The following is a 144,179-nucleotide window of genomic DNA, read 5'->3' as shown; positions in this document are numbered from 1 at the left end:
TAACAGTTTGAATTTTGGCGTTTCACTCTGTTTTCTCCTATACTGATAGATGTATTTGGAACTCTAAATCAAACACGGTTTGTGCTAGCTTTTTGAAACTTGACACAATATAGCAGGTTCAGGTTCTATCTCTATGTTCTTTTTCCTCTTGATGTAGCCCTAAGCAGTGACTGGGGAGAAACACTTTCATTGAAGGGGTTGCCAAGCTTCCAAAAATTACGAGTCTCCAGAAATCTCAGCAACTATTTTTTCACCCAAACTGGATGATACTTTCAGGTAATGATCAGTACACTAAGCCCACTTGGTTCCCCAAATTTCGTTCTTCTATGTTGAAGCGTTCGTTTCCAGTAACAGTTTGAATTTTGGCGTTTCACTCTGTTTTCTCCTATACTGATAGATGTATTTGGAACTCTAAATCAAACACGGTTTGTGCTAGATTCTTGAAACTTTACACAATAAAGCAGTTTCACTTTCTATCTGTATGTTCTGTTTCCTCTTGATGTAGTCCTAAGCAGTGACTGGGGAGAAACACTTACATTGGGTTGCCAAGCTTCCAAAAATTACGAGTCTCCAGTAATCTCAGCAACTATTTTTTCACCCAAACTGGATGATACTTTCAGGTAATGATCAGTACACTAAGCCCACTTGGTTCCCCAAATTTCGTTCTTCTATGTTGAAGCGTTCGTTTCCAGTAACAGTTTGAATTTTGGCGTTTCACTCTGTTTTCTCCTATACTGATAGATGTATTTGGATCTCTAAATCAAACACGGTTTGTGCTAGCTTCTTGAAACTTGACACAATAAAGCAGTTTCATGTTCTATCTCTATGTTCTGTTTCCTCTTGATGTAGCCCTAAGCAGTGACTGGGGAGAAACACTTTCATAGAAAGGGGTTGCCAAGCTTCCAAAAATTACGAGTCTCCAGAAATCTAAGCAACTATTTTTTCACCCAAACTGGATGACACTTTCAGGTAATGATCAGTACACTAAGCCCACTTGGTTCCCCAAATTTCGTTCTTCTATGTTGAAGCGTTCGTTTCCAGTAACAGTTTGAATTTTGGCGTTTCACTCTGTTTTCTCCTATACTGATAGATGTATTTGGAACTCTAAATCAAACACGGTTTGTGCTAGCTTCCTGAAACTTGACACAATAAAGCAGTTTCACATTCTTTCTCTATGTTCTGTTTCCTCTTGATGTAGCCCTAAGCAGTGACTGGGGAGAAACACTTACATTGAAAGGGGTTGCCAAGCTTCCAAAAATTAAGAGTCTCCAGAAATCTCAGCAACTATTTTTTCACCCAAACTGGATGATACTTTCAGGTAATGATCAGTACACTAAGCCCACTTGGTTCCCCAAATTTCGTTCTTCTATGTTGAAGCGTTGGTTTCCAGTAACAGTTTGAATTTTGGCATTTCACTCTGTTTTCTCCTATACTGATAGATGTATTTGGAACTCTAAATCAAACACGGTTTGTGCTAGCTTCCTGAAAGTTGACACAATAAAGCAGTTTCACGTTCTATCTCTATGTTCTGTTTCCTCTTGATGTAGCCCTAAGCAGTGACTGGGGAGAAACACTTTCATTGAAAGGGGTTGCCAAGCTTCCAAAATTTACGAGTCTCCAGAAATCTCAGCAACTATTTTTTCACCCAAACTGGATGACACTTTCAGGTAATGATCAGTACACTAAGCCCACTTGGTTCCCCAAATTTCGTTCTTCTATGTTGAAGCGTTGGTTTCCAGTAACAGTTTGAATTTTGGCATTTCACTCTGTTTTCTCCTATACTGATAGATGTATTTGGAACTCTAAATCAAACACGGTTTGTGCTAGCTTCTTGAAACTTGACACAATAAAGCAGTTTCACGTTCTATCTCTATGTTCTGTTTCCTCTTGATGTAGCCCTAAGCAGTGACTGGAGAGAAACACTTTCATTGAAAGGGGTTGCCAAGCTTCCAAAAATTACGAGTCTCCAGAAATCTCAGCAACAATTTTTTCACCCAAACTGGATGACACTTTCAGGTAATGATCAGTACACTAAGCCCACTTGGTTCCCCAAATTTCGTTCTTCTATGTTGAAGCGTTCGTTTCCAGTAACAGTTTGAATTTTGGCGTTTCACTCTGTGTTCTCCTATACTGATAGATGTATTTGGAACTCTAAATCAAACACGGTTTGTGCTACCTTCTTGAAACTTGACACAATAAAGCAGTTTCACCTTCTATCTCTATGTTCTGTTTCCTCTTGATGTAGCCCTAAGCAGTGACTGGGGAGAAACACTTTCATTGAAAGGGGTTGCCAAGCTTCCAAAAATTACGAGTCTCCAGAAATCTCAGCAACTATTTTTTCACCCAAACTGGAGGATACTTTCAGGTAATGATCAGTACACTAAGCCCACTTGGTTCCCCAAATTTCGTTCTTCTATGTTGAAGCGTTCGTTTCCAGTAACAGTTTGAATATTGGCGTTTCACTCTGTTTTCTCCTATACTGATAGATGTATTTGGAACTCTAAATCAAACACAGTTTGTGCTAGCTTCTTGAAACTTGACACAATAAAGCAGTTTCACGTTCTATCTCTATGTTCTGTTTCCTCTTGATGTAGCCCTAAGCAGTGACTGGGGAGAAACACTTTCATTGAAAGGGGTTGCCAAGCTTCCAAAAATTACGAGTCTCCAGAAATCTCAGCAACAATTTTTTCACCCAAACTGGATGACACTTTCAGGTAATGATCAGTACACTAAGCCCACTTGGTTCCCCAAATTTCGTTCTTCTATGTTGAAGCGTTCGTTTCCAGTAACAGTTTGAATTTTGGCGTTTCACTCTGTGTTCTCCTATACTGATAGATGTATTTGGAACTCTAAATCAAACACGGTTTGTGCTAGCTTCTTGAAACTTGACACAATAAAGCAGTTTCACCTTCTATCTCTATGTTCTGTTTCCTCTTGATGTAGCCCTAAGCAGTGACTGGGGAGAAACACTTTCATTGAAAGGGGTTGCCAAGCTTCCAAAAATTACGAGTCTCCAGAAATCTCAGCAACTATTTTTTCACCCAAACTGGAGGATACTTTCAGGTAATGATCAGTACACTAAGCCCACTTGGTTCCCCAAATTTCGTTCTTCTATGTTGAAGCGTTCGTTTCCAGTAACAGTTTGAATATTGGCGTTTCACTCTGTTTTCTCCTATACTGATAGATGTATTTGGAATTCTAAATCAAACACAGTTTGTGCTAGCTTCTTGAAACTTGACACAATAAAGCAGTTTCACGTTCTATCTCTATGTTCTGTTTCCTCTTGATGTAGCCCTAAGCAGTGACTGGGGAGAAACACTTTCATTGAAAGGGGTTGCCAAGCTTCCAAAAATTACGAGTCTCCAGAAATCTCAGCAACTATTTTTTCACCCAAACTGGATGACACTTTCAGGTAATGATCAGTACACTAAGCCCACTTGGTTCCCCAAATTTCGTTCTTCTACGTTGAAGCGTTCATTTCCAGTAACATTTTGAATTTTGGCGTTTCACTCTGTTTTCTCCTATACTGATAGATGTATTTGGAACTCTAAATCAAACACGGTTTGTGCTAGCTTCTTGAAACTTGACACAATAAAGCAGTTTCACGTTCTATCTCTATGTTCTGTTTCCTCTTGATGTAACCCTCAGCAGTGACTGGGGAGAAACACTTTCATTGAAAGGGGTTGCCAAGCTTCCAAAAATTACGAGTCTCCAGAAATCTCAGCAAGTATTTTTTCACCCAAACTGGATGACACTTTCAGGTAATGATCAGTACACTAAGCCCACTTGGTTCCCCAAATTTCGTTCTTCTATGTTGAAGCATTCGTTTCCAGTAACAGTTTGAATTTTGGCGTTTCACTCTGTTTTCTCCTATACTGATAGATGTATTTGGAACTCTAAATCAAACACGGTTTGTGCTAGCTTTTTGAAACTTGACACAATATAGCAGGTTCAGGTTCTATCTCTATGTTCTTTTTCCTCTTGATGTAGCCCTAAGCAGTGACTGGGGAGAAACACTTTCATTGAAGGGGTTGCCAAGCTTCCAAAAATTACGAGTCTCCAGAAATCTCAGCAACTATTTTTTCACCCAAACTGGATGATACTTTCAGGTAATGATCAGTACACTAAGCCCACTTGGTTCCCCAAATTTCGTTCTTCTATGTTGAAGCGTTCGTTTCCAGTAACAGTTTGAATTTTGGCGTTTCACTCTGTTTTCTCCTATACTGATAGATGTATTTGGAACTCTAAATCAAACACGGTTTGTGCTAGATTCTTGAAACTTGACACAATAAAGCAGTTTCACTTTCTATCTGTATGTTCTGTTTCCTCTTGATGTAGTCCTAAGCAGTGACTGGGGAGAAACACTTACATTGGGTTGCCAAGCTTCCAAAAATTACGAGTCTCCAGTAATCTCAGCAACTATTTTTTCACCCAAACTGGATGATACTTTCAGGTAATGATCAGTACACTAAGCCCACTTGGTTCCCCAAATTTCGTTCTTCTATGTTGAAGCGTTCGTTTCCAGTAACAGTTTGAATTTTGGCGTTTCACTCTGTTTTCTCCTATACTGATAGATGTATTTGGATCTCTAAATCAAACACGGTTTGTGCTAGCTTCTTGAAACTTGACACAATAAAGCAGTTTCATGTTCTATCTCTATGTTCTGTTTCCTCTTGATGTAGCCCTAAGCAGTGACTGGGGAGAAACACTTTCATAGAAAGGGGTTGCCAAGCTTCCAAAAATTACGAGTCTCCAGAAATCTCAGCAACTATTTTTTCACCCAAACTGGATGACACTTTCAGGTAATGATCAGTACACTAAGCCCACTTGGTTCCCCAAATTTCGTTCTTCTATGTTGAAGCGTTCGTTTCCAGTAACAGTTTGAATTTTGGCGTTTCACTCTGTTTTCTCCTATACAGATAGATGTATTTGGAACTCTAAATCAAACACGGTTTGTGCTAGCTTCCTGAAACTTGACACAATAAAGCAGTTTCACATTCTTTCTCTATGTTCTGTTTCCTCTTGATGTAGCCCTAAGCAGTGACTGGGGAGAAACACTTACATTGAAAGGGGTTGCCAAGCTTCCAAAAATTAAGAGTCTCCAGAAATCTCAGCAACTATTTTTTCACCCAAACTGGATGATACTTTCAGGTAATGATCAGTACACTAAGCCCACTTGGTTCCCCAAATTTCGTTCTTCTATGTTGAAGCGTTGGTTTCCAGTAACAGTTTGAATTTTGGCATTTCACTCTGTTTTCTCGTATACTGATAGATGTATTTGGAACTCTAAATCAAACACGGTTTGTGCTAGCTTCCTGAAAGTTGACACAATAAAGCAGTTTCACGTTCTATCTCTATGTTCTGTTTCCTCTTGATGTAGCCCTAAGCAGTGACTGGGGAGAAACACTTTCATTGAAAGGGGTTGCGAAGCTTCCAAAATTTACGAGTCTCCAGAAATCTCAGCAACTATTTTTTCACAGAAACTGGATGACACTTTCAGGTAATGATCAGTACACTAAGCCCACTTGGTTCCCCAAATTTCGTTCTTCTATGTTGAAGGGTTCGTTTCCAGTAACAGTTTGAATTTTGGCGTTTCACTCTGTTTTCTCCTATACTGATAGATGTTTTTGGAACTCTAAATCAAACACGGTTTGTGCAAGCTTCCTGAAACTTGACACAATAAAGCAGTTTCACGTTCTTTCTCTATGTTCTGTTTCCTCTTGAAGTAGCCCTAAGCAGTGACTGGGGAGAAACACTTACATTGAAAGGGGTTGCCAAGCTTCCAAAAATTACGAGTCTCCAGAAATCTCAGCAACTATTTTTTCACCCAAACTGGATGATACTTTCAGGTAATGATCAGTACACTAAGCCCACTTCGGTCCCCAAATTTCGTTCTTCTATGTTGAAGCGTTCGTTTCCAGTAATAGTTTGAATTTTGGCGTTTCACTCTGTTTTCTCCTATACTGATAGATGTATTTGGAACTCTAAATCAAACACGGTTTGTGCTAGCTTCTTGAAAGTTGACACAATAAAGCAGTTTCACGTTCTTTCTCTATGTTCTGTTTCCTTTTGATGTAGCCCTAAGCAGTGACTGGGGAGAAACACTTACATTGAAAGGGGTTGCCAGCTTCCAAAAATTACGAGTTTCCAGAAATCTCAGCAACTATTTTTTCACCCAAACTGGATGATACTTTCAGGTAATGATCAGTACACTAAGCCCACTTGGTTCCCCAAATTTCGTTCTTCTATGTTGAAGCGTTCGTTTCCAGTAACAGTTTGAATTTTGGCGTTTCACTCTGTTTTCTCCTATACTGATAGATGTATTTGGAACTCTAAATCAAACACGGTTTGTGCTAGCTTCTTGAAAATTGACACAATAAAGCAGTTTCACGTTCTGTCTCTATGTTCTGTTTCCTCTTGATGTAGCCCTAAGCAGTGACTGGGGAGAAACACTTTCATTGAAAGGGGTTGCCAAGCTTCCAAAACTTACGAGTCTCCAGAAATCTCAGCAACTATTTTTTCACCCAAACTGGATGATACTTTCAGGTAATGATCAGTACACTAAGCCCACTTGGTTCCCCAAATTTCGTACTTCTATGTTGAAGCGTTCGTTTCCAGTAACAGTTTGAATTTTGGCGTTTCACTCTGTTTTCTCCTATATTGATAGATGTATTTGGAAATCTAAATCAAACACGGTTTGTGCTAGCTTCTTGAAAATTGACACAATAAAGCAGTTTCACGTTCTGTCTCTATGTTCTGTTTCCTCTTGATGTAGCCCTAAGCAGTGACTGGGGAGAAACACTTTCATTGAAAGGGGTTGCCAAGCTTCCAAAAATTACGAGTTTCCAGAAATCTCAGCAACTATTTTTTCACCCAAACTGGATGATACTTTCAGGTAATGATCAGTACACTAAGCCCACTTGGTTCCCCAAATTTCGTTCTTCTATGTTGAAGCGTTCGTTTCCAGTAACAGTTTGAATTTTGGCGTTTCACTCTGTTTTCTCCTATACTGATAGATGTTTTTGGAACTCTAAATCAAACACGGTTTTTGCTAGCTTCTTGAAACTTGACACAATAAAGCAGTTTCACGTTCTATCTCTATGTTCTGTTTCCTCTTGATGTAGCCCTAAGCAGTGACTGGGGAGAAACACTTTCATTGAATGGGGTTGCCAAGCTTCCAAAAATTACGAGTCTCCAGAAATCTCAAAACTATTTTTTCACCCAAACTGGATGATACTTTCAGGTAATGATCAGTACACTAAGCCCACTTCGTTCCCCAAATTTCGTTCTTTTATGTTGAAGCGTTCGTTTCCAGTAACAGTTTGAATTTTGGCGTTTCACTCTGTTTTCTCCTATACTGATAGATGTATTTGGAACTCTAAATCAAACACGGTTTGTGCTAGCTTCTTGAAAATTGACACAATAAAGCAGTTTCACGTTCTGTCTCTATGTTCTGTTTCCTCTTGATGTAGCCCTAAGCAGTGACTGGGGAGAAACACTTTCATAGAAAGGGGTTGCCAAGCTTTCAAAAATTACGAGTCTCCAGAAATCTCAGCAACTATTTTTTCACCCAAACTGGATGACACTTTCAGGTAATGATCAGTACACTAAGCCCACTTGGTTCCCCAAATTTCGTTCTTCTATGTTGAAGCGTTCGTTTCCAGTAACAGTTTGAATTTTGGCGTTTCACTCTGTGTTCTCCTATACTGATAGATGTATTTGGAACTCTAAATCAAACACGGTTTGTGCTAGCTTCTTGAAACTTGACACAATAAAGCAGTTTCACCTTCTATCTCTATGTTCTGTTTCCTCTTGATGTAGCCCTAAGCAGTGACTGGGGAGAAACACTTTCATTGAAAGGGGTTGCCAAGCTTCCAAAAATTACGAGTCTCCAGAAATCTCAGCAACTATTTTTTCACCCAAACTGGAGGATACTTTCAGGTAATGATCAGTACACTAATCCCACTTGGTTCCCCAAATTTCGTTCTTCTATGTTGAAGCGTTCGTTTCCAGTAACAGTTTGAATATTGGCGTTTCACTCTGTTTTCTCCTATACTGATAGATGTATTTGGAACTCTAAATCAAACACAGTTTGTGCTAGCTTCTTGAAACTTGACACAATAAAGCAGTTTCACGTTCTATCTCTATGTTCTGTTTCCTCTTGATGTAGCCCTAAGCAGTGACTGGGGAGAAACACTTTCATTGAAAGGGGTTGCCAAGCTTCCAAAAATTACGAGTCTCCAGAAATCTCAGCAACTATTTTTTCACCCAAACTGGATGATACTTTCAGGTAATGATCAGTACACTAAGCCCACTTGGTTCCCCAAATTTCGTTCTTCTATGTTGAAGCGTTCGTTTCCAGTAACAGTTTGAATTTTGGCGTTTCACTCTGTTTTCTCCTATACTGATAGATGTATTTGGATCTCTAAATCAAACACGGTTTGTGCTAGCTTCTTGAAACTTGACACAATAAAGCAGTTTCATGTTCTATCTCTATGTTCTGTTTCCTCTTGATGTAGCCCTAAGCAGTGACTGGGGAGAAACACTTTCATAGAAAGGGGTTGCCAAGCTTCCAAAAATTACGAGTCTCCAGAAATCTCAGCAACTATTTTTTCACCCAAACTGGATGACACTTTCAGGTAATGATCAGTACACTAAGCCCACTTGGTTCCCCAAATTTCGTTCTTCTATGTTGAAGCGTTCGTTTCCAGTAACAGTTTGAATTTTGGTGTTTCACTCTGTTTTCTCCTATACTGATAGATGTATTTGGAACTCTAAATCAAACACGGTTTGTGCTAGCTTCCTGAAACTTGACACAATAAAGCAGTTTCACATTCTTTCTCTATGTTCTGTTTCCTCTTGATGTAGCCCTAAGCAGTGACTGGGGAGAAACACTTACATTGAAAGGGGTTGCCAAGCTTCCAAAAATTAAGAGTCTCCAGAAATCTCAGCAACTATTTTTTCACCCAAACTGGATGATACTTTCAGGTAATGATCAGTACACTAAGCCCACTTGGTTCCCCAAATTTCGTTCTTCTATGTTGAAGCGTTGGTTTCCAGTAACAGTTTGAATTTTGGCATTTCACTCTGTTTTCTCCTATACTGATAGATGTATTTGGAACTCTAAATCAAACACGGTTTGTGCTAGCTTCCTGAAAGTTGACACAATAAAGCAGTTTCACGTTCTATCTCTATGTTCTGTTTCCTCTTGATGTAGCCCTAAGCAGTGACTGGGGAGAAACACTTTCATTGAAAGGGGTTGCCAAGCTTCCAAAATTTACGAGTCTCCAGAAATCTCAGCAACTATTTTTTCACCCAAACTGGATGACACTTTCAGGTAATGATCAGTACACTAAGCCCACTTGGTTCCCCAAATTTCGTTCTTCTATGTTGAAGCGTTCGTTTCCAGTAACAGTTTGAATTTTGGCGTTTCACTCTGTTTTCTCCTATACTGATAGATGTTTTTGGAACTCTAAATCAAACACGGTTTGTGCAAGCTTCCTGAAACTTGACACAATAAAGCAGTTTCACGTTCTTTCTCTATGTTCTGTTTCCTCTTGAAGTAGCCCTAAGCAGTGACTGGGGAGAAACACTTACATTGAAAGGGGTTGCCAAGCTTCCAAAAATTACGAGTCTCCAGAAATCTCAGCAACTATTTTTTCACCCAAACTGGATGATACTTTCAGGTAATGATCAGTACACTAAGCCCACTTCGGTCCGCAAATTTCGTTCTTCTATGTTGAAGCGTTCGTTTCCAGTAATAGTTTGAATTTTGGCGTTTCACTCTGTTTTCTCCTATACTGATAGATGTATTTGGAACTCTAAATAAAACACGGTTTGTGCTAGCTTCTTGAAAGTTGACACAATAAAGCAGTTTCACGTTCTTTCTCTATGTTCTGTTTCCTTTTGATGTAGCCCTAAGCAGTGACTGGGGAGAAACACTTTCATTGAAAGGGGTTGCCAAGTTTCCAAAAATTACGAGTTTCCAGAAATCTCAGCAACTATTTTTTCACCCAAACTGGATGATACTTTCAGGTAATGATCAGTACACTAAGCCCACTTGGTTCCCCAAATTTCGTTCTTCTATGTTGAAGCGTTCGTTTCCAGTAACAGTTTGAATTTTGGCATTTCACTCTGTTTTCTCCTATACTGATAGATGTATTTGGAACTCTAAATCAAACACGGTTTGTGCTAGCTTCTTGAAAATTGACACAATAAAGCAGTTTCACGTTCTGTCTCTATGTTCTGTTTCCTCTTGATGTAGCCCTAAGCAGTGACTGGGGAGAAACACTTTCATTGAAAGGGGTTGCCAAGCTTCCAAAACTTACGAGTCTCCAGAAATCTCAGCAACTATTTTTTCACCCAAACTGGATGACACTTTCAGGTAATGATCATTACACTAAGCCCACTTGGTTCCCCAAATTTCGTTCTTCTATGTTGAAGCGTTCGTTTCCAGTAACAGTTTGAATATTGGCGTTTCACTCTGTTTTCTCCTATACTGATAGATGTATTTGGAACTCTAAATCAAACACAGTTTGTGCTAGCTTCTTGAAACTTGACACAATAAAGCAGTTTCACGTTCTATCTCTATGTTCTGTTTCCTCTTGATGTAGCCCTAAGCAGTGACTGGGGAGAAACACTTTCATTGAAAGGGGTTGCCAAGCTTCCAAAAATTACGAGTCTCCAGAAATCTCAGCAACTATTTTTTCACCCAAACTGGATGACACTTTCAGGTAATGATCAGTACACTAAGCCCACTTGGTTCCCCAAATTTCGTTCTTCTACGTTGAAGCGTTCATTTCCAGTAACATTTTGAATTTTGGCGTTTCACTCTGTTTTCTCCTATACTGATAGATGTATTTGGAACTCTAAATCAAACACGGTTTGTGCTAGCTTCTTGAAACTTGACACAATAAAGCAGTTTCACGTTCTATCTCTATGTTCTGTTTCCTCTTGATGTAACCCTCAGCAGTGACTGGGGAGAAACACTTTCATTGAAAGGGGTTGCCAAGCTTCCAAAAATTACGAGTCTCCAGAAATCTCAGCAAGTATTTTTTCACCCAAACTGGATGACACTTTCAGGTAATGATCAGTACACTAAGCCCACTTGGTTCCCCAAATTTCGTTCTTCTATGTTGAAGCATTCGTTTCCAGTAACAGTTTGAATTTTGGCGTTTCACTCTGTTTTCTCCTATACTGATAGATGTATTTGGAACTCTAAATCAAACACGGTTTGTGCTAGCTTTTTGAAACTTGACACAATATAGCAGGTTCAGGTTCTATCTCTATGTTCTTTTTCCTCTTGATGTAGCCCTAAGCAGTGACTGGGGAGAAACACTTTCATTGAAGGGGTTGCCAAGCTTCCAAAAATTACGAGTCTCCAGAAATCTCAGCAACTATTTTTTCACCCAAACTGGATGATACTTTCAGGTAATGATCAGTACACTAAGCCCACTTGGTTCCCCAAATTTCGTTCTTCTATGTTGAAGCGTTCGTTTCCAGTAACAGTTTGAATTTTGGCGTTTCACTCTGTTTTCTCCTATACTGATAGATGTATTTGGAACTCTAAATCAAACACGGTTTGTGCTAGATTCTTGAAACTTTACACAATAAAGCAGTTTCACTTTCTATCTGTATGTTCTGTTTCCTCTTGATGTAGTCCTAAGCAGTGACTGGGGAGAAACACTTACATTGGGTTGCCAAGCTTCCAAAAATTACGAGTCTCCAGTAATCTCAGCAACTATTTTTTCACCCAAACTGGATGATACTTTCAGGTAATGATCAGTACACTAAGCCCACTTGGTTCCCCAAATTTCGTTCTTCTATGTTGAAGCGTTCGTTTCCAGTAACAGTTTGAATTTTGGCGTTTCACTCTGTTTTCTCCTATACTGATAGATGTATTTGGATCTCTAAATCAAACACGGTTTGTGCTAGCTTCTTGAAACTTGACACAATAAAGCAGTTTCATGTTCTATCTCTATGTTCTGTTTCCTCTTGATGTAGCCCTAAGCAGTGACTGGGGAGAAACACTTTCATAGAAAGGGGTTGCCAAGCTTCCAAAAATTACGAGTCTCCAGAAATCTAAGCAACTATTTTTTCACCCAAACTGGATGACACTTTCAGGTAATGATCAGTACACTAAGCCCACTTGGTTCCCCAAATTTCGTTCTTCTATGTTGAAGCGTTCGTTTCCAGTAACAGTTTGAATTTTGGCGTTTCACTCTGTTTTCTCCTATACTGATAGATGTATTTGGAACTCTAAATCAAACACGGTTTGTGCTAGCTTCCTGAAACTTGACACAATAAAGCAGTTTCACATTCTTTCTCTATGTTCTGTTTCCTCTTGATGTAGCCCTAAGCAGTGACTGGGGAGAAACACTTACATTGAAAGGGGTTGCCAAGCTTCCAAAAATTAAGAGTCTCCAGAAATCTCAGCAACTATTTTTTCACCCAAACTGGATGATACTTTCAGGTAATGATCAGTACACTAAGCCCACTTGGTTCCCCAAATTTCGTTCTTCTATGTTGAAGCGTTGGTTTCCAGTAACAGTTTGAATTTTGGCATTTCACTCTGTTTTCTCCTATACTGATAGATGTATTTGGAACTCTAAATCAAACACGGTTTGTGCTAGCTTCCTGAAAGTTGACACAATAAAGCAGTTTCACGTTCTATCTCTATGTTCTGTTTCCTCTTGATGTAGCCCTAAGCAGTGACTGGGGAGAAACACTTTCATTGAAAGGGGTTGCCAAGCTTCCAAAATTTACGAGTCTCCAGAAATCTCAGCAACTATTTTTTCACCCAAACTGGATGACACTTTCAGGTAATGATCAGTACACTAAGCCCACTTGGTTCCCCAAATTTCGTTCTTCTATGTTGAAGCGTTGGTTTCCAGTAACAGTTTGAATTTTGGCATTTCACTCTGTTTTCTCCTATACTGATAGATGTATTTGGAACTCTAAATCAAACACGGTTTGTGCTAGCTTCTTGAAACTTGACACAATAAAGCAGTTTCACGTTCTATCTCTATGTTCTGTTTCCTCTTGATGTAGCCCTAAGCAGTGACTGGAGAGAAACACTTTCATTGAAAGGGGTTGCCAAGCTTCCAAAAATTACGAGTCTCCAGAAATCTCAGCAACAATTTTTTCACCCAAACTGGATGACACTTTCAGGTAATGATCAGTACACTAAGCCCACTTGGTTCCCCAAATTTCGTTCTTCTATGTTGAAGCGTTCGTTTCCAGTAACAGTTTGAATTTTGGCGTTTCACTCTGTGTTCTCCTATACTGATAGATGTATTTGGAACTCTAAATCAAACACGGTTTGTGCTAGCTTCTTGAAACTTGACACAATAAAGCAGTTTCACCTTCTATCTCTATGTTCTGTTTCCTCTTGATGTAGCCCTAAGCAGTGACTGGGGAGAAACACTTTCATTGAAAGGGGTTGCCAAGCTTCCAAAAATTACGAGTCTCCAGAAATCTCAGCAACTATTTTTTCACCCAAACTGGAGGATACTTTCAGGTAATGATCAGTACACTAAGCCCACTTGGTTCCCCAAATTTCGTTCTTCTATGTTGAAGCGTTCGTTTCCAGTAACAGTTTGAATATTGGCGTTTCACTCTGTTTTCTCCTATACTGATAGATGTATTTGGAACTCTAAATCAAACACAGTTTGTGCTAGCTTCTTGAAACTTGACACAATAAAGCAGTTTCACGTTCTATCTCTATGTTCTGTTTCCTCTTGATGTAGCCCTAAGCAGTGACTGGGGAGAAACACTTTCATTGAAAGGGGTTGCCAAGCTTCCAAAAATTACGAGTCTCCAGAAATCTCAGCAACAATTTTTTCACCCAAACTGGATGACACTTTCAGGTAATGATCAGTACACTAAGCCCACTTGGTTCCCCAAATTTCGTTCTTCTATGTTGAAGCGTTCGTTTCCAGTAACAGTTTGAATTTTGGCGTTTCACTCTGTGTTCTCCTATACTGATAGATGTATTTGGAACTCTAAATCAAACACGGTTTGTGCTAGCTTCTTGAAACTTGACACAATAAAGCAGTTTCACCTTCTATCTCTATGTTCTGTTTCCTCTTGATGTAGCCCTAAGCAGTGACTGGGGAGAAACACTTTCATTGAAAGGGGTTGCCAAGCTTCCAAAAATTACGAGTCTCCAGAAATCTCAGCAACTATTTTTTCACCCAAACTGGAGGATACTTTCAGGTAATGATCAGTACACTAAGCCCACTTGGTTCCCCAAATTTCGTTCTTCTATGTTGAAGCGTTCGTTTCCAGTAACAGTTTGAATATTGGCGTTTCACTCTGTTTTCTCCTATACTGATAGATGTATTTGGAATTCTAAATCAAACACAGTTTGTGCTAGCTTCTTGAAACTTGACACAATAAAGCAGTTTCACGTTCTATCTCTATGTTCTGTTTCCTCTTGATGTAGCCCTAAGCAGTGACTGGGGAGAAACACTTTCATTGAAAGGGGTTGCCAAGCTTCCAAAAATTACGAGTCTCCAGAAATCTCAGCAACTATTTTTTCACCCAAACTGGATGACACTTTCAGGTAATGATCAGTACACTAAGCCCACTTGGTTCCCCAAATTTCGTTCTTCTACGTTGAAGCGTTCATTTCCAGTAACATTTTGAATTTTGGCGTTTCACTCTGTTTTCTCCTATACTGATAGATGTATTTGGAACTCTAAATCAAACACGGTTTGTGCTAGCTTCTTGAAACTTGACACAATAAAGCAGTTTCACGTTCTATCTCTATGTTCTGTTTCCTCTTGATGTAACCCTCAGCAGTGACTGGGGAGAAACACTTTCATTGAAAGGGGTTGCCAAGCTTCCAAAAATTACGAGTCTCCAGAAATCTCAGCAAGTATTTTTTCACCCAAACTGGATGACACTTTCAGGTAATGATCAGTACACTAAGCCCACTTGGTTCCCCAAATTTCGTTCTTCTATGTTGAAGCATTCGTTTCCAGTAACAGTTTGAATTTTGGCGTTTCACTCTGTTTTCTCCTATACTGATAGATGTATTTGGAACTCTAAATCAAACACGGTTTGTGCTAGCTTTTTGAAACTTGACACAATATAGCAGGTTCAGGTTCTATCTCTATGTTCTTTTTCCTCTTGATGTAGCCCTAAGCAGTGACTGGGGAGAAACACTTTCATTGAAGGGGTTGCCAAGCTTCCAAAAATTACGAGTCTCCAGAAATCTCAGCAACTATTTTTTCACCCAAACTGGATGATACTTTCAGGTAATGATCAGTACACTAAGCCCACTTGGTTCCCCAAATTTCGTTCTTCTATGTTGAAGCGTTCGTTTCCAGTAACAGTTTGAATTTTGGCGTTTCACTCTGTTTTCTCCTATACTGATAGATGTATTTGGAACTCTAAATCAAACACGGTTTGTGCTAGATTCTTGAAACTTGACACAATAAAGCAGTTTCACTTTCTATCTGTATGTTCTGTTTCCTCTTGATGTAGTCCTAAGCAGTGACTGGGGAGAAACACTTACATTGGGTTGCCAAGCTTCCAAAAATTACGAGTCTCCAGTAATCTCAGCAACTATTTTTTCACCCAAACTGGATGATACTTTCAGGTAATGATCAGTACACTAAGCCCACTTGGTTCCCCAAATTTCGTTCTTCTATGTTGAAGCATTCGTTTCCAGTAACAGTTTGAATTTTGGCGTTTCACTCTGTGTCCTCCTATACTGATAGATGTATTTGGAACTCTAAATCAAACACGGTTTGTGCTAGCTTCTTGAAAATTGACACAATAAAGCAGTTTCACGTTCTGTCTCTATGTTCTGTTTCCTCTTGATGTAGCCCTAAGCAGTGACTGGGGAGAAACACTTTCATTGAAAGGGGTTGCCAAGCTTCCAAAACTTACGAGTCTCCAGAAATCTCAGCAACTATTTTTTCACCCAAACTGGATGATACTTTCAGGTAATGATCAGTACACTAAGCCCACTTGGTTCCCCAAATTTCGTACTTCTATGTTGAAGCGTTCGTTTCCAGTAACAGTTTGAATTTTGGCGTTTCACTCTGTTTTCTCCTATATTGATAGATGTATTTGGAAATCTAAATCAAACACGGTTTGTGCTAGCTTCTTGAAAATTGACACAATAAAGCAGTTTCACGTTCTGTCTCTATGTTCTGTTTCCTCTTGATGTAGCCCTAAGCAGTGACTGGGGAGAAACACTTTCATTGAAAGGGGTTGCCAAGCTTCCAAAAATTACGAGTTTCCAGAAATCTCAGCAACTATTTTTTCACCCAAACTGGATGATACTTTCAGGTAATGATCAGTACACTAAGCCCACTTGGTTCCCCAAATTTCGTTCTTCTATGTTGAAGCGTTCGTTTCCAGTAACAGTTTGAATTTTGGCGTTTCACTCTGTTTTCTCCTATACTGATAGATGTTTTTGGAACTCTAAATCAAACACGGTTTTTGCTAGCTTCTTGAAACTTGACACAATAAAGCAGTTTCACGTTCTATCTCTATGTTCTGTTTCCTCTTGATGTAGCCCTAAGCAGTGACTGGGGAGAAACACTTTCATTGAATGGGGTTGCCAAGCTTCCAAAAATTACGAGTCTCCAGAAATCTCAAAACTATTTTTTCACCCAAACTGGATGATACTTTCAGGTAATGATCAGTACACTAAGCCCACTTCGTTCCCCAAATTTCGTTCTTTTATGTTGAAGCGTTCGTTTCCAGTAACAGTTTGAATTTTGGCGTTTCACTCTGTTTTCTCCTATACTGATAGATGTATTTGGAACTCTAAATCAAACACGGTTTGTGCTAGCTTCTTGAAAATTGACACAATAAAGCAGTTTCACGTTCTGTCTCTATGTTCTGTTTCCTCTTGATGTAGCCCTAAGCAGTGACTGGGGAGAAACACTTTCATAGAAAGGGGTTGCCAAGCTTTCAAAAATTACGAGTCTCCAGAAATCTCAGCAACTATTTTTTCACCCAAACTGGATGACACTTTCAGGTAATGATCAGTACACTAAGCCCACTTGGTTCCCCAAATTTCGTTCTTCTATGTTGAAGCGTTCGTTTCCAGTAACAGTTTGAATTTTGGCGTTTCACTCTGTGTTCTCCTATACTGATAGATGTATTTGGAACTCTAAATCAAACACGGTTTGTGCTAGCTTCTTGAAACTTGACACAATAAAGCAGTTTCACCTTCTATCTCTATGTTCTGTTTCCTCTTGATGTAGCCCTAAGCAGTGACTGGGGAGAAACACTTTCATTGAAAGGGGTTGCCAAGCTTCCAAAAATTACGAGTCTCCAGAAATCTCAGCAACTATTTTTTCACCCAAACTGGAGGATACTTTCAGGTAATGATCAGTACACTAATCCCACTTGGTTCCCCAAATTTCGTTCTTCTATGTTGAAGCGTTCGTTTCCAGTAACAGTTTGAATATTGGCGTTTCACTCTGTTTTCTCCTATACTGATAGATGTATTTGGAACTCTAAATCAAACACAGTTTGTGCTAGCTTCTTGAAACTTGACACAATAAAGCAGTTTCACGTTCTATCTCTATGTTCTGTTTCCTCTTGATGTAGCCCTAAGCAGTGACTGGGGAGAAACACTTTCATTGAAAGGGGTTGCCAAGCTTCCAAAAATTACGAGTCTCCAGAAATCTCAGCAACTATTTTTTCACCCAAACTGGATGATACTTTCAGGTAATGATCAGTACACTAAGCCCACTTGGTTCCCCAAATTTCGTTCTTCTATGTTGAAGCGTTCGTTTCCAGTAACAGTTTGAATTTTGGCGTTTCACTCTGTTTTCTCCTATACTGATAGATGTATTTGGATCTCTAAATCAAACACGGTTTGTGCTAGCTTCTTGAAACTTGACACAATAAAGCAGTTTCATGTTCTATCTCTATGTTCTGTTTCCTCTTGATGTAGCCCTAAGCAGTGACTGGGGAGAAACACTTTCATAGAAAGGGGTTGCCAAGCTTCCAAAAATTACGAGTCTCCAGAAATCTCAGCAACTATTTTTTCACCCAAACTGGATGACACTTTCAGGTAATGATCAGTACACTAAGCCCACTTGGTTCCCCAAATTTCGTTCTTCTATGTTGAAGCGTTCGTTTCCAGTAACAGTTTGAATTTTGGTGTTTCACTCTGTTTTCTCCTATACTGATAGATGTATTTGGAACTCTAAATCAAACACGGTTTGTGCTAGCTTCCTGAAACTTGACACAATAAAGCAGTTTCACATTCTTTCTCTATGTTCTGTTTCCTCTTGATGTAGCCCTAAGCAGTGACTGGGGAGAAACACTTACATTGAAAGGGGTTGCCAAGCTTCCAAAAATTAAGAGTCTCCAGAAATCTCAGCAACTATTTTTTCACCCAAACTGGATGATACTTTCAGGTAATGATCAGTACACTAAGCCCACTTGGTTCCCCAAATTTCGTTCTTCTATGTTGAAGCGTTGGTTTCCAGTAACAGTTTGAATTTTGGCATTTCACTCTGTTTTCTCGTATACTGATAGATGTATTTGGAACTCTAAATCAAACACGGTTTGTGCTAGCTTCCTGAAAGTTGACACAATAAAGCAGTTTCACGTTCTATCTCTATGTTCTGTTTCCTCTTGATGTAGCCCTAAGCAGTGACTGGGGAGAAACACTTTCATTGAAAGGGGTTGCCAAGCTTCCAAAATTTACGAGTCTCCAGAAATCTCAGCAACTATTTTTTCACAGAAACTGGATGACACTTTCAGGTAATGATCAGTACACTAAGCCCACTTGGTTCCCCAAATTTCGTTCTTCTATGTTGAAGGGTTCGTTTCCAGTAACAGTTTGAATTTTGGCGTTTCACTCTGTTTTCTCCTATACTGATAGATGTTTTTGGAACTCTAAATCAAACACGGTTTGTGCAAGCTTCCTGAAACTTGACACAATAAAGCAGTTTCACGTTCTTTCTCTATGTTCTGTTTCCTCTTGAAGTAGCCCTAAGCAGTGACTGGGGAGAAACACTTACATTGAAAGGGGTTGCCAAGCTTCCAAAAATTACGAGTCTCCAGAAATCTCAGCAACTATTTTTTCACCCAAACTGGATGATACTTTCAGGTAATGATCAGTACACTAAGCCCACTTGGTTCCCCAAATTTCGTTCTTCTATGTTGAAGCGTTCGTTTCCAGTAACAGTTTGAATTTTGGCGTTTCACTCTGTTTTCTCCTATACTGATAGATGTATTTGGAACTCTAAATCAAACACGGTTTGTGCTAGCTTCTTGAAAATTGACACAATAAAGCAGTTTCACGTTCTGTCTCTATGTTCTGTTTCCTCTTGATGTAGCCCTAAGCAGTGACTGGGGAGAAACACTTTCATTGAAAGGGGTTGCCAAGCTTCCAAAACTTACGAGTCTCCAGAAATCTCAGCAACTATTTTTTCACCCAAACTGGATGATACTTTCAGGTAATGATCAGTACACTAAGCCCACTTGGTTCCCCAAATTTCGTACTTCTATGTTGAAGCGTTCGTTTCCAGTAACAGTTTGAATTTTGGCGTTTCACTCTGTTTTCTCCTATATTGATAGATGTATTTGGAAATCTAAATCAAACACGGTTTGTGCTAGCTTCTTGAAAATTGACACAATAAAGCAGTTTCACGTTCTGTCTCTATGTTCTGTTTCCTCTTGATGTAGCCCTAAGCAGTGACTGGGGAGAAACACTTTCATTGAAAGGGGTTGCCAAGCTTCCAAAAATTACGAGTTTCCAGAAATCTCAGCAACTATTTTTTCACCCAAACTGGATGATACTTTCAGGTAATGATCAGTACACTAAGCCCACTTGGTTCCCCAAATTTCGTTCTTCTATGTTGAAGCGTTCGTTTCCAGTAACAGTTTGAATTTTGGCGTTTCACTCTGTTTTCTCCTATACTGATAGATGTTTTTGGAACTCTAAATCAAACACGGTTTTTGCTAGCTTCTTGAAACTTGACACAATAAAGCAGTTTCACGTTCTATCTCTATGTTCTGTTTCCTCTTGATGTAGCCCTAAGCAGTGACTGGGGAGAAACACTTTCATTGAATGGGGTTGCCAAGCTTCCAAAAATTACGAGTCTCCAGAAATCTCAAAACTATTTTTTCACCCAAACTGGATGATACTTTCAGGTAATGATCAGTACACTAAGCCCACTTCGTTCCCCAAATTTCGTTCTTTTATGTTGAAGCGTTCGTTTCCAGTAACAGTTTGAATTTTGGCGTTTCACTCTGTTTTCTCCTATACTGATAGATGTATTTGGAACTCTAAATCAAACACGGTTTGTGCTAGCTTCTTGAAAATTGACACAATAAAGCAGTTTCACGTTCTGTCTCTATGTTCTGTTTCCTCTTGATGTAGCCCTAAGCAGTGACTGGGGAGAAACACTTTCATAGAAAGGGGTTGCCAAGCTTTCAAAAATTACGAGTCTCCAGAAATCTCAGCAACTATTTTTTCACCCAAACTGGATGACACTTTCAGGTAATGATCAGTACACTAAGCCCACTTGGTTCCCCAAATTTCGTTCTTCTATGTTGAAGCGTTCGTTTCCAGTAACAGTTTGAATTTTGGCGTTTCACTCTGTGTTCTCCTATACTGATAGATGTATTTGGAACTCTAAATCAAACACGGTTTGTGCTAGCTTCTTGAAACTTGACACAATAAAGCAGTTTCACCTTCTATCTCTATGTTCTGTTTCCTCTTGATGTAGCCCTAAGCAGTGACTGGGGAGAAACACTTTCATTGAAAGGGGTTGCCAAGCTTCCAAAAATTACGAGTCTCCAGAAATCTCAGCAACTATTTTTTCACCCAAACTGGAGGATACTTTCAGGTAATGATCAGTACACTAATCCCACTTGGTTCCCCAAATTTCGTTCTTCTATGTTGAAGCGTTCGTTTCCAGTAACAGTTTGAATATTGGCGTTTCACTCTGTTTTCTCCTATACTGATAGATGTATTTGGAACTCTAAATCAAACACAGTTTGTGCTAGCTTCTTGAAACTTGACACAATAAAGCAGTTTCACGTTCTATCTCTATGTTCTGTTTCCTCTTGATGTAGCCCTAAGCAGTGACTGGGGAGAAACACTTTCATTGAAAGGGGTTGCCAAGCTTCCAAAAATTACGAGTCTCCAGAAATCTCAGCAACTATTTTTTCACCCAAACTGGATGATACTTTCAGGTAATGATCAGTACACTAAGCCCACTTGGTTCCCCAAATTTCGTTCTTCTATGTTGAAGCGTTCGTTTCCAGTAACAGTTTGAATTTTGGCGTTTCACTCTGTTTTCTCCTATACTGATAGATGTATTTGGATCTCTAAATCAAACACGGTTTGTGCTAGCTTCTTGAAACTTGACACAATAAAGCAGTTTCATGTTCTATCTCTATGTTCTGTTTCCTCTTGATGTAGCCCTAAGCAGTGACTGGGGAGAAACACTTTCATAGAAAGGGGTTGCCAAGCTTCCAAAAATTACGAGTCTCCAGAAATCTCAGCAACTATTTTTTCACCCAAACTGGATGACACTTTCAGGTAATGATCAGTACACTAAGCCCACTTGGTTCCCCAAATTTCGTTCTTCTATGTTGAAGCGTTCGTTTCCAGTAACAGTTTGAATTTTGGTGTTTCACTCTGTTTTCTCCTATACTGATAGATGTATTTGGAACTCTAAATCAAACACGGTTTGTGCTAGCTTCCTGAAACTTGACACAATAAAGCAGTTTCACATTCTTTCTCTATGTTCTGTTTCCTCTTGATGTAGCCCTAAGCAGTGACTGGGGAGAAACACTTACATTGAAAGGGGTTGCCAAGCTTCCAAAAATTAAGAGTCTCCAGAAATCTCAGCAACTATTTTTTCACCCAAACTGGATGATACTTTCAGGTAATGATCAGTACACTAAGCCCACTTGGTTCCCCAAATTTCGTTCTTCTATGTTGAAGCGTTGGTTTCCAGTAACAGTTTGAATTTTGGCATTTCACTCTGTTTTCTCCTATACTGATAGATGTATTTGGAACTCTAAATCAAACACGGTTTGTGCTAGCTTCCTGAAAGTTGACACAATAAAGCAGTTTCACGTTCTATCTCTATGTTCTGTTTCCTCTTGATGTAGCCCTAAGCAGTGACTGGGGAGAAACACTTTCATTGAAAGGGGTTGCCAAGCTTCCAAAATTTACGAGTCTCCAGAAATCTCAGCAACTATTTTTTCACCCAAACTGGATGACACTTTCAGGTAATGATCAGTACACTAAGCCCACTTGGTTCCCCAAATTTCGTTCTTCTATGTTGAAGCGTTCGTTTCCAGTAACAGTTTGAATTTTGGCGTTTCACTCTGTTTTCTCCTATACTGATAGATGTTTTTGGAACTCTAAATCAAACACGGTTTGTGCAAGCTTCCTGAAACTTGACACAATAAAGCAGTTTCACGTTCTTTCTCTATGTTCTGTTTCCTCTTGAAGTAGCCCTAAGCAGTGACTGGGGAGAAACACTTACATTGAAAGGGGTTGCCAAGCTTCCAAAAATTACGAGTCTCCAGAAATCTCAGCAACTATTTTTTCACCCAAACTGGATGATACTTTCAGGTAATGATCAGTACACTAAGCCCACTTCGGTCCGCAAATTTCGTTCTTCTATGTTGAAGCGTTCGTTTCCAGTAATAGTTTGAATTTTGGCGTTTCACTCTGTTTTCTCCTATACTGATAGATGTATTTGGAACTCTAAATAAAACACGGTTTGTGCTAGCTTCTTGAAAGTTGACACAATAAAGCAGTTTCACGTTCTTTCTCTATGTTCTGTTTCCTTTTGATGTAGCCCTAAGCAGTGACTGGGGAGAAACACTTTCATTGAAAGGGGTTGCCAAGTTTCCAAAAATTACGAGTTTCCAGAAATCTCAGCAACTATTTTTTCACCCAAACTGGATGATACTTTCAGGTAATGATCAGTACACTAAGCCCACTTGGTTCCCCAAATTTCGTTCTTCTATGTTGAAGCGTTCGTTTCCAGTAACAGTTTGAATTTTGGCATTTCACTCTGTTTTCTCCTATACTGATAGATGTATTTGGAACTCTAAATCAAACACGGTTTGTGCTAGCTTCTTGAAAATTGACACAATAAAGCAGTTTCACGTTCTGTCTCTATGTTCTGTTTCCTCTTGATGTAGCCCTAAGCAGTGACTGGGGAGAAACACTTTCATTGAAAGGGGTTGCCAAGCTTCCAAAACTTACGAGTCTCCAGAAATCTCAGCAACTATTTTTTCACCCAAACTGGATGACACTTTCAGGTAATGATCAGTACACTAAGCCCACTTGGTTCCCCAAATTTCGTTCTTCTACGTTGAAGCGTTCATTTCCAGTAACATTTTGAATTTTGGCGTTTCACTCTGTTTTCTCCTATACTGATAGATGTATTTGGAACTCTAAATCAAACACGGTTTGTGCTAGCTTCTTGAAACTTGACACAATAAAGCAGTTTCACCTTCTATCTCTATGTTCTGTTTCCTCTTGATGTAGCCCTAAGCAGTGACTGGGGAGAAACACTTTCATTGAAAGGGGTTGCCAAGCTTCCAAAAATTACGAGTCTCCAGAAATCTCAGCAACTATTTTTTCACCCAAACTGGAGGATACTTTCAGGTAATGATCAGTACACTAATCCCACTTGGTTCCCCAAATTTCGTTCTTCTATGTTGAAGCGTTCGTTTCCAGTAACAGTTTGAATATTGGCGTTTCACTCTGTTTTCTCCTATACTGATAGATGTATTTGGAACTCTAAATCAAACACAGTTTGTGCTAGCTTCTTGAAACTTGACACAATAAAGCAGTTTCACGTTCTATCTCTATGTTCTGTTTCCTCTTGATGTAGCCCTAAGCAGTGACTGGGGAGAAACACTTTCATTGAAAGGGGTTGCCAAGCTTCCAAAAATTACGAGTCTCCAGAAATCTCAGCAACTATTTTTTCACCCAAACTGGATGATACTTTCAGGTAATGATCAGTACACTAAGCCCACTTGGTTCCCCAAATTTCGTTCTTCTATGTTGAAGCGTTCGTTTCCAGTAACAGTTTGAATTTTGGCGTTTCACTCTGTTTTCTCCTATACTGATAGATGTATTTGGATCTCTAAATCAAACACGGTTTGTGCTAGCTTCTTGAAACTTGACACAATAAAGCAGTTTCATGTTCTATCTCTATGTTCTGTTTCCTCTTGATGTAGCCCTAAGCAGTGACTGGGGAGAAACACTTTCATAGAAAGGGGTTGCCAAGCTTCCAAAAATTACGAGTCTCCAGAAATCTCAGCAACTATTTTTTCACCCAAACTGGATGACACTTTCAGGTAATGATCAGTACACTAAGCCCACTTGGTTCCCCAAATTTCGTTCTTCTATGTTGAAGCGTTCGTTTCCAGTAACAGTTTGAATTTTGGTGTTTCACTCTGTTTTCTCCTATACTGATAGATGTATTTGGAACTCTAAATCAAACACGGTTTGTGCTAGCTTCCTGAAACTTGACACAATAAAGCAGTTTCACATTCTTTCTCTATGTTCTGTTTCCTCTTGATGTAGCCCTAAGCAGTGACTGGGGAGAAACACTTACATTGAAAGGGGTTGCCAAGCTTCCAAAAATTAAGAGTCTCCAGAAATCTCAGCAACTATTTTTTCACCCAAACTGGATGATACTTTCAGGTAATGATCAGTACACTAAGCCCACTTGGTTCCCCAAATTTCGTTCTTCTATGTTGAAGCGTTGGTTTCCAGTAACAGTTTGAATTTTGGCATTTCACTCTGTTTTCTCCTATACTGATAGATGTATTTGGAACTCTAAATCAAACACGGTTTGTGCTAGCTTCCTGAAAGTTGACACAATAAAGCAGTTTCACGTTCTATCTCTATGTTCTGTTTCCTCTTGATGTAGCCCTAAGCAGTGACTGGGGAGAAACACTTTCATTGAAAGGGGTTGCCAAGCTTCCAAAATTTACGAGTCTCCAGAAATCTCAGCAACTATTTTTTCACCCAAACTGGATGACACTTTCAGGTAATGATCAGTACACTAAGCCCACTTGGTTCCCCAAATTTCGTTCTTCTATGTTGAAGCGTTCGTTTCCAGTAACAGTTTGAATTTTGGCGTTTCACTCTGTTTTCTCCTATACTGATAGATGTTTTTGGAACTCTAAATCAAACACGGTTTGTGCAAGCTTCCTGAAACTTGACACAATAAAGCAGTTTCACGTTCTTTCTCTATGTTCTGTTTCCTCTTGAAGTAGCCCTAAGCAGTGACTGGGGAGAAACACTTACATTGAAAGGGGTGGCCAAGCTTCCAAAAATTACGAGTCTCCAGAAATCTCAGCAACTATTTTTTCACCCAAACTGGATGATACTTTCAGGTAATGATCAGTACACTAAGCCCACTTCGGTCCGCAAATTTCGTTCTTCTATGTTGAAGCGTTCGTTTCCAGTAATAGTTTGAATTTTGGCGTTTCACTCTGTTTTCTCCTATACTGATAGATGTATTTGGAACTCTAAATAAAACACGGTTTGTGCTAGCTTCTTGAAAGTTGACACAATAAAGCAGTTTCACGTTCTTTCTCTATGTTCTGTTTCCTTTTGATGTAGCCCTAAGCAGTGACTGGGGAGAAACACTTTCATTGAAAGGGGTTGCCAAGTTTCCAAAAATTACGAGTTTCCAGAAATCTCAGCAACTATTTTTTCACCCAAACTGGATGATACTTTCAGGTAATGATCAGTACACTAAGCCCACTTGGTTCCCCAAATTTCGTTCTTCTATGTTGAAGCGTTCGTTTCCAGTAACAGTTTGAATTTTGGCATTTCACTCTGTTTTCTCCTATACTGATAGATGTATTTGGAACTCTAAATCAAACACGGTTTGTGCTAGCTTCTTGAAAATTGACACAATAAAGCAGTTTCACGTTCTGTCTCTATGTTCTGTTTCCTCTTGATGTAGCCCTAAGCAGTGACTGGGGAGAAACACTTTCATTGAAAGGGGTTGCCAAGCTTCCAAAACTTACGAGTCTCCAGAAATCTCAGCAACTATTTTTTCACCCAAACTGGATGACACTTTCAGGTAATGATCAGTACACTAAGCCCACTTGGTTCCCCAAATTTCGTTCTTCTACGTTGAAGCGTTCGTTTCCAGTAACAGTTTGAATTTTGGCGTTTCACTCTGTTTTCTCCTATACTGATAGATGTATTTGGAACTCTAAATCAAACACGGTTTGTGCTAGCTTCTTGAACCTTGACACAATAAAGCAGTTTCAGGTTCTATCTCTATGTTCTTTTTCCTCTTGATGTAGCCCTAAGCAGTGACTGGGGAGAAACAATTTCATTGAAAGGGGTTGCCAAGCTTCCAAAAATTACTAGTCTCCAGAAATCTCAGCAACTATTTTTTCACCCAAACTTGATGACACTTTCAGGTAAATGATCAGTACACTAAGCCCACTTGGTTCCCCAAATTTCGTTCTTCTATATTGAAGCGTTCGTTTCCAGTAACAGTTTGAATTTTGGCGTTTCACTCTGTTTTCTCCTATACTGATAGATGTATTTGGAACTCTAAATCAAACACTTTTTGTGCTAGCTTCTTGAAACTTGACACAATAAAGCAGTTTCACGTTCTATCTCTATGTTCTGTTTCCTCTTGATGTAACCCTCAGCAGTGACTGGGGAGAAACATTTTCATTTAAAGGGGTTGCCAAGCTTCCAAAAATTACGAGTCTCCAGAAATCTCAGCAACTATTTTTTCACCCAAACTGGATGATACTTTCAGGTAATGATCAGTACACTAAGCCCACTTGGTTCCCCAAATTTCGTTCTTCTATATTGAAGCGTTCATTTCCAGTAACAGTTTGAATGTTGGCGTTTCACTCTGTGTTCTCCTATACTGATAGATGTATTTGGAACTCTAAATCAAACACGGTTTGTGCTAGCTTCTTGAAACTTGACACAATAAAGCAGTTTCATGTTCTATCTCTATGTTCTGTTTCCTCTTGATGTAGCCCTAAGCAGTGACTGGGGAGAAACACTTTCATAGAAAGGGGTTGCCAAGCTTCCAAAAATTACGAATCTCCAGAAATCTCAGCAACTATTTTTTCACCCAAACTGGATGACACTTTCAGGTAATGATCAGTACACTAAGCCCACTTGGTTCCCCAAATTTCGTTCTTCTATGTTGAAGCGTTCGTTTCCAGTAACAGTTTGAATTTTGGCGTTTCACTCTGTTTTCTCCTATACTGATAGATGTATTTGGAACTCTAAATCAAACACGGTTTGTGCTAGCTTCCTGAAACTTGACACAATAAAGCAGTTTCACGTTCTATCTCTATGTTCTGTTTCCTCTTGATGTAGCCCTAAGCAGTGACTGGGGAGAAACACTTTCATTGAAAGGGGTTGCCAAGCTTCCAAAAATTACGAGTCTCCAGAAATCTCAGCAACTATTTTTTCACCCAAACTGGATGATACTTTCAGGTAATGATCAGTACACTAAGCCCACTTGGTTCCCCAAATTTCGTTCTTCTATGTTGAAGCGTTCGTTTCCAGTAACAGTTTGAATTTTGGCGTTTCACTCTGTGTTCTCCTATACTGATAGATGTATTTGGAACTGTAAATCAAACACTTTTTGTGCTAGCTTCTTGAAACTTGACACAATAAAGCAGTTTCACGTTCTATCTCTATGTTCTGTTTCCTCTTGATGTAACCCTCAGCAGTGACTGGAGAGAAACATTTTCATTTAAAGGGGTTGCCAAGCTTCCAAAAATTACGAGTCTCCAGAAATCTCAGCAACTATTTTTTCACCCAAACTGGATGATACTTTCAGGTAATGATCAGTACACTAAGCCCACTTGGTTCCCCAAATTTCGTTCTTCTATATTGAAGCGTTCATTTCCAGTAACAGTTTGAATTTTGGCGTTTCACTCTGTGTTCTCCTATACTGATAGATGTATTTGGAACTCTAAATCAAACACAGTTTGTGCTAGCTTCTTGAAACTTGACACAATAAAGCAGTTTCACGTTCTATCTCTATGTTCTGTTTCCTCTTGATGTAGCCCTAAGCAGTGACTGGGGAGAAACACTTTCATTGAAAGGGGTTGCCAAGCTTTCAAAAATTACGAGTCTCTAGAAATCTCAGCAACTATTTTTTCACCCAAACTGGATGACACTTTCAGGTAATGATCAGTACACTAAGCCCACTTGGTTCCCCAAATTTCGTTCTTCTATGTTGAAGCGTTCGTTTTCAGTAACAGTTTGAATTTTGGCGTTTCACTCTGTTTTCTCCTATACTGATAGATGTATTTGGAACTCTAAATCAAACACGGTTTGTGCTAGCTTCTTGAAACTTGACACAATAAAGCAGTTTCACGTTCTGTCTCTATGTTCTGTTTCCTCTTGATGTAGCCCTAAGCAGTGACTGGGGAGAAACACTTTCATTGAAAGGGGTTGCCAAGCTTCCAAAAATTACGAGTCTCCAGAAATCTCAGCAACTATTTTTTCACCCAAACTTGATGACACTTTCAGGTAATGATCAGTACACTAAGCCCACTTGGTTCCCCAAATTTCGTTCTTCTATATTGAAGCGTTCGTTTCCAGTAACAGTTTGAATTTTGGCGTTTCACTCTGTGTTCTCCTACACTGATAGATGTATTTGGAACTCTAAATCAAACACGGTTTGTGCTAGCTTCTTGAAACTTGACACAATAAAGCAGTTTCACGTTCTATCTCTATGTTCTGTTTCCTCTTGATGTAGCCCTAAGCAGTGACTGGAGAGAAACACTTTCATTTAAAGGGGTTGCCAAGCTTCCAAAAATTACGAGTCTCCAGAAATCTCAGCAACAATTTTTTCACCCAAACTGGATGACACTTTCAGGTAATGATCAGTACACTAAGCCCACTTGGTTCCCCAAATTTCGTTCTTCTATGTTGAAGCGTTCGTTTCCAGTAACAGTTTGAATTTTGGCGTTTCACTCTGTTTTCTCCTATTCTGATAGATGTATTTGGAACTCTAAATCAAACACGGTTTGTGCTAGCTTCTTGAAACTTGACACAATAAAGCAGTTTCACGTTCTATCTCTATGTTCTGTTTCCTCTTGATGTAGCCCTAAGCAGTGACTGGGGAGAAACACTTTCATTGAAAGGGGTTGCCAAGCTTCCAAAAATTACGAGTCTCCAGAAATCTCAGCAACTATTTTTTCACCCAAACTGGATGACACTTTCAGGTAATGATCAGTACACTAAGCCCACTTGGTTCCCCAAATTTCGTTCTTCTATGTTGAAGCGTTCGTTTTCAGTAACAGTTTGAATTTTGGCGTTTCACTCTGTTTTCTCCTATACTGATAGATGTATTTGGAACTCTAAATCAAACACGGTTTGTGCTAGCTTCTTGAAACTTGACACAATAAAGCAGTTTCACGTTCTGTCTCTATGTTCTGTTTCCTCTTGATGTAGCCCTAAGCAGTGACTGGGGAGAAACACTTTCATTGAAAGGGGTTGCCAAGCTTCCAAAAATTACGAGTCTCCAGAAATCTCAGCAACTATTTTTTCACCCAAACTTGATGACACTTTCAGGTAATGATCAGTACACTAAGCCCACTTGGTTCCCCAAATTTCATTCTTCTATATTGAAGCGTTCGTTTCCAGTAACAGTTTGAATTTTGGCGTTTCAATCTGTGTTCTCCTACACTGATAGATGTATTTGGAACTCTAAATCAAACACGGTTTGTGCTAGCTTCTTGAAACTTGACACAATAAAGCAGTTTCACGTTCTATCTCTATGTTCTGTTTCCTCTTGATGTAGCCCTAAGCAGTGACTGGAGAGAAACACTTTCATTTAAAGGGGTTGCCAAGCTTCCAAAAATTACGAGTCTCCAGAAATCTCAGCAACAATTTTTTCACCCAAACTGGATGACACTTTCAGGTAATGATCAGTACACTAAGCCCACTTGGTTCCCCAAATTTCGTTCTTCTATGTTGAAGCGTTCGTTTCCAGTAACAGTTTGAATTTTGGCGTTTCACTCTGTGTTCTCCTATACTGATAGATGTATTTGGAACTCTAAATCAATCACGGTTTGTGCTAGCTTCTTGAAACTTGACACAATAAAGCAGTTTCACGTTGTATCTCTATGTTCTGTTTCCTCTTGATGTAGCCCTAAGCAGTGACTGGGGAGAAACACTTTCATTGAAAGGGGTTGCCAAGCTTCCAAAAATTACGAGTCTCCAGAAATCTCAGCAACTATTTTTTCACCCAAACTGGATGATACTTTCAGGTAATGATCAGTACACTAAGCCCACTTGGTTCCCCAAATTTCGTTCTTCTATGTTGAAGCGTTCGTTTCCAGTAACAGTTTGAATATTGGCGTTTCACTCTGTTTTCTCCTATACTGATAGATGTATTTGGAACTCTAAATCAAACACATTTTGTGCTAGCTTCTTGAAACTTGACACAATAAAGCAGTTTCACGTTCTATCTCTATGTTCTGTTTCCTCTTGATGTAGCCCTAAGCAGTGACTGGGGAGAAACACTTTCATTGAAAGGGGTTGCCAAGCTTCCAAAAATTACGAGTCTCCAGAAATCTCAGCAACTATTTTTTCACCCAAACTGGATGATACTTTCAGGTAATGATCAGTACACTAAGCCCACTTGGTTCCCCAAATTTCGTTCTTCTATGTTGAAGCGTTCGTTTCCAGTAACAGGTTGAATTTTGGCGTTTCACTCTGTTTTCTCCTATACTGATAGATGTATTTGGAACTCTACATCAAACACGGTTTGTGCTAGCTTCTTGAAACTAGACACAATAAAGCAGTTTCACGTTCTATCTCTATGTTCTGTTTCCTCTTGATGTAGCCCTAAGCAGTGACTGGGGAGAAACACTTTCATTGAAAGGGGTTGCCAAGCTTCCAAAAATTACGAGTCTCCAGAAATCTCAGCAACTATTTTTTCACCCAAACTGGATGACACTTTCAGGTAATGATCATTACACTAAGCCCACTTGGTTCCCCAAATTTCGTTCTTCTATGTTGAAGCGTTCGTTTCCAGTAACAGTTTGAATTTTGGCGTTTCACTCTGTTTTCTCCTATACTGATAGATGTATTTGGAACTCTAAATCAAACACGGTTTGTGCTAGCTTCTTGAACCTTGACACAATAAAGCAGTTTCAGGTTCTATCTCTATGTTCTTTTTCCTCTTGATGTAGCCCTAAGCAGTGACTGGGGAGAAACACTTTCATTGAAAGGGGTTGCCAAGCTTCCAAAAATTACTAGTCTCCAGAAATCTCAGCAACTATTTTTTCACCCAAACTTGATGACACTTTCAGGTAATGATCAGTACACTAAGCCCACTTGGTTCCCCAAATTTTGTTCTTCTATATTGAAGCGTTCGTTTCCAGTAACAGTTTGAATTTTGGCGTTTCACTCTGTGTTCTCCTATACTGATAGATGTATTTGGAACTCTAAATCAAACACTTTTTGTGCTAGCTTCTTGAAACTTGACACAATAAAGCAGTTTCACGTTCTATCTCTATGTTCTGTTTCCTCTTCATGTAACCCTCAGCAGTGACTGGGGAGAAACATTTTCATTTAAAGGGGTTGCCAAGCTTCCAAAAATTACGAGTCTCCAGAAATCTCAGCAACTATTTTTTCACCCAAACTGGATGATACTTTCAGGTAATGATCAGTACACTAAGCCCACTTGGTTCCCCAAATTTCGTTCTTCTATTTTGAAGCGTTCATTTCCAGTAACAGTTTGAATTTTGGCGTTTCACTCTGTGTTCTCCTATACTGATAGATGTATTTGGAACTCTAAATCAAACACAGTTTGTGCTAGCTTCTTGAAACTTGACACAATAAAGCAGTTTCACGTTCTATCTCTATGTTCTGTTTCCTCTTGATGTAGCCCTAAGCAGTGACTGGGGAGAAACACTTTCATTGAAAGGGGTTGCCAAGCTTTCAAAAATTACGAGTCTCCAGAAATCTCAGCAACTATTTTTTCACCCAAACTGGATGACACTTTCAGGTAATGATCATTACACTAAGCCCACTTGGTTCCCCAAATTTCGTTCTTCTATGTTGAAGCGTTCGTTTCCAGTAACAGTTTGAATTTTGGCGTTTCACTCTGTTTTCTCCTATACTGATAGATGTATTTGGAACTCTAAATCAAACACGGTTTGTGCTAGCTTCTTGAACCTTGACACAATAAAGCAGTTTCAGGTTCTATCTCTATGTTCTTTTTCCTCTTGATGTAGCCCTAACAGTGACTGGGGAGAAACACTTTCATTGAAAGGGGTTGCCAAGCTTCCAAAAATTACTAGTCTCCAGAAATCTCAGCAACTATTTTTTCACCCAAACTTGATGACACTTTCAGGTAATGATCAGTACACTAAGCCCACTTGGTTCCCCAAATTTCGTTCTTCTATATTGAAGCGTTCGTTTCCAGTAACAGTTTGAATTTTGGCGTTTCACTCTGTGTTCTCCTATACTGATAGATGTATTTGGAACTCTAAATCAAACACTTTTTGTGCTAGCTTCTTGAAACTTGACACAATAAAGCAGTTTCACGTTCTATCTCTATGTTCTGTTTCCTCTTCATGTAACCCTCAGCAGTGACTGGGGAGAAACATTTTCATTTAAAGGGGTTGCCAAGCTTCCAAAAATTACGAGTCTCCAGAAATCTCAGCAACTATTTTTTCACCCAAACTGGATGATACTTTCAGGTAATGATCAGTACACTAAGCCCACTTGGTTCCCCAAATTTCGTTCTTCTATATTGAAACGTTCATTTCCAGTAACAGTTTGAATTTTGGCGTTTCACTCTGTGTTCTCCTATACTGATAGATGTATTTGGAACTCTAAATCAAACACAGTTTGTGCTAGCTTCTTGAAACTTGACACAATAAAGCAGTTTCACGTTCTATCTCTATGTTCGGTTTCCTCTTGATGTAGCCCTAAGCAGTGACTGGGGAGAAACACTTTCATTGAAAGGGGTTGCCAAGCTTTCAAAAATTACGAGTCTCCAGAAATCTCAGCAACTATTTTTTCACCCAAACTTGATGACACTTTCAGGTAATGATCAGTACACTAAGCCCACTTGGTTCCCCAAATTTCGTTCTTCTATATTGAAGCGTTCGTTTCCAGTAACAGTTTGAATTTTGGCGTTTCACTCTGTGTTCTCCTATACTGATAGATGTATTTGGAACTCTAAATCAAACACTTTTTGTGCTAGCTTCTTGAAACTTGACACAATAAAGCAGTTTCACGTTCTATCTCTATGTTCTGTTTCCTCTTCATGTAACCCTCAGCAGTGACTGGGGAGAAACATTTTCATTTAAAGGGGTTGCCAAGCTTCCAAAAATTACGAGTCTCCAGAAATCTCAGCAACTATTTTTTCACCCAAACTGGATGATACTTTCAGGTAATGATCAGTACACTAAGCCCACTTGGTTCCCCAAATTTCGTTCTTCTATTTTGAAGCGTTCATTTCCAGTAACAGTTTGAATTTTGGCGTTTCACTCTGTGTTCTCCTATACTGATAGATGTATTTGGAACTCTAAATCAAACACAGTTTGTGCTAGCTTCTTGAAACTTGACACAATAAAGCAGTTTCACGTTCTATCTCTATGTTCTGTTTCCTCTTGATGTAGCCCTAAGCAGTGACTGGGGAGAAACACTTTCATTGAAAGGGGTTGCCAAGCTTTCAAAAATTACGAGTCTCCAGAAATCTCAGCAACTATTTTTTCACCCAAACTGGATGACACTTTCAGGTAATGATCATTACACTAAGCCCACTTGGTTCCCCAAATTTCGTTCTTCTATGTTGAAGCGTTCGTTTCCAGTAACAGTTTGAATTTTGGCGTTTCACTCTGTTTTCTCCTATACTGATAGATGTATTTGGAACTCTAAATCAAACACGGTTTGTGCTAGCTTCTTGAACCTTGACACAATAAAGCAGTTTCAGGTTCTATCTCTATGTTCTTTTTCCTCTTGATGTAGCCCTAACAGTGACTGGGGAGAAACACTTTCATTGAAAGGGGTTGCCAAGCTTCCAAAAATTACGAGTCTCCAGAAATCTCAGCAACTATTTTTTCACCCAAACTTGATGACACTTTCAGGTAATGATCAGTACACTAAGCCCACTTGGTTCCCCAAATTTCGTTCTTCTATATTGAAGCGTTCGTTTCCAGTAACAGTTTGAATTTTGGCGTTTCACTCTGTGTTCTCCTACATTGATAGATGTATTTGGAAATCTAAATCAAACACGGTTTGTGCTAGCTTCTTGAAACTTGACACAATAAAGCAGATTCACGTTCTATCTCTATGTTCTGTTTCCTCTTGATGTAGCCCTAAGCAGTGACTGGAGAGAACACTTTCATTTAAAGGGGTTGCCAAGCTTAAAAAATTACGAGTCTCCAGAAATCTCAGCAACAATTTTTTCACCCAAACTGGATGATACTTTCAGGTAATGATCAGTACACTAAGCCCACTTGGTTCCCCAAATTTCGTTCTTCTATGTTGAAGCGTTCGTTTCCAGTAACAGTTTGAATTTTGGCGTTTCACTCTGTGTCCTCCTATACTGATAGATGTATTTGGAACTCTAAATCAAACACGGTTTGTGCTAGCTTCTTGAAACTTGACACAATAAAGCAGTTTCACGTTGTATCTCTATGTTCTGTTTCCTCTTGATGTAGCCCTAAGCAGTGACTGGGGAGAAACACTTTCATTGAAAGGGGTTGCCAAGCTTCCAAAAATTACGAGTCTCCAGAAATCTCAGCAACTATTTTTTCACCCAAACTGGATGATACTTTCAGGTAATGATCAGTACACTAAGCCCACTTGGTTCCCCAAATTTCGTTCTTCTATGTTGAAGCGTTCGTTTCCAGTAACAGTTTGAATTTTGGCGTTTCACTCTGTTTTCTCCTATACTGATAGATGTATTTGGAACTCTAAATCAAACACAGTTTGTGCTAGCTTCTTGAAACTTGACACAATAAAGCAGTTTCACGTTCTATCTCTATGTTCTGTTTCCTCTTGATGTAGCCCTAAGCAGTGACTGGGGAGAAACACTTTCATTGAAAGGGGTTGCCAAGCTTCCAAAAATTACGAGTCTCCAGAAATCTCAGCAACTATTTTTTCACCCAAACTGGATGATACTTTCAGGTAATGATCAGTACACTAAGCCCACTTGGTTCCCCAAATTTCGTTCTTCTATGTTGAAGCGTTCGTTTCCAGTAACAGTTTGAATTTTGGCGTTTCACTCTGTTTTCTCCTATACTGATAGATGTATTTGGAACTCTACATCAAACACGGTTTGTGCTAGCTTCTTGAAACTTGACACAATAAAGCAGTTTCACGTTCTATCTCTATGTTCTGTTTCCTCTTGATGTAGCCCTAAGCAGTGTCTGGGGAGAAACACTTTCATTGAAAGGGGTTGCCAAGCTTCCAAAAATTACGAGTCTCCAGAAATTTCAGCAACTATTTTTTCACCCAAACTGGATGACACATTCAGGTAATGATCAGTACACTAAGCCCACTTGGTTCCCCAAATTTCGTTCTTCTATGTTGAAGCGTTCGTTTCCAGTAACAGTTTGAATTTTGGCGTTTCACTCTGTTTTCTCCTATACTGATAGATGTATTTGGAACTCTAAATCAAACACGGTTTGTGCTAGCTTCTTGAAACTTGACACAATAAAGCAGTTTCACGTTCTATCTCTATGTTCTTTTTCCTCTTGATGTAGCCCTAAGCAGTGACTGGAGAGAAACACTTTCATTGAAAGGGGTTGCCAAGCTTCCAAAAATTACGAGTCTCCAGAAATCTCAGCAACTATTTTTTCACCCATACTGGATGATACTTTCAGGTAATGATCAGTACACTAAGCCCACTGGGTTCCCCAAATTTCGTTCTTCTATGTTGAAGCGTTCGCTTCCAGTAACAGTTTGAATTTTGGCGTTTCACTCTGTTTTCTCCTATACTGATAGATGTATTTGGAACTCTAAATCAAACACAGTTTGTGCTAGCTTCTTGAAACTTGACACAATAAAGCAGTTTCACGTTCTATCTCTATGTTCTGTTTCCTCTTGATGTAGCCCTAAGCAGTGACTGGGGAGAAACACTTTCATTGAAAGGGGTTGCCAAGCTTCCAAAAATTACGAGTCTCCAGAAATCTCAGCAACTATTTTTTCACCCAAACTGGATGACACTTTCAGGTAATGATCAGTACACTAAGCCCACTTGGTTCCCCAAATTTCGTTCTTCTATGTTGAAGCGTTCGTTTCCAGTAACAGTTTGAATTTTGGCGTTTCACTCTGTTTTCTCCTATACTGATAGATGTATTTGGAATTCTAAATCAAACACGGTTTGTGCTAGCTTCTTGAAACTTGACACAATAAAGCAGTTTCACGTTCTATCTCTATGTTCTGTTTCCTCTTGATGTAGCCCTAAGCAGTGACTGGGGAGAAACACTTTCATTGAAAGGGGTTGCCAAGCTTCCAAAAATTACGAGCCTCCAGAAATCTCAGCAACTATTTTTTCACCCATACTGGATGATACTTTCAGGTAATGATCAGTACACTAAGCCCACTGGGTTCCCCAAATTTCGTTCTTCTATGTTGAAGCGTTCGCTTCCAGTAACAGTTTGAATTTTGGCGTTTCACTCTGTTTTCTCCTATACTGATAGATGTATTTGGAACTCTAAATCAAACACAGTTTGTGCTAGCTTCTTGAAACTTGACACAATAAAGCAGTTTCACGTTCTATCTCTATGTTCTGTTTCCTCTTGATGTAGCCCTAAGCAGTGACTGGGGAGAAACACTTTCATTGAAAGGGGTTGCCAAGCTTCCAAAAATTACGAGTCTCCAGAAATCTCAGCAACTATTTTTTCACCCAAACTGGATGACACTTTCAGGTAATGATCAGTACACTAAGCCCACTTGGTTGCCCAAATTTCGTTCTTCTACGTTGAAGCGTTCGTTTCCAGTAACATTTTGAATTTTGGCGTTTCACTCTGTTTTCTCCTATACTGATAGATGTATTTGGAACTCTAAATCAAACACGGTTTGTGCTAGCTTCTTGAAACTTGACACAATAAAGCAGTTTCACGTTCTATCTCTATGTTCTGTTTCCTCTTGATGTAACCCTTAGCAGTGACTGGGGAGAAACACTTTCATTGAAAGGGGTTGCCAAGCTTCCAAAAATTACGAGTCTCCAGAAATCTCAGCAACTATTTTTTCACCCAAACTGGATGACACTTTCAGGTAATGATCAGTACACTAAGCCCACTTGGTTCCCCAAATTTCGTTCTTCTATGTTGAAGCGTTCGTTTCCAGTAACAGTTTGAATTTTGGCGTTTCACTCTGTTTTCTCCTATACTGATAGATGTATTTGGAACTCTAAATCAAACACGGTTTGTGCTAGCTTCTTGAAACTTGACACAATATAGCAGTTTCAGGTTCTATCTCTATGTTCTTTTTCCTCTTGATGTAGCCCTAAGCAGTGACTGGGGAGAAACACTTTCATTGAAAGGGGTTGCCAAGCTTCCAAAAATTACGAGTCTCCAGAAATCTCAGCAACTATTTTTTCACCCAAACTGGATGATACTTTCAGGTATTGATCAGTACACTAAGCCCACTTGGTTCCCCAAATTTCGTTCTTCTATGTTGAAGCGTACGTTTCCAGTAACAGTTTGAATTTTGGCGTTTCACTCTGTTTTCTCCTATACTGATAGATGTATTTGGAACTCTAAATCAAACACGGTTTGTGCTAGCTTCTTGAAACTTGACACAATAAAGCAGTTTCACGTTCTATCTCTATGTTCTGTTTCCTCTTGATGTAGCCCTAAGCAGTGACTGGGGAGAAACACTTTAATTGAAAGGGGTTGCCAAGCTTCCAAAAATTACGAGTCTCCTGAAATCCAGCAACTATTTTTTTACCCAAAATGGATGACACTTTCAGGTAATGATCAGTACACTAAGCCCACTTGGTTCCCCAAATTTCGTTCTTCTATGTTGAAGCGTTCGTTTCCAGTAACAGTTTGAATTTTGGCGTTTCACTCTGTTTTCTCCTATACTGATAGATGTATTTGGAACTCTAAATCAAACACGGTTTGTGCTAGCTTCTTGAAACTTGACACAATAAAGCAGTTTCAGGTTCTATCTCTATGTTCTTTTTCCTCTTGATGTAGCCCTAAGCAGTGACTGGGGAGAAACACTTTCATTGAAAGGGGTTGCCAAGCTTCCAAAAATTACTAGTCTCCAGAAATCTCAGCAACTATTTTTTCACCCAAACTTGATGACACTTTCAGGTATTGATCAGTACACTAAGCCCACTTGGTTCCCCAAATTTCGTTCTTCTATATTGAAGCGTTTGTTTCCAGTAACAGTTTGAATTTTGGCGTTTCACTCTGTGTTCTCCTACACTGATGGATGTATTTGGAACTCTAAATCAAACACGGTTTGTGCTAGCTTCTTGAAACTTGACACAATAAAGCAGTTTCACGTTCTATCTCTATGTTCTGTTTCCTCTTGATGTAGCCCTAAGCAGTGACTGGGGAGAAACACTTACATTGCAAGAGGTTGCCAAGCTTCCAAAAATTAGGAGTCTCCAGAAATCTCAGCAACTATTTTTTCACCCAAACTGCATGACACATTCAGGTAATGATCAGAACACTAAGCCCACTTGGTTCCCCACATTTCGTTCTTCTATGTTGAAGCGTTCGTTTCCAGTAACAGTTTGAATTTTGGCGTTTCACTCTGTTTTCTCCTATACTGATAGATGTATTTGGAACTCTAAATCAAACACGGTTTGTGCTAGCTTCTTGAAACTTGACACAATAAAGCAGTTTCACATTCTATCTCCATGTTCTGTTTCCTCTTGATGTAACCCTCAGCAGTGACTGGGGAGAAACACTTTCATTGTAAGGGGTTGCCAAGCTTCCAAAAATTACGAGTCTCCAGAAATCTCAGCAACTATTTTTTCAACCAAACTGGATGACACTTTCAGGTAATGATCAGTACACTAAGCCCACTTGGTTCCCCAAATTTCGTTCTTCTATATTGAAGCGTTCGTTTCCAGTAACAGTTTGAATTTTGGCGTTTCACTCTGTGTTCTCCTACACTGATAGATGTATTTGGAACTCTAAATCAAACACGGTTTGTGCTAGCTTCTTGAAACTTGACACAATAAAGCAGTTTCACGTTCTATCTCTATGTTCTGTTTCCTCTTGATGTAGCCCTAAGCAGTGACTGGAGAGAAACACTTTCATTTAAAGGGGTTGCCAAGCTTACAAAAATTACGAGTCTCCAGAAATCTCAGCAACAATTTTTTCACCCAAACTGGATGACACTTTCAGGTAATGATCAGTACACTAAGCCCACTTGGTTCCCCAAATTTCGTTCTTCTATGTTGAAGCGTTCGTTTCCAGTAACAGTTTGAATTTTGGCGTTTCACTCTGTGTCCTCCTATACTGATAGATGTATTTGGAACTCTAAATCAAACACGGTTTGTGCTAGCTTCTTGAACCTTGACACAATAAAGCAGTTTCACGTTGTATCTCTATGTTCTGTTTCCTCTTGATGTAGCCCTAAGCAGTGACTGGGGAGAAACACTTTCATTGAAAGGGGTTGCCAAGCTTCCAAAAATTACGAGTCTCCAGAAATCTCAGCAACTATTTTTTCACCCAAACTGGATGATACTTTCAGGTAATGATCAGTACACTAAGCCCACTTGGTTCCCCAAATTTCGTTCTTCTATGTTGAAGCGTTCGTTTCCAGTAACAGTTTGAATATTGGCGTTTCACTCTGTTTTCTCCTATACTGATAGATGTATTTGGAACTCTAAATCAAACACAGTTTGTGCTAGCTTCTTGAAACTTGACACAATAAAGCAGTTTCACGTTCTATCTCTATGTTCTGTTTCCTCTTGATGTAGCCCTAAGCAGTGACTGGGGAGAAACACTTTCATTGAAAGGGGTTGCCAAGCTTCCAAAAATTACGAGTCTCCAGAAATCTCAGCAACTATTTTTTCACCCAAACTGGATGATACTTTCAGGTAATGATCAGTACACTAAGCCCACTTGGTTCCCCAAATTTCGTTCTTCTATGTTGAAGCGTTCGTTTCCAGTAACAGTTTGAATTTTGGCGTTTCACTCTGTTTTCTCCTATAATGATAGATGTATTTGGAACTCTACATCAAACACGGTTTGTGCTAGCTTCTTGAAACTTGACACAATAAAGCAGTTTCACGTTCTATCTCTATGTTCTGTTTCCTCTTGATGTAGCCCTAAGCAGTGACTGGGGAGAAACACTTTCATTGAAAGGGGTTGCCAAGCTTCCAAAAATTACGAGTCTCCAGAAATTTCAGCAACTATTTTTTCACCCAAACTGGATGACACATTCAGGTAATGATCAGTACACTAAGCCCACTTGGTTCCCCAAATTTCGTTCTTCTATGTTGAAGCGTTCGTTTCCAGTAACAGTTTGAATTTTGGCGTTTCACTCTGTTTTCTCCTATACTGATAGATGTATTTGGAACTCTAAATCAAACACGGTTTGTGCTAGCTTCTTGAAACTTGACACAATAAAGCAGTTTCACGTTCTATCTCTATGTTCTGTTTCCTCTTGATGTAGCCCTAAGCAGTGACTGGGGAGAAACACTTTCATTGAAAGGGGTTGCCAAGCTTCCAAAAATTACGAGTCTCCAGAAATCTCAGCAACTATTTTTTCACCCATACTGGATGATACTTTCAGGTAATGATCAGTACACTAAGCCCACTGGGTTCCCCAAATTTCGTTCTTCTATGTTGAAGCGTTCGCTTCCAGTAACAGTTTGAATTTTGGCGTTTCACTCTGTTTTCTCCTATACTGATAGATGTATTTGGAACTCTAAATCAAACACAGTTTGTGCTAGCTTCTTGAAACTTGACACAATAAAGCAGTTTCACGTTCTATCTCTATGTTCTGTTTCCTCTTGATGTAGCCCTAAGCAGTGACTGGGGAGAAACACTTTCATTGAAAGGGGTTGCCAAGCTTCCAAAAATTACGAGTCTCCAGAAATCTCAGCAACTATTTTTTCACCCAAACTGGATGACACTTTCAGGTAATGATCAGTACACTAAGCCCACTTGGTTCCCTAATTTCGTTCTTCTATGTTGAAGCGTTCGTTTCCAGTAACAGTTTGAATTTTGGCGTTTCACTCTGTTTTCTCCTATACTGATAGATGTATTTGGAATTCTAAATCAAACACGGTTTGTGCTAGCTTCTTGAAACTTGACACAATAAAGCAGTTTCACGTTCTATCTCTATGTTCTGTTTCCTCTTGATGTAGCCCTAAGCAGTGACTGGGGAGAAACACTTTCATTGAAAGGGGTTGCCAAGCTTCCAAAAATTACGAGTCTCCAGAAATCTCAGCAACTATTTTTTCACCCAAACTGGATGACACTTTCAGGTAATGATCAGTACACTAAGCCCACTTGGTTCCCCAAATTTCGTTCTTCTACGTTGAAGCGTTCGTTTCCAGTAACATTTTGAATTTTGGCGTTTCACTCTGTTTTCTCCTATACTGATAGATGTATTTGGAACTCTAAATCAAACACGGTTTGTGCTAGCTTCTTGAAACTTGACACAATAAAGCAGTTTCACGTTCTATCTCTATGTTCTGTTTCCTCTTGATGTAACCCTTAGCAGTGACTGGGGAGAAACACTTTCATTGAAAGGGGTTGCCAAGCTTCCAAAAATTACGAGTCTCCAGAAATCTCAGCAACTATTTTTTCACCCAAACTGGATGACACTTTCAGGTAATGATCAGTACACTAAGCCCACTTGGTTCCCCAAATTTCGTTCTTCTACGTTGAAGCGTTCGTTTCCAGTAACAGTTTGAATTTTGGCGTTTCACTCTGTTTTCTCCTATACTGATAGATGTATTTGGAACTCTAAATCAAACACGGTTTGTGCTAGCTTCTTGAAACTTGACACAATATAGCAGTTTCAGGTTCTATCTCTATGTTCTTTTTCCTCTTGATGTAGCCCTAAGCAGTGACTGGGGAGAAACACTTTCATTGAAAGGGGTTGCCAAGCTTCCAAAAATTACGAGTCTCCAGAAATCTCAGCAACTATTTTTTCACCCAAACTGGATGATACTTTCAGGTATTGATCAGTACACTAAGCCCACTTGGTTCCCCAAATTTCGTTCTTCTATGTTGAAGCGTACGTTTCCAGTAACAGTTTGAATTTTGGCGTTTCACTCTGTTTTCTCCTATACTGATAGATGTATTTGGAACTCTAAATCAAACACGGTTTGTGCTAGCTTCTTGAAACTTGACACAATAAAGCAGTTTCAGGTTCTATCTCTATGTTCTTTTTCCTCTTGATGTAGCCCTAAGCAGTGACTGGGGAGAAACACTTTAATTGAAAGGGGTTGCCAAGCTTCCAAAAATTACTAGTCTCCAGAAATCTCAGCAACTATTTTTTCACCCAAACTTGATGACACTTTCAGGTATTGATCAGTACACTAAGCCCACTTGGTTCCCCAAATTTCGTTCTTCTATATTGAAGCGTTCGTTTCCAGTAACAGTTTGAATTTTGCCATTTCACTCTGTGTTCTCCTACACTGATGGATGTATTTGGAACTCTAAATCAAACACGGTTTGTGCTAGCTTCTTGAAACTTGACACAATAAAGCAGTTTCACGTTCTATCTCTATGTTCTGTTTCCTCTTGATGTAGCCCTAAGCAGTGACTGGGGAGAAACACTTACATTGCAAGAGGTTGCCAAGCCCTCAAAAATTAGGAGTCTCCAGAAATCTCAGCAACTATTTTTTCACCCAAACTGCATGACACATTCAGGTAATGATCAGAACACTAAGCCCACTTGGTTCCCCACATTTCGTTCTTCTATGTTGAAGCGTTCGTTTCCAGTAACAGTTTGAATTTTGGCGTTTCACTCTGTTTTCTCCTATACTGATAGATGTATTTGGAACTCTAAATCAAACACGGTTTGTGCTAGCTTCTTGCAACTTGACACAATAAAGCAGTTTCACATTCTATCTCCATGTTCTGTTTTCTCTTGATGTAACCCTCAGCAGTGACTGGGGAGAAACACTTTCATTGAAAGGGGTTGCCAAGCTTCCAAAAATTACGAGTCTCCAGAAATCTCAGCAACTATTTTTTCAACCAAACTGGATGACACTTTCAGGTAATGATCAGTACACTAAGCCCACTTGGTTCCCCAAATTTCGTTCTTCTATATTGAAGCGTTCGTTTCCAGTAACAGTTTGAATTTTGGCGTTTCACTCTGTGTTCTCCTACACTGATAGATGTATTTGGAACTCTAAATCAAACACGGTTTGTGCTAGCTTCTTGAAACTTGACACAATAAAGCAGTTTCACGTTCTATCTCTATGTTCTGTTTCCTCTTGATGTAGCCCTAAGCAGTGACTGGAGAGAAACACTTTCATTTAAAGGGGTTGCCAAGCTTACAAAAATTACGAGTCTCCAGAAATCTCAGCAACAATTTTTTCACCCAAACTGGATGACACTTTCAGGTAATGATCAGTACACTAAGCCCACTTGGTTCCCCAAATTTCGTTCTTCTATGTTGAAGCGTTCGTTTCCAGTAACAGTTTGAATTTTGGCGTTTCACTCTGTGTCCTCCTATACTGATAGATGTATTTGGAACTCTAAATCAAACACGGTTTGTGCTAGCTTCTTGAAACTTGACACAATAAAGCAGTTTCACGTTGTATCTCTATGTTCTGTTTCCTCTTGATGTAGCCCTAAGCAGTGACTGGGGAGAAACACTTTCATTGAAAGGGGTTGCCAAGCTTCCAAAAATTACGAGTCTCCAGAAATCTCAGCAACTATTTTTTCACCCAAACTGGATGATACTTTCAGGTAATGATCAGTACACTAAGCCCACTTGGTTCCCCAAATTTCGTTCTTCTATGTTGAAGCGTTCGTTTCCAGTAACAGTTTGAATATTGGCGTTTCACTCTGTTTTCTCCTATACTGATAGATGTATTTGGAACTCTAAATCAAACACAGTTTGTGCTAGCTTCTTGAAACTTGACACAATAAAGCAGTTTCACGTTCTATCTCTATGTTCTGTTTCCTCTTGATGTAGCCCTAAGCAGTGACTGGGGAGAAACACTTTCATTGAAAGGGGTTGCCAAGCTTCCAAAAATTACGAGTCTCCAGAAATCTCAGCAACTATTTTTTCACCCAAACTGGATGATACTTTCAGGTAATGATCAGTACACTAAGCCCACTTGGTTCCCCAAATTTCGTTCTTCTATGTTGAAGCGTTCGTTTCCAGTAACAGTTTGAATTTTGGCGTTTCACTCTGTTTTCTCCTATACTGATAGATGTATTTGGAACTCTACATCAAACACGGTTTGTGCTAGCTTCTTGAAACTTGACACAATAAAGCAGTTTCACGTTCTATCTCTATGTTCTGTTTCCTCTTGATGTAGCCCTAAGCAGTGACTGGGGAGAAACACTTTCATTGAAAGGGGTTGCCAAGCTTCCAAAAATTACGAGTCTCCAAAAATCTCAGCAACTATTTTTTCACCCAAACTGGATGACACATTCAGGTAATGATCAGTACACTAAGCCCACTTGGTTCCCCAAATTTCGTTCTTCTATGTTGAAGCGTTCGTTTCCAGTAACAGTTTGAATTTTGGCGTTTCACTCTGTTTTCTCCTATACTGATAGATGTATTTGGAACTCTAAATCAAACACGGTTTGTGCTAGCTTCTTGAAACTTGACACAATAAAGCAGTTTCACGTTCTATCTCTATGTTCTGTTTCCTCTTGATGTAGCCCTAAGCAGTGACTGGGGAGAAACACTTTCATTGAAAGGGGTTGCCAAGCTTCCAAAAATTACGAGTCTCCAGAAATCTCAGCAACTATTTTTTCACCCATACTGGATGATACTTTCAGGTAATGATCAGTGCACTAAGCCCACTGGGTTCCCCAAATTTCGTTCTTCTATGTTGAAGCGTTCGCTTCCAGTAACAGTTTGAATTTTGGCGTTTCACTCTGTTTTCTCCTATACTGATAGATGTATTTGGAACTCTAAATCAAACACAGTTTGTGCTAGCTTCTTGAAACTTGACACAATAAAGCAGTTTCACGTTCTATCTCTATGTTCTGTTTCCTCTTGATGTATCCCTAAGCAGTGACTGGGGAGAAACACTTTCATTGAAAGGGGTTGCCAAGCTTCCAAAAATTACGAGTCTCCAGAAATCTCAGCAACTATTTTTTCACCCAAACTGGATGACACTTTCAGGTAATGATCAGTACACTAAGCCCACTTGGTTCCCCAAATTTCGTTCTTCTATGTTGTAGCGTTCGTTTCCAGTAACAGTTTGAATTTTGGCGTTTCACTCTGTTTTCTCCTATACTGATAGATGTATTTGGAATTCTAAGTCAAACACGGTTTGTGCTAGCTTCTTGAAACTTGACACAATAAAGCAGTTTCACGTTCTATCTCTATGTTCTGTTTCCTCTTGATGTAGCCCTAAGCAGTGACTGGGGAGAAACACTTTCTTTGAAAGGGGTTGCCAGGCTTCCAAAAATTACGAGTCTCCAGAAATCTCAGCAACTATTTTTTCACCCATACTGGATGATACTTTCAGGTAATGATCAGTACACTAAGCCCACTGGGTTCCCCAAATTTCGTTCTTCTATGTTGAAGCGTTCGCTTCCAGTAACAGTTTGAATTTTGGCGTTTCACTCTGTTTTCTCCTATACTGATAGATGTATTTGGAACTCTAAATCAAACACAGTTTGTGCTAGCTTCTTGAAACTTGACACAATAAAGCAGTTTCACGTTCTATCTCTATGTTCTGTTTCCTCTTGATGTAGCCCTAAGCAGTGACTGGGGAGAAAGACTTTCATTGAAAGGGGTTGCCAAGCTTCCAAAAATTACGAGTCTCCAGAAATCTCAGCAACTATTTTTTCACCCAAACTGGATGACACTTTCAGGTAATGATCAGTACACTAAGCCCACTTGGTTCCCCAAATTTCGTTCTTCTACGTTGAAGCGTTCGTTTCCAGTAACATTTTGAATTTTGGCGTTTCACTCTGTTTTCTCCTATACTGATAGATGTATTTGGAACTCTAAATCAAACACGGTTTGTGCTAGCTTCTTGAAACTTGACACAATAAAGCAGTTTCACGTTCTATCTCTATGTTCTGTTTCCTCTTGATGTAACCCTTAGCAGTGACTGGGGAGAAACACTTTCATTGAAAGGGGTTGCCAAGCTTCCAAAAATTACGAGTCTCCAGAAATCTCAGCAACTATTTTTTCACCCAAACTGGATGACACTTTCAGGTAATGATCAGTACACTAAGCCCACTGGGTTCCCCAAATTTCGTTCTTCTATGTTGAAGCGTTCGTTTCCAGTAACAGTTTGAATTTTGGCGTTTCACTCTGTTTTCTCCTATACTGATAGATGTATTTGGAACTCTAAATCAAACACGGTTTGTGCTAGCTTCTTGAAACTTGACACAATATAGCAGTTTCAGGTTCTATCTCTATGTTCTTTTTCCTCTTGATGTAGCCCTAAGCAGTGACTGGGGAGAAACACTTTCATTGAAAGGGGTTGCCAAGCTTCCAAAAATTACGAGTCTCCAGAAATCTCAGCAACTATTTTTTCACCCAAACTGGATGATACTTTCAGGTATTGATCAGTACACTAAGCCAACTTGGTTCCCCAAATTTCGTTCTTCTATGTTGAAGCGTACGTTTCCAGTAACAGTTTGAATTTTGGCGTTTCACTCTGTTTTCTCCTATACTGATAGATGTATTTGGAACTCTAAATCAAACACGGTTTGTGCTAGCTTCTTGAAACTTGACACAATAAAGCAGTTTCACGTTCTATCTCTATGTTCTGTTTCCTCTTGATGTAGCCCTAAGCAGTGACTGGGGAGAAACACTTTAATTGAAAGGGGTTGCCAAGCTTCCAAAAATTACGAGTCTCCAGAAATCTCAGCAACTATTTTTTTACCCAAAATGGATGACACTTTCAGGTAATGATCAGTACACTAAGCCCACTTGGTTCCCCAAATTTCGTTCTTCTATGTTGAAGCGTTCGTTTCCAGTAACAGTTTGAATTTTGGCGTTTCACTCTGTTTTCTCCTATACTGATAGATGTATTTGGAACTCTAAATCAAACACGGTTTGTGCTAGCTTCTTGAAACTTGACACAATAAAGCAGTTTCATGTTCTATCTCTATGTTCTGTTTCCTCTTGATGTAGCCCTAAGCAGTGACTGGGGAGAAACACTTTCATTGAAAGGGGTTGCCAAGCTTCCAAAAATTACGAGTCTCCAGAAATCTCAGCAACTATTTTTTCACCCAAACTGGATGATACTTTCAGGTAATGATCAGTACACTAAGCCCACTTGGTTCCCCAAATTTCGTTCTTCTATGTTGAAGCGTTCGTTTCCAGTAACAGTTTGAATTTTGGCGTTTCACTCTGTTTTCTCCTACACTGATAGATGTATTTGGAACTCTAAATCAAACACAGTTTGTGCTAGCTTCTTGAAACTTGACACAATAAAGCAGTTTCACGTTCTATCTCTATGTTCTGTTTCCTCTTGATGTAGCCCTAAGTAGTGACTGGGGAGAAACACTTTCATTGAAAGGGGTTGCCAAGCTTCCAAAATTACCAGTCTCCAGAAATCTCAGCAACTATTTTTTCACCCAAACTGGATGACAAATTCAGGTAATGATCAGTACACTAAGCCCACTTGGTTCCCCAAATTTTGTTCTTCTATGTTGAAGCGTTCGTTTCCAGTAACAGTTTGAATTTTGGCGTTTCACTCTGTTTTCTCCTATACTGATAGATGTATTTGGAACTCTAAATCAAACACGGTTTGTGCTAGCTTCTTGAAACTTGACACAATATAGCAGTTTCACGTTCTTTCTCTATGTTCTGTTTCCTCTTGATGTAACCCTCAGCAGTGACTGGGGAGAAAAACTTTCATTGAAAGGGGTTGCCAAGCTTCCAAAAATTACGAGTCTCCAGAAATCTCAGCAACTATTTTTTCACCCAAACTGGATGATACTTTCAGGTAATGATCAGTACACTAAGCCCACTTGGTTCCCCAAATTTCGTTCTTCTATATTGAAGCGTTCGTTTCCAGTAACAGTTTGAATTTTGGCGTTTCACTCTGTGTTCTCCTATACTGATAGATGTATTTGGAACTCTAAATCAAACAGGGTTTGTGCTAGCTTCTTGAAACTTGACACAATAAAGCAGTTTCATGTTCTATCTCTATGTTCTGTTTCCTCTTGATGTAGCCCTAAGCAGTGACTGGGGAGAAACACTTTCATTGAAAGGGCTTGCCAAGCTTCCAAAAATTACGAGTCTCCAGAAATCTCAGCAACTATTTTTTCACCCAAACTGGATGACACTTTCAGGTAATGATCAGTACACTAAGCCCACTTGGTTCCCCAAATTTCGTTCTTCTATGTTGAAGCGTTTGTTTCCAGTAACAGTTTGAATTTTGGCGTTTCACACTGTTTTCTCCTATACTGATAGATGTATTTGGAACTCTAAATCAAACACGGTTTGTGCTAGCTTCTTGAAACTTGACACAATAAAGCAGTTTCAGGTTCTATCTCTATGTTCTTTTTCCTCTTGATGTAGCCCTAAGCAGTGACTGGGGAGAAACACTTTCATTGAAAGGGGTTGCCAAGCTTCCAAAAATTACGAGTCTCCAGAAATCTCAGCAAATATTTTTTCACCCAAACTGGATGACACTTTCAGGTAATGATCAGTACACTAAGCCCACTTGGTTCCCCAAATTTCGTTCATCTATATTGAAGCGTTCGTTTCCAGTAACAGTTTGAATTTTGGCGTTTCACTCTGTGTTCTCCTATACTGATAGATGTATTTGGAACTCTAAATCAAACACGGTTTGTGCTAGCTTCTTGAAACTTGACACAATAAAGCAGTTTCACGTTCTATCTCTATGTTCTGTTTCCTCTTGATGTAGCCCTAAGCAGTGACTGGGGAGAAACACTTTCATTGAAAGGGGTTGCCAAGCTTCCAAAAATTACGAGTCTCCAGAAATCTCAGCAACTATTTTTTCACCCAAACTGGATGATACTTTCAGGTAATGATCAGTACAGTAAGCCCCCTTGGTTCCCCAAATTTCGTTCTTTTATGTTGAAGCGTTCGTTTCCAGTAACAGTTTGAATTTTGGCGTTTCACTCTGTTTTCTCCTATACTGATAGATGTATTTGGAACTCTAAATCAAACACGGTTTGTGCTAGCTTCTTGAAACTTGACACAATATAGCAGTTTCAGGTTCTATCTCTATGTTCTTTTTCCTCTTGATGTAACCCTAAGCAGTGACTGGGGAGAAACACTTTCATTGAAAGGGGTTGCCAAGCTTCCAAAAATTACGAGTCTCCAGAAATCTCAGCAACTATTTTTTCACCCAAACTGGATGATACTTTCAGGTAATGATCAGTACACTAAGCCCACTTGGTTCCCCAAATTTCGTTCTTCTATGTTGAAGTGTTCGTTTCCAGTAACAGTTTGAATTTTGGCGTTTCACTCTGTGTTCTCCTACACTGATAGATGTATTTGGAACTCTAAATCAAACACGGTTTGTGCTAGCTTCTTGAAACTTGACACAATAAAGCAGTTTCACGTTCTATCTCTATGTTCTGTTTCCTCTTGATGTAGCCCTAAGCAGTGACTGGAGAGAAACACTTTCATTGAAAGGGGTTGCCAAGCTTCCAAAAATTACGAGTCTCCAGAAATCTCAGCAACAATTTTTTCACCCAAACTGGATGACACTTTCAGGTAATGATCAGTACACTAAGCCCACTTGGTTCCCCAAATTTCGTTCTTCTATGTTGAAGCGTTCGTTTCCAGTAACAGTTTGAATTTTGGCGTTTCACTCTGTTTTCTCCTATACTGATAGATGCATTTGGAACTCTAAATCAAACACGGTTTGTGCTAGCTTCTTGAAACTTGACACAATAAAGCAGTTTCACGTTCTATCTCTATGTTCTGTTTCCTCTTGATGTAACCCTCAGCAGTGACTGGGGAGAAACACTTTCATTGAAAGGGGTTGCCAAGCTTCCAAAAATTACGAGTCTCCAGAAATCTCAGCAACTATTTTTTCACCCAAACTGGATGACACTTTCAGGTAATGATCAGTACACTAAGCCCACTTGGTTCCCCAAATTTCGTTCTTCTATATTGAAGCGTTCGTTTCCAGTAACAGTTTGAATTTTGGCGTTTCACTCTGTTTTCTCCTATACTGATAGATGTATTTGGAACTCTAAATCAAACACGGTTTGTGCTAGCTTCTTGAAACTTGACACAATAAAGCAGTTTCACGTTCTATCTCTATGTTCTGTTTCCTCTTGATGTAGCCCTAAGCAGTGACTGGGGAGAACACTTTCATTGAAAGGGGTTGAGAAGCTTCCAAAAATTACGAGTCTCCAGAAATCTCAGCAACTATTTTTTCACCCAAACTGGATGATACTTTCAGGTAATGATCAGTACACTAAGCCCCCTTGGTTCCCCAAATTTCGTTCTTTTATGTTGAAGCGTTCGTTTCCAGTAACAGTTTGAATTTTGGCGTTTCACTCTGTTTTCTCCTATACTGATAGATGTATTTGGAACTCTAAATCAAACACGGTTTGTGCTAGCTTCTTGAAACTTGACACAATATAGCAGTTTCAGGTTCTATCTCTATGTTCTTTTTCCTCTTGATGTAACCCTAAGCAGTGACTGGGGAGAAACACTTTCATTGAAAGGGGTTGCCAAGCTTCCAAAAATTACGATTCTCCAGAAATCTCAGCAACTATTTTTTCACCCAAACTTGATGACACTTTCAGGTAATGATCAGTACACTAAGCCCACTTGGTTCCCCAAATTTCGTTCTTCTATATTGAAGCGTTCGTTTCCAGTAACAGTTTGAATTTTGGCGTTTCACTCTGTGTTCTCCTACACTGATAGATGTATTTGGAACTCTAAATCAAACACAGTTTGTGCTAGCTTCTTGAAACTTGACACAATAAAGCAGTTTCACGTTCTATCTCTATGTTCTGTTTCCTCTTGATGTAGCCCTAAGCAGTGACGGGAGAGAAACACTTTCATTGAAAGGGGTTGCCAAGCTTCCAAAAATTACGAGTCTCCAGAAATCTCAGCAACAATTTTTTCACCCAAACTGGATGACACTTTCAGGTAATGATCAGTACACTAAGCCCACTTGGTTCCCCAAATTTCGTTCTTCTATGTTGAAGCGTTCGTTTCCAGTAACAGTTTGAATTTTGGCGTTTCACTCTGTTTTCTCCTATACTGATAGATGCATTTGGAACTCTAAATCAAACACGGTTTGTGCTAGCTTCTTGAAACTTGACACAATAAAGCAGTTTCACGTTCTATCTCTATGTTCTGTTTCCTCTTGATGTAACCCTCAGCAGTGACTGGGGAGAAACACTTTCATTGAAAGGGGTTGCCAAGCTTCCAAAAATTACGAGTCTCCAGAAATCTCAGCAACTATTTTTTCACCCAAACTGGATGACACTTTCAGGTAATGATCAGTACACTAAGCCCACTTGGTTCCCCAAATTTCGTTCTTCTATATTGAAGCGTTCGTTTCCAGTAACAGTTTGAATTTTGGCGTTTCACTCTGTTTTCTCCTATACTGATAGATGTATTTGGAACTGTAAATCAAACACGGTTTGTGCTAGCTTCTTGAAACTTGACACAATAAAGCAGTTTCACGTTCTATCTCTATGTTCTGTTTCCTCTTGATGTAGCCCTAAGCAGTGACTGGGGAGAAACACTTTCATTGAAAGGGGTTGCCAAGCTTCCAAAAATTACGAGTCTCCAGAAATCTCAGCAACTATTTTTTCACCCAAACTGGATGATACTTTCAGGTAATGATCAGTACACTAAGCCCCCTTGGTTCCCCAAAATTTCGTTCTTTTATGTTGAAGCGTTCATTTCCAGTAACAGTTTGAATTTTGGCGTTTCACTCTGTTTTCTCCTATACTGATAGATGTATTTGGAACTCTAAATCAAACACGGTTTGTGCTAGCTTCTTGAAACTTGACACAATATAGCAGTTTCAGGTTCTATCTCTATGTTCTTTTTCCTCTTGATGTAACCCTAAGCAGTGACTGGGGAGAAACACTTTCATTGAAAGGGGTTGCCAAGCTTCCAAAAATTACGAGTCTCCAGAAATCTCAGCAACTATTTTTTCACCCAAACTGGATGATACTTTCAGGTAATGATCAGTACACTAAGCCCACTTGGTTCTAGAAATTTCGTTCTTCTATGTTGAAGTGTTCGTTTCCAGTAACAGTTTGAATTTTGGCGTTTCACTCTGTTTTCTCCTATACTGATAGATGTATTTGGAACTCTAAATCAAACACAGTTTGTGCTAGCTTCTTTAAACTTGACACAATAAAGCAGTTTCACCTTCTATCTCTATGTGCTGTTTCCTCTTGATGTAGCCCTAAGCAGTGACTGGGGAGAAACACTTTGATTGAAAGGGGTTGCCAAGCTTCCAAAAATTACGAGTCTCCAGAAATCTCAGCAACTATTTTTTCACCCAAACTGGATGATACTTTCAGGTAATGATCAGTACACTAAGCCCACTTGGTTCCCCAAATTTCGTTCTTCTATGTTGAAGCGTTCGTTTCCAGTAACAGTTTGAATTTTGGCGTTTCACTCTGTTTTCTCCTATACTGATAGATGTATTTGGAACTCTAAATCAAACACGGTTTGTGCTAGCTTCTTGAAACTTGACACAATAAAGCAGTTTCACGTTCTATCTCTATGTTCTTTTTCCTCTTGATGTAGCCCTAAGCAGTGACTGGGGAGAAACACTTTCATTGAAAGGGGTTGCCAAGCTTCCAAAAATTACGAGTCTCCAGAAATCTCAGCAACAATTTTTTCACCCAAACTGGATGACACTTTCAGGTAATGATCAGTACACTAAGCCCACTTGGTTCCCCAAATTTCGTTCATCTATATTGAAGCGTTCGTTTCCAGTAACAGTTTGAATTTTGGCGTTTCACTCTGTGTTCTCCTATACTGATAGATGTATTTGGAACTCTAAATCAAACACGGTTTGTGCTAGCTTCTTGAAACTTGACACAATAAAGCAGTTTCACGTTGTATCTCTATGTTCTGTTTCCTCTTGATGTAGCCCTAAGCAGTGACTGGGGAGAAACACTTTCATTGAAAGGGGTTGCCAAGCTTCCAAAAATTACGAGTCTCCAGAAATCTCAGCAACTATTTTTTCACCCAAACTGGATGATACTTTCAGGTAATGATCAGTACAGTAAGCCCCCTTGGTTCCCCAAATTTCGTTCTTTTATGTTGAAGCGTTCGTTTCCAGTAACAGTTTGAATTTTGGCGTTTCACTCTGTTTTCTCCTATACTGATAGATGTATTTGGAACTCTAAATCAAACACGGTTTGTGCTAGCTTCTTGAAACTTGACACAATATAGCAGTTTCAGGTTCTATCTCTATGTTCTTTTTCCTCTTGATGTAACCCTAAGCAGTGACTGGGGAGAAACACTTTCATTGAAAGGGGTTGCCAAGCTTCCAAAAATTACGAGTCTCCAGAAATCTCAGCAACTATTTTTTCACCCAAACTGGATGATACTTTCAGGTAATGATCAGTACACTAAGCCCACTTGGTTCCCCAAATTTCGTTCTTCTATGTTGAAGTGTTCGTTTCCAGTAACAGTTTGAATTTTGGCGTTTCACTCTGTGTTCTCCTACACTGATAGATGTATTTGGAACTCTAAATCAAACACGGTTTGTGCTAGCTTCTTGAAACTTGACACAATAAAGCAGTTTCACGTTCTATCTCTATGTTCTGTTTCCTCTTGATGTAGCCCTAAGCAGTGACTGGAGAGAAACACTTTCATTGAAAGGGGTTGCCAAGCTTCCAAAAATTACGAGTCTCCAGAAATCTCAGCAACAATTTTTTCACCCAAACTGGATGACACTTTCAGGTAATGATCAGTACACTAAGCCCACTTGGTTCCCCAAATTTCGTTCTTCTATGTTGAAGCGTTCGTTTCCAGTAACAGTTTGAATTTTGGCGTTTCACTCTGTTTTCTCCTATACTGATAGATGCATTTGGAACTCTAAATCAAACACGGTTTGTGCTAGCTTCTTGAAACTTGACACAATAAAGCAGTTTCACGTTCTATCTCTATGTTCTGTTTCCTCTTGATGTAGCCCTAAGCAGTGACTGGGGAGAACACTTTCATTGAAAGGGGTTGAGAAGCTTCCAAAAATTACGAGTCTCCAGAAATCTCAGCAACTATTTTTTCACCCAAACTGGATGATACTTTCAGGTAATGATCAGTACACTAAGCCCCCTTGGTTCCCCAAATTTCGTTCTTTTATGTTGAAGCGTTCGTTTCCAGTAACAGTTTGAATTTTGGCGTTTCACTCTGTTTTCTCCTATACTGATAGATGTATTTGGAACTCTAAATCAAACACGGTTTGTGCTAGCTTCTTGAAACTTGACACAATATAGCAGTTTCAGGTTCTATCTCTATGTTCTTTTTCCTCTTGATGTAACCCTAAGCAGTGACTGGGGAGAAACACTTTCATTGAAAGGGGTTGCCAAGCTTCCAAAAATTACGATTCTCCAGAAATCTCAGCAACTATTTTTTCACCCAAACTTGATGACACTTTCAGGTAATGATCAGTACACTAAGCCCACTTGGTTCCCCAAATTTCGTTCTTCTATATTGAAGCGTTCGTTTCCAGTAACAGTTTGAATTTTGGCGTTTCACTCTGTGTTCTCCTACACTGATAGATGTATTTGGAACTCTAAATCAAACACAGTTTGTGCTAGCTTCTTGAAACTTGACACAATAAAGCAGTTTCACGTTCTATCTCTATGTTCTGTTTCCTCTTGATGTAGCCCTAAGCAGTGACGGGAGAGAAACACTTTCATTGAAAGGGGTTGCCAAGCTTCCAAAAATTACGAGTCTCCAGAAATCTCAGCAACAATTTTTTCACCCAAACTGGATGACACTTTCAGGTAATGATCAGTACACTAAGCCCACTTGGTTCCCCAAATTTCGTTCTTCTATGTTGAAGCGTTCGTTTCCAGTAACAGTTTGAATTTTGGCGTTTCACTCTGTTTTCTCCTATACTGATAGATGCATTTGGAACTCTAAATCAAACACGGTTTGTGCTAGCTTCTTGAAACTTGACACAATAAAGCAGTTTCACGTTCTATCTCTATGTTCTGTTTCCTCTTGATGTAACCCTCAGCAGTGACTGGGGAGAAACACTTTCATTGAAAGGGGTTGCCAAGCTTCCAAAAATTACGAGTCTCCAGAAATCTCAGCAACTATTTTTTCACCCAAACTGGATGACACTTTCAGGTAATGATCAGTACACTAAGCCCACTTGGTTCCCCAAATTTCGTTCTTCTATATTGAAGCGTTCGTTTCCAGTAACAGTTTGAATTTTGGCGTTTCACTCTGTTTTCTCCTATACTGATAGATGTATTTGGAACTGTAAATCAAACACGGTTTGTGCTAGCTTCTTGAAACTTGACACAATAAAGCAGTTTCACGTTCTATCTCTATGTTCTGTTTCCTCTTGATGTAGCCCTAAGCAGTGACTGGGGAGAAACACTTTCATTGAAAGGGGTTGCCAAGCTTCCAAAAATTACGAGTCTCCAGAAATCTCAGCAACTATTTTTTCACCCAAACTGGATGATACTTTCAGGTAATGATCAGTACACTAAGCCCCCTTGGTTCCCCAAAATTTCGTTCTTTTATGTTGAAGCGTTCATTTCCAGTAACAGTTTGAATTTTGGCGTTTCACTCTGTTTTCTCCTATACTGATAGATGTATTTGGAACTCTAAATCAAACACGGTTTGTGCTAGCTTCTTGAAACTTGACACAATATAGCAGTTTCAGGTTCTATCTCTATGTTCTTTTTCCTCTTGATGTAACCCTAAGCAGTGACTGGGGAGAAACACTTTCATTGAAAGGGGTTGCCAAGCTTCCAAAAATTACGAGTCTCCAGAAATCTCAGCAACTATTTTTTCACCCAAACTGGATGATACTTTCAGGTAATGATCAGTACACTAAGCCCACTTGGTTCTAGAAATTTCGTTCTTCTATGTTGAAGTGTTCGTTTCCAGTAACAGTTTGAATTTTGGCGTTTCACTCTGTTTTCTCCTATACTGATAGATGTATTTGGAACTCTAAATCAAACACAGTTTGTGCTAGCTTCTTTAAACTTGACACAATAAAGCAGTTTCACCTTCTATCTCTATGTGCTGTTTCCTCTTGATGTAGCCCTAAGCAGTGACTGGGGAGAAACACTTTGATTGAAAGGGGTTGCCAAGCTTCCAAAAATTACGAGTCTCCAGAAATCTCAGCAACTATTTTTTCACCCAAACTGGATGATACTTTCAGGTAATGATCAGTACACTAAGCCCACTTGGTTCCCCAAATTTCGTTCTTCTATGTTGAAGCGTTCGTTTCCAGTAACAGTTTGAATTTTGGCGTTTCACTCTGTTTTCTCCTATACTGATAGATGTATTTGGAACTCTAAATCAAACACAGTTTGTGCTAGCTTCTTGAAACTTGACACAATAAAGCAGTTTCACGTTCTATCTCTATGTTCTGTTTCCTCTTGATGTAGCCCTAAGCAGTGACTGGGGAGAAACACTTACATTGCAATGGGTTGCCAAGCTTCCAAAAATTACGAGTCTCCAGAAATCTCAGCAACTATTTTTTCACCCAAACTGGATGACACATTCAGGTAATGATCAGTACACTAAGCCCACTTGGTTCCCCAAATTTTGTTCTTCTATGTTGAAGCGTTCGTTTCCAGTAACAGTTTGAATTTTGGCGTTTCACTCTGTTTTCTCCTATACTGATAGATGTATTTGGAACTCTAAATCAAACAGGGTTTGTGCTAGCTTCTTGAAACTTGAAACAATATAGCAGTTTCAGGTTCTATCTCTATGTTCTTTTTCCTCTTGATGTAGCCCTAAGCCGTGACTGGGGAGAAACACTTTCATTGAAAGGGGTTGCCAAGCTTCCAAAAATTACGAGTCTCCAGAAATCTCAGCAACTATTTTTTCACCCAAACTGGATGATACTTTCAGGTAATGATCAGTACACTAAGCCCACTTGGTTCCCCAAATTTCGTTCTTCTATGTTGAAGCGTTCGTTTCCAGTAACAGTTTGAATTTTGGTGTTTCACTCTGTTTTCTCCTATACTGATAGATGTATTTGGAACTCTAAATCAAACACGGTTTGTGCTAGCTTCTTGAAACTTGACACAATAAAGCAGTTTCAGGTTCTATCTCTATGTTCTGTTTCCTCTTGATGTAGCCCTAAGCAGTGACTGGGGAGAAACACTTTCATTGAAAGGGGTTGCCAAGCTTACAAAAATTACGAGTCTCCAGAAATCTCAGCAACTATTTTTTCACCCAAACTGGATGATACTTTCAGGTAATGATCAGTACACTAAGCCCACTTGGTTCCCCAAATTTCGTTCTTCTATGTTGAAGCGTTCGTTTCCAGTAACAGTTTGAATTTTGGCGTTTCACTCTGTTTTCTCCTATACTGATAGATGTATTTGGAACTCTAAATCAAACACGGTTTGTGCTAGCTTCTTGAAACTTGACACAATAAAGCAGTTTCATGTTCTGTCTCTATGTTCTGTTTCCTCTTGATGTAGCCCTAAGCAGTGACTGGGGAGAAACTCTTTCATTGAAAGGGGTTGCCAAGCTTCCAAAAATTACGAGTCTCCAGAAATCTCAGCAACTATTTTTTCACCCAAACTGGATGACACTTTCAGGTAATGATCAGTACACTAAGCCCACTTGGTTCCCCAAATTTCGTTCTTCTATGTTGAAGCGTTCGTTTCCAGTAACAGTTTGAATTTTGGCGTTTCACTCTGTTTTCTCCTATACTGATAGATGTATTTGGAACTCTAAATCAAACACGGTTTGTGCTAGCTTCTTGAAACTTGACACAATAAAGCAGTTTCACGTTCTATCTCTATGTTCTTTTTCCTCTTGATGTAGCCCTAAGCAGTGAATGGGGAGAAACACTTTCATTGAAAGGGGTTGCCAAGCTTACAAAAATTACGAGTCTCCAGAAATCTCAGCAATTATTTTTTCACCCAAACTGGATGATACTTTCAGGTAATGATCAGTACACTAAGCCCACTTGGTTCCCCAAATTTCGTTCTTCTATGTTGAAGCGTTCGTTTCCAGTAACAGTTTGAATTTTGGCGTTTCACTCTGTTTTCTCCTATACTGATAGATGTATTTGGAACTCTAAATCAAACACAGTTTGTGCTAGCTTCTTGAAACTTGACACAATAAAGCAGTTTCACGTTCTATCTCTATGTTCTGTTTCCTCTTGATGTAGCCCTAAGCAGTGACTGGGGAGAAACACTTATATTGCAATGCGTTGCCAAGCTTCCAAAATTTACGAGGCTCCAGAAATCTCAGCAACTATTTTTTCACCCAAACTGGATTATACTTTCAGGTAATGATCAGTACACTAAGCCCACTTGGTTCCCCAAATTTCGTTCTTCTATGTTGAAGCGTTCGTTTCCAGTAACAGTTTGAATTTTGGCGTTTCACTCTGTTTTCTCCTATACTGATAGATGTATTTGGAACTCTAAATCAAACACGGTTTGTGCTAGCTTCTTGAAACTTGACACAATATAGCAGTTTCAGGTTCTATCTCTATGTTCTTTTTCCTCTTGATGTAACCCTAAGCAGTGACTGGGGAGAAACACTTTCATTGAAAGGGGTTGCCAAGCTTCCAAAAATTACGATTCTCCAGAAATCTCAGCAACTATTTTTTCACCCAAACTTGATGACACTTTCAGGTAATGATCAGTACACTAAGCCCACTTGGTTCCCCAAATTTCGTTCTTCTATATTGAAGCGTTCGTTTCCAGTAACAGTTTGAATTTTGGCGTTTCACTCTGTGTTCTCCTACACTGATAGATGTATTTGGAACTCTAAATCAAACACAGTTTGTGCTAGCTTCTTGAAACTTGACACAATAAAGCAGTTTCACGTTCTATCTCTATGTTCTGTTTCCTCTTGATGTAGCCCTAAGCAGTGACGGGAGAGAAACACTTTCATTGAAAGGGGTTGCCAAGCTTCCAAAAATTACGAGTCTCCAGAAATCTCAGCAACAATTTTTTCACCCAAACTGGATGACACTTTCAGGTAATGATCAGTACACTAAGCCCACTTGGTTCCCCAAATTTCGTTCTTCTATGTTGAAGCGTTCGTTTCCAGTAACAGTTTGAATTTTGGCGTTTCACTCTGTTTTCTCCTATAGTGATAGATGCATTTGGAACTCTAAATCAAACACGGTTTGTGCTAGCTTCTTGAAACTTGACACAATATAGCAGTTTCAGGTTCTATCTCTATGTTCTTTTTCCTCTTGATGTAACCCTAAGCAGTTACTGGGGAGAAACACTTTCATTGAAAGGGGTTGCCAAGCTTCCAAAAATTACGAGTCTCCAGAAATCTCAGCAACTATTTTTTCACCCAAACTGGATGATACTTTCAGGTAATGATCAGTACACTAAGCCCACTTGGTTCTAGAAATTTCGTTCTTCTATGTTGAAGTGTTCGTTTCCAGTAACAGTTTGAATTTTGGCGTTTCACTCTGTTTTCTCCTATACTGATAGATGTATTTGGAACTCTAAATCAAACACAGTTTGTGCTAGCTTCTTTAAACTTGACACAATAAAGCAGTTTCACCTTCTATCTCTATGTGCTGTTTCCTCTTGATGTAGCCCTAAGCAGTGACTGGGGAGAAACACTTTGATTGAAAGGGGTTGCCAAGCTTCCAAAAATTACGAGTCTCCAGAAATCTCAGCAACTATTTTTTCACCCAAACTTGATGACACTTTCAGGTAATGATCAGTACACTAAGCCCACTTGGTTCCCCAAATTTCGTTCTTCTATGTTGAAGCGTTCGTTTCCAGTAACAGTTTGAATTTTGGCGTTTCACTCTGTTTTCTCCTATACTGATAGATGTATTTGGAACTCTAAATCAAACACGGTTTGTGCTAGCTTCTTGAAACTTGACACAATAAAGCAGTTTCACGTTCTATCTCTATGTTCTTTTTCCTCTTGATGTAACCCTCAGCAGTGACTGGGGAGAAACACTTTCATTGAAAGGGGTTGCCAAGCTTCCAAAAATTACGAGTCTCCAGAAATCTCAGCAATTATTTTTTCACCCAAACTGGATGATACTTTCAGGTAATGATCAGTACACTAAGCCCACTTGGTTCCCCAAATTTCGTTCTTCTATGTTGAAGCGTTCGTTTCCAGTAACAGTTTGAATTTTGGCGTTTCACTCTGTTTTCTCCTATACTGATAGATGTATTTGGAACTCTAAATCAAACACAGTTTGTGCTAGCTTCTTGAAACTTGACACAATAAAGCAGTTTCACGTTCTATCTCTATGTTCTGTTTCCTCTTGATGTAGCCCTAAGCAGTGACTGGGGAGAAACACTTTCATTGAAAGGGGTTGCCAAGCTTCCAAAATTTACGAGGCTCCAGAAATCTCAGCAACTATTTTTTCACCCAAACTGGATGATACTTTCAGGTAATGATCAGTACACTAAGCCCACTTGGTTCCCCAAATTTCGTCCTTCTATGTTGAAGTGTTCGTTTCCAGTAACAGTTTGAATTTTGGCGTTTCACTCTGTTTTCTCCTATACTGATAGATGTATTTGGAACTCTAAATCAAACACAGTTTGTGCTAGCTTCTTGAAACTTGACACAATAAAGCAGTTTCACGTTCTATCTCTATGTTCTGTTTCCTCTTGATGTAGCCCTAAGCAGTGACTGGGGAGAAACACTTACATTGCAATGGGTTGCCAAGCTTCCAAAAATTACGAGTCTCCAGAAATCTCAGCAACTATTTTTTCACCCAAACTGGATGACACATTCAGGTAATGATCAGTACACTAAGCCCACTTGGTTCCCCAAATTTTGTTCTTCAATGTTGAAGCGTTCGTTTCCAGTAACAGTTTGAATTTTGGCGTTTCACTCTGTTTTCTCCTATACTGATAGATGTATTTGGAACTCTAAATCAAACAGGGTTTGTGCTAGCTTCTTGAAACTTGAAACAATATAGCAGTTTCAGGTTCTATCTCTATGTTCTTTTTCCTCTTGATGTAGCCCTAAGCCGTGACTGGGGAGAAACACTTTCATTGAAAGGGGTTGCCAAGCTTCCAAAAATTACGAGTCTCCAGAAATCTCAGCAACTATTTTTTCACCCAAACTGGATGATACTTTCAGGTAATGATCAGTACACTAAGCCCACTTGGTTCCCCAAATTTCGTTCTTCTATGTTGAAGCGTTCGTTTCCAGTAACAGTTTGAATTTTGGTGTTTCACTCTGTTTTCTCCTATACTGATAGATGTATTTGGAACTCTAAATCAAACACGGTTTGTGCTAGCTTCTTGAAACTTGACACAATAAAGCAGTTTCAGGTTCTATCTCTATGTTCTGTTTCCTCTTGATGTAGCCCTAAGCAGTGACTGGGGAGAAACTCTTTCATTGAAAGGGGTTGCCAAGCTTACAAAAATTACGAGTCTCCAGAAATCTCAGCAACTATTTTTTCACCCAAACTGGATGATACTTTCAGGTAATGATCAGTACACTAAGCCCACTTGGTTCCCCAAATTTCGTTCTTCTATGTTGAAGCGTTCGTTTCCAGTAACAGTTTGAATTTTGGCGTTTCACTCTGTTTTCTCCTATACTGATAGATGTATTTGGAACTCTAAATCAAACACGGTTTGTGCTAGCTTCTTGAAACTTGACACAATAAAGCAGTTTCATGTTCTGTCTCTATGTTCTGTTTCCTCTTGATGTAGCCCTAAGCAGTGACTGGGGAGAAACTCTTTCATTGAAAGGGGTTGCCAAGCTTCCAAAAATTACGAGTCTCCAGAAATCTCAGCAACTATTTTTTCACCCAAACTGGATGACACTTTCAGGTAATGATCAGTACACTAAGCCCACTTGGTTCCCCAAATTTCGTTCTTCTATGTTGAAGCGTTCGTTTCCAGTAACAGTTTGAATTTTGGCGTTTCACTCTGTTTTCTCCTATACTGATAGATGTATTTGGAACTCTAAATCAAACACGGTTTGTGCTAGCTTCTTGAAACTTGACACAATAAAGCAGTTTCACGTTCTATCTCTATGTTCTTTTTCCTCTTGATGTAGCCCTAAGCAGTGAATGGGGAGAAACACTTTCATTGAAAGGGGTTGCCAAGCTTACAAAAATTACGAGTCTCCAGAAATCTCAGCAATTATTTTTTCACCCAAACTGGATGATACTTTCAGGTAATGATCAGTACACTAAGCCCACTTGGTTCCCCAAATTTCGTTCTTCTATGTTGAAGCGTTCGTTTCCAGTAACAGTTTGAATTTTGGCGTTTCACTCTGTTTTCTCCTATACTGATAGATGTATTTGGAACTCTAAATCAAACACAGTTTGTGCTAGCTTCTTGAAACTTGACACAATAAAGCAGTTTCACGTTCTATCTCTATGTTCTGTTTCCTCTTGATGTAGCCCTAAGCAGTGACTGGGGAGAAACACTTATATTGCAATGCGTTGCCAAGCTTCCAAAATTTACGAGGCTCCAGAAATCTCAGCAACTATTTTTTCACCCAAACTGGATTATACTTTCAGGTAATGATCAGTACACTAAGCCCACTTGGTTCCCCAAATTTCGTTCTTCTATGTTGAAGCGTTCGTTTCCAGTAACAGTTTGAATTTTGGCGTTTCACTCTGTTTTCTCCTATACTGATAGATGTATTTGGAACTCTAAATCAAAAACGGTTTGTGCTAGCTTCTTGAAACTTGACACAATAAAGCAGTTTCACGTTCTATCTCTATGTTCGTTTTCCTCTTGATGTAGCCCTAAGCAGTGACTGGGGAGAAACACTTTCATTGAAAGGGGTTGCCAAGCTTCCAAAAATTACGAGTCTCCAGAAATCTCAGCAACTATTTTTTCACCCAAACTTGATGACACTTTCAGGTAATGATCAGTACACTAAGCCCACTTGGTTCCCCAAATTTCGTTCTTCTATGTTGAAGCGTTCGTTTCCAGTAACAGTTTGAATTTTGGCGTTTCACTCTGTTTTCTCCTATACTGATAGATGTATTTGGAACTCTAAATCAAACACGGTTTGTGCTAGCTTCTTGAAACTTGACATAGTAAAGCAGTTTCACGTTCTATCTCTATGTTCTGTTTCCTCTTGATGTAACCCTCAGCAGTGACTGGGGAGAAACACTTTCATTGAAAGGGGTTGCCAAGCTTCCAAAAATTACGAGTCTCTAGAAATCTCAGCAACTATTTTTTCACCCAAACTGGATGATACTTTCAGGTAATGATCAGTACACTAAGCCCACTTGGTTCCCCAAATTTCGTTCTTCTATGTTGAAGCGTTCGTTTCCAGTAACAGTTTGAATTTTGGCGTTTCACTCTGTTTTCTCCTATACTGATAGATGTATTTGGAACTCTAAATCAAACACGGTTTGTGCTAGCTTCATGAAACTTGACACAATAAAGCAGTTTCACGTTCTATCTCTATGTTCTTTTTCCTCTTGATGTAGCCCTAAGCAGTGAATGGGGAGAAACACTTTCATTGAAAGGGGTTGCCAAGCTTCCAAAAATTACGAGTCTCCAGAAATCTCAGCAATTATTTTTTCACCCAAACTGGATGATACTTTCAGGTAATGATCAGTACAATAAGCCCACTTGGTTCCCCAAATTTCGTTCTTCTATGTTGAAGCGTTCGTTTCCAGTAACAGTTTGAATTTTGGCGTTTCACTCTGTTTTCTCCTATACTGATAGATGTATTTGGAACTCTAAATCAAACACAGTTTGTGCTAGCTTCTTGAAACTTGACACAATAAAGCAGTTTCACGTTCTATCTCTATGTTCTTTTTCCTCTTGATGTAGCCCTAAGCAGTGACTGGGGAGAAACACTTTCATTGAAAGGGGTTGCCAAGCTTCCAAAATTTACGAGGCTCCAGAAATCTCAGCAACTATTTTTTCACCCAAACTGGATGATACTTTCAGGTAATGATCAGTACACTAAGCCCACTTGGTTCCCCAAATTTCGTTCTTCTATGTTGAAGCGTTCGTTTCCAGTAACAGTTTGAATTTTGGCGTTTCACTCTGTTTTCTCCTATACTGATAGATGTATTTGGAACTCTAAATCAAACACGGTTTGTGCTAGCTTCTTGAAACTTGACACAATAAAGCAGTTTCACGTTCTATCTCTATGTTCGTTTTCCTCTTGATGTAGCCCTAAGCAGTGCCTGGGGAGAAACACTTTCATTGAAAGGGGTTGCCAAGCTTCCAAAAATTACGAGTCTCCAGAAATCTCAGCAACTATTTTTTCACCCAAACTGGATGATACTTTCAGGTAATGATCAGTACACTAAGCCCACTTGGTTCCCCAAATTTCGTTCTTCTATGTTGAAGTGTTCGTTTCCAGTAACAGTTTGAATTTTGGCGTTTCACTCTGTGTTCTCCTACACTGATACATGTATTTGGAACTCTAAATCAAACACAGTTTGTGAAAGCTTCTTGAAACTTGACACAATAAAGCAGTTTCATGTTCTATCTCTATGTTTTGTTTCCTCTTGATGTAGCCCTAAGCAGTGACTGGGGAGAAACACTTACATTGCAAGGGGTTGCCAAGCTTCCAAAAATTACGAGTCTCCAGAAATCTCAGCAACTATTTTTTCACCCAAACTGATGACACATTCTGGTAATGATCAGTACACTAAGCCCACTTGGTTCCCCAAATTTCGTTCTACTATGTTGAAGCGTTCGTTTCCAGTAACAGTTTGAATTTTGGCGTTTCACTCTGTTTTCTCCTATACTGATAGATGTATTTGGAACTCTAAATCAAACACGGTTTGTGCTAGCTTCTTGAAACTTGACACAATAAAGCAGTTTCAGGTTCTATCTCTATGTTCTGTTTCCTCTTGATGTAGCCCTAAGCAGTGACTGGGGAGAAACACTTTCATTGAAAGGGTTTGCCAAGCTTCCAAAAATTACGAGTCTCCAGAAATCTCAGCAACTATTTTTTCACCCAAACTTGATGACACTTTCAGGTAATGATCAGTACACTAAGCCCACTTGGTTCCCCAAATTTCGTTCTTCTATGTTGAAGCGTTCGTTTCCAGTAACAGTTTGAATTTTGGCGTTTCACTCTGTTTTCTCCTATACTGATAGATGTATTTGGAACTCTAAATCAAACACAGTTTGTGCTAGCTTCTTGAAACTTGACACAATAAAGCAGTTTCACGTTCTATCTCTATGTTCTGTTTCCTCTTGATGTAGCCCTAAGCAGTGACTGGGGAGAAACACTTTCATTGAAAGGGGTTGCCAAGCTTCCAAAATTTACGAGGCTCCAGAAATCTCAGCAACTATTTTTTCACCCAAACTGGATGATACTTTCAGGTAATGATCAGTACACTAAGCCCACTTGGTTCCCCAAATTTCGTTCTTCTATGTTGAAGCGTTCGTTTCCAGTAACAGTTTGAATTTTGGCGTTTCACTCTGTTTTCTCCTATACTGATAGATGTATTTGGAACTCTAAATCAAACACGGTTTGTGCTAGCTTCTTGAAACTTGACACAATAAAGCAGTTTCACGTTCTATCTCTATGTTCTTTTTCCTCTTGATGTAGCCCTAAGCAGTGACTGGGGAGAAACACTTTCATTGAAAGGGGTTGCCAAGCTTCCAAAAATTACGAGTCTCCAGAAATCTCAGCAACTATTTTTTCACCCAAACTGGATGATACTTTCAGGTAATGATCAGTACACTAAGCCCACTTGGTTCCCCAAATTTCGTTCTTCTATGTTGAAGTGTTCGTTTCCAGTAACAGTTTGAATTTTGGCATTTCACTCTGTGTTCTCCTACACTGATACATGTATTTGGAACTCTAAATCAAACACAGTTTGTGAAAGCTTCTTGAAACTTGACACAATAAAGCAGTTTCATGTTCTATCTCTATGTTCTGTTTCCTCTTGATGTAGCCCTAAGCAGTGACTGGGGAGAAACACTTTCATTGAAAGGGGTTGCCAAGCTTCCAAAAATTACGAGTCTCCAGATATCTCAGCAACTATTTTTTCACCCAAACTGGATGACACTTTCAGGTAATGATCAGTACACTAAGCCCACTTGGTTCCCCATATTTCGTTCTTCTATGTTGAAGCGTTCGTTTCCAGTAACAGTTTGAATTGGGCGTTTCACTCTGTTTTCTCCTATACTGATAGATGTATTTGGAACTCTAAATCAAACACGGTTTGTGCTAGCTTCTTGAAACTTGACACAATAAAGCAGTTTCACGTTCTATCTCTATGTTCTGTTTCCTCTTGATGTAGCCCTAAGCAGTGACTGGGGAGAAACACTTTCATTGAAAGGGGTTGCCAAGCTTCCAAAAATTACGAGTCTCCAGAAATCTCAGCAACTATTTTTCACCCAAACTGGATGATACTTTCAGGTAATGATCAGTACACTAAGCCCACTTGGTTCCCCAAATTTCGTTCTTCTATGTTGAAGCGTCCGTTTCCAGTAACAGTTTGAATTTTGGCGTTTCACTCTGTTTTCTCCTATACTGAGAGATGTATTTGGAACTCTAAATCAAACACGGTTTGTGCTAGCTTCTTGAAACTTCACACAATAAAGCAGTTTGATATTCTATCTCTATGTTCTGTTTCCTCTTGATGTAGCCCTAAGCAGAGACTGTGGAGAAACACTTACATTGCAAGGGGTTGCCAAGCTTCCAAAAATTACGAGTCTCCAGAAATCTCAGCAACTATTTTTTCACCCAAACTGGATGACACATTCAGGTAATGATCAGTACACTAAGCCCACTTGGTGCCCCAAATTTTGTTCTTCTATGTTGAAGCGTTCGATTCCAGTAACAGTTTGAATTTTGGCGTTTCACTCTGTTTTCTCCTATACTGATAGATGTATTTGGAACTCTAAATCAAACACGGTTTGTGCTAGCTTCTTGAAACTTGACACAATAAAGCAGTTTCATGTTCTATCTCTATGTTCTGTTTCCTCTTGATGTAGCCCTAAGCAGTGACTGGGGAGAAACACTTTCATTGAAAGGGGTTGCCAAGCTTCCAAAAATTAAGAGTCTCCAGAAATCTCAGCAACTATTTTTTCACCCAAACTGGATGATACTTTCAGGTAATGATCAGTACACTAAGCCCACTTGGTTCCCCAAATTTCGTTCTTCTATGTTGAAGCGTTCGTTTCCAGTAACAGTTTGAATTTTGGCGTTTCACTCTGTTTTCTCCTATACTGATAGATGTATTTGGAACTCTAAATCAAACACGGTTTGGGCTAGCTTCTTGAAACTTGACACAATAAAGCAGTTTCACGTTCTATCTCTATGTTCTTTTTCCTCTTGATGTAGCCCTAAGCAGTGACTGGGGAGAAACACTTTCATTGAAAGGGGTTGCCAAGCTTCCAAAAATTACGAGTCTCCAGAAATCTCAGCAACTATTTTTTCACCCAAACTGGATGATACTTTCACGTAATGATCAGTACACTAAGCCCACTTGGTTCCCCAAATTTCGTTCTTCTATGTTGAAGTGTTCGTTTCCAGTAACAGTTTGAATTTTGGCGTTTCACTCTGTTTTCTCCTATACTGAGAGATGTATTTGGAACTCTAAATCAAACACAGTTTGTGAAAGCTTCTTGAAACTTGACACAATAAAGCAGTTTCGTGTCCTATCTCTATGTTCTGTTTCCTCTTGATGTAGCCCTAAGCAGTGACTGGGGAGAAACACTTTCATTGCAAGGGGTTGCCAAGCTTCCAAAATTTACGAGTCTCCAGAAATCTCAGCAACTATTTTTTCACCCAAACTGGATGATACTTTCAGGTAATGATCAGTACACTAAGCCCACTTGGTTCCCCAAATTTCGTTCTTCTATGTTGAAGCGTTCGTTTCCAGTAACAGTTTGAATTTTGGCGTTTCACTCTGTTTTCTCCCATACTGATAGATGTATTTGGAACACTAAATCAAACACAGTTTGTGCTAGCTTCTTGAAACTTGACACAATAAAGCAGTTTCACGTTCTATCTCTATGTTCTGTTTCCTCTTGATGTAGCCCTAAGCAGTGACTGGGGAGAAACACTTTCATTGAAAGGGGTTGCCAAGCTTCCAAAATTTACGAGGCTCCAGAAATCTCAGCAACTATTTTTTCACCCAAACTGGATGATACTTTCAGGTAATGATCAGTACACTAAGCCCACTTGGTTCCCCAAATTTCGTTCTTCTATGTTGAAGTGTTCGTTTCCAGTAACAGTTTGAATTTTGGCGTTTCACTCTGTGTTCTCCTATACTGATAGATGTATTTGGAACTCTAAATCAAACACAGTTTGTGCTAGCTTCTTGAAACTTGACACAATAAAGCAGTTTCACTTTCTACCTCTATGTTCTGTTTCCTCTTGATGTAGCCCTAAGCAGTGACTGGGGAGAAACACTTACATTGCAATGGGTTGCCAAGCTTCCAAAAATTACGAGTCTCCAGAAATCTCAGCAACTATTTTTTCACCCAAACTTGATGACACTTTCAGGTAATGATCAGTACACTAAGCCCACTTGGTTCCCCAAATTTCGTTCTTCTATATTGAAGCGTTCGTTTCCAGTAACAGTTTGAATTTTGGCGTTTCACTCTGTGTTCTCCTATACTGATAGATGTATTTGGAACTCTAAATCAAACACTTTTTGTGCTAGCTTCTTGAAACTTGACACAATAAAGCAGTTTCACGTTCTATCTCTATGTTCTGTTTCCTCTTGATGTAACCCTAAGCAGTGACTGGGGAGAAACACTTTCATTGAAAGGGGTTGCCAAGCTTCCAAAAATTACGAGTCTCCAGAAATCTCAGCAACTATTTTTTCACCCAAACTGGATGATACTTTCAGGTAATGATCAGTACACTAAGCCCACTTGGTTCCCCAAATTTCGTTCTTCTATGTTGAAGTGTTCGTTTCCAGTAACAGTTTGAATTTTGGCGTTTCACTCTGTTTTCTCCTATACTGATAGATGTATTTGGAACTCTAAATCAAACACAGTTTGTGCTAGCTTCTTGAAACTTGACACAATAAAGCATTTTCACGTTCTATCTCTATGTTCTTTTTCCTCTTGATGTAGCCCTAAGCAGTGACTGGGGAGAAACACTTTCATTGAAAGGGGTTGCCAAGCTTACAAAAATTACGAGTCTCCAGAAATCTCAGCAACTATTTTTTCACCCAAACTGGATGATACTTTCAGGTAATGATCAGTACACTAAGCCCACTTGGTTCCCCAAATTTCGTTCTTCTATATTGAAGCGTTCGTTTCCAGTAACAGTTTGAATTTTGGCGTTTCACTCTGTGTTCTCCTACACTGATAGATGTATTTGGAACTCTAAATCAAACACGGTTTGTGCTAGCTTCTTGAAACTTGACACAATAAAGCAGTTTCACGTTCTATCTCTATGTTCTGTTTCCTCTTGATGTAGCCCTAAGCAGTGACTGGAGAGAAACACTTTCATTGAAAGGGGTTGCCAAGCTTCCAAAAATTACGAGTCTCCAGAAATCTCAGCAACAATTTTTTCACCCAAACTGGATGACACTTTCAGGTAATGATCAGTACACTAAGCCCACTTGGTTCCCCAAATTTCGTTCTTCTATGTTGAAGCGTTCGTTTCCAGTAACAGTTTGAATTTTGGCGTTTCACTCTGTTTTCTCCTATACTGATAGATGTATTTGGAACTCTAAATCAAACACGGTTTGTGCTAGCTTCTTGAAACTTGACACAATAAAGCAGTTTCACGTTCTATCTCTATGTTCTGTTTCCTCTTGATGTAGCCCTAAGCAGTGACTGGGGAGAAACACTTTCATTGAAAGGGGTTGCCAAGCTTCCAAAATTTACGAGGCTCCAGAAATCTCAGCAACTATTTTTTCACCCAAACTGGATGACACTTTCAGGTAATGATCAGTACACTAATCCCCCTTGGTTCCCCAAATTTCGTTCTTTTATGTTGAAGCGTTCGTTTCCAGTAACAGTTTGAATTTTGGCGTTTCACTCTGTTTTCTCCTATACTGATAGATGTATTTGGAACTCTAAATCAAACACGGTTTGTGCTAGCTTCTTGAAACTTGACACAATAAAGCAGTTTCACGTTCTATCTCTATGTTCTGTTTCCTCTTGATGTAGCCCTAAGCAGTGACTGGGGAGAAACACTTTCATTGAAAGGGGTTGCCAAGCTTCCAAAAATTACGAGTCTCCAGAAATCTCAGCAACTATTTTTTCACCCAAACTTGATGACACCTTCAGGTAATGATCAGTACACTAAGCCCACTTGGTTCCCCAAATTTCGTTCTTCTATATTGAAGCGTTCGTTTCCAGTAACAGTTTGAATTTTGGCGTTTCACTCTGTGTTCTCCTACACTGATAGATGTATTTGGAACTCTAAATCAAACACGGTTTGTGCTAGCTTCTTGAAACTTGACACAATAAAGCAGTTTCACGTTCTATCTCTATGTTCTGTTTCCTCTTGATGTAGCCCTAAGCAGTGACTGGGGAGAAACACTTTCATTGAAAGGGGTTGCCAAGCTTCCAAAAATTACGAGTCTCCAGAAATCTCAGCAACTATTTTTTCACCCAAACTGGATGACACTTTCAGGTAATGATCAGTACACTAAGCCCACTTGGTTCCCCAAATTTCGTTCTTCTATGTTGAAGCGTTCGTTTCCAGTAACAGTTTGAATTTTGGCGTTTCACTCTGTTTTCTCCTATACTGATAGATGTATTTGGAACTCTAAATCAAACACGGTTTGTGCTAGCTTTTTGAAACTTGACACAATAAAGCAGTTTCACGTTCTATCTCTATGTTCTTTTTCCTCTTGATGTAGCCCTAAGCAGTGAATGGGGAGAAACACTTTCATTGAAAGGGGTTGCCAAGCTTCCAAAAATTACGAGTCTCCAGAAATCTCAACAATTATTTTTTCACCCAAACTGGATGATACTTTCAGGTAATGATCAGTACACTAAGCCCACTTGGTTCCCCAAATTTCGTTCTTCTATGTTGAAGCGTTCGTTTCCAGTAACAGTTTGAATTTTGGCGTTTCACTCTGTTTTCTCCTATACTGATAGATGTATTTGGAACTCTAAATCAAACACGGTTTGTGCTAGCTTCTTGAAACTTGACACAATAAAGCAGTTTCACGTTCTATCTCTATGTTCTTTTTCCTCTTGATGTAGCCCTAAGCAGTGACTGGGGAGAAACACTTTCATTGAAAGGGGTTGCCAAGCTTCCAAAAATTACGAGTCTCCAGAAATCTCAGCAACTATTTTTTCACCCAAACTGGATGATACTTTCAGGTAATGATCAGTACACTAAGCCCACTTGGTTCCCCAAATTTCGTTCTTCTATGTTGAAGCGTCCGTTTCCAGTAACAGTTTGAATTTTGGCGTTTCACTCTGTTTTCTCCTATACTGAGAGATGTATTTGGAACTCTAAATCAAACACGGTTTGTGCTAGCTTCTTGAAACTTGACACAATAAAGCAGTTTCACGTTCTATCTCTATGTTCTGTTTCCTCTTGATGTAACCCTCAGCAGTGACTGGGGAGAAACACTTTCATTGAAAGGGGTTGCCAAGCTTCCAAAAATTACGAGTCTCCAGAAATCTCAGCAACTATTTTTTCACCCAAACTGGATGACACTTTCAGGTAATGATCAGTACACTAAGCCCACTTGGTTCCCCAAATTTCGTTCTTCTATGTTGAAGCGTTCGTTTCCAGTAACAGTTTGAATTTTGGCGTTTCACTCTGTTTTCTCCTATACTGATAGATGTATTTGGAACTCTAAATCAAACACGGTTTGTGCTAGCTTCTTGAAACTTGACACAATAAAGCAGTTTCACGTTCTATCTCTATGTTCTTTTTCCTCTTGATGTAGCCCTAAGCAGTGACTGGGGAGAAACACTTTCATTGAAAGGGGTTGCCAAGCTTCCAAAAATTACGAGTCTCCAGAAATCTCAGCAACTATTTTTTCACCCAAACTGGATGATACTTTCAGGTAATGATCAGTACACTAAGCCCACTTGGTTCCCCAAATTTCGTTCTTCTATGTTGAAGCGTCCGTTTCCAGTAACAGTTTGAATTTTGGCGTTTCACTCTGTTTTCTCCTATACTGAGAGATGTATTTGGAACTCTAAATCAAACACGGTTTGTGCTAGCTTCTTGAAACTTGACACAATAAAGCAGTTTCACGTTCTATCTCTATGTTCTGTTTCCTCTTGATGTAACCCTCAGCAGTGACTGGGGAGAAACACTTTCATTGAAAGGGGTTGCCAAGCTTCCAAAAATTACCAGTCTCCAGAAATCTCAGCAACTATTTTTTTCACCCAAACTGGATGACACTTTCAGGTAATGATCAGTACACTAAGCCCACTTGGTTCCCCAAATTTCGTTCTTCTATGTTGAAGCGTTCGTTTCCAGTAACAGTTTGAATTTTGGCGTTTCACTCTGTTTTCTCCTATACTGATAGATGTATTTGGAACTCTAAATCAAACACGGTTTGTGCTAGCTTCTTGAAACTTGACACAATAAAGCAGTTTCACGTTCTATCTCTATGTTCTGTTTCCTCTTGATGTAACCCTCAGCAGTGACTGGGGAGAAACACTTTCATTGAAAGGGGTTGCCAAGCTTCCAAAAATTACGAGTCTCCAGAAATCTCAGCAACTATTTTTTCACCCAAACTGGATGATACTTTCAGGTAATGATCAGTACACTAAGCCCACTTGGTTCCCCAAATTTCGTTCTTCTATGTTGAAGTGTTCGTTTCCAGTAACAGTTTGAATTTTGGCGTTTCACTCTGTGTTCTCCTACACTGATACATGTATTTGGAACTCTAAATCAAACACAGTTTGTGAAAGCTTCTTGAAACTTGACACAATAAAGCAGTTTCATGTTCTATCTCTATGTTCTGTTTCCTCTTGATGTAGCCCTAAGCAGTGACTGGGGAGAAACACTTACATTGCAAGGGGTTGCCAAGCTTCCAAAAATTACGAGTCTCCAGAAATCTCAGCAACTATTTTTTCACCCAAACTGATGACACATTCAGGTAATGATCAGTACACTAAGCCCACTTGGTTCCCCAAATTTCGTTCTTCTATGTTGAAGCGTTCGTTTCCAGTAACAGTTTGAATTTTGGCGTTTCACTCTGTTTTCTCCTATACTGATAGATGTATTTGGAACTCTAAATCAAACACGGTTTGTGCTAGCTTCTTGAAAGTAGACACAATAAAGCAGTTTCACGTTCTCTCTCTATGTTCTGTTTCCTCTTGATGTAGCCCTAAGCAGTGACTGGGGAGAAACACTTTCATTGAAAGGGGTTGCCAAGCTTCCAAAAATTACGAGTCTCCAGAAATCTCAGCAACTATTTTTTCACCCAAACTGGATGACACTTTCAGGTAATGATCAGTACACTAAGCCCACTTGGTTCCCCAAATTTCGTTCTTCTATGTTGAAGCGTTCGTTTCCAGTAACAGTTTGAATTTGGCGTTTCACTCTGTTTTCTCCTATACTGATAGATGTATTTGGAACTCTAAATCAAACACGGTTTGTGCTAGCTTCTTGAAACTTGACACAATAAAGCAGTTTCACGTTCTATCTCTATGTTCTGTTTCCTCTTGATGTAGCCCTAAGCAGTGACTGGGGAGAAACACTTTCATTGAAAGGGGTTGCCAAGCTTCCAAAAATTACCAGTCTCCAGAAATCTCAGCAACTATTTTTCACCCAAACTGGATGATACTTTCAGGTAATGATCAGTACACTAAGCCCACTTGGTTCCCCAAATTTCGTTCTTCTATGTTGAAGCGTTCGTTTCCAGTAACAGTTTGAATTTTGGCGTTTCACTCTGTGTTCTCCTACACTGATACATGTATTTGGAACTCTAAATCAAACACAGTTTGTGAAAGCTTCTTGAAACTTGACACAATAAAGCAGTTTCATGTTCTATCTCTATGTTCTGTTTCCTCTTGATGTAGCCCTAAGCAGTGACTGGGGAGAAACACTTACATTGCAAGGGGTTGCCAAGCTTCCAAAAATTACGAGTCTCCAGAAATCTCAGCAACTATTTTTTCACCCAAACTGATGACACATTCAGGTAATGATCAGTACACTAAGCCCACTTGGTTCCCCAAATTTCGTTCTTCTATGTTGAAGCGTTCATTTCCAGTAACAGTTTGAATTTTGGCGTTTCACTCTGTTTTCTCCTATACTGATAGATGTATTTGGAACTCTAAATCAAACACGGTTTGTGCTAGCTTCTTGAAACTTGACACAATAAAGCAGTTTCAGGTTCTATCTCTATGTTCTTTTTCCTCTTGATGTAGCCCTAAGCAGTGACTGGGGAGAAACACTTTCATTGAAAGGGGTTGCCAAGCTTCCAAAAATTACGAGTCTCCAGAAATCTCAGCAACTATTTTTTCACCCAAACTGGATGACACCTTCAGGTAATGATCAGTACACTAAGCCCACTTGGTTCCCCAAATTTCGTTCTTCTATGTTGAAGCGTTCGTTTCCAGTAACAGTTTGAATTTTGGCGTTTCACTCTGTTTTCTCCTATACTGATAGATGTATTTGGAACTCTAAATCAAACACGGTTTGTGCTAGCTTCTTGAAACTTGACACAATAAAGCAGTTTCACGTACTATCTCTATGTTGAGTTTCCTCTTGATGTAACCCTCAGCAGTGACTGGGGAGAAACACTTTCATTGAAAGGGGTTGCCAAGCTTCCAAAAATTATCAGTCTCCAGAAATCTCAGCAACTATTTTTTCACCCAAACTGGATGACACTTTCAGGTAATGATCAGTACACTAAGCCCACTTGGTTCCCCAAATTTCGTTCTTCTATGTTGAAGCGTTCGTTTCCAGTAACAGTTTGAATTTTGGCGTTTCACTCTGTTTTCTCCTATACTGATAGATGTATTTGGAACTCTAAATCAAACACGGTTTGTGCTAGCTTCTTGAAACTTGACACAATAAAGCAGTTTCACGTTCTATCTCTATGTTCTGTTTCCTCTTGATGTAGCCCTAAGCAGTGACTGGGGAGAAACACTTTCATTGAAAGGGGTTGCCAAGCTTCCAAAAATTACGAGTCTCCAGAAATCTCAGCAACTATTTTTTCACCCAAACTGGATGACACTTTCAGGTAATGATCAGTACACTAAGCCCACTTGGTTCCCCAAATTTCGTTCTTCTATGTTGAAGCGTTCGTTTCCAGTAACAGTTTGAATTTTGGCGTTTCACTCTGTTTTCTCCTATACTGATAGATGTATTTGGAACTCTAAATCAAACACGGTTTGTGCTAGCTTCTTGAAACTTGACACAATAAAGCAGTTTCACGTTCTATCTCTATGTTCTGTTTCCTCTTGATGTAGCCCTAAGCAGTGACTGGGGAGAAACACTTTCATTGAAAGGGGTTGCCAAGCTTCCAAAAATTACGAGTCTCCAGAAATCTCAGCAACTATTTTTTCACCCAAACTGGATGATACTTTCAGGTAATGATCAGTACACTAAGCCCACTTGGTTTCCCAAATTTCGTTCTTCTATGTTGAAGCGTTCGTTTCCAGTAACAGTTTGAATTTTGGCGTTTCACTCTGTTTTCTCCTATACTGATAGATGTATTTGGAACTCTAAATCAAACACGGTTTGTGCTAGTTTCTTGAAACTTGACACAATAAAGCAGTTTCACGTTCTATCTCTATGTTCTGTTTCCTCTTGATGTAGCCCTCAGCAGTGACTGGGGAGAAACACTTTCATTGAAAGGGGTTGCCAAGCTTCCAAAAATTACGAGTCTCCAGAAATCTCAGCAACTATTTTTTCACCCAAACTGGATGATACGTTCAGGTAATGATCAGTACACTAAGCCCACTTGGTTCCCCAAATTTCGTTCTTCTATGTTGAAGCGTTCGTTTCCAGTAACAGTTTGAATTTTGGCGTTTCACTCTGTTTTCTCCTATACTGATAGATGTATTTGGAACTCTAAATCAAACACGGTTTGTGCTAGCTTCTTGAAACTTGACACAATAAAGCAGTTTCACGTTCTATCTCTATGTTCTGTTTCCTCTTGATGTAGCCCTAAGCAGTGACTGGGGAGAAACACTTTCATTGAAAGGGGTTGCCAAGCTTCCAAAAATTACGAGTCTCCAGAAATCTCAGCAACTATTTTTTCACCCAAACTTGATGACACCTTCAGGTAATGATCAGTACACTAAGCCCACTTGGTTCCCCAAATTTCGTTCTTCTATATTGAAGCGTTCGTTTCCAGTAACAGTTTGAATTTTGGCGTTTCACTCTGTGTTCTCCTACACTGATAGATGTATTTGGAACTCTAAATCAAACACGGTTTGTGCTAGCTTCTTGAAACTAGACACAATAAAGCAGTTTCACGTTCTATCTCTATGTTCTGTTTCCTCTTGATGTAGCCCTAAGCAGTGACTGGGGAGAAACACTTTCATTGAAAGGGTTTGCCAAGCTTCCAAAAATTACGAGTCTCCAGAAATCTCAGCAACTGTTTTTTCACCCAAACTGGATGACACTTTCAGGTAATGATCAGTACACTAAGCCCACTTGGTTCCCCAAATTTCGTTCTTCTATGTTGAAGCGTTCGTTTCCAGTAACAGTTTGAATTTTGGCGTTTCACTCTGTTTTCTCCTATACTGATAGATGTATTTGGAACTCTAAATCAAACACGGTTTGTGCTAGCTTCTTGAAAGTAGACACAATAAAGCAGTTTCACGTTCTCTCTCTATGTTCTGTTTCCTCTTGATGTAGCCCTAAGCAGTGACTGGGGAGAAACACTTTCATTGAAAGGGGTTGCCAAGCTTCCAAAAATTACGAGTCTCCAGAAATCTCAGCAACTATTTTTTCACCCAAACTGGATGACACTTTCAGGTAATGATCAGTACACTAAGCCCACTTGGTTCCCCAAATTTCGTTCTTCTATGTTGAAGCGTTCGTTTCCAGTAACAGTTTGAATTTGGCGTTTCACTCTGTTTTCTCCTATACTGATAGATGTATTTGGAACTCTAAATCAAACACGGTTTGTGCTAGCTTCTTGAAACTTGACACAATAAAGCAGTTTCACGTTCTATCTCTATGTTCTGTTTCCTCTTGATGTAGCCCTAAGCAGTGACTGGGGAGAAACACTTACATTGAAAGTGGTTGCCAAGCTTCCAAAAATTACCAGTCTCCAGAAATCTCAGCAACTATTTTTCACCCAAACTGGATGATACTTTCAGGTAATGATCAGTACACTAAGCCCACTTGGTTCCCCAAATTTCGTTCTTCTATGTTGAAGCGTCCATTTCCAGTAACAGTTTGAATTTTGGCGTTTCACTCTGTTTTCTCCTATACTGAGACATGTATTTGGAACTCTAAATCAAACACGGTTTTTGCTAGCTTCTTGAAACTTCACACAATAAAGCAGTTTGATATTCTATCTCTATGTTCTGTTTCCTCTTGATGTAGCCCTAAGCAGTGACTGTGGAGAAACACTTACATTGCAAGGGGTTGCCAAGCTTCCAAAAATTACGAGTCTCCAGAAATCTCAGCAACTATTTTTTCACCCAAACTGATGACACATTCAGGTAATGATCAGTACACTAAGCCCACTTGGTTCCCCAAATTTCGTTCTTCTATGTTGAAGCGTTCATTTCCAGTAACAGTTTGAATTTTGGCGTTTCACTCTGTTTTCTCCTATACTGATAGATGTATTTGGAACTCTAAATCAAACACGGTTTGTGCTAGCTTCTTGAAACTTGACACAATAAAGCAGTTTCAGGTTCTATCTCTATGTTCTTTTTCCTCTTGATGTAGCCCTAAGCAGTGACTGGGGAGAAACACTTTCATTGAAAGGGGTTGCCAAGCTTCCAAAAATTACGAGTCTCCAGAAATCTCAGCAACTATTTTTTCACCCAAACTGGATGACACCTTCAGGTAATGATCAGTACACTAAGCCCACTTGGTTCCCCAAATTTCGTTCTTCTATGTTGAAGCGTTCGTTTCCAGTAACAGTTTGAATTTTGGCGTTTCACTCTGTTTTCTCCTATACTGATAGATGTATTTGGAACTCTAAATCAAACACGGTTTGTGCTAGCTTCTTGAAACTTGACACAATAAAGCAGTTTCACGTACTATCTCTATGTTGAGTTTCCTCTTGATGTAACCCTCAGCAGTGACTGGGGAGAAACACTTTCATTGAAAGGGGTTGCCAAGCTTCCAAAAATTATCAGTCTCCAGAAATCTCAGCAACTATTTTTTCACCCAAACTGGATGACACTTTCAGGTAATGATCAGTACACTAAGCCCACTTGGTTCCCCAAATTTCGTTCTTCTATGTTGAAGCGTTCGTTTCCAGTAACAGTTTGAATTTTGGCGTTTCACTCTGTTTTCTCCTATACTGATAGATGTATTTGGAACTCTAAATCAAACACGGTTTGTGCTAGCTTCTTGAAACTTGACACAATAAAGCAGTTTCACGTTCTATCTCTATGTTCTGTTTCCTCTTGATGTAGCCCTAAGCAGTGACTGGGGAGAAACACTTTCATTGAAAGGGGTTGCCAAGCTTCCAAAAATTACGAGTCTCCAGAAATCTCAGCAACTATTTTTTCACCCAAACTGGATGACACTTTCAGGTAATGATCAGTACACTAAGCCCACTTGGTTCCCCAAATTTCGTTCTTCTATGTTGAAGCGTTCGTTTCCAGTAACAGTTTGAATTTTGGCGTTTCACTCTGTTTTCTCCTATACTGATAGATGTATTTGGAACTCTAAATCAAACACGGTTTGTGCTAGCTTCTTGAAACTTGACACAATAAAGCAGTTTCACGTTCTATCTCTATGTTCTGTTTCCTCTTGATGTAGCCCTAAGCAGTGACTGGGGAGAAACACTTTCATTGAAAGGGGTTGCCAAGCTTCCAAAAATTACGAGTCTCCAGAAATCTCAGCAACTATTTTTTCACCCAAACTGGATGATACTTTCAGGTAATGATCAGTACACTAAGCCCACTTGGTTTCCCAAATTTCGTTCTTCTATGTTGAAGCGTTCGTTTCCAGTAACAGTTTGAATTTTGGCGTTTCACTCTGTTTTCTCCTATACTGATAGATGTATTTGGAACTCTAAATCAAACACGGTTTGTGCTAGCTTCTTGAAACTTGACACAATAAAGCAGTTTCACGTTCTATCTCTATGTTCTGTTTCCTCTTGATGTAGCCCTAAGCAGTGACTGGGGAGAAACACTTTCATTGAAAGGGGTTGCCAAGCTTCCAAAAATTACGAGTCTCCAGAAATCTCAGCAACTATTTTTTCACCCAAACTTGATGACACCTTCAGGTAATGATCAGTACACTAAGCCCACTTGGTTCCCCAAATTTCGTTCTTCTATATTGAAGCGTTCGTTTCCAGTAACAGTTTGAATTTTGGCGTTTCACTCTGTGTTCTCCTACACTGATAGATGTATTTGGAACTCTAAATCAAACACGGTTTGTGCTAGCTTCTTGAAACTAGACACAATAAAGCAGTTTCACGTTCTATCTCTATGTTCTGTTTCCTCTTGATGTAGCCCTAAGCAGTGACTGGGGAGAAACACTTTCATTGAAAGGGTTTGCCAAGCTTCCAAAAATTACGAGTCTCCAGAAATCTCAGCAACTGTTTTTTCACCCAAACTGGATGACACTTTCAGGTAATGATCAGTACACTAAGCCCACTTGGTTCCCCAAATTTCGTTCTTCTATGTTGAAGCGTTCGTTTCCAGTAACAGTTTGAATTTTGGCGTTTCACTCTGTTTTCTCCTATACTGAGAGATGTATTTGGAACTCTAAATCAAACACGGTTTGTGCTAGCCTCTTGAAACTTGACACAATAAAGCAGTTTCACGTTCTATCTCTTGTTCTGTTTCCTCTTGATGTAACCCTCAGCAGTGACTGGGGAGAAACACTTTCATTGAAAGGGGTTGCCAAGCTTCCAAAAATTACGAGTCTCCAGAAATCTCAGCAACTATTTTTTCACCCAAACTGGATGATACGTTCAGGTAATGATCAGTACACTAAGCCCACTTGGTTCCCCAAATTTCGTTCTTCTATGTTGAAGCGTTCGTTTCCAGTAACAGTTTGAATTTTGGCGTTTCACTCTGTTTTCTCCTATACTGATAGATGTATTTGGAACTCTAAATCAAACACGGTTTGTGCTAGCTTCTTGAAACTTGACACAATAAAGCAGTTTCACGTTCTATCTCTATGTTCTGTTTCCTCTTGATGTAGCCCTAAGCAGTGAATGGGGAGAAACACTTTCATTGAAAGGGGTTGCCAAGCTTCCAAAAATTACGAGTCTCCAGAAATCTCAGCAACTATTTTTTCACCCAAACTTGATGACACCTTCAGGTAATGATCAGTACACTAAGCCCACTTGGTTCCCCAAATTTCGTTCTTCTATATTGAAGCGTTCGTTTCCAGTAACAGTTTGAATTTTGGCGTTTCACTCTGTGTTCTCCTACACTGATAGATGTATTTGGAACTCTAAATCAAACACGGTTTGTGCTAGCTTCTTGAAACTAGACACAATAAAGCAGTTTCACGTTCTATCTCTATGTTCTGTTTCCTCTTGATGTAGCCCTAAGCAGTGACTGGGGAGAAACACTTTCATTGAAAGGGGTTGCCAAGCTTCCAAAAATTACGAGTCTCCAGAAATCGCAGCAACTATATTTTCACACAAACTGGATGACACTTTCAGGTAATGATCAGTACACTAAGCCCACTTGGTTCCCCAAATTTCGTTCTTCTATGTTGAAGCGTTCGTTTCCAGTAACAGTTTGAATTTTGGCGTTTCACTCTGTTTTCTCCTATACTGATAGATGTATTTGGAACTCTAAATCAAACACGGTTTGTGCTAGCTTCTTGAAACTTGACACAATAAAGCAGTTTCACGTTCTATCTCTATCTTCTGTTTCCTCTTGATGTAGCCCTAAGCAGTGACTGGGGAGAAACACTTTCATTGAAAGGGGTTGCCAAGCTTCCAAAAATTACGAGTCTCCAGAAATCTCAGCAACTATTTTTTCACCCAAACTGGATGATACTTTCAGGTAATGATCAGTACACTAAGCCCACTTGGTTCCCCAAATTTCGTTCTTCTATGTTGAAGCGTCCGTTTCCAGTAACAGTTTGAATTTTGGCGTTTCACTCTGTTTTCTCCTATACTGAGAGATGTATTTGGAACTCTAAATCAAACACGGTTTGTGCTAGCTTCTTGAAACTTGACACAATAAAGCAGTTTCACGTTCTATCTCTATGTTCTGTTTCCTCTTGATGTAGCCCTCAGCAGTGACTGGGGAGAAACACTTTCATTGAAAGGGGTTGCCAAGCTTCCAAAAATTACGAGTCTCCAGAAATCTCAGCAACTATTTTTTCACCCAAACTGGATGACACTTTCAGGTAATGATCAGTACACTAAGCCCACTTGGTTCCCCAAATTTCGTTCTTCTATGTTGAAGCGTTGGTTTCCAGTAACAGTTTGAATTTTGGCGTTTCACTCTGTTTTCTCCTATACTGATAGATGTATTTGGAACTCTAAATCAAACACGGTTTGTGCTAGCTTCTTGAAACTTGACACAATAAAGCAGTTTCACGTTCTATCTCTATGTTCTGTTTCCTCTTGATGTAACCCTCAGCAGTGACTGGGGAGAAACACTTTCATTGAAAGGGGTTGCCAAGCTTCCAAAAATTACGAGTCTCCAGAAATCTCAGCAACTATTTTTTCACCCAAACTGGATGATACTTTCAGGTAATGATCAGTACAGTAAGCCCACTTGGTTCCCCAAATATCGTTCTTCTATGTTGAAGCGTTCGTTTCCAGTAACAGTTTGAATTTTGGCGTTTCACTCTGTTTTCTCCTATACTGATAGATGTATTTGGAACTCTAAATCAAACACGGTTTGTGCTAGCTTCTTGAAACTTGACACAATAAAGCAGTTTCACGTTCTATCTCTATGTTCTTTTTCCTCTTGATGTAGCCCTAAGCAGTGAATGGGGAGAAACACTTTCATTGAAAGGGGTTGCCAAGCTTCCAAAAATTACGAGTCTCCAGAAATCTCAACAATTATTTTTTCACCCAAACTGGATGATACTTTCAGGTAATGATCAGTACACTAAGCCCACTTGGTTCCCCAAATTTCGTTCTTCTATATTGAAGCGTTCGTTTCCAGTAACAGTTTGAATTTTGGCGTTTCACTCTGTTTTCTCCTATACTGAGAGATGTATTTGGAACTCTAAATCAAACACGGTTTGTGCTAGCTTCTTGAAACTTGACACAATAAAGCAGTTTCACGTTCTATCTCTATGTTCTGTTTCCTCTTGATGTAACCCTCAGCAGTGACTGGGGAGAAACACTTTCATTGAAAGGGGTTGCCAAGCTTCCAAAAATTACCAGTCTCCAGAAATCTCAGCAACTATTTTTTTCACCCAAACTGGATGACACTTTCAGGTAATGATCAGTACACTAAGCCCACTTGGTTCCCCAAATTTCGTTCTTCTATGTTGAAGCGTTCGTTTCCAGTAACAGTTTGAATTTTGGCGTTTCACTCTGTTTTCTCCTATACTGATAGATGTATTTGGAACTCTAAATCAAACACGGTTTGTGCTAGCTTCTTGAAACTTGACACAATAAAGCAGTTTCACGTTCTATCTCTATGTTCTGTTTCCTCTTGATGTAGCCCTCAGCAGTGACTGGGGAGAAACACTTTCATTGAAAGGGGTTGCCAAGCTTCCAAAAATTACGAGTCTCCAGAAATCTCAGCAACTATTTTTTCACCCAAACTGGATGACACTTTCAGGTAATGATCAGTACACTAAGCCCACTTGGTTCCCCAAATTTCGTTCTTCTATGTTGAAGCGTTCGTTTCCAGTAACAGTTTGAATTTTGGCGTTTCACTCTGTTTTCTCCTATACTGATAGATGTATTTGGAACTCTAAATCAAACACGGTTTGTGCTAGCTTCTTGAAACTTGACACAATAAAGCAGTTTCACGTTCTATCTCTATGTTCTGTTTCCTCTTGATGTAGCCCTCAGCAGTGACTGGGGAGAAACACTTTCATTGAAAGGGGTTGCCAAGCTTCCAAAAATTACGAGTCTCCAGAAATCTCAGCAACTATTTTTTCACCCAAACTGGATGACACTTTCAGGTAATGATCAGTACACTAAGCCCACTTGGTTCCCCAAATTTCGTTCTTCTATGTTGAAGCGTTCGTTTCCAGTAACAGTTTGAATTTTGGCGTTTCACTCTGTTTTCTCCTATACTGATAGATGTATTTGGAACTCTAAATCAAACACGGTTTGTGCTAGCTTCTTGAAACTTGACACAATAAAGCAGTTTCACGTTCTATCTCTATGTTCTGTTTCCTCTTGATGTAACCCTCAGCAGTGACTGGGGAGAAACACTTTCATTGAAAGGGGTTGCCAAGCTTCCAAAAATTACGAGTCTCCAGAAATCTCAGCAACTATTTTTTCACCCAAACTGGATGATACTTTCAGGTAATGATCAGTACACTAAGCCCACTTGGTTCCCCAAATTTCGTTCTTCTATGTTGAAGCGTCCGTTTCCAGTAACAGTTTGAATTTTGGCGTTTCACTCTGTTTTCTCCTATACTGAGAGATGTATTTGGAACTCTAAATCAAACACGGTTTGTGCTAGCTTCTTGAAACTTGACACAATAAAGCAGTTTCACGTTCTATCTCTATGTTCTGTTTCCTCTTGATGTAGCCCTCAGCAGTGACTGGGGAGAAACACTTTCATTGAAAGGGGTTGCCAAGCTTCCAAAAATTACGAGTCTCCAGAAATCTCAGCAACTATTTTTTCACCCAAACTGGATGACACTTTCAGGTAATGATCAGTACACTAAGCCCACTTGGTTCCCCAAATTTCGTTCTTCTATGTTGAAGCGTTGGTTTCCAGTAACAGTTTGAATTTTGGCGTTTCACTCTGTTTTCTCCTATACTGATAGATGTATTTGGAACTCTAAATCAAACACGGTTTGTGCTAGCTTCTTGAAACTTGACACAATAAAGCAGTTTCACGTTCTATCTCTATGTTCTGTTTCCTCTTGATGTAACCCTCAGCAGTGACTGGGGAGAAACACTTTCATTGAAAGGGGTTGCCAAGCTTCCAAAAATTACGAGTCTCCAGAAATCTCAGCAACTATTTTTTCACCCAAACTGGATGATACTTTCAGGTAATGATCAGTACAGTAAGCCCACTTGGTTCCCCAAATATCGTTCTTCTATGTTGAAGCGTTCGTTTCCAGTAACAGTTTGAATTTTGGCGTTTCACTCTGTTTTCTCCTATACTGATAGATGTATTTGGAACTCTAAATCAAACACGGTTTGTGCTAGCTTCTTGAAACTTGACACAATAAAGCAGTTTCACGTTCTATCTCTATGTTCTTTTTCCTCTTGATGTAGCCCTAAGCAGTGAATGGGGAGAAACACTTTCATTGAAAGGGGTTGCCAAGCTTCCAAAAATTACGAGTCTCCAGAAATCTCAACAATTATTTTTTCACCCAAACTGGATGATACTTTCAGGTAATGATCAGTACACTAAGCCCACTTGGTTCCCCAAATTTCGTTCTTCTATATTGAAGCGTTCGTTTCCAGTAACAGTTTGAATTTTGGCGTTTCACTCTGTTTTCTCCTATACTGAGAGATGTATTTGGAACTCTAAATCAAACACGGTTTGTGCTAGCTTCTTGAAACTTGACACAATAAAGCAGTTTCACGTTCTATCTCTATGTTCTGTTTCCTCTTGATGTAACCCTCAGCAGTGACTGGGGAGAAACACTTTCATTGAAAGGGGTTGCCAAGCTTCCAAAAATTACCAGTCTCCAGAAATCTCAGCAACTATTTTTTTCACCCAAACTGGATGACACTTTCAGGTAATGATCAGTACACTAAGCCCACTTGGTTCCCCAAATTTCGTTCTTCTATGTTGAAGCGTTCGTTTCCAGTAACAGTTTGAATTTTGGCGTTTCACTCTGTTTTCTCCTATACTGATAGATGTATTTGGAACTCTAAATCAAACACGGTTTGTGCTAGCTTCTTGAAACTTGACACAATAAAGCAGTTTCACGTTCTATCTCTATGTTCTGTTTCCTCTTGATGTAGCCCTCAGCAGTGACTGGGGAGAAACACTTTCATTGAAAGGGGTTGCCAAGCTTCCAAAAATTACGAGTCTCCAGAAATCTCAGCAACTATTTTTTCACCCAAACTGGATGACACTTTCAGGTAATGATCAGTACACTAAGCCCACTTGGTTCCCCAAATTTCGTTCTTCTATGTTGAAGCGTTCGTTTCCAGTAACAGTTTGAATTTTGGCGTTTCACTCTGTTTTCTCCTATACTGATAGATGTATTTGGAACTCTAAATCAAACACGGTTTGTGCTAGCTTCTTGAAACTTGACACAATAAAGCAGTTTCACGTTCTATCTCTATGTTCTGTTTCCTCTTGATGTAGCCCTCAGCAGTGACTGGGGAGAAACACTTTCATTGAAAGGGGTTGCCAAGCTTCCAAAAATTACGAGTCTCCAGAAATCTCAGCAACTATTTTTTCACCCAAACTGGATGACACTTTCAGGTAATGATCAGTACACTAAGCCCACTTGGTTCCCCAAATTTCGTTCTTCTATGTTGAAGCGTTCGTTTCCAGTAACAGTTTGAATTTTGGCGTTTCACTCTGTTTTCTCCTATACTGATAGATGTATTTGGAACTCTAAATCAAACACGGTTTGTGCTAGCTTCTTGAAACTTGACACAATAAAGCAGTTTCACGTTCTATCTCTATGTTCTGTTTCCTCTTGATGTAACCCTCAGCAGTGACTGGGGAGAAACACTTTCATTGAAAGGGGTTGCCAAGCTTCCAAAAATTACGAGTCTCCAGAAATCTCAGCAACTATTTTTTCACCCAAACTGGATGATACTTTCAGGTAATGATCAGTACACTAAGCCCACTTGGTTCCCCAAATTTCGTTCTTCTATGTTGAAGCGTCCGTTTCCAGTAACAGTTTGAATTTTGGCGTTTCACTCTGTTTTCTCCTATACTGAGACATGTATTTGGAACTCTAAATCAAACACGGTTTGTGCTAGCTTCTTGAAACTTCACACAATAAAGCAGTTTGATATTCTATCTCTATGTTCTGTTTCCTCTTGATGTAGCCCTCAGCAGTGACTGGGGAGAAACACTTACATTGCAAGGGGTTGCCAAGCTTCCAAAAATTACGAGTCTCCAGAAATCTCAGCAACTATTTTTTCACCCAAACTGATGACACATTCAGGTAATGATCAGTACACTAAGCCCACTTGGTTCCCCAAATTTCGTTCTTCTATGTTGAAGCGTTCGTTTCCAGTAACAGTTTGAATTTTGGCGTTTCACTCTGTTTTCTCCTATACTGATAGATGTATTTGGAACTCTAAATCAAACACGGTTTGTGCTAGCTTCTGGAAACTTGACACAATAAAGCAGTTTCACGTTCTATCTCTATGTTCTTTTTCCTCTTGATGTAGCCCTAAGCAGTGACTGGGGAGAAACACTTTCATTGAAAGGGGTTGCCAAGCTTCCAAAAATTACGAGTCTCCAGAAATCTCAGCAACTATTTTTTCACCCAAACTTGATGACACCTTCAGGTAATGATCAGTACACTAAGCCCACTTGGTTCCCCAAATTTCGTTCTTCTATATTGAAGCGTTCGTTTCCAGTAACAGTTTGAATTTTGGCGTTTCACTCTGTTTTCTCCTACACTGATAGATGTATTTGGAACTCTAAATCAAACACGGTTTGTGCTAGCTTCTTGAAACTAGACACAATAAAGCAGTTTCACGTTCTATCTCTATGTTCTGTTTCCTCTTGATGTAGCCCTAAGCAGTGACTGGGGAGAAACACTTTCATTGAAAGGGGTTGCCAAGCTTCCAAAAATTACGAGTCTCCAGAAATCTCAGCAACTATTTTTTCACCCAAACTGGATGACACTTTCAGGTAATGATCAGTACACTAAGCCCACTTGGTTCCCCAAATTTCGTTCTTCTATGTTGAAGCGTTCGTTTCCAGTAACAGTTTGAATTTTGGCGTTTCACTCTGTTTTCTCCTATAATGATAGATGTATTTGGAACTCTAAATCAAACACGGTTTGTGCTAGCTTCTTGAAACTTGACACAATAAAGCAGTTTCACGTACTATCTCTATGTTGAGTTTCCTCTTGATGTAACCCTCAGCAGTGACTGGGGAGAAACACTTTCATTGAAAGGGGTTGCCAAGCTTCCAAAACTTATCAGTCTCCAGAAATCTCAGCAACTATTTTTTCACCCAAACTGGATGACACTTTCAGGTAATGATCAGTACACTAAGCCCACTTGGTTCCCCAAATTTCGTTCTTCTATGTTGAAGCGTTCGTTTCCAGTAACAGTTTGAATTTTGGCGTTTCACTCTGTTTTCTCCTATACTGATAGATGTATTTGGAACTCTAAATCAAACACGGTTTGTGCTAGCTTCTTGAAACTTGACACAATAAAGCAGTTTCACGTTCTATCTCTATGTTCTGTTTCCTCTTGATGTAGCCCTAAGCAGTGACTGGGGAGAAACACTTTCATTGAAAGGGGTTGCCAAGCTTCCAAAAATTACGAGTCTCCAGAAATCTCAGCAACTATTTTTTCACCCAAACTGGATGACACTTTCAGGTAATGATCAGTACACTAAGCCCACTTGGTTCCCCAAATTTCGTTCTTCTATGTTGAAGCGTTCGTTTCCAGTAACAGTTTGAATTTTGGCGTTTCACTCTGTTTTCTCCTATACTGATAGATGTATTTGGAACTCTAAATCAAACACGGTTTGTGCTAGCTTCTTGAAACTTGACACAATAAAGCAGTTTCACGTTCTATCTCTATGTTCTGTTTCCTCTTGATGTAGCCCTAAGCAGTGACTGGGGAGAAACACTTTCATTGAAAGGGGTTGCCAAGCTTCCAAAAATTACGAGTCTCCAGAAATCTCAGCAACTATTTTTTCACCCAAACTGGATGACACCTTCAGGTAATGATCAGTACACTAAGCCCACTTGGTTCCCCAAATTTCGTTCTTCTATGTTGAAGCGTTCGTTTCCAGTAACAGTTTGAATTTTGGCGTTTCACTCTGTTTTCTCCTATACTGATAGATGTATTTGGAACTCTAAATCAAACACGGTTTGTGCTAGCTTCTTGAAACTTGACACAATAAAGCAGTTTCACGTTCTATCTCTATGTTCTGTTTCCTCTTGATGTAGCCCTCAGCAGTGACTGGGGAGAAACACTTTCATTGAAAGGGGTTGCCAAGCTTCCAAAAATTACGAGTCTCCAGAAATCTCAGCAACTATTTTTTCACCCAAACTGGATGACACTTTCAGGTAATGATCAGTACACTAAGCCCACTTGGTTCCCCAAATTTCGTTCTTCTATGTTGAAGCGTTCGTTTCCAGTAACAGTTTGAATTTTGGCGTTTCACTCTGTTTTCTCCTATACTGATAGATGTATTTGGAACTCTAAATCAAACACGGTTTGTGCTAGCTTCTTGAAACTTGACACAATAAAGCAGTTTCACGTTCTATCTCTATGTTCTGTTTCCTCTTGATGTAACCCTCAGCAGTGACTGGGGAGAAACACTTTCATTGAAAGGGGTTGCCAACCTTACAAAAATTACGAGTCTCCAGAAATCTCAGCAACTATTTTTTCACCCAAACTGGATGATACGTTCAGGTAATGATCAGTACACTAAGCCCACTTGGTTCCCCAAATTTCGTTCTTCTATGTTGAAGCGTTCGTTTCCAGTAACAGTTTGAATTTTGGCGTTTCACTCTGTTTTCTCCTATACTGATAGATGTATTTGGAACTCTAAATCAAACACGGTTTGTGCTAGCTTCTTGAAACTTGACACAATAAAGCAGTTTCACGTTCTATCTCTATGTTCTGTTTCCTCTTGATGTAGCCCTAAGCAGTGACTGGGGAGAAACACTTTCATTGAAAGGGGTTGCCAAGCTTCCAAAAATTACGAGTCTCCAGAAATCTCAGCAACTATTTTTTCACCCAAACTTGATGACACCTTCAGGTAATGATCAGTACACTAAGCCCACTTGGTTCCCCAAATTTCATTCTTCTATATTGAAGCGTTCGTTTCCAGTAACAGTTTGAATTTTGGCGTTTCACTCTGTGTTCTCCTACACTGATAGATGTATTTGGAACTCTAAATCAAACACGGTTTGTGCTAGCTTCTTGAAACTAGACACAATAAAGCAGTTTCACGTTCTATCTCTATGTTCTGTTTCCTCTTGATGTAGCCCTAAGCAGTGACTGGGGAGAAACACTTTCATTGAAAGGGTTTGCCAAGCTTCCAAAAATTACGAGTCTCCAGAAATCTCAGCAACTGTTTTTTCACCCAAACTGGATGACACTTTCAGGTAATGATCAGTACACTAAGCCCACTTGGTTCCCCAAATTTCGTTCTTCTATGTTGAAGCGTTCGTTTCCAGTAACATTTTGAATTTTGGCGTTTCACTCTGTTTTCTCCTATACTGAGAGATGTATTTGGAACTCTAAATCAAACACGGTTTGTGCTAGCTTCTTGAAACTTGACACAATAAAGCAGTTTCACGTTCTATCTCTATGTTCTGTTTCCTCTTGATGTAACCCTCAGCAGTGACTCGGGAGAAACACTTTCATTGAAAGGGGTTGCCAAGCTTCCAAAAATTACCAGTCTCCAGAAATCTCAGCAACTATTTTTTCACCCAAACTTGATGAAACTTTCAGGTAATGATCAGTACACTAAGCCCACTTGGTTCCCCAAATTTCGTTCTTCTATATTGAAGCGTTCGTTTCCAGTAACAGTTTGAATTTTGGCGTTTCACTCTGTGTTCTCCTATACTGATAGATGTATTTGGAACTCTAAATCAAACACGGTTTGTGCTAGCTTCTTGAAAGTAGACACAATAAAGCAGTTTCACGTTCTCTCTCTATGTTCTGTTTCCTCTTGATGTAGCCCTAAGCAGTGACTGGGGAGAAACACTTTCATTGAAAGGGGTTGCCAAGCTTCCAAAAATTACGAGTCTCCAGAAATCTCAGCAACTATTTTTTCACCCAAACTGGATGACACTTTCAGGTAATGATCAGTACACTAAGCCCACTTGGTTCCCCAAATTTCGTTCTTCTATGTTGAAGCGTTCGTTTCCAGTAACAGTTTGAATTTGGCGTTTCACTCTGTTTTCTCCTATACTGATAGATGTATTTGTAACTCTAAATCAAACACGGTTTGTGCTAGCTTCTTGAAACTTGACACAATAAAGCAGTTTCACGTTCTATCTCTATGTTCTGTTTCCTCTTGATGTAGCCCTAAGCAGTGACTGTGGAGAAACACTTACATTGCAAGGGGTTGCCAAGCTTCCAAAAATTACGAGTCTCCAGAAATCTCAGCAACTATTTTTTCACCCAAACTGATGACACATTCAGGTAATGATCAGTACACTAAGCCCACTTGGTTCCCCAAATTTCGTTCTTCTATGTTGAAGCGTTCGTTTCCAGTAACAGTTTGAATTTTGGCGTTTCACTCTGTTTTCTCCTATACTGATAGATGTATTTGGAACTCTAAATCAAACACGGTTTGTGCTAGCTTCTTGAAACTTGACACAATAAAGCAGTTTCAGGTTCTATCTCTATGTTCTTTTTCCTCTTGATGTAGCCCTAAGCAGTGACTGGGGAGAAACACTTTCATTGAAAGGGGTTGCCAAGCTTCCAAAAATTACGAGTCTCCAGAAATCTCAGCAACTATTTTTTCACCCAAACTTGATGACACCTTCAGGTAATGATCAGTACACTAAGCCCACTTGGTTCCCCAAATTTCGTTCTTCTATATTGAAGCGTTCGTTTCCAGTAACAGTTTGAATTTTGGCGTTTCACTCTGTGTTCTCCTACACTGATAGATGTATTTGGAACTCTAAATCAAACACGGTTTGTGCTAGCTTCTTGAAACTAGACACAATAAAGCAGTTTCACGTTCTATCTCTATGTTGAGTTTCCTCTTGATGTAGCCCTAAGCAGTGACTGGGGAGAAACACTTTCATTGAAAGGGGTTGCCAAGCTTCCAAAAATTACGAGTCTCCAGAAATCTCAGCAACTATTTTTTCACCCAAACTGGATGATACTTTCAGGTAATGATCAGTACACTAAGCCCACTTGGTTCCCCAAATTTCGTTCTTCTATGTTGAAGCGTTCGTTTCCAGTAACAGTTTGAATTTTGGCGTTTCACTCTGTTTTCTCCTATACTGATAGATGTATTTGGAACTCTAAATCAAACACGGTTTGTGCTAGCTTCTTGAAACTTGACACAATAAAGCAGTTTCACGTACTATCTCTATGTTGAGTTTCCTCTTGATGTAACCCTCAGCAGTGACTGGGGAGAAACACTTTCATTGAAAGGGGTTGCCAAGCTTCCAAAAATTATCAGTCTCCAGAAATCTCAGCAACTATTTTTTCACCCAAACTGGATGACACTTTCAGGTAATGATCAGTACACTAAGCCCACTTGGTTCCCCAAATTTCGTTCTTCTATGTTGAAGCGTTCGTTTCCAGTAACAGTTTGAATTTTGGCGTTTCACTCTGTTTTCTCCTATACTGATAGATGTATTTGGAACTCTAAATCAAACACGGTTTGTGCTAGCTTCTTGAAACTTGACACAATAAAGCAGTTTCACGTTCTATCTCTATGTTCTGTTTCCTCTTGATGTAGCCCTAAGCAGTGACTGGGGAGAAACACTTTCATTGAAAGGGGTTGCCAAGCTTCCAAAAATTACGAGTCTCCAGAAATCTCAGCAACTATTTTTTCACCCAAACTGGATGACACTTTCAGGTAATGATCAGTACACTAAGCCCACTTGGTTCCCCAAATTTCGTTCTTCTATGTTGAAGCGTTCGTTTCCAGTAACAGTTTGAATTTTGGCGTTTCACTCTGTTTTCTCCTATACTGATAGATGTATTTGGAACTCTAAATCAAACACGGTTTGTGCTAGCTTCTTGAAACTTGACACAATAAAGCAGTTTCACGTTCTATCTCTATGTTCTGTTTCCTCTTGATGTAGCCCTAAGCAGTGACTGGGGAGAAACACTTTCATTGAAAGGGGTTGCCAAGCTTCCAAAAATTACGAGTCTCCAGAAATCTCAGCAACTATTTTTTCACCCAAACTGGATGATACTTTCAGGTAATGATCAGTACACTAAGCCCACTTGGTTTCCCAAATTTCGTTCTTCTATGTTGAAGCGTTCGTTTCCAGTAACAGTTTGAATTTTGGCGTTTCACTCTGTTTTCTCCTATACTGATAGATGTATTTGGAACTCTAAATCAAACACGGTTTGTGCTAGCTTCTTGAAACTTGACACAATAAAGCAGTTTCACGTTCTATCTCTATGTTCTGTTTCCTCTTGATGTAGCCCTCAGCAGTGACTGGGGAGAAACACTTTCATTGAAAGGGGTTGCCAAGCTTCCAAAAATTACGAGTCTCCAGAAATCTCAGCAACTATTTTTTCACCCAAACTGGATGACACTTTCAGGTAATGATCAGTACACTAAGCCCACTTGGTTCCCCAAATTTCGTTCTTCTATGTTGAAGCGTTCGTTTCCAGTAACAGTTTGAATTTTGGCGTTTCACTCTGTTTTCTCCTATACTGATAGATGTATTTGGAACTCTAAATCAAACACGGTTTGTGCTAGCTTCTTGAAACTTGACACAATAAAGCAGTTTCACGTTCTATCTCTATGTTCTGTTTCCTCTTGATGTAGCCCTAAGCAGTGACTGGGGAGAAACACTTTCATTGAAAGGGGTTGCCAAGCTTCCAAAAATTACGAGTCTCCAGAAATCTCAGCAACTATTTTTTCACCCAAACTGGATGATACTTTCAGGTAATGATCAGTACACTAAGCCCACTTGGTTTCCCAAATTTCGTTCTTCTATGTTGAAGCGTTCGTTTCCAGTAACAGTTTGAATTTTGGCGTTTCACTCTGTTTTCTCCTATACTGATAGATGTATTTGGAACTCTAAATCAAACACGGTTTGTGCTAGCTTCTTGAAACTTGACACAATAAAGCAGTTTCACGTTCTATCTCTATGTTCTGTTTCCTCTTGATGTAGCCCTCAGCAGTGACTGGGGAGAAACACTTTCATTGAAAGGGGTTGCCAAGCTTCCAAAAATTACGAGTCTCCAGAAATCTCAGCAACTATTTTTTCACCCAAACTGGATGACACTTTCAGGTAATGATCAGTACACTAAGCCCACTTGGTTCCCCAAATTTCGTTCTTCTATGTTGAAGCGTTCGTTTCCAGTAACAGTTTGAATTTTGGCGTTTCACTCTGTTTTCTCCTATACTGATAGATGTATTTGGAACTCTAAATCAAACACGGTTTGTGCTAGCTTCTTGAAAATTGACACAATAAAGCAGTTTCACGTTCTATCTCTATGTTCTGTTTCCTCTTGATGTAACCCTCAGCAGTGACTGGGGAGAAACACTTTCATTGAAAGGGGTTGCCAACCTTACAAAAATTACGAGTCTCCAGAAATCTCAGCAACTATTTTTTCACCCAAACTCGATGATACGTTCAGGTAATGATCAGTACACTAAGCCCACTTGGTTCCCCAAATTTCGTTCTTCTATGTTGAAGCGTTCGTTTCCAGTAACAGTTTGAATTTTGGCGTTTCACTCTGTTTTCTCCTATACTGATAGATGTATTTGGAACTCTAAATCAAACACGGTTTGTGCTAGCTTCTTGAAACTTGACACAATAAAGCAGTTTCACGTTCTATCTCTATGTTCTGTTTCCTCTTGATGTAGCCCTCAGCAGTGACTGGGGAGAAACACTTTCATTGAAAGGGGTTGCCAAGCTTCCAAAAATTACGAGTCTCCAGAAATCTCAGCAACTATTTTTTCACCCAAACTGGATGACACTTTCAGGTAATGATCAGTACACTAAGCCCACTTGGTTCCCCAAATTTCGTTCTTCTATGTTGAAGCGTTCGTTTCCAGTAACAGTTTGAATTTTGGCGTTTCACTCTGTTTTCTCCTATACTGATAGATGTATTTGGAACTCTAAATCAAACACGGTTTGTGCTAGCTTCTTGAAACTTGACACAATAAAGCAGTTTCACGTTCTATCTCTATGTTCTGTTTCCTCTTGATGTAGCCCTCAGCAGTGACTGGGGAGAAACACTTTCATTGAAAGGGGTTGCCAAGCTTCCAAAAATTACGAGTCTCCAGAAATCTCAGCAACTATTTTTTCACCCAAACTGGATGACACTTTCAGGTAATGATCAGTACACTAAGCCCACTTGGTTCCCCAAATTTCGTTCTTCTATGTTGAAGCGTTCGTTTCCAGTAACAGTTTGAATTTTGGCGTTTCACTCTGTTTTCTCCTATACTGATAGATGTATTTGGAACTCTAAATCAAACACGGTTTGTGCTAGCTTCTTGAAACTTGACACAATAAAGCAGTTTCACGTTCTATCTCTATGTTCTGTTTCCTCTTGATGTAGCCCTAAGCAGTGACTGGGGAGAAACACTTTCATTGAAAGGGGTTGCCAAGCTTCCAAAAATTACGAGTCTCCAGAAATCTCAGCAACTATTTTTTCACCCAAACTGGATGATACTTTCAGGTAATGATCAGTACACTAAGCCCACTTGGTTTCCCAAAATTCGTTCTTCTATGTTGAAGCGTTCGTTTCCAGTAACAGTTTGAATTTTGGCGTTTCACTCTGTTTTCTCCTATACTGATAGATGTATTTGGAACTCTAAATCAAACACGGTTTGTGCTAGCTTCTTGAAACTTGACACAATAAAGCAGTTTCACGTTCTATCTCTATGTTCTGTTTCCTCTTGATGTAGCCCTCAGCAGTGACTGGGGAGAAACACTTTCATTGAAAGGGGTTGCCAAGCTTCCAAAAATTACGAGTCTCCAGAAATCTCAGCAACTATTTTTTCACCCAAACTGGATGACACTTTCAGGTAATGATCAGTACACTAAGCCCACTTGGTTCCCCAAATTTCGTTCTTCTATGTTGAAGCGTTCGTTTCCAGTAACAGTTTGAATTTTGGCGTTTCACTCTGTTTTCTCCTATACTGATAGATGTATTTGGAACTCTAAATCAAACACGGTTTGTGCTAGCTTCTTGAAAATTGACACAATAAAGCAGTTTCACGTTCTATCTCTATGTTCTGTTTCCTCTTGATGTAACCCTCAGCAGTGACTGGGGAGAAACACTTTCATTGAAAGGGGTTGCCAACCTTACAAAAATTACGAGTCTCCAGAAATCTCAGCAACTATTTTTTCACCCAAACTGGATGATACGTTCAGGTAATGATCAGTACACTAAGCCCACTTGGTTCCCCAAATTTCGTTTTTCTATGTTGAAGCGTTCGTTTCCAGTAACAGTTTGAATTTTGGCGTTTCACTCTGTTTTCTCCTATACTGATAGATGTATTTGGAACTCTAAATCAAACACGGTTTGTGCTAGCTTCTTGAAACTTGACACAATAAAGCAGTTTCACGTTCTATCTCTATGTTCTGTTTCCTCTTGATGTAGCCCTAAGCAGTGACTGGGGAGAAACACTTTCATTGAAAGGGGTTGCCAAGCTTCCAAAAATTACGAGTCTCCAGAAATCTCAGCAACTATTTTTTCACCCAAACTTGATGACACCTTCAGGTAATGATCAGTACACTAAGCCCACTTGGTTCCCCAAATTTCGTTCTTCTATATTGAAGCGTTCGTTTCCAGTAACAGTTTGAATTTTGGCGTTTCACTCTGTGTTCTCCTACACTGATAGATGTATTTGGAACTCTAAATCAAACACGGTTTGTGCTAGCTTCTTGAAACTAGACACAATAATGCAGTTTCACGTTCTATCTCTATGTTCTGTTTCCTCTTGATGTAGCCCTAAGCAGTGACTGGGGAGAAACACTTTCATTGAAAGGGTTTGCCAAGCTTCCAAAAATTACGAGTCTCCAGAAATCTCAGCAACTGTTTTTTCACCCAAACTGGATGACACTTTCAGGTAATGATCAGTACACTAAGCCCACTTGGTTCCCCAAATTTCGTTCTTCTATGTTGAAGCGTTCGTTTCCAGTAACATTTTGAATTTTGGCGTTTCACTCTGTTTTCTCCTATACTGAGAGATGTATTTGGAACTCTAAATCAAACACGGTTTGTGCTAGCTTCTTGAAACTTGACACAATAAAGCAGTTTCACGTTCTATCTCTATGTTCTGTTTCCTCTTGATGTAACCCTCAGCAGTGACTCGGGAGAAACACTTTCATTGAAAGGGGTTGCCAAGCTTCCAAAAATTACCAGTCTCCAGAAATCTCAGCAACTATTTTTTCACCCAAACTTGATGAAACTTTCAGGTAATGATCAGTACACTAAGCCCACTTGGTTCCCCAAATTTCGTTCTTCTATATTGAAGCGTTCGTTTCCAGTAACAGTTTGAATTTTGGCGTTTCACTCTGTGTTCTCCTATACTGATAGATGTATTTGGAACTCTAAATCAAACACGGTTTGTGCTAGCTTCTTGAAACTTGACACAATAAAGCAGTTTCACGTTCTATGTCTATGTTCTGTTTCCTCTTGATGTAACCCTCAGCAGTGACTGGGGAGAAACACTTTCATTGAAAGGGGTTGCCAAGCTTACAAAAATTAGGAGTCTCCAGAAATCTCAGCAACTATTTTTTCACCCAAACTGGATGACACTTTCAGGTAATGATCAGTACACTAAGCCCACTTGGTTCCCCAAATTTCGTTCTTCTATGTTGAAGCGTTCGTTTCCAGTAACAGTTTGAATTTTGGCGTTTCACTCTGTTTTCTCCTATACTGATAGATGTATTTGGAACTCTAAATCAAACACGGTTTGTGCTAGCTTCTTGAAACTTGACACAATAAAGCAGTTTCACGTTCTATCTCTATGTTCTGTTTCCTCTTGATGTAGCCCTAAGCAGTGACTGGGGAGAAACACTTTCATTGAAAGGGGTTGCCAAGCTTCCAAAAATTACGAGTCTCCAGAAATCTCAGCAACTATTTTTTCACCCAAACTTGATGACACCTTCAGGTAATGATCAGTACACTAAGCCCACTTGGTTCCCCAAATTTCGTTCTTCTATATTGAAGCGTTCGTGTCCAGTAACAGTTTGAATTTTGGCGTTTCACTCTGTGTTCTCCTACACTGATAGATGTATTTGGAACTCTATATCAAACACGGTTTGTGCTAGCTTCTTGAAACTAGACACAATAAAGCAGTTTCACGTTCTATCTCTATGTTCTGTTTCCTCTTGATGTAGCCCTAAGCAGTGACTGGGGAGAAACACTTTCATTGAAAGGGTTTGCCAAGCTTCCAAAAATTACGAGTCTCCAGAAATCTCAGCAACTGTTTTTTCACCCAAACTGGATGACACTTTCAGGTAATGATCAGTACACTAAGCCCACTTGGTTCCCCAAATTTCGTTCTTCTATGTTGAAGCGTTCGTTTCCAGTAACAGTTTGAATTTTGGCGTTTCACTCTGTTTTCTCCTATACTGAGAGATGTATTTGGAACTCTAAATCAAACACGGTTTGTGCTAGCTTCTTGAAACTTGACACAATAAAGCAGTTTCACGTTCTATCTCTATGTTCTGTTTTCTCTTGATGTAGCCCTAAGCAGTGACTGGGGAGAAACGCTTTCATTGAAAGGGGTTGCCAAGCTTCCAAAAATTACGAGTCTCCAGAAATCTCAGCAACTATTTTTTCACCCAAACTGGATGACACTTTCAGGTAATGATCAGTACACTAAGCCCACTTGGTTCCCCAAATTTCGTTCTTCTATGTTGAAGCGTTCGTTTCCAGTAACAGTTTGAATTTGGCGTTTCACTCTGTTTTCTCCTATACTGATAGATGTATTTGTAACTCTAAATCAAACACGGTTTGTGCTAGCTTCTTGAAACTTGACACAATAAAGCAGTTTCACGTTCTATCTCTATGTTCTGTTTCCTCTTGATGTAGCCCTAAGCAGTGACTGGGGAGAAACACTTTCATTGAAAGGGGTTGCCAAGCTTCCAAAAATTACCAGTCTCCAGAAATCTCAGCAACTATTTTTCACCCAAACTGGATGATACTTTCAGGTAATGATCAGTACACTAAGCCCACTTGGTTCCCCAAATTTCGTTCTTCTATGTTGAAGCGTCCGTTTCCAGTAACAGTTTGAATTTTGGCGTTTCACTCTGTTTTCTCCTATACTGAGACATGTATTTGGAACTCTAAATCAAACACGGTTTGTGCTAGCTTCTTGAAACTTCACACAATAAAGCAGTTTGATATTCTATCTCTATGTTCTGTTTCCTCTTGATGTAGCCCTAAGCAGTGACTGTGGAGAAACACTTACATTGCAAGGGGTTGCCAAGCTTCCAAAAATTACGAGTCTCCAGAAATCTCAGCAACTATTTTTTCACCCAAACTGATGACACATTCAGGTAATGATCAGTACACTAAGCCCACTTGGTTCCCCAAATTTCGTTCTTCTATGTTGAAGCGTTCGTTTCCAGTAACAGTTTGAATTTTGGCGTTTCACTCTGTTTTCTCCTATACTGATAGATGTATTTGGAACTCTAAATCAAACACGGTTTGTGCTAGCTTCTTGAAACTTGACACAATAAAGCAGTTTCAGGTTCTATCTCTATGTTCTTTTTCCTCTTGATGTAGCCCTAAGCAGTGACTGGGGAGAAACACTTTCATTGAAAGGGGTTGCCAAGCTTCCAAAAATTACGAGTCTCCAGAAATCTCAGCAACTATTTTTTCACCCAAACTTGATGACACCTTCAGGTAATGATCAGTACACTAAGCCCACTTGGTTCCCCAAATTTCGTTCTTCTATATTGAAGCGTTCGTTTCCAGTAACAGTTTGAATTTTGGCGTTTCACTCTGTGTTCTCCTACACTGATAGATGTATTTGGAACTCTAAATCAAACACGGTTTGTGCTAGCTTCTTGAAACTAGACACAATAAAGCAGTTTCACGTTCTATCTCTATGTTCTGTTTCCTCTTGATGTAGCCCTAAGCAGTGACTGGGGAGAAACACTTTCATTGAAAGGGGTTGCCAAGCTTCCAAAAATTACGAGTCTCCAGAAATCTCAGCAACTATTTTTTCACCCAAACTGGATGACACTTTCAGGTAATGATCAGTACACTAAGCCCACTTGGTTCCCCAAATTTCGTTCTTCTATGTTGAAGCGTTCGTTTCCAGTAACAGTTTGAATTTTGGCGTTTCACTCTGTTTTCTCCTATACTGATAGATGTATTTGGAACTCTAAATCAAACACGGTTTGTGCTAGCTTCTTGAAACTTGACACAATAAAGCAGATTCACGTACTATCTCTATGTTGAGTTTCCTCTTGATGTAACCCTCACCAGTGACTGGGGAGAAACACTTTCATTGAAAGGGGTTGCCAAGCTTCCAAAAATTATCAGTCTCCAGAAATCTCAGCAACTATTTTTTCACCCAAACTGGATGACACTTTCAGGTAATGATCAGTACACTAAGCCCACTTGGTTCCCCAAATTTCGTTCTTCTATGTTGAAGCGTTCGTTTCCAGTAACAGTTTGAATTTTGGCGTTTCACTCTGTTTTCTCCTATACTGATAGATGTATTTGGAACTCTAAATCAAACACGGTTTGTGCTAGCTTCTTGAAACTTGACACAATAAAGCAGTTTCACGTTCTATCTCTATGTTCTGTTTCCTCTTGATGTAGCCCTAAGCAGTGACTGGGGAGAAACACTTTCATTGAAAGGGGTTGCCAAGCTTCCAAAAATTACGAGTCTCCAGAAATCTCAGCAACTATTTTTTCACCCAAACTGGATGACACTTTCAGGTAATGATCAGTACACTAAGCCCACTTGGTTCCCCAAATTTCGTTCTTCTATGTTGAAGCGTTCGTTTCCAGTAACAGTTTGAATTTTGGCGTTTCACTCTGTTTTCTCCTATACTGATAGATGTATTTGGAACTCTAAATCAAACACGGTTTGTGCTAGCTTCTTGAAACTTGACACAATAAAGCAGTTTCACGTTCTATCTCTATGTTCTGTTTCCTCTTGATGCAGCCCTAAGCAGTGACTGGGGAGAAACACTTTCATTGAAAGGGGTTGCCAAGCTTCCAAAAATTACGAGTCTCCAGAAATCTCAGCAACTATTTTTTCACCCAAACTGGATGATACTTTCAGGTAATGATCAGTACACTAAGCCCACTTGGTTTCCCAAATTTCGTTCTTCTATGTTGAAGCGTTCGTTTCCAGTAACAGTTTGAATTTTGGCGTTTCACTCTGTTTTCTCCTATACTGATAGATGTATTTGGAACTCTAAATCAAACACGGTTTGTGCTAGCTTCTTGAAACTTGACACAATAAAGCAGTTTCACGTTCTATCTCTATGTTCTGTTTCCTCTTCATGTAGCCCTCAGCAGTGACTGGGGAGAAACACTTTCATTGAAAGGGGTTGCCAAGCTTCCAAAAATTACGAGTCTCCAGAAATCTCAGCAACTATTTTTTCACCCAAACTGGATGACACTTTCAGGTAATGATCAGTACACTAAGCCCACTTGGTTCCCCAAATTTCGTTCTTCTATGTTGAAGCGTTCGTTTCCAGTAACAGTTTGAATTTTGGCGTTTCACTCTGTTTTCTCCTATACTGATAGATGTATTTGGAACTCTAAATCAAACACGGTTTGTGCTAGCTTCTTGAAACTTGACACAATAAAGCAGTTTCACGTTCTATCTCTATGTTCTGTTTCCTCTTGATGTAACCCTCAGCAGTGACTGGGGAGAAACACTTTCATTGAAAGGGGTTGCCAACCTTACAAAAATTACGAGTCTCCAGAAATCTCAGCAACTATTTTTTCACCCAAACTGGATGATACGTTCAGGTAATGATCAGTACACTAAGCCCACTTGGTTCCCCAAATTTCGTTCTTCTATGTTGAAGCGTTCGTTTCCAGTAACAGTTTGAATTTTGGCGTTTCACTCTGTTTTCTCCTATACTGATAGATGTATTTGGAACTCTAAATCAAACACGGTTTGTGCTAGCTTCTTGAAACTTGACACAATAAAGCAGTTTCACGTTCTATCTCTATGTTCTGTTTCCTCTTGATGTAGCCCTAAGCAGTGACTGGGGAGAAACACTTTCATTGAAAGGGGTTGCCAAGCTTCCAAAAATTACGAGTCTCCAGAAATCTCAGCAACTATTTTTTCACCCAAACTTGATGACACCTTCAGGTAATGATCAGTACACTAAGCCCACTTGGTTCCCCAAATTTCGTTCTTCTATATTGAAGCGTTCGTTTCCAGTAACAGTTTGAATTTTGGCGTTTCACTCTGAGTTCTCCTACACTGATAGATGTATTTGGAACTCTAAATCAAACACGGTTTGTGCTAGCTTCTTGAAACTAGACACAATAAAGCAGTTTCACGTTCTATCTCTATGTTCTGTTTCCTCTTGATGTAGCCCTAAGCAGTGACTGGGGAGAAACACTTTCATTGAAAGGGTTTGCCAAGCTTCCAAAAATTACGAGTCTCCAGAAATCTCAGCAACTGTTTTTTCACCCAAACTGGATGACACTTTCAGGTAATGATCAGTACACTAAGCCCACTTGGTTCCCCAAATTTCGTTCTTCTATGTTGAAGCGTTCGTTTCCAGTAACAGTTTGAATTTTGGCGTTTCACTCTGTTTTCTCCTATACTGAGAGATGTATTTGGAACTCTAAATCAAACACGGTTTGTGCTAGCTTCTTGAAACTTGACACAATAAAGCAGTTTCACGTTCTATCTCTATGTTCTGTTTTCTCTTGATGTAGCCCTAAGCAGTGACTGGGAAGAAACGCTTTCATTGAAAGGGGTTGCCAAGCTTCCAAAAATTACGAGTCTCCAGAAATCTCAGCAACTATTTTTTCACCCAAACTGGATGACACTTTCAGGTAATGATCAGTACACTAAGCCCACTTGGTTCCCCAAATTTCGTTCTTCTATGTTGAAGCGTTCGTTTCCAGTAACAGTTTGAATTTGGCGTTTCACTCTGTTTTCTCCTATACTGATAGATGTATTTGTAACTCTAAATCAAACACGGTTTGTGCTAGCTTCTTGAAACTTGACACAATAAAGCAGTTTCACGTTCTATCTCTATGTTCTGTTTCCTCTTGATGTAGCCCTAAGCAGTGACTGGGGAGAAACACTTTCATTGAAAGGGGTTGCCAAGCTTCCAAAAATTACCAGTCTCCAGAAATCTCAGCAACTATTTTTCACCCAAACTGGATGATACTTTCAGGTAATGATCAGTACACTAAGCCCACTTGGTTCCCCAAATTTCGTTCTTCTATGTTGAAGCGTCCGTTTCCAGTAACAGTTTGAATTTTGGCGTTTCACTCTGTTTTCTCCTATACTGATAGATGTATTTGGAACTCTAAATCAAACACGGTTTGTGCTAGCTTCTTGAAACTTCACACAATAAAGCAGTTTGATATTCTATCTCTATGTTCTGTTTCCTCTTGATGTAGCCCTAAGCAGTGACTGTGGAGAAACACTTACATTGCAAGGGGTTGCCAAGCTTCCAAAAATTACGAGTCTCCAGAAATCTCAGCAACTATTTTTTCACCCAAACTGATGACACATTCAGGTAATGATCAGTACACTAAGCCCACTTGGTTCCCCAAATTTCGTTCTTCTATGTTGAAGCGTTCGTTTCCAGTAACAGTTTGAATTTTGGCGTTTCACTCTGTTTTCTCCTATACTGATAGATGTATTTGGAACTCTAAATCAAACACGGTTTGTGCTAGCTTCTTGAAACTTGACACAATAAAGCAGTTTCAGGTTCTATCTCTATGTTCTTTTTCCTCTTGATGTAGCCCTAAGCAGTGACTGGGGAGAAACACTTTCATTGAAAGGGGTTGCCAAGCTTCCAAAAATTACGAGTCTCCAGAAATCTCAGCAACTATTTTTTCACCCAAACTTGATGACACCTTCAGGTAATGATCAGTACACTAAGCCCACTTGGTTCCCCAAATTTCGTTCTTCTATATTGAAGCGTTCGTTTCCAGTAACAGTTTGAATTTTGGCGTTTCACTCTGTGTTCTCCTACACTGATAGATGTATTTGGAACTCTAAATCAAACACGGTTTGTGCTAGCTTCTTGAAACTAGACACAATAAAGCAGTTTCACGTTCTATCTCTATGTTCTGTTTCCTCTTGATGTAGCCCTAAGCAGTGACTGGGGAGAAACACTTTCATTGAAAGGGGTTGCCAAGCTTCCAAAAATTACGAGTCTCCAGAAATCTCAGCAACTATTTTTTCACCCAAACTGGATGACACTTTCAGGTAATGATCAGTACACTAAGCCCACTTGGTTCCCCAAATTTCGTTCTTCTATGTTGAAGCGTTCGTTTCCAGTAACAGTTTGAATTTTGGCGTTTCACTCTGTTTTCTCCTATACTGATAGATGTATTTGGAACTCTAAATCAAACACGGTTTGTGCTAGCTTCTTGAAACTTGACACAATAAAGCAGTTTCACGTACTATCTCTATGTTGAGTTTCCTCTTGATGTAACCCTCAGCAGTGACTGGGGAGAAACACTTTCATTGAAAGGGGTTGCCAAGCTTCCAAAAATTATCAGTCTCCAGAAATCTCAGCAACTATTTTTTCACCCAAACTGGATGACACTTTCAGGTAATGATCAGTACACTAAGCCCACTTGGTTCCCCAAATTTCGTTCTTCTATGTTGAAGCGTTCGTTTCCAGTAACAGTTTGAATTTTGGCGTTTCACTCTGTTTTCTCCTATACTGATAGATGTATTTGGAACTCTAAATCAAACACGGTTTGTGCTAGCTTCTTGAAACTTGACACAATAAAGCAGTTTCACGTTCTATCTCTATGTTCTGTTTCCTCTTGATGTAGCCCTAAGCAGTGACTGGGGAGAAACACTTTCATTGAAAGGGGTTGCCAAGCTTCCAAAAATTACGAGTCTCCAGAAATCTCAGCAACTATTTTTTCACCCAAACTGGATGACACTTTCAGGTAATGATCAGTACACTAAGCCCACTTGGTTCCCCAAATTTCGTTCTTCTATGTTGAAGCGTTCGTTTCCAGTAACAGTTTGAATTTTGGCGTTTCACTCTGTTTTCTCCTATACTGATAGATGTATTTGGAACTCTAAATCAAACACGGTTTGTGCTAGCTTCTTGAAACTTGACACAATAAAGCAGTTTCACGTTCTATCTCTATGTTCTGTTTCCTCTTGATGCAGCCCTAAGCAGTGACTGGGGAGAAACACTTTCATTGAAAGGGGTTGCCAAGCTTCCAAAAATTACGAGTCTCCAGAAATCTCAGCAACTATTTTTTCACCCAAACTGGATGATACTTTCAGGTAATGATCAGTACACTAAGCCCACTTGGTTTCCCAAATTTCGTTCTTCTATGTTGAAGCGTTCGTTTCCAGTAACAGTTTGAATTTTGGCGTTTCACTCTGTTTTCTCCTATACTGATAGATGTATTTGGAACTCTAAATCAAACACGGTTTGTGCTAGCTTCTTGAAACTTGACACAATAAAGCAGTTTCACGTTCTATCTCTATGTTCTGTTTCCTCTTCATGTAGCCCTCAGCAGTGACTGGGGAGAAACACTTTCATTGAAAGGGGTTGCCAAGCTTCCAAAAATTACGAGTCTCCAGAAATCTCAGCAACTATTTTTTCACCCAAACTGGATGACACTTTCAGGTAATGATCAGTACACTAAGCCCACTTGGTTCCCCAAATTTCGTTCTTCTATGTTGAAGCGTTCGTTTCCAGTAACAGTTTGAATTTTGGCGTTTCACTCTGTTTTCTCCTATACTGATAGATGTATTTGGAACTCTAAATCAAACACGGTTTGTGCTAGCTTCTTGAAACTTGACACAATAAAGCAGTTTCACGTTCTATCTCTATGTTCTGTTTCCTCTTGATGTAACCCTCAGCAGTGACTGGGGAGAAACACTTTCATTGAAAGGGGTTGCCAACCTTACAAAAATTACGAGTCTCCAGAAATCTCAGCAACTATTTTTTCACCCAAACTGGATGATACGTTCAGGTAATGATCAGTACACTAAGCCCACTTGGTTCCCCAAATTTCGTTCTTCTATGTTGAAGCGTTCGTTTCCAGTAACAGTTTGAATTTTGGCGTTTCACTCTGTTTTCTCCTATACTGATAGATGTATTTGGAACTCTAAATCAAACACGGTTTGTGCTAGCTTCTTGAAACTTGACACAATAAAGCAGTTTCACGTTCTATCTCTATGTTCTGTTTCCTCTTGATGTAGCCCTAAGCAGTGACTGGGGAGAAACACTTTCATTGAAAGGGGTTGCCAAGCTTCCAAAAATTACGAGTCTCCAGAAATCTCAGCAACTATTTTTTCACCCAAACTTGATGACACCTTCAGGTAATGATCAGTACACTAAGCCCACTTGGTTCCCCAAATTTCGTTCTTCTATATTGAAGCGTTCGTTTCCAGTAACAGTTTGAATTTTGGCGTTTCACTCTGTGTTCTCCTACACTGATAGATGTATTTGGAACTCTAAATCAAACACGGTTTGTGCTAGCTTCTTGAAACTAGACACAATAAAGCAGTTTCACGTTCTATCTCTATGTTCTGTTTCCTCTTGATGTAGCCCTAAGCAGTGACTGGGGAGAAACACTTTCATTGAAAGGGTTTGCCAAGCTTCCAAAAATTACGAGTCTCCAGAAATCTCAGCAACTGTTTTTTCACCCAAACTGGATGACACTTTCAGGTAATGATCAGTACACTAAGCCCACTTGGTTCCCCAAATTTCGTTCTTCTATGTTGAAGCGTTCGTTTCCAGTAACAGTTTGAATTTTGGCGTTTCACTCTGTTTTCTCCTATACTGAGAGATGTATTTGGAACTCTAAATCAAACACGGTTTGTGCTAGCTTCTTGAAACTTGACACAATAAAGCAGTTTCACGTTCTATCTCTATGTTCTGTTTTCTCTTGATGTAGCCCTAAGCAGTGACTGGGGAGAAACGCTTTCATTGAAAGGGGTTGCCAAGCTTCCAAAAATTACGAGTCTCCAGAAATCTCAGCAACTATTTTTTCACCCAAACTGGATGACACTTTCAGGTAATGATCAGTACACTAAGCCCACTTGGTTCCCCAAATTTCGTTCTTCTTTGTTGAAGCGTTCGTTTCCAGTAACAGTTTGAATTTTGGCGTTTCACTCTGTTTTCTCCTATACTGATAGATGTATTTGGAACTCTAAATCAAACACGGTTTGTGCTAGCTTCTTGAAACTTGACACAATAAAGCAGTTTCACGTTCTATCTCTATGTTCTGTTTCCTCTTGATGTAACCCTCAGCAGTGACTGGGGAGAAACACTTTCATTGAAAGGGGTTGCCAAGCTTACAAAAATTACGAGTCTCCAGAAATCTCAGCAACTATTTTTTCACCCAAACTGGATGATACTTTCAGGTAATGATCAGTACACTAAGCCCACTTGGTTCCCCAAATTTCGTTCTTCTATGTTGAAGCGTTCGTTTCCAGTAACAGTTTGAATTTTGGCGTTTCACTCTGTTTTCTCCTATACTGATAGATGTATTTGGAACTCTAAATCAAACACGGTTTGTGCTAGCTTCTTGAAACTTGACGCAATAAAGCAGTTTCACGTTCTATCTCTATGTTCTTTTTCCTCTTGATGTAGCCCTAAGCAGTGACTGGGGAGAAACCCTTTCATTGAAAGGGGTTGCAAAGCTTCCAAAAATTACGAGTCTCCAGAAATCTCAGCAACTATTTTTTCACCCAAACTGGATGATACTTTCAGGTAATGATCAGTACACTAAGCCCACTTGGTTCCCCAAATTGCGTTCTTCTATGTTGAAGCGTTCGTTTCCAGTAACAGTTTGAATTTTGGCGTTTCACTCTGTTTTCTCCTATACTGATAGATGTATTTGGAAATCTAAATCAAACACGGTTTGTGCTAGCTTCTTGAAACTTGACACAATAAAGCAGTTTCATGTTCTATCTCTATGTTCTCTTTCCTCTTGATGTAGCCCTAAGCAGTGACTGGGGAGAAACAGTTTCATTGAAAGGGGTTGCCAAGCTTCCAAAAATTACGAGTCTCCAGAAATCTCAGCAACTATTTTTTCACCCAAACTTGATGACACTTTCAGGTAATGATCAGTACACTAAGCCCACTTGGTTCCCCAAATTTCGTCCTTCTATATTGAAGCGTTCGTTTCCAGTAACAGATTGAATTTTGGCGTTTCACTCTGTGTTCTCCTATACTGATAGATGTATTTGGAACTCTAAATCAAACACGGTTTGTGCTAGCTTCTTGAAACTTGACACAGTAAAGCAGTTTCACGTTCTATCTCTATGTTCTGTTTCCTCTTGATGTAGCCCTAAGCAGTGACTGGGGAGAAACGCTTTCATTGAAAGGGGTTGCCAAGCTTCCAAAAATTACGAGTCTCCAGAAATCTCAGCAACTATTTTTTCACCCAAACTGGATGACACTTTCAGGTAATGATCAGTACACTAAGCCCACTTGGTTCCCCAAATTTCGTTCTTCTATGTTGAAGCGTTCGTTTCCAGTAACAGTTTGAATTTTGGCGTTTCACTCTGTTTTCTCCTATACTGATAGATGTATTTGGAACTCTAAATCAAACACGGTTTGTGCTAGCTTCTTGAAACTTGACACAATAAAGCAGTTTCACGTTCTATCTCTATGTTCGGTTTCCTCTTGATGTAACCCTCAGCAGTGACTGGGGAGAAACACTTTCATTGAAAGGGGTTGCCAAGCTTCCAAAAATTACGAGTCTCCAGAAATCTCAGCAACTATTTTTTCACCCAAACTGGATGACACTTTCAGGTAATGATCAGTACACTAAGCCCACTTGGTTCCCCAAATTTCGTTCTTCTATGTTGAAGCGTTCGTTTCCAGTAACAGTTTGAATTTTGGCGATTCACTCTGTTTTCTCCTATACTGATAGATGTATTTGGAACTCTAAATCAAACACGGTTTGTGCTAGCTTCTTGAAACTTGACACAATAAAGCAGTTTCAGGTTCTATCTCTATGTTCTGTTTCCTCTTGATGTAGCCCTAAGCAGTGACTGGGGAGAAACACTTTCATTGAAAGGGGTTGCCAAGCTTCCAAAAATTACGAGTCTCCAGAAATCTCAGCAACTATTTTTTCACCCAAACTGGATGATACTTTCAGGTAATGATCAGTACACTAAGCCCACTTGGTTCCCCAAATTTCGTTCTTCTATGTTGAAGCGTTCGTTTCCAGTAACAGTTTGAATTTTGGCGTTTCACTCTGTTTTCTCCTATACTGATAGATGTATTTGGAACTCTAAATCAAACACGGTTTGTGCTAGCTTCTTGAAACTTGACACAATAAAGCAGTTTCACGTTCTATCTCTATGTTCTGTTTCCTCTTGATGTAGCCCTAAGCAGTGACTGGGGAGAAACACTTTCATTGAAAGGGGTTGCCAAGCTTCCAAAAATTACGAGTCTCCAGAAATCTCAGCAACTATTTTTTCACCCAAACTTGATGACACTTTCAGGTAATGATCAGTACACTAAGCCCACTTGGTTCCCCAAATTTCGTCCTTCTATATTGAAGCGTTCGTTTCCAGTAACAGTTTGAATTTTGGCGTTTCACTCTGTGTTCTCCTATACTGATAGATGTATTTGGAACTCTAAATCAAACACGGTTTGTGCTAGCTTCTTGAAACTTGACACAATAAAGCAGTTTCACGTTCTATCTCTATGTTCTGTTTCCTCTTGATGTAGCCCTAAGCAGTGACTGGGGAGAAACGCTTTCATTGAAAGGGGTTGCCAAGCTTCCAAAAATTACGAGTCTCCAGAAATCTCAGCAACTATTTTTTCACCCAAACTGGATGACACTTTCAGGTAATGATCAGTACACTAAGCCCACTTGGTTCCCCAAATTTCGTTCTTCTATGTTGAAGCGTTCGTTTCCAGTAACAGTTTGAATTTTGGCGTTTCACTCTGTTTTCTCCTATACTGATAGATGTATTTGGAACTCTAAATCAAACACGGTTTGTGCTAGCTTCTTGAAACTTGACACAATAAAGCAGTTTCACGTTCTATCTCTATGTTCGGTTTTCTCTTGATGTAACCCTCAGCAGTGACTGGGGAGAAACACTTTCATTGAAAGGGGTTGCCAAGCTTCCAAAAATTACGAGTCTCCAGAAATCTCAGCAACTATTTTTTCACCCAAACTGGATGATACTTTCAGGTAATGATCAGTACACTAAGCCCACTTGGTTCCCCAAATTTCGTTCTTCTATGTTGAAGCGTTCGTTTCCAGTAACAGTTTGAATTTTGGCGTTTCACTCTGTGTTCTCCTACATTGATAGATGTATTTGGAACTCTAAATCAAACACGGTTTGTGCTAGCTTCTTGAAACTTGACACAATAAAGCAGTTTCACGTTCTATCTCTATGTTCTGTTTCCTCTTGATGTAGCCCTAAGCAGTGACTGGGGAGAAACACTTTCATTGAAAGGGGTTGCCAAGCTTCCAAAAATTACGAGTCTCCAGAAATCTCAGCAACTATTTTTTCACCCAAACTGGATGACACTTTCAGGTAATGATCAGTACACTAAGCCCACTTGGTTCCCCAAATTTCGTTCTTCTATGTTGAAGCGTTCGTTTCCAGTAACAGTTTGAATTTTGGCGTTTCACTCTGTTTTCTCCTATACTGATAGATGTATTTGGAACTCTAAATCAAACACGGTTTGTGCTAGCTTCTTGAAACTTGACACAATAAAGCAGTTTCACGTTCTATCTCTATGTTCGGTTTCCTCTTGATGTAACCCTCAGCAGTGACTGGGGAGAAACACTTTCATTGAAAGGGGTTGCCAAGCTTCCAAAAATTACGAGTCTCCAGAAATCTCAGCAACTATTTTTTCACCCAAACTGGATGATACTTTCAGGTAATGATCAGTACACTAAGCCCACTTGGTTCCCCAAATTTCGTTCTTCTATGTTGAAGCGTTCGTTTCCAGTAACAGTTTGAATTTTGGCGTTTCACTCTGTGTTCTCCTACACTGATAGATGTATTTGGAACTCTAAATCAAACACGGTTTGTGCTAGCTTCTTGAAACTAGACACAATAAAGCAGTTTCACGTTCTATCTCTATGTTCTGTTTCCTCTTGATGTAGCCCTAAGCAGTGACTGGGGAGAAACACTTTCATTGAAAGGGGTTGCCAAGCTTCCAAAAATTACGAGTCTCCAGAAATCTCAGCAACTATTTTTTCACCCAAACTGGATGACACTTTCAGGTAATGATCAGTACACTAAGCCCACTTGGTTCCCCAAATTTCGTTCTTCTATGTTGAAGCGTTCGTTTCCAGTAACAGTTTGAATTTTGGCGTTTCACTCTGTTTTCTCCTATACTGATAAATGTATTTGGAACTCTAAATCAAACATGGTTTGTGCTAGCTTCTTGAAACTTGACACAATAAAGCAGTTTCACGTTCTATCTCTATGTTCTGTTTCCTCTTGATGTAGCCCTAAGCAGTGACTGGGGAGAAACACTTTCATTGAAAGGGGTTGCCAAGCTTCCAAAAATTACGAGTCTCCAGAAATCTCAGCAACTATTTTTTCACCCAAACTGGATGATACTTTCAGGTAATGATCAGTACACTAAGCCCACTTGGTTCCCCAAATTTCGTTCTTCTATGTTGAAGCGTCCGTTTCCAGTAACAGTTTGAATTTTGGCGTTTCACTCTGTTTTCTCCTATACTGATAGATGTATTTGGAACTCTAAATCAAACACGGTTTGTGCTAGCTTCTTGAAACTAGACACAATAAAGCAGTTTCACGTTCTATCTCTATGTTCTGTTTCCTCTTGATGTAGCCCTAAGCAGTGACTGGGGAGAAACACTTTCATTGAAAGGGGTTGCCAAGCTTCCAAAAATTACGAGTCTCCAGAAATCTCAGCAACTATTTTTTCACCCAAACTGGATGATACGTTCAGGTAATGATCAGTACACTAAGCCCACTTGGTTCCCCAAATTTCGTTCTTCTATGTTGAAGCGTTCGTTTCCAGTAACAGTTTGAATTTTGGCGTTTCACTCTGTTTTCTCCTATACTGATAGATGTATTTGGAACTCTAAATCAAACACGGTTTGTGCTAGCTTCTTGAAACTTGACACAATAAAGCAGATTCACGTACTATCTCTATGTTGAGTTTCCTCTTGATGTAACCCTCACCAGTGACTGGGGAGAAACACTTTCATTGAAAGGGGTTGCCAAGCTTCCAAAAATTATCAGTCTCCAGAAATCTCAGCAACTATTTTTTCACCCAAACTGGATGACACTTTCAGGTAATGATCAGTACACTAAGCCCACTTGGTTCCCCAAATTTCGTTCTTCTATGTTGAAGCGTTCGTTTCCAGTAACAGTTTGAATTTTGGCGTTTCACTCTGTTTTCTCCTATACTGATAGATGTATTTGGAACTCTAAATCAAACACGGTTTGTGCTAGCTTCTTGAAACTTGACACAATAAAGCAGTTTCACGTTCTATCTCTATGTTCTGTTTCCTCTTGATGTAGCCCTAAGCAGTGACTGGGGAGAAACACTTTCATTGAAAGGGGTTGCCAAGCTTCCAAAAATTACGAGTCTCCAGAAATCTCAGCAACTATTTTTTCACCCAAACTGGATGACACTTTCAGGTAATGATCAGTACACTAAGCCCACTTGGTTCCCCAAATTTCGTTCTTCTATGTTGAAGCGTTCGTTTCCAGTAACAGTTTGAATTTTGGCGTTTCACTCTGTTTTCTCCTATACTGATAGATGTATTTGGAACTCTAAATCAAACACGGTTTGTGCTAGCTTCTTGAAACTTGACACAATAAAGCAGTTTCACGTTCTATCTCTATGTTCTGTTTCCTCTTGATGCAGCCCTAAGCAGTGACTGGGGAGAAACACTTTCATTGAAAGGGGTTGCCAAGCTTCCAAAAATTACGAGTCTCCAGAAATCTCAGCAACTATTTTTTCACCCAAACTGGATGATACTTTCAGGTAATGATCAGTACACTAAGCCCACTTGGTTTCCCAAATTTCGTTCTTCTATGTTGAAGCGTTCGTTTCCAGTAACAGTTTGAATTTTGGCGTTTCACTCTGTTTTCTCCTATACTGATAGATGTATTTGGAACTCTAAATCAAACACGGTTTGTGCTAGCTTCTTGAAACTTGACACAATAAAGCAGTTTCACGTTCTATCTCTATGTTCTGTTTCCTCTTCATGTAGCCCTCAGCAGTGACTGGGGAGAAACACTTTCATTGAAAGGGGTTGCCAAGCTTCCAAAAATTACGAGTCTCCAGAAATCTCAGCAACTATTTTTTCACCCAAACTGGATGACACTTTCAGGTAATGATCAGTACACTAAGCCCACTTGGTTCCCCAAATTTCGTTCTTCTATGTTGAAGCGTTCGTTTCCAGTAACAGTTTGAATTTTGGCGTTTCACTCTGTTTTCTCCTATACTGATAGATGTATTTGGAACTCTAAATCAAACACGGTTTGTGCTAGCTTCTTGAAACTTGACACAATAAAGCAGTTTCACGTTCTATCTCTATGTTCTGTTTCCTCTTGATGTAACCCTCAGCAGTGACTGGGGAGAAACACTTTCATTGAAAGGGGTTGCCAACCTTACAAAAATTACGAGTCTCCAGAAATCTCAGCAACTATTTTTTCACCCAAACTGGATGATACGTTCAGGTAATGATCAGTACACTAAGCCCACTTGGTTCCCCAAATTTCGTTCTTCTATGTTGAAGCGTTCGTTTCCAGTAACAGTTTGAATTTTGGCGTTTCACTCTGTTTTCTCCTATACTGATAGATGTATTTGGAACTCTAAATCAAACACGGTTTGTGCTAGCTTCTTGAAACTTGACACAATAAAGCAGTTTCACGTTCTATCTCTATGTTCTGTTTCCTCTTGATGTAGCCCTAAGCAGTGACTGGGGAGAAACACTTTCATTGAAAGGGGTTGCCAAGCTTCCAAAAATTACGAGTCTCCAGAAATCTCAGCAACTATTTTTTCACCCAAACTTGATGACACCTTCAGGTAATGATCAGTACACTAAGCCCACTTGGTTCCCCAAATTTCGTTCTTCTATATTGAAGCGTTCGTTTCCAGTAACAGTTTGAATTTTGGCGTTTCACTCTGAGTTCTCCTACACTGATAGATGTATTTGGAACTCTAAATCAAACACGGTTTGTGCTAGCTTCTTGAAACTAGACACAATAAAGCAGTTTCACGTTCTATCTCTATGTTCTGTTTCCTCTTGATGTAGCCCTAAGCAGTGACTGGGGAGAAACACTTTCATTGAAAGGGTTTGCCAAGCTTCCAAAAATTACGAGTCTCCAGAAATCTCAGCAACTGTTTTTTCACCCAAACTGGATGACACTTTCAGGTAATGATCAGTACACTAAGCCCACTTGGTTCCCCAAATTTCGTTCTTCTATGTTGAAGCGTTCGTTTCCAGTAACAGTTTGAATTTTGGCGTTTCACTCTGTTTTCTCCTATACTGAGAGATGTATTTGGAACTCTAAATCAAACACGGTTTGTGCTAGCTTCTTGAAACTTGACACAATAAAGCAGTTTCACGTTCTATCTCTATGTTCTGTTTTCTCTTGATGTAGCCCTAAGCAGTGACTGGGGAGAAACGCTTTCATTGAAAGGGGTTGCCAAGCTTCCAAAAATTACGAGTCTCCAGAAATCTCAGCAACTATTTTTTCACCCAAACTGGATGACACTTTCAGGTAATGATCAGTACACTAAGCCCACTTGGTTCCCCAAATTTCGTTCTTCTATGTTGAAGCGTTCGTTTCCAGTAACAGTTTGAATTTGGCGTTTCACTCTGTTTTCTCCTATACTGATAGATGTATTTGTAACTCTAAATCAAACACGGTTTGTGCTAGCTTCTTGAAACTTGACACAATAAAGCAGTTTCACGTTCTATCTCTATGTTCTGTTTCCTCTTGATGTAGCCCTAAGCAGTGACTGGGGAGAAACACTTTCATTGAAAGGGGTTGCCAAGCTTCCAAAAATTACCAGTCTCCAGAAATCTCAGCAACTATTTTTCACCCAAACTGGATGATACTTTCAGGTAATGATCAGTACACTAAGCCCACTTGGTTCCCCAAATTTCGTTCTTCTATGTTGAAGCGTCCGTTTCCAGTAACAGTTTGAATTTTGGCGTTTCACTCTGTTTTCTCCTATACTGATAGATGTATTTGGAACTCTAAATCAAACACGGTTTGTGCTAGCTTCTTGAAACTTCACACAATAAAGCAGTTTGATATTCTATCTCTATGTTCTGTTTCCTCTTGATGTAGCCCTAAGCAGTGACTGTGGAGAAACACTTACATTGCAAGGGGTTGCCAAGCTTCCAAAAATTACGAGTCTCCAGAAATCTCAGCAACTATTTTTTCACCCAAACTGATGACACATTCAGGTAATGATCAGTACACTAAGCCCACTTGGTTCCCCAAATTTCGTTCTTCTATGTTGAAGCATTCGTTTCCAGTAACAGTTTGAATTTTGGCGTTTCACTCTGTTTTCTCCTATACTGATAGATGTATTTGGAACTCTAAATCAAACACGGTTTGTGCTAGCTTCTTGAAACTTGACACAATAAAGCAGTTTCAGGTTCTATCTCTATGTTCTTTTTCCTCTTGATGTAGCCCTAAGCAGTGACTGGGGAGAAACACTTTCATTGAAAGGGGTTGCCAAGCTTCCAAAAATTACGAGTCTCCAGAAATCTCAGCAACTATTTTTTCACCCAAACTTGATGACACCTTCAGGTAATGATCAGTACACTAAGCCCACTTGGTTCCCCAAATTTCGTTCTTCTATATTGAAGCGTTCGTTTCCAGTAACAGTTTGAATTTTGGCGTTTCACTCTGTGTTCTCCTACACTGATAGATGTATTTGGAACTCTAAATCAAACACGGTTTGTGCTAGCTTCTTGAAACTAGACACAATAAAGCAGTTTCACGTTCTATCTCTATGTTCTGTTTCCTCTTGATGTAGCCCTAAGCAGTGACTGGGGAGAAACACTTTCATTGAAAGGGGTTGCCAAGCTTCCAAAAATTACGAGTCTCCAGAAATCTCAGCAACTATTTTTTCACCCAAACTGGATGACACTTTCAGGTAATGATCAGTACACTAAGCCCACTTGGTTCCCCAAATTTCGTTCTTCTATGTTGAAGCGTTCGTTTCCAGTAACAGTTTGAATTTTGGCGTTTCACTCTGTTTTCTCCTATACTGATAGATGTATTTGGAACTCTAAATCAAACACGGTTTGTGCTAGCTTCTTGAAACTTGACACAATAAAGCAGTTTCACGTACTATCTCTATGTTGAGTTTCCTCTTGATGTAACCCTCAGCAGTGACTGGGGAGAAACACTTTCATTGAAAGGGGTTGCCAAGCTTCCAAAAATTATCAGTCTCCAGAAATCTCAGCAACTATTTTTTCACCCAAACTGGATGACACTTTCAGGTAATGATCAGTACACTAAGCCCACTTGGTTCCCCAAATTTCGTTCTTCTATGTTGAAGCGTTCGTTTCCAGTAACAGTTTGAATTTTGGCGTTTCACTCTGTTTTCTCCTATACTGATAGATGTATTTGGAACTCTAAATCAAACACGGTTTGTGCTAGCTTCTTGAAACTTGACACAATAAAGCAGTTTCACGTTCTATCTCTATGTTCTGTTTCCTCTTGATGTAGCCCTAAGCAGTGACTGGGGAGAAACACTTTCATTGAAAGGGGTTGCCAAGCTTCCAAAAATTACGAGTCTCCAGAAATCTCAGCAACTATTTTTTCACCCAAACTGGATGACACTTTCAGGTAATGATCAGTACACTAAGCCCACTTGGTTCCCCAAATTTCGTTCTTCTATGTTGAAGCGTTCGTTTCTAGTAACAGTTTGAATTTTGGCGTTTCACTCTGTTTTCTCCTATACTGATAGATGTATTTGGAACTCTAAATCAAACACGGTTTGTGCTAGCTTCTTGAAACTTGACACAATAAAGCAGTTTCACGTTCTATCTCTATGTTCTGTTTCCTCTTGATGCAGCCCTAAGCAGTGACTGGGGAGAAACACTTTCATTGAAAGGGGTTGCCAAGCTTCCAAAAATTACGAGTCTCCAGAAATCTCAGCAACTATTTTTTCACCCAAACTGGATGATACTTTCAGGTAATGATCAGTACACTAAGCCCACTTGGTTTCCCAAATTTCGTTCTTCTATGTTGAAGCGTTCGTTTCCAGTAACAGTTTGAATTTTGGCGTTTCACTCTGTTTTCTCCTATACTGATAGATGTATTTGGAACTCTAAATCAAACACGGTTTGTGCTAGCTTCTTGAAACTTGACACAATAAAGCAGTTTCACGTTCTATCTCTATGTTCTGTTTCCTCTTCATGTAGCCCTCAGCAGTGACTGGGGAGAAACACTTTCATTGAAAGGGGTTGCCAAGCTTCCAAAAATTACGAGTCTCCAGAAATCTCAGCAACTATTTTTTCACCCAAACTGGATGACACTTTCAGGTAATGATCAGTACACTAAGCCCACTTGGTTCCCCAAATTTCGTTCTTCTATGTTGAAGCGTTCGTTTCCAGTAACAGTTTGAATTTTGGCGTTTCACTCTGTTTTCTCCTATACTGATAGATGTATTTGGAACTCTAAATCAAACACGGTTTGTGCTAGCTTCTTGAAACTTGACACAATAAAGCAGTTTCACGTTCTATCTCTATGTTCTGTTTCCTCTTGATGTAACCCTCAGCAGTGACTGGGGAGAAACACTTTCATTGAAAGGGGTTGCCAACCTTACAAAAATTACGAGTCTCCAGAAATCTCAGCAACTATTTTTTCACCCAAACTGGATGATACGTTCAGGTAATGATCAGTACACTAAGCCCACTTGGTTCCCCAAATTTCGTTCTTCTATGTTGAAGCGTTCGTTTCCAGTAACAGTTTGAATTTTGGCGTTTCACTCTGTTTTCTCCTATACTGATAGATGTATTTGGAACTCTAAATCAAACACGGTTTGTGCTAGCTTCTTGAAACTTGACACAATAAAGCAGTTTCACGTTCTATCTCTATGTTCTGTTTCCTCTTGATGTAGCCCTAAGCAGTGACTGGGGAGAAACACTTTCATTGAAAGGGGTTGCCAAGCTTCCAAAAATTACGAGTCTCCAGAAATCTCAGCAACTATTTTTTCACCCAAACTTGATGACACCTTCAGGTAATGATCAGTACACTAAGCCCACTTGGTTCCCCAAATTTCGTTCTTCTATATTGAAGCGTTCGTTTCCAGTAACAGTTTGAATTTTGGCGTTTCACTCTGTGTTCTCCTACACTGATAGATGTATTTGGAACTCTAAATCAAACACGGTTTGTGCTAGCTTCTTGAAACTAGACACAATAAAGCAGTTTCACGTTCTATCTCTATGTTCTGTTTCCTCTTGATGTAGCCCTAAGCAGTGACTGGGGAGAAACACTTTCATTGAAAGGGTTTGCCAAGCTTCCAAAAATTACGAGTCTCCAGAAATCTCAGCAACTGTTTTTTCACCCAAACTGGATGACACTTTCAGGTAATGATCAGTACACTAAGCCCACTTGGTTCCCCAAATTTCGTTCTTCTATGTTGAAGCGTTCGTTTCCAGTAACAGTTTGAATTTTGGCGTTTCACTCTGTTTTCTCCTATACTGAGAGATGTATTTGGAACTCTAAATCAAACACGGTTTGTGCTAGCTTCTTGAAACTTGACACAATAAAGCAGTTTCACGTTCTATCTCTATGTTCTGTTTTCTCTTGATGTAGCCCTAAGCAGTGACTGGGGAGAAACGCTTTCATTGAAAGGGGTTGCCAAGCTTCCAAAAATTACGAGTCTCCAGAAATCTCAGCAACTATTTTTTCACCCAAACTGGATGACACTTTCAGGTAATGATCAGTACACTAAGCCCACTTGGTTCCCCAAATTTCGTTCTTCTATGTTGAAGCGTTCGTTTCCAGTAACAGTTTGAATTTTGGCGTTTCACTCTGTTTTCTCCTATACTGATAGATGTATTTGGAACTCTAAATCAAACACGGTTTGTGCTAGCTTCTTGAAACTTGACACAATAAAGCAGTTTCACGTTCTATCTCTATGTTCTGTTTCCTCTTGATGTAACCCTCAGCAGTGACTGGGGAGAAACACTTTCATTGAAAGGGGTTGCCAAGCTTACAAAAATTACGAGTCTCCAGAAATCTCAGCAACTATTTTTTCACCCAAACTGGATGATACTTTCAGGTAATGATCAGTACACTAAGCCCACTTGGTTCCCCAAATTTCGTTCTTCTATGTTGAAGCGTTCGTTTCCAGTAACAGTTTGAATTTTGGCGTTTCACTCTGTTTTCTCCTATACTGATAGATGTATTTGGAACTCTAAATCAAACACGGTTTGTGCTAGCTTCTTGAAACTTGACGCAATAAAGCAGTTTCACGTTCTATCTCTATGTTCTTTTTCCTCTTGATGTAGCCCTAAGCAGTGACTGGGGAGAAACCCTTTCATTGAAAGGGGTTGCAAAGCTTCCAAAAATTACGAGTCTCCAGAAATCTCAGCAACTATTTTTTCACCCAAACTGGATGATACTTTCAGGTAATGATCAGTACACTAAGCCCACTTGGTTCCCCAAATTGCGTTCTTCTATGTTGAAGCGTTCGTTTCCAGTAACAGTTTGAATTTTGGCGTTTCACTCTGTTTTCTCCTATACTGATAGATGTATTTGGAAATCTAAATCAAACACGGTTTGTGCTAGCTTCTTGAAACTTGACACAATAAAGCAGTTTCATGTTCTATCTCTATGTTCTGTTTCCTCTTGATGTAGCCCTAAGCAGTGACTGGGGAGAAACAGTTTCATTGAAAGGGGTTGCCAAGCTTCCAAAAATTACGAGTCTCCAGAAATCTCAGCAACTATTTTTTCACCCAAACTTGATGACACTTTCAGGTAATGATCAGTACACTAAGCCCACTTGGTTCCCCAAATTTCGTCCTTCTATATTGAAGCGTTCGTTTCCAGTAACAGATTGAATTTTGGCGTTTCACTCTGTGTTCTCCTATACTGATAGATGTATTTGGAACTCTAAATCAAACACGGTTTGTGCTAGCTTCTTGAAACTTGACACAATAAAGCAGTTTCACGTTCTATCTCTATGTTCTGTTTCCTCTTGATGTAGCCCTAAGCAGTGACTGGGGAGAAACGCTTTCATTGAAAGGGGTTGCCAAGCTTCCAAAAATTACGAGTCTCCAGAAATCTCAGCAACTATTTTTTCACCCAAACTGGATGACACTTTCAGGTAATGATCAGTACACTAAGCCCACTTGGTTCCCCAAATTTCGTTCTTCTATGTTGAAGCGTTCGTTTCCAGTAACAGTTTGAATTTTGGCGTTTCACTCTGTTTTCTCCTATACTGATAGATGTATTTGGAACTCTAAATCAAACACGGTTTGTGCTAGCTTCTTGAAACTTGACACAATAAAGCAGTTTCACGTTCTATCTCTATGTTCGGTTTCCTCTTGATGTAACCCTCAGCAGTGACTGGGGAGAAACACTTTCATTGAAAGGGGTTGCCAAGCTTCCAAAAATTACGAGTCTCCAGAAATCTCAGCAACTATTTTTTCACCCAAACTGGATGACACTTTCAGGTAATGATCAGTACACTAAGCCCACTTGGTTCCCCAAATTTCGTTCTTCTATGTTGAAGCGTTCGTTTCCAGTAACAGTTTGAATTTTGGCGATTCACTCTGTTTTCTCCTATACTGATAGATGTATTTGGAACTCTAAATCAAACACGGTTTGTGCTAGCTTCTTGAAACTTGACACAATAAAGCAGTTTCAGGTTCTATCTCTATGTTCTGTTTCCTCTTGATGTAGCCCTAAGCAGTGACTGGGGAGAAACACTTTCATTGAAAGGGGTTGCCAAGCTTCCAAAAATTACGAGTCTCCAGAAATCTCAGCAACTATTTTTTCACCCAAACTGGATGATACTTTCAGGTAATGATCAGTACACTAAGCCCACTTGGTTCCCCAAATTTCGTTCTTCTATGTTGAAGCGTTCGTTTCCAGTAACAGTTTGAATTTTGGCGTTTCACTCTGTTTTCTCCTATACTGATAGATGTATTTGGAACTCTAAATCAAACACGGTTTGTGCTAGCTTCTTGAAACTTGACACAATAAAGCAGTTTCACGTTCTATCTCTATGTTCTGTTTCCTCTTGATGTAGCCCTAAGCAGTGACTGGGGAGAAACACTTTCATTGAAAGGGGTTGCCAAGCTTCCAAAAATTACGAGTCTCCAGAAATCTCAGCAACTATTTTTTCACCCAAACTTGATGACACTTTCAGGTAATGATCAGTACACTAAGCCCACTTGGTTCCCCAAATTTCGTCCTTCTATATTGAAGCGTTCGTTTCCAGTAACAGTTTGAATTTTGGCGTTTCACTCTGTGTTCTCCTATACTGATAGATGTATTTGGAACTCTAAATCAAACACGGTTTGTGCTAGCTTCTTGAAACTTGACACAATAAAGCAGTTTCACGTTCTATCTCTATGTTCTGTTTCCTCTTGATGTAGCCCTAAGCAGTGACTGGGGAGAAACGCTTTCATTGAAAGGGGTTGCCAAGCTTCCAAAAATTACGAGTCTCCAGAAATCTCAGCAACTATTTTTTCACCCAAACTGGATGACACTTTCAGGTAATGATCAGTACACTAAGCCCACTTGGTTCCCCAAATTTCGTTCTTCTATGTTGAAGCGTTCGTTTCCAGTAACAGTTTGAATTTTGGCGTTTCACTCTGTTTTCTCCTATACTGATAGATGTATTTGGAACTCTAAATCAAACACGGTTTGTGCTAGCTTCTTGAAACTTGACACAATAAAGCAGTTTCACGTTCTATCTCTATGTTCGGTTTCCTCTTGATGTAACCCTCAGCAGTGACTGGGGAGAAACACTTTCATTGAAAGGGGTTGCCAAGCTTCCAAAAATTACGAGTCTCCAGAAATCTCAGCAACTATTTTTTCACCCAAACTTGATGACACCTTCAGGTAATGATCAGTACACTAAGCCCACTTGGTTCCCCAAATTTCGTTCTTCTATATTGAAGCGTTCGTTTCCAGTAACAGTTTGAATTTTGGCGTTTCACTCTGTGTTCTCCTACACTGATAGATGTATTTGGAACTCTAAATCAAACACGGTTTGTGCTAGCTTCTTGAAACTTGACACAATAAAGCAGTTTCACGTTCTATCTCTATGTTCTGTTTCCTCTTGATGTAGCCCTAAGCAGTGACTGGGGAGAAACACTTTCATTGAAAGGGTTTGCCAAGCTTCCAAAAATTACGAGTCTCCAGAAATCTCAGCAACTGTTTTTTCACCCAAACTGGATGACACTTTCAGGTAATGATCAGTACACTAAGCCCACTTGGTTCCCCAAATTTCGTTCTTCTATGTTGAAGCGTTCGTTTCCAGTAACAGTTTGAATTTTGGCGTTTCACTCTGTTTTCTCCTATACTGAGAGATGTATTTGGAACTCTAAATCAAACACGGTTTGTGCTAGCTTCTTGAAACTTGACACAATAAAGCAGTTTCACGTTCTATCTCTATGTTCTGTTTTCTCTTGATGTAGCCCTAAGCAGTGACTGGGGAGAAACGCTTTCATTGAAAGGGGTTGCCAAGCTTCCAAAAATTACGAGTCTCCAGAAATCTCAGCAACTATTTTTTCACCCAAACTGGATGACACTTTCAGGTAATGATCAGTACACTAAGCCCACTTGGTTCCCCAAATTTCGTTCTTCTATGTTGAAGCGTTCGTTTCCAGTAACAGTTTGAATTTTGGCGTTTCACTCTGTTTTCTCCTATACTGATAGATGTATTTGGAACTCTAAATCAAACACGGTTTGTGCTAGCTTCTTGAAACTTGACACAATAAAGCAGTTTCACGTTCTATCTCTATGTTCTGTTTCCTCTTGATGTAACCCTCAGCAGTGACTGGGGAGAAACACTTTCATTGAAAGGGGTTGCCAAGCTTACAAAAATTACGAGTCTCCAGAAATCTCAGCAACTATTTTTTCACCCAAACTGGATGATACTTTCAGGTAATGATCAGTACACTAAGCCCACTTGGTTCCCCAAATTTCGTTCTTCTATGTTGAAGCGTTCGTTTCCAGTAACAGTTTGAATTTTGGCGTTTCACTCTGTTTTCTCCTATACTGATAGATGTATTTGGAACTCTAAATCAAACACGGTTTGTGCTAGCTTCTTGAAACTTGACGCAATAAAGCAGTTTCACGTTCTATCTCTATGTTCTTTTTCCTCTTGATGTAGCCCTAAGCAGTGACTGGGGAGAAACCCTTTCATTGAAAGGGGTTGCAAAGCTTCCAAAAATTACGAGTCTCCAGAAATCTCAGCAACTATTTTTTCACCCAAACTGGATGATACTTTCAGGTAATGATCAGTACACTAAGCCCACTTGGTTCCCCAAATTGCGTTCTTCTATGTTGAAGCGTTCGTTTCCAGTAACAGTTTGAATTTTGGCGTTTCACTCTGTTTTCTCCTATACTGATAGATGTATTTGGAAATCTAAATCAAACACGGTTTGTGCTAGCTTCTTGAAACTTGACACAATAAAGCAGTTTCATGTTCTATCTCTATGTTCTGTTTCCTCTTGATGTAGCCCTAAGCAGTGACTGGGGAGAAACAGTTTCATTGAAAGGGGTTGCCAAGCTTCCAAAAATTACGAGTCTCCAGAAATCTCAGCAACTATTTTTTCACCCAAACTTGATGACACTTTCAGGTAATGATCAGTACACTAAGCCCACTTGGTTCCCCAAATTTCGTCCTTCTATATTGAAGCGTTCGTTTCCAGTAACAGATTGAATTTTGGCGTTTCACTCTGTGTTCTCCTATACTGATAGATGTATTTGGAACTCTAAATCAAACACGGTTTGTGCTAGCTTCTTGAAACTTGACACAATAAAGCAGTTTCACGTTCTATCTCTATGTTCTGTTTCCTCTTGATGTAGCCCTAAGCAGTGACTGGGGAGAAACGCTTTCATTGAAAGGGGTTGCCAAGCTTCCAAAAATTACGAGTCTCCAGAAATCTCAGCAACTATTTTTTCACCCAAACTGGATGACACTTTCAGGTAATGATCAGTACACTAAGCCCACTTGGTTCCCCAAATTTCGTTCTTCTATGTTGAAGCGTTCGTTTCCAGTAACAGTTTGAATTTTGGCGTTTCACTCTGTTTTCTCCTATACTGATAGATGTATTTGGAACTCTAAATCAAACACGGTTTGTGCTAGCTTCTTGAAACTTGACACAATAAAGCAGTTTCACGTTCTATCTCTATGTTCGGTTTCCTCTTGATGTAACCCTCAGCAGTGACTGGGGAGAAACACTTTCATTGAAAGGGGTTGCCAAGCTTCCAAAAATTACGAGTCTCCAGAAATCTCAGCAACTATTTTTTCACCCAAACTGGATGACACTTTCAGGTAATGATCAGTACACTAAGCCCACTTGGTTCCCCAAATTTCGTTCTTCTATGTTGAAGCGTTCGTTTCCAGTAACAGTTTGAATTTTGGCGTTTCACTCTGTTTTCTCCTATACTGATAGATGTATTTGGAACTCTAAATCAAACACGGTTTGTGCTAGCTTCTTGAAACTTGACACAATAAAGCAGTTTCACGTTCTATCTCTATGTTCTGTTTCCTCTTCATGTAGCCCTAAGCAGTGACTGGGGAGAAACACTTTCATTGAAAGGGGTTGCCAAGCTTCCAAAAATTACGAGTCTCCAGAAATCTCAGCAACTATTTTTTCACCCAAACTGGATGACACTTTCAGGTAATGATCAGTACACTAAGCCCACATGGTTCCCCAAAATTCGTCCTTCTATATTGAAGCGTTCGTTTCCAGTAACAGTTTGAATTTTGGCGTTTCACTCTGTGTTCTCCTATACTGATAGATGTATTTGGAACTCTAAATCAAACACGGTTTGTGCTAGCTTCTTGAAACTTGACACAATAAAGCAGTTTCAGGTTCTATCTCTATGTTCTGTTTCCTCTTGATGTAGCCCTAAGCAGTGACTGGGGAGAAACACTTTCATTGAAAGGGGTTGCCAAGCTTCCAAAAATTACGAGTCTCCAGAAATCTCAGCAACTATTTTTTCACCCAAACTTGATGACACTTTCAGGTAATGATCAGTACACTAAGCCCACTTGGTTCCCCAAATTTCGTCCTTCTATATTGAAGCGTTCGTTTCCAGTAACAGTTTGAATTTTGGCGTTTCACTCTGTGTTCTCCTATACTGATAGATGTATTTGGAACTCTAAATCAAACACGGTTTGTGCTAGCTTCTTGAAACTTGACACAATAAAGCAGTTTCACGTTCTATCTCTATGTTCTGTTTCCTCTTGATGTAGCCCTAAGCAGTGACTGGGGAGAAACGCTTTCATTGAAAGGGGTTGCCAAGCTTCCAAAAATTACGAGTCTCCAGAAATCTCAGCAACTATTTTTTCACCCAAACTGGATGACACTTTCAGGTAATGATCAGTACACTAAGCCCACTTGGTTCCCCAAATTTCGTTCTTCTATGTTGAAGCGTTCGTTTCCAGTAACAGTTTGAATTTTGGCGTTTCACTCTGTTTTCTCCTATACTGATAGATGTATTTGGAACTCTAAATCAAACACGGTTTGTGCTAGCTTCTTGAAACTTGACACAATAAAGCAGTTTCACGTTCTATCTCTATGTTCGGTTTCCTCTTGATGTAACCCTCAGCAGTGACTGGGGAGAAACACTTTCATTGAAAGGGGTTGCCAAGCTTCCAAAAATTACGAGTCTCCAGAAATCTCAGCAACTATTTTTTCACCCAAACTGGATGATACTTTCAGGTAATGATCAGTACACTAAGCCCACTTGGTTCCCCAAATTTCGTTCTTCTATGTTGAAGCGTTCGTTTCCAGTAACAGTTTGAATTTTGGCGTTTCACTCTGTGTTCTCCTACATTGATAGATGTATTTGGAACTCTAAATCAAACACGGTTTGTGCTAGCTTCTTGAAACTTGACACAATAAAGCAGTTTCACGTTCTATCTCTATGTTCTGTTTCCTCTTGATGTAGCCCTAAGCAGTGACTGGGGAGAAACACTTTCATTGAAAGGGGTTGCCAAGCTTCCAAAAATTACGAGTCTCCAGAAATCTCAGCAACTATTTTTTCACCCAAACTGGATGACACTTTCAGGTAATGATCAGTACACTAAGCCCACTTGGTTCCCCAAATTTCGTTCTTCTATGTTGAAGCGTTCGTTTCCAGTAACAGTTTGAATTTTGGCGTTTCACTCTGTTTTCTCCTATACTGATAGATGTATTTGGAACTCTAAATCAAACACGGTTTGTGCTAGCTTCTTGAAACTTGACACAATAAAGCAGTTTCACGTTCTATCTCTATGTTCTGTTTCCTCTTCATGTAGCCCTAAGCAGTGACTGGGGAGAAACACTTTCATTGAAAGGGGTTGCCAAGCTTCCAAAAATTACGAGTCTCCAGAAATCTCAGCAACTATTTTTTCACCCAAACTGGATGACACTTTCAGGTAATGATCAGTACACTAAGCCCACATGGTTCCCCAAAATTCGTTCTTCTATGTTGAAGCATTCGTTTCCAGTAACAGTTTGAATTTTGGCGTTTCACTCTGTTTTCTCCTATACTGATAGATGTATTTGGAACTCTAAATCAAACACGGTTTGTGCTAGCTTCTTGAAACTTGACACAATAAAGCAGTTTCACGTTCTATCTCTATGTTCGGTTTCCTCTTGATGTAACCCTCAGCAGTGACTGGGGAGAAACACTTTCATTGAAAGGGGTTGCCAAGCTTCCAAAAATTACGAGTCTCCAGAAATCTCAGCAACTATTTTTTCACCCAAACTGGATGATACTTTCAGGTAATGATCAGTACACTAAGCCCACTTGGTTCCCCAAATTTCGTTCTTCTATGTTGAAGCGTTCGTTTCCAGTAACAGTTTGAATTTTGGCGTTTCACTCTGTGTTCTCCTACACTGATAGATGTATTTGGAACTCTAAATCAAACACGGTTTGTGCTAGCTTCTTGAAACTAGACACAATAAAGCAGTTTCACGTTTTATCTCTATGTTCTGTTTCCTCTTGATGTAGCCCTAAGCAGTGACTGGGGAGAAACACTTTCATTGAAAGGGGTTGCCAAGCTTCCAAAAATTACGAGTCTCCAGAAATCTCAGCAACTATTTTTTCACCCAAACTGGATGACACTTTCAGGTAATGATCAGTACACTAAGCCCACTTGGTTCCCCAAATTTCGTTCTTCTATGTTGAAGCGTTCGTTTCCAGTAACAGTTTGAATTTTGGCGTTTCACTCTGTTTTCTCCTATACTGATAAATGTATTTGGAACTCTAAATCAAACATGGTTTGTGCTAGCTTCTTGAAACTTGACACAATAAAGCAGTTTCACGTTCTATCTCTATGTTCTGTTTCCTCTTGATGTAGCCCTAAGCAGTGACTGGGGAGAAACACTTTCATTGAAAGGGGTTGCCAAGCTTCCAAAAATTACGAGTCTCCAGAAATCTCAGCAACTATTTTTTCACCCAAACTGGATGATACTTTCAGGTAATGATCAGTACACTAAGCCCACTTGGTTCCCCAAATTTCGTTCTTCTATGTTGAAGCGTCCGTTTCCAGTAACAGTTTGAATTTTGGCGTTTCACTCTGTTTTCTCCTATACTGAGAGATGTATTTGGAACTCTAAATCAAACACATTTTGTGCTAGCTTCTTGAAACTTGACACAATAAAGCAGTTTCACGTTCTATCTCTATGTTCTGTTTTCTCTTCATGTAACCCTCAGCAGTGACTGGGGAGAAACACTTTCATTGAAAGGGGTTGCCAAGCTTCCAAAAATTACCAGTCTCCAGAAATCTCAGCAACTATTTTTTCACCCAAACTTGATGACACTTTCAGGTAATGATCAGTACACTAAGCCCACTTGGTTCCCCAAATTTCGTTCTTCTATATTGAAGCGTTCGTTTCCAGTAACAGTTTGAATTTTGGCGTTTCACTCTGTGTTCTCCTACACTGATAGATGTATTTGGAACTCTAAATCAAACACGGTTTGTGCTAGCTTCTTGAAACTTGACACAATAAAGCAGTTTCACGTTCTATCTCTATGTTCTGTTTCCTCTTGATGTAGCCCTAAGCAGTGACTGGGGAGAAACACTTTCATTGAAAGGGGTTGCCAAGCTTCCAAAAATTACGAGTCTCCAGAAATCTCAGCAACTATTTTTTCACCCAAACTGGATGACACTTTCAGGTAATGATCAGTACACTAAGCCCACTTGGTTCCCCAAATTTCGTTCTTCTATGTTGAAGTGTTCGTTACCAGTAACAGTTTGAATTTTGGCGTTTCACTCTGCTTTCTCCTATACTGATACATGTATTTGGAACTCTAAATCAAACACAGTTTGTGAAAGCTTCTTGAAACTTGACACAATAAAGCAGTTTCATGTTCTATCTCTCTGTTCTGTTTCCTCTTGATGTAGCCCTAAGCAGTGACTGGGGAGAAACACTTACATTGCAAGGGGTTGCCAAGCTTCCAAAAATTACGAGTCTCCAGAAATCTCAGCAACTATTTTTTCACCCAAACTGATGACACATTCAGGTAATGATCAGTACACTAAGCCCACTTGGTTCCCCAAATTTCGTTCTTCTATGTTGAAGCGTTCGTTTCCAGTAACAGTTTGAATTTTGGCTTTCACTCTGTTTTCTCCTATACTGATAGATGTATTTGGAACTCTAAATCAAACACGGTTTGTGCTAGCTTCTTGAAACTTGACACAATAAAGCAGTTTCAGGTTCTATCTCTATGTTCTGTTTCCTCTTGATGTAGCCCTAAGCAGTGACTGGGGAGAAACACTTTCATTGAAAGGGGTTGCCAAGCTTCCAAAAATTACGAGTCTCCAGAAATCTCAGCAACTATTTTTTCACCCAAACTGGATGACACTTTCAGGTAATGATCAGTACACTAAGCCCACTTGGTTCCCCAAATTTCGTTCTTCTATGTTGAAGCGTTCGTTTCCAGTAACAGTTTGAATTTTGGCGTTTCACTCTGTTTTCTCCTATACTGATAAATGTATTTGGAACTCTAAATCAAACACGGTTTGTGCTAGCTTCTTGAAACTTGACACAATAAAGCAGTTTCAGGTTCTATCTCTATGTTCTGTTTCCTCTTGATGTAGCCCTAAGCAGTGACTGGGGAGAAACACTTTCATTGAAAGGGGTTGCCAAGCTTCCAAAAATTACGAGTCTCCAGAAATCTCAGCAACTATTTTTTCACCCAAACTGGATGACACTTTCAGGTAATGATCAGTACACTAAGCCCACTTGGTTCCCCAAATTTCGTTCTTCTATGTTGAAGCGTTCGTTTCCAGTAACAGTTTGAATTTTGGCGTTTCACTCTGTTTTCTCCTATACTGATAGATGTATTTGGAACTCTAAATCAAACACGGTTTGTGCTAGCTTCTTGAAACTTGACACAATAAAGCAGTTTCACGTTCTATCTCTATGTTCGGTTTCCTCTTGATGTAACCCTCAGCAGTGACTGGGGAGAAACACTTTCATTGAAAGGGGTTGCCAAGCTTCCAAAAATTACGAGTCTCCAGAAATCTCAGCAACTATTTTTTCACCCAAACTGGATGATACTTTCAGGTAATGATCAGTACACTAAGCCCACTTGGTTCCCCAAATTTCGTTCTTCTATGTTGAAGCGTTCGTTTCCAGTAACAGTTTGAATTTTGGCGTTTCACTCTGTGTTCTCCTACATTGATAGATGTATTTGGAACTCTAAATCAAACACGGTTTGTGCTAGCTTCTTGAAACTTGACACAATAAAGCAGTTTCACGTTCTATCTCTATGTTCTGTTTCCTCTTGATGTAGCCCTAAGCAGTGACTGGGGAGAAACACTTTCATTGAAAGGGGTTGCCAAGCTTCCAAAAATTACGAGTCTCCAGAAATCTCAGCAACTATTTTTTCACCCAAACTGGATGACACTTTCAGGTAATGATCAGTACACTAAGCCCACTTGGTTCCCCAAATTTCGTTCTTCTATGTTGAAGCGTTCGTTTCCAGTAACAGTTTGAATTTTGGCGTTTCACTCTGTTTTCTCCTATACTGATAGATGTATTTGGAACTCTAAATCAAACACGGTTTGTGCTAGCTTCTTGAAACTTGACACAATAAAGCAGTTTCACGTTCTATCTCTATGTTCTGTTTCCTCTTGATGTAGCCCTAAGCAGTGACTGGGGAGAAACACTTTCATTGAAAGGGGTTGCCAAGCTTCCAAAAATTACGAGTCTCCAGAAATCTCAGCAACTATTTTTTCACCCAAACTGGATGACACCTTCAGGTAATGATCAGTACACTAAGCCCACTTGGTTCCCCAAATTTCGTTCTTCTATGTTGAAGCGTTCGTTTCCAGTAACAGTTTGAATTTTGGCGTTTCACTCTGTTTTCTCCTATACTGATAGATGTATTTGGAACTCTAAATCAAACACGGTTTGTGCTAGCTTCTTGAAACTTGACACAATAAAGCAGTTTCACGTTCTATCTCTATGTTCGGTTTCCTCTTGATGTAACCCTCAGCAGTGACTGGGGAGAAACACTTTCATTGAAAGGGGTTGCCAAGCTTCCAAAAATTACGAGTCTCCAGAAATCTCAGCAACTATTTTTTCACCCAAACTGGATGACACTTTCAGGTAATGATCAGTACACTAAGCCCACTTGGTTCCCCAAATTTCGTTCTTCTATGTTGAAGCGTTCGTTTCCAGTAACAGTTTGAATTTTGGCGATTCACTCTGTTTTCTCCTATACTGATAGATGTATTTGGAACTCTAAATCAAACACGGTTTGTGCTAGCTTCTTGAAACTTGACACAATAAAGCAGTTTCAGGTTCTATCTCTATGTTCTGTTTCCTCTTGATGTAGCCCTAAGCAGTGACTGGGGAGAAACACTTTCATTGAAAGGGGTTGCCAAGCTTCCAAAAATTACGAGTCTCCAGAAATCTCAGCAACTATTTTTTCACCCAAACTGGATGATACTTTCAGGTAATGATCAGTACACTAAGCCCACTTGGTTCCCCAAATTTCGTTCTTCTATGTTGAAGCGTTCGTTTCCAGTAACAGTTTGAATTTTGGCGTTTCACTCTGTTTTCTCCTATACTGATAGATGTATTTGGAACTCTAAATCAAACACGGTTTGTGCTAGCTTCTTGAAACTTGACACAATAAAGCAGTTTCACGTTCTATCTCTATGTTCTGTTTCCTCTTGATGTAGCCCTAAGCAGTGACTGGGGAGAAACACTTTCATTGAAAGGGGTTGCCAAGCTTCCAAAAATTACGAGTCTCCAGAAATCTCAGCAACTATTTTTTCACCCAAACTTGATGACACTTTCAGGTAATGATCAGTACACTAAGCCCACTTGGTTCCCCAAATTTCGTCCTTCTATATTGAAGCGTTCGTTTCCAGTAACAGTTTGAATTTTGGCGTTTCACTCTGTGTTCTCCTATACTGATAGATGTATTTGGAACTCTAAATCAAACACGGTTTGTGCTAGCTTCTTGAAACTTGACACAATAAAGCAGTTTCACGTTCTATCTCTATGTTCTGTTTCCTCTTGATGTAGCCCTAAGCAGTGACTGGGGAGAAACGCTTTCATTGAAAGGGGTTGCCAAGCTTCCAAAAATTACGAGTCTCCAGAAATCTCAGCAACTATTTTTTCACCCAAACTGGATGACACTTTCAGGTAATGATCAGTACACTAAGCCCACTTGGTTCCCCAAATTTCGTTCTTCTATGTTGAAGCGTTCGTTTCCAGTAACAGTTTGAATTTTGGCGTTTCACTCTGTTTTCTCCTATACTGATAGATGTATTTGGAACTCTAAATCAAACACGGTTTGTGCTAGCTTCTTGAAACTTGACACAATAAAGCAGTTTCACGTTCTATCTCTATGTTCGGTTTCCTCTTGATGTAACCCTCAGCAGTGACTGGGGAGAAACACTTTCATTGAAAGGGGTTGCCAAGCTTCCAAAAATTACGAGTCTCCAGAAATCTCAGCAACTATTTTTTCACCCAAACTGGATGATACTTTCAGGTAATGATCAGTACACTAAGCCCACTTGGTTCCCCAAATTTCGTTCTTCTATGTTGAAGCGTTCGTTTCCAGTAACAGTTTGAATTTTGGCGTTTCACTCTGTGTTCTCCTACATTGATAGATGTATTTGGAACTCTAAATCAAACACGGTTTGTGCTAGCTTCTTGAAACTTGACACAATAAAGCAGTTTCACGTTCTATCTCTATGTTCTGTTTCCTCTTGATGTAGCCCTAAGCAGTGACTGGGGAGAAACACTTTCATTGAAAGGGGTTGCCAAGCTTCCAAAAATTACGAGTCTCCAGAAATCTCAGCAACTATTTTTTCACCCAAACTGGATGACACTTTCAGGTAATGATCAGTACACTAAGCCCACTTGGTTCCCCAAATTTCGTTCTTCTATGTTGAAGCGTTCGTTTCCAGTAACAGTTTGAATTTTGGCGTTTCACTCTGTTTTCTCCTATACTGATAGATGTATTTGGAACTCTAAATCAAACACGGTTTGTGCTAGCTTCTTGAAACTTGACACAATAAAGCAGTTTCACGTTCTATCTCTATGTTCTGTTTCCTCTTCATGTAGCCCTAAGCAGTGACTGGGGAGAAACACTTTCATTGAAAGGGGTTGCCAAGCTTCCAAAAATTACGAGTCTCCAGAAATCTCAGCAACTATTTTTTCACCCAAACTGGATGACACTTTCAGGTAATGATCAGTACACTAAGCCCACATGGTTCCCCAAAATTCGTTCTTCTATGTTGAAGCATTCGTTTCCAGTAACAGTTTGAATTTTGGCGTTTCACTCTGTTTTCTCCTATACTGATAGATGTATTTGGAACTCTAAATCAAACACGGTTTGTGCTAGCTTCTTGAAACTTGACACAATAAAGCAGTTTCACGTTCTATCTCTATGTTCGGTTTCCTCTTGATGTAACCCTCAGCAGTGACTGGGGAGAAACACTTTCATTGAAAGGGGTTGCCAAGCTTCCAAAAATTACGAGTCTCCAGAAATCTCAGCAACTATTTTTTCACCCAAACTGGATGATACTTTCAGGTAATGATCAGTACACTAAGCCCACTTGGTTCCCCAAATTTCGTTCTTCTATGTTGAAGCGTTCGTTTCCAGTAACAGTTTGAATTTTGGCGTTTCACTCTGTGTTCTCCTACACTGATAGATGTATTTGGAACTCTAAATCAAACACGGTTTGTGCTAGCTTCTTGAAACTAGACACAATAAAGCAGTTTCACGTTCTATCTCTATGTTCTGTTTCCTCTTGATGTAGCCCTAAGCAGTGACTGGGGAGAAACACTTTCATTGAAAGGGGTTGCCAAGCTTCCAAAAATTACGAGTCTCCAGAAATCTCAGCAACTATTTTTTCACCCAAACTGGATGACACTTTCAGGTAATGATCAGTACACTAAGCCCACTTGGTTCCCCAAATTTCGTTCTTCTATGTTGAAGCGTTCGTTTCCAGTAACAGTTTGAATTTTGGCGTTTCACTCTGTTTTCTCCTATACTGATAAATGTATTTGGAACTCTAAATCAAACATGGTTTGTGCTAGCTTCTTGAAACTTGACACAATAAAGCAGTTTCACGTTCTATCTCTATGTTCTGTTTCCTCTTGATGTAGCCCTAAGCAGTGACTGGGGAGAAACACTTTCATTGAAAGGGGTTGCCAAGCTTCCAAAAATTACGAGTCTCCAGAAATCTCAGCAACTATTTTTTCACCCAAACTGGATGATACTTTCAGGTAATGATCAGTACACTAAGCCCACTTGGTTCCCCAAATTTCGTTCTTCTATGTTGAAGCGTCCGTTTCCAGTAACAGTTTGAATTTTGGCGTTTCACTCTGTTTTCTCCTATACTGAGAGATGTATTTGGAACTCTAAATCAAACACGGTTTGTGCTAGCTTCTTGAAACTTGACACAATAAAGCAGTTTCACGTTCTATCTCTATGTTCTGTTTTCTCTTCATGTAACCCTCAGCAGTGACTGGGGAGAAACACTTTCATTGAAAGGGGTTGCCAAGCTTCCAAAAATTACCAGTCTCCAGAAATCTCAGCAACTATTTTTTCACCCAAACTTGATGACACTTTCAGGTAATGATCAGTACACTAAGCCCACTTGGTTCCCCAAATTTCGTTCTTCTATATTGAAGCGTTCGTTTCCAGTAACAGTTTGAATTTTGGCGTTTCACTCTGTGTTCTCCTACACTGATAGATGTATTTGGAACTCTAAATCAAACACGGTTTGTGCTAGCTTCTTGAAACTTGACACAATAAAGCAGTTTCACGTTCTATCTCTATGTTCTGTTTCCTCTTGATGTAGCCCTAAGCAGTGACTGGGGAGAAACACTTTCATTGAAAGGGGTTGCCAAGCTTCCAAAAATTACGAGTCTCCAGAAATCTCAGCAACTATTTTTTCACCCAAACTGGATGACACTTTCAGGTAATGATCAGTACACTAAGCCCACTTGGTTCCCCAAATTTCGTTCTTCTATGTTGAAGTGTTCGTTACCAGTAACAGTTTGAATTTTGGCGTTTCACTCTGCTTTCTCCTATACTGATACATGTATTTGGAACTCTAAATCAAACACAGTTTGTGAAAGCTTCTTGAAACTTGACACAATAAAGCAGTTTCATGTTCTATCTCTCTGTTCTGTTTCCTCTTGATGTAGCCCTAAGCAGTGACTGGGGAGAAACACTTACATTGCAAGGGGTTGCCAAGCTTCCAAAAATTACGAGTCTCCAGAAATCTCAGCAACTATTTTTTCACCCAAACTGATGACACATTCAGGTAATGATCAGTACACTAAGCCCACTTGGTTCCCCAAATTTCGTTCTTCTATGTTGAAGCGTTCGTTTCCAGTAACAGTTTGAATTTTGGCTTTCACTCTGTTTTCTCCTATACTGATAGATGTATTTGGAACTCTAAATCAAACACGGTTTGTGCTAGCTTCTTGAAACTTGACACAATAAAGCAGTTTCAGGTTCTATCTCTATGTTCTGTTTCCTCTTGATGTAGCCCTAAGCAGTGACTGGGGAGAAACACTTTCATTGAAAGGGGTTGCCAAGCTTCCAAAAATTACGAGTCTCCAGAAATCTCAGCAACTATTTTTTCACCCAAACTGGATGACACTTTCAGGTAATGATCAGTACACTAAGCCCACTTGGTTCCCCAAATTTCGTTCTTCTATGTTGAAGCGTTCGTTTCCAGTAACAGTTTGAATTTTGGCGTTTCACTCTGTTTTCTCCTATACTGATAAATGTATTTGGAACTCTAAATCAAACACGGTTTGTGCTAGCTTCTTGAAACTTGACACAATAAAGCAGTTTCAGGTTCTATCTCTATGTTCTGTTTCCTCTTGATGTAGCCCTAAGCAGTGACTGGGGAGAAACACTTTCATTGAAAGGGGTTGCCAAGCTTCCAAAAATTACGAGTCTCCAGAAATCTCAGCAACTATTTTTTCACCCAAACTGGATGATACTTTCAGGTAATGATCAGTACACTAAGCCCACTTGGTTCCCCAAATTTCGTTCTTCAATGTTGAAGCGTCCGTTTCCAGTAACAGTTTGAATTTTGGCGTTTCACTCTGTTTTCTCCTATACTGAGAGATGTATTTGGAACTCTAAATCAAACACGGTTTGTGCTAGCTTCTTGAAACTTGACACAATAAAGCAGTTTCACGTTCTATCTCTATGTTCTGTTTCCTCTTCATGTAACCCTCAGCAGTGACTGGGGAGAAACACTTTCATTGAAAGGGGTTGCCAAGCTTCCAAAAATTACCAGTCTCCAGAAATCTCAGCAACTATTTTTTCACCCAAACTTGATGACACTTTCAGGTAATGATCAGTACACTAAGCCCACTTGGTTCCCCAAATTTCGTTCTTCTATATTGAAACGTTCGTTTCCAGTAACAGTTTGAATTTTGGCGTTTCACTCTGTGTTCTCCTACACTGATAGATGTATTTGGAACTCTAAATCAAACACGGTTTGTGCTAGCTTCTTGAAACTTGACACAATAAAGCAGTTTCACGTTCTATCTCTATGTTCTGTTTCCTCTTGATGTAGCCCTAAGCAGTGACTGGGGAGAAACACTTTCATTGAAAGGGGTTGCCAAGCTTCCAAAAATTACGAGTCTCCAGAAATCTCAGCAACTATTTTTTCACCCAAACTGGATGACACTTTCAGGTAATGATCAGTACACTAAGCCCACTTGGTTCCCCAAATTTCGTTCTTCTATGTTGAAGTGTTCGTTACCAGTAACAGTTTGAATTTTGGCGTTTCACTCTGTTTTCTCCTATACTGATACATGTATTTGGAACTCTAAATCAAACACAGTTTGTGAAAGCTTCTTGAAACTTGACACAATAAAGCAGTTTCATGTTCTATCTCTCTGTTCTGTTTCCTCTTGATGTAGCCCTAAGCAGTGACTGGGGAGAAACACTTACATTGCAAGGGGTTGCCAAGCTTCCAAAAATTACGAGTCTCCAGAAATCTCAGCAACTATTTTTTCACCCAAACTGATGACACATTCAGGTAATGATCAGTACACTAAGCCCACTTGGTTCCCCAAATTTCGTTCTTCTATGTTGAAGCGTTCGTTTCCAGTAACAGTTTGAATTTTGGCGTTTCACTCTGTTTTCTCCTATACTGATAGATGTATTTGGAACTCTAAATCAAACACGGTTTGTGCTAGCTTCTTGAAACTTGACACAATAAAGCAGTTTCACGTTGTATCTCTATGTTCTGTTTCCTCTTGATGTAGCCCTAAGCAGTGACTGGGGAGAAACACTTTCATTGAAAGGGGTTGCCAAGCTTCCAAAAATTACGAGTCTCCAGAAATCTCAGCAACTATTTTTTCACCCAAACTGGATGACACTTTCAGGTAATGATCAGTACACTAAGCCCACTTGGTTCCCCAAATTTCGTTCTTCTATATTGATGCGTTCGTTTCCAGTAACAGTTTGAATTTTGGCGTTTCACTCTGTTTTCTCCTATACTGACAGATGTATTTGGAACTCTAAATCAAACACGGTTTGTGCTAGCTTCTTGAAACTTGACACAATAAAGCAGTTTCAGGTTCTATCTCTATGTTCTGTTTCCTCTTGATGTAGCCCTAAGCAGTGACTGGGGAGAAACACTTTCATTGAAAGGGGTTGCCAAGCTTCCAAAAATTACGAGTCTCCAGAAATCTCAGCAACTATTTTTTCACCCAAACTGGATGACACTTTCAGGTAATGATCAGTACACTAAGCCCACTTGGTTCCCCAAATTTCGTTCTTCTATGTTGAAGCGTTCGTTTCCAGTAACAGTTTGAATTTTAGCGTTTCACTCTGTTTTCTCCTATACTGATAGATGTATTTGGAACTCTAAATCAAACACGGTTTGTGCTAGCTTCTTGAAACTTGACACAATAAAGCAGTTTGACGTTCTATCTCTATGTTCTGTTTCCTCTTGATGTAGCCGTAAGCAGTGACTGGGGAGAAACACTTTCATTGCAAGGGGTTGCCAAGCTTCCAAAATTTACGAGTCTCCAGAAATCTCAGCAACTATTTTTTCACCCAAACTGGATGATACTTTCAGGTAATGATCAGTACACTAAGCCCACGTGGTTCCCCAAATTTCGTTCTTCTATGTTGAAGCGTTCGTTTCCAGTAACAGTTTGAATTTTGGCGTTTCACTCTGTTTTCTCCTATACTGATAGATGTATTTGGAACTCTAAATCAAACACGGTTTGTGCTAGCTTCTTGAAACTTGACACAATAAAGCAGTTTCACGTTGTATCTCTATGTTCTGTTTCCTCTTGATGTAGCCCTAAGCAGTGACTGGGGAGAAACACTTTCATTGAAAGGGGTTGCCAAGCTTCCAAAAATTACGAGTCTCCAGAAATCTCAGCAACTATTTTTTCACCCAAACTGGATGACACTTTCAGGTAATGATCAGTACACTAAGCCCACTTGGTTCCCCAAATTTCGTTCTTCTATGTTGAAGCGTTCGTTTCCAGTTACAGTTTGAATTTTGGCGTTTCACTCTGTTTTCTCCTATACTGATAGGTGTATTTGGAACTCTAAATCAAACACGGTTTGTGCTAGCTTCTTGAAACTTGACACAATAAAGCAGTTTCAGGTTCTATCTCTATGTTCTTTTTCCTCTTGATGTAGCCCTAAGCAGTGACTGGGGAGAAACACTTTCATTGAAAGGGGTTGCCAAGCTTACAAAAATTACGAGTCTCCAGAAATCTCAGCAACTATTTTTTCACCAAAACTGGATGATACTTTCAGGTAATGATCAGTACACTAAGCCCACTTGGTTCCCCAAATTTCGTTCTTCTATGTTGAAGCGTTCGTTTCCAGTAACAGTTTGAATTTTGGCGTTTCACTCTGTTTTCTCCTATACTGATAGATGTATTTGGAACTCTAAATCAAACACGGTTTGTGCTAGCTTCTTGAAACTTGACACAATAAAGCAGTTTCACGTTCTATCTCTATGTTCTGTTTCCTCTTGATGTAGCCCTAAGCAGTGACTGGGGAGAAACACTTTCATTGAAAGGGGTTGCCAAGCTTCCAAAAATTACGAGTCTCCAGAAATCTCAGCAACTATTTTTTCACCCAAACTGGATGACACTTTCAGGTAATGATCAGTACACTAAGCCCACTTGGTTCCCCAAATTTCGTTCTTCTATGTTGAAGCGTTCGTTTCCAGTAACAGTTTGAATTTTGGCGTTTCACTCTGTTTTCTCCTATACTGATAGATGTATTTGGAACTCTAAATCAAACACGGTTTGTGCTAGCTTCTTGAAACTTGACACAATAAAGCAGTTTCAGGTTCTATCTCTATGTTCTGTTTCCTCTTGATGTAGCCCTAAGCAGTGACTGGGGAGAAACACTTTCATTGAAAGGGGTTGCCAAGCTTCCAAAAATTACGAGTCTCCAGAAATCTCAGCAACTATTTTTTCACCCAAACTGGATGACACTTTCAGGTAATGATCAGTACACTAAGCCCACTTGGTTCCCCAAATTTCGTTCTTCTATGTTGAAGGGTTCGTTTCCAGTAACAGTTTGAATTTTGGCGATTCACTCTGTTTTCTCCTATACTGATAGATGTATTTGGAACTCTAAATCAAACACGGTTTGTGCTAGCTTCTTGAAACTTGACACAATAAAGCAGTTTCAGGTTCTATCTCTATGTTCTGTTTCCTCTTGATGTAGCCCTAAGCAGTGACTGGGGAGAAACACTTTCATTGAAAGGGGTTGCCAAGCTTCCAAAAATTACGAGTCTCCAGAAATCTCAGCAACTATTTTTTCACCCAAACTGGATGATACTTTCAGGTAATGATCAGTACACTAAGCCCACTTGGTTCCCCAAATTTCGTTCTTCTATGTTGAAGCGTTCGTTTCCAGTAACAGTTTGAATTTTGGCGTTTCACTCTGTTTTCTCCTATACTGATAGATGTATTTGGAACTCTAAATCAAACACGGTTTGTGCTAGCTTCTTGAAACTTGACACAATAAAGCAGTTTCACGTTCTATCTCTATGTTCTGTTTCCTCTTGATGTAGCCCTAAGCAGTGACTGGGGAGAAACACTTTCATTGAAAGGGGTTGCCAAGCTTCCAAAAATTACGAGTCTCCAGAAATCTCAGCAACTATTTTCTCACCCAAACTTGATGACACTTTCAGGTAATGATCAGTACACTAAGCCCACTTGGTTCCCCAAATTTCGTCCTTCTATATTGAAGCGTTCGTTTCCAGTAACAGTTTGAATTTTGGCGTTTCACTCTGTGTTCTCCTATACTGATAGATGTATTTGGAACTCTAAATCAAACACGGTTTGTGCTAGCTTCTTGAAACTTGACACAATAAAGCAGTTTCACGTTCTATCTCTATGTTCTGTTTCCTCTTGATGTAGCCCTAAGCAGTGACTGGGGAGAAACGCTTTCATTGAAAGGGGTTGCCAAGCTTCCAAAAATTACGAGTCTCCAGAAATCTCAGCAACTATTTTTTCACCCAAACTGGATGACACTTTCAGGTAATGATCAGTACACTAAGCCCACTTGGTTCCCCAAATTTCGTTCTTCTATGTTGAAGTGTTCGTTACCAGTAACAGTTTGAATTTTGGCGTTTCACTCTGTTTTCTCCTATACTGATACATGTATTTGGAACTCTAAATCAAACACAGTTTGTGAAAGCTTCTTGAAACTTGACACAATAAAGCAGTTTCATGTTCTATCTCTCTGTTCTGTTTCCTCTTGATGTAGCCCTAAGCAGTGACTGGGGAGAAACACTTACATTGCAAGGGGTTGCCAAGCTTCCAAAAATTACGAGTCTCCAGAAATCTCAGCAACTATTTTTTCACCCAAACTGATGACACATTCAGGTAATGATCAGTACACTAAGCCCACTTGGTTCCCCAAATTTCGTTCTTCTATGTTGAAGCGTTCGTTTCCAGTAACAGTTTGAATTTTGGCGTTTCACTCTGTTTTCTCCTATACTGATAGATGTATTTGGAACTCTAAATCAAACACGGTTTGTGCTAGCTTCTTGAAACTTGACACAATAAAGCAGTTTCACGTTCTATCTCTATGTTCGGTTTCCTCTTGATGTAACCCTCAGCAGTGACTGGGGAGAAACACTTTCATTGAAAGGGGTTGCCAAGCTTCCAAAAATTACGAGTCTCCAGAAATCTCAGCAACTATTTTTTCACCCAAACTGGATGACACTTTCAGGTAATGATCAGTACACTAAGCCCACTTGGTTCCCCAAATTTCGTTCTTCTATGTTGAAGCGTTCGTTTCCAGTAACAGTTTGAATTTTGGCGATTCACTCTGTTTTCTCCTATACTGATAGATGTATTTGGAACTCTAAATCAAACACGGTTTGTGCTAGCTTCTTGAAACTTGACACAATAAAGCAGTTTCAGGTTCTATCTCTATGTTCTGTTTCCTCTTGATGTAGCCCTAAGCAGTGACTGGGGAGAAACACTTTCATTGAAAGGGGTTGCCAAGCTTCCAAAAATTACGAGTCTCCAGAAATCTCAGCAACTATTTTTTCACCCAAACTGGATGATACTTTCAGGTAATGATCAGTACACTAAGCCCACTTGGTTCCCCAAATTTCGTTCTTCTATGTTGAAGCGTTCGTTTCCAGTAACAGTTTGAATTTTGGCGTTTCACTCTGTTTTCTCCTATACTGATAGATGTATTTGGAACTCTAAATCAAACACGGTTTGTGCTAGCTTCTTGAAACTTGACACAATAAAGCAGTTTCACGTTCTATCTCTATGTTCTGTTTCCTCTTGATGTAGCCCTAAGCAGTGACTGGGGAGAAACACTTTCATTGAAAGGGGTTGCCAAGCTTCCAAAAATTACGAGTCTCCAGAAATCTCAGCAACTATTTTTTCACCCAAACTTGATGACACTTTCAGGTAATGATCAGTACACTAAGCCCACTTGGTTCCCCAAATTTCGTCCTTCTATATTGAAGCGTTCGTTTCCAGTAACAGTTTGAATTTTGGCGTTTCACTCTGTGTTCTCCTATACTGATAGATGTATTTGGAACTCTAAATCAAACACGGTTTGTGCTAGCTTCTTGAAACTTGACACAATAAAGCAGTTTCACGTTCTATCTCTATGTTCTGTTTCCTCTTGATGTAGCCCTAAGCAGTGACTGGGGAGAAACGCTTTCATTGAAAGGGGTTGCCAAGCTTCCAAAAATTACGAGTCTCCAGAAATCTCAGCAACTATTTTTTCACCCAAACTGGATGACACTTTCAGGTAATGATCAGTACACTAAGCCCACTTGGTTCCCCAAATTTCGTTCTTCTATGTTGAAGCGTTCGTTTCCAGTAACAGTTTGAATTTTGGCGTTTCACTCTGTTTTCTCCTATACTGATAGATGTATTTGGAACTCTAAATCAAACACGGTTTGTGCTAGCTTCTTGAAACTTGACACAATAAAGCAGTTTCACGTTCTATCTCTATGTTCGGTTTCCTCTTGATGTAACCCTCAGCAGTGACTGGGGAGAAACACTTTCATTGAAAGGGGTTGCCAAGCTTCCAAAAATTACGAGTCTCCAGAAATCTCAGCAACTATTTTTTCACCCAAACTGGATGATACTTTCAGGTAATGATCAGTACACTAAGCCCACTTGGTTCCCCAAATTTCGTTCTTCTATGTTGAAGCGTTCGTTTCCAGTAACAGTTTGAATTTTGGCGTTTCACTCTGTGTTCTCCTACATTGATAGATGTATTTGGAACTCTAAATCAAACACGGTTTGTGCTAGCTTCTTGAAACTTGACACAATAAAGCAGTTTCACGTTCTATCTCTATGTTCTGTTTCCTCTTGATGTAGCCCTAAGCAGTGACTGGGGAGAAACACTTTCATTGAAAGGGGTTGCCAAGCTTCCAAAAATTACGAGTCTCCAGAAATCTCAGCAACTATTTTTTCACCCAAACTGGATGACACTTTCAGGTAATGATCAGTACACTAAGCCCACTTGGTTCCCCAAATTTCGTTCTTCTATGTTGAAGCGTTCGTTTCCAGTAACAGTTTGAATTTTGGCGTTTCACTCTGTTTTCTCCTATACTGATAGATGTATTTGGAACTCTAAATCAAACACGGTTTGTGCTAGCTTCTTGAAACTTGACACAATAAAGCAGTTTCACGTTCTATCTCTATGTTCTGTTTCCTCTTCATGTAGCCCTAAGCAGTGACTGGGGAGAAACACTTTCATTGAAAGGGGTTGCCAAGCTTCCAAAAATTACGAGTCTCCAGAAATCTCAGCAACTATTTTTTCACCCAAACTGGATGACACTTTCAGGTAATGATCAGTACACTAAGCCCACATGGTTCCCCAAAATTCGTTCTTCTATGTTGAAGCATTCGTTTCCAGTAACAGTTTGAATTTTGGCGTTTCACACTGTTTTCTCCTATACTGATAGATGTATTTGGAACTCTAAATCAAACACGGTTTGTGCTAGCTTCTTGAAACTTGACACAATAAAGCAGTTTCACGTTCTATCTCTATGTTCGGTTTCCTCTTGATGTAACCCTCAGCAGTGACTGGGGAGAAACACTTTCATTGAAAGGGGTTGCCAAGCTTCCAAAAATTACGAGTCTCCAGAAATCTCAGCAACTATTTTTTCACCCAAACTGGATGATACTTTCAGGTAATGATCAGTACACTAAGCCCACTTGGTTCCCCAAATTTCGTTCTTCTATGTTGAAGCGTTCGTTTCCAGTAACAGTTTGAATTTTGGCGTTTCACTCTGTGTTCTCCTACACTGATAGATGTATTTGGAACTCTAAATCAAACACGGTTTGTGCTAGCTTCTTGAAACTAGACACAATAAAGCAGTTTCACGTTCTATCTCTATGTTCTGTTTCCTCTTGATGTAGCCCTAAGCAGTGACTGGGGAGAAACACTTTCATTGAAAGGGGTTGCCAAGCTTCCAAAAATTACGAGTCTCCAGAAATCTCAGCAACTATTTTTTCACCCAAACTGGATGACACTTTCAGGTAATGATCAGTACACTAAGCCCACTTGGTTCCCCAAATTTCGTTCTTCTATGTTGAAGCGTTCGTTTCCAGTAACAGTTTGAATTTTGGCGTTTCACTCTGTTTTCTCCTATACTGATAAATGTATTTGGAACTCTAAATCAAACATGGTTTGTGCTAGCTTCTTGAAACTTGACACAATAAAGCAGTTTCACGTTCTATCTCTATGTTCTGTTTCCTCTTGATGTAGCCCTAAGCAGTGACTGGGGAGAAACACTTTCATTGAAAGGGGTTGCCAAGCTTCCAAAAATTACGAGTCTCCAGAAATCTCAGCAACTATTTTTTCACCCAAACTGGATGATACTTTCAGGTAATGATCAGTACACTAAGCCCACTTGGTTCCCCAAATTTCGTTCTTCTATGTTGAAGCGTCCGTTTCCAGTAACAGTTTGAATTTTGGCGTTTCACTCTGTTTTCTCCTATACTGAGAGATGTATTTGGAACTCTAAATCAAACACGGTTTGTGCTAGCTTCTTGAAACTTGACACAATAAAGCAGTTTCACGTTCTATCTCTATGTTCTGTTTTCTCTTCATGTAACCCTCAGCAGTGACTGGGGAGAAACACTTTCATTGAAAGGGGTTGCCAAGCTTCCAAAAATTACCAGTCTCCAGAAATCTCAGCAACTATTTTTTCACCCAAACTTGATGACACTTTCAGGTAATGATCAGTACACTAAGCCCACTTGGTTCCCCAAATTTCGTTCTTCTATATTGAAGCGTTCATTTCCAGTAACAGTTTGAATTTTGGCGTTTCACTCTGTGTTCTCCTACACTGATAGATGTATTTGGAACTCTAAATCAAACACGGTTTGTGCTAGCTTCTTGAAACTTGACACAATAAAGCAGTTTCACGTTCTATCTCTATGTTCTGTTTCCTCTTGATGTAGCCCTAAGCAGTGACTGGGGAGAAACACTTTCATTGAAAGGGGTTGCCAAGCTTCCAAAAATTACGAGTCTCCAGAAATCTCAGCAACTATTTTTTCACCCAAACTGGATGACACTTTCAGGTAATGATCAGTACACTAAGCCCACTTGGTTCCCCAAATTTCGTTCTTCTATGTTGAAGTGTTCGTTACCAGTAACAGTTTGAATTTTGGCGTTTCACTCTGCTTTCTCCTATACTGATACATGTATTTGGAACTCTAAATCAAACACAGTTTGTGAAAGCTTCTTGAAACTTG

This window comes from Spermophilus citellus (genome assembly GCF_964194105.1).
Source record: "Spermophilus citellus genome assembly, chromosome: 3".
Classification (NCBI taxonomy): domain Eukaryota; kingdom Metazoa; phylum Chordata; class Mammalia; order Rodentia; family Sciuridae; genus Spermophilus; species Spermophilus citellus.
Note: the sequence above shows the minus strand (reverse complement) of the source record.